The 143,306-nt window shown below is 41.2% G+C and overlaps 5 protein-coding genes, 1 long non-coding RNA gene and 13 other non-coding genes across 20 annotated transcripts in view; 15 read left to right on the top strand and 4 right to left on the bottom strand.

Annotated features, from left to right (window-relative positions):
* Positions 1-831: 831 nt before the first annotated feature.
* On the bottom strand, positions 832-5,214 carry elf3 (E74-like factor 3 (ets domain transcription factor, epithelial-specific)). The gene is made up of 9 exons (XM_069703229.1): positions 5,077-5,214; positions 4,751-4,911; positions 3,848-4,081; positions 3,572-3,679; positions 3,345-3,482; positions 3,145-3,231; positions 2,925-3,044; positions 2,506-2,701; positions 832-1,956 (listed from the first exon to the last, which is right to left on the bottom strand). The coding sequence occupies exons 2-9, from the start codon at positions 4,902-4,904 to the stop codon at positions 1,845-1,847; spliced, it is 1,149 nt and encodes a 382-aa protein (XP_069559330.1). The 5' UTR covers positions 4,905-4,911; positions 5,077-5,214; the 3' UTR covers positions 832-1,844.
* A 25,631-nt stretch (positions 5,215-30,845) lies between these two features.
* On the top strand, positions 30,846-78,436 carry cdk18 (cyclin dependent kinase 18). 2 transcript variants are annotated; one of them, XM_069703228.1, is made up of 16 exons: positions 30,846-30,949; positions 54,912-55,047; positions 61,897-62,033; positions 64,426-64,557; positions 64,996-65,052; positions 66,969-67,083; positions 67,977-68,071; positions 68,178-68,240; positions 70,127-70,250; positions 71,269-71,389; positions 72,933-73,030; positions 73,890-73,995; positions 76,088-76,130; positions 76,234-76,324; positions 77,838-77,915; positions 78,262-78,436. In XM_069703228.1, exons 2-16 carry the CDS (start codon positions 54,930-54,932, stop codon positions 78,294-78,296), a joined length of 1,413 nt encoding a protein of 470 aa, XP_069559329.1. In that variant the 5' UTR covers positions 30,846-30,949; positions 54,912-54,929; the 3' UTR covers positions 78,297-78,436. The 2 variants fall into 2 exon arrangements, with proteins under 2 accessions (XP_069559329.1, XP_069559328.1); XM_069703227.1 differs by lacking the exon at positions 30,846-30,949 and adding an exon at positions 30,982-31,220.
* Positions 78,437-86,498: 8,062 nt separating this feature from the next.
* mfsd4aa (major facilitator superfamily domain containing 4Aa) lies at positions 86,499-98,482 on the top strand. Its single transcript, XM_069703224.1, has 10 exons — positions 86,499-86,850; positions 88,091-88,289; positions 89,406-89,663; positions 90,801-90,930; positions 91,005-91,120; positions 92,632-92,805; positions 95,134-95,281; positions 95,472-95,542; positions 96,668-96,788; positions 97,775-98,482. The coding sequence occupies exons 1-10, from the start codon at positions 86,618-86,620 to the stop codon at positions 97,945-97,947; spliced, it is 1,623 nt and encodes a 540-aa protein (XP_069559325.1). The 5' UTR covers positions 86,499-86,617; the 3' UTR covers positions 97,948-98,482.
* Positions 98,483-99,921: 1,439 nt separating this feature from the next.
* Positions 99,922-99,994, top strand: trnaf-gaa (transfer RNA phenylalanine (anticodon GAA)). Its single transcript has one exon. It is a non-coding gene; the product is annotated as a tRNA-Phe (tRNA).
* A 121-nt stretch (positions 99,995-100,115) lies between these two features.
* On the top strand, positions 100,116-100,204 carry trnay-gua (transfer RNA tyrosine (anticodon GUA)). Its single transcript is given in 2 exon segments — positions 100,116-100,152; positions 100,169-100,204. It is a non-coding gene; the product is annotated as a tRNA-Tyr (tRNA).
* A 285-nt stretch (positions 100,205-100,489) lies between these two features.
* trnaf-gaa (transfer RNA phenylalanine (anticodon GAA)) lies at positions 100,490-100,562 on the top strand. Its single transcript has one exon. It is a non-coding gene; the product is annotated as a tRNA-Phe (tRNA).
* Positions 100,563-100,688: 126 nt separating this feature from the next.
* Positions 100,689-100,777, top strand: trnay-gua (transfer RNA tyrosine (anticodon GUA)). The gene is given in 2 exon segments: positions 100,689-100,725; positions 100,742-100,777. It is a non-coding gene; the product is annotated as a tRNA-Tyr (tRNA).
* Positions 100,778-101,061: 284 nt separating this feature from the next.
* Positions 101,062-101,134, top strand: trnaf-gaa (transfer RNA phenylalanine (anticodon GAA)). Its single transcript has one exon. It is a non-coding gene; the product is annotated as a tRNA-Phe (tRNA).
* Positions 101,135-101,260: 126 nt separating this feature from the next.
* On the top strand, positions 101,261-101,349 carry trnay-gua (transfer RNA tyrosine (anticodon GUA)). The gene is given in 2 exon segments: positions 101,261-101,297; positions 101,314-101,349. It is a non-coding gene; the product is annotated as a tRNA-Tyr (tRNA).
* A 284-nt stretch (positions 101,350-101,633) lies between these two features.
* Positions 101,634-101,706, top strand: trnaf-gaa (transfer RNA phenylalanine (anticodon GAA)). The gene has a single exon. It is a non-coding gene; the product is annotated as a tRNA-Phe (tRNA).
* A 129-nt stretch (positions 101,707-101,835) lies between these two features.
* Positions 101,836-101,924, top strand: trnay-gua (transfer RNA tyrosine (anticodon GUA)). The gene is given in 2 exon segments: positions 101,836-101,872; positions 101,889-101,924. It is a non-coding gene; the product is annotated as a tRNA-Tyr (tRNA).
* Positions 101,925-102,208: 284 nt separating this feature from the next.
* On the top strand, positions 102,209-102,281 carry trnaf-aaa (transfer RNA phenylalanine (anticodon AAA)). The gene has a single exon. It is a non-coding gene; the product is annotated as a tRNA-Phe (tRNA).
* Positions 102,282-102,407: 126 nt separating this feature from the next.
* On the top strand, positions 102,408-102,496 carry trnay-gua (transfer RNA tyrosine (anticodon GUA)). The gene is given in 2 exon segments: positions 102,408-102,444; positions 102,461-102,496. It is a non-coding gene; the product is annotated as a tRNA-Tyr (tRNA).
* Positions 102,497-102,783: 287 nt separating this feature from the next.
* trnaf-gaa (transfer RNA phenylalanine (anticodon GAA)) lies at positions 102,784-102,856 on the top strand. Its single transcript has one exon. It is a non-coding gene; the product is annotated as a tRNA-Phe (tRNA).
* A 129-nt stretch (positions 102,857-102,985) lies between these two features.
* On the top strand, positions 102,986-103,074 carry trnay-gua (transfer RNA tyrosine (anticodon GUA)). The gene is given in 2 exon segments: positions 102,986-103,022; positions 103,039-103,074. It is a non-coding gene; the product is annotated as a tRNA-Tyr (tRNA).
* A 284-nt stretch (positions 103,075-103,358) lies between these two features.
* On the top strand, positions 103,359-103,431 carry trnaf-gaa (transfer RNA phenylalanine (anticodon GAA)). The gene has a single exon. It is a non-coding gene; the product is annotated as a tRNA-Phe (tRNA).
* Positions 103,432-107,375: 3,944 nt separating this feature from the next.
* elk4 (ETS transcription factor ELK4) lies at positions 107,376-119,054 on the bottom strand. Its single transcript, XM_069703226.1, has 6 exons — positions 118,817-119,054; positions 115,317-115,532; positions 112,074-112,859; positions 110,788-111,027; positions 109,377-109,496; positions 107,376-109,165 (listed from the first exon to the last, which is right to left on the bottom strand). Exons 2-6 carry the CDS (start codon positions 115,521-115,523, stop codon positions 109,067-109,069), a joined length of 1,452 nt encoding a protein of 483 aa, XP_069559327.1. The 5' UTR covers positions 115,524-115,532; positions 118,817-119,054; the 3' UTR covers positions 107,376-109,066.
* Positions 119,055-124,363: 5,309 nt separating this feature from the next.
* On the bottom strand, positions 124,364-132,354 carry LOC138623606 (Krueppel-like factor 15). The gene is made up of 3 exons (XM_069703223.1): positions 132,193-132,354; positions 129,004-130,188; positions 124,364-127,364 (listed from the first exon to the last, which is right to left on the bottom strand). Exons 2-3 carry the CDS (start codon positions 130,119-130,121, stop codon positions 127,196-127,198), a joined length of 1,287 nt encoding a protein of 428 aa, XP_069559324.1. The 5' UTR covers positions 130,122-130,188; positions 132,193-132,354; the 3' UTR covers positions 124,364-127,195.
* A 10,912-nt stretch (positions 132,355-143,266) lies between these two features.
* Positions 143,267-143,306, bottom strand: part of LOC138623575 (uncharacterized) — a 2,810-nt gene continuing 2,770 nt past the window's right edge. Inside the window, exon 3 of the long non-coding RNA XR_011311085.1 lies at positions 143,267-143,306. This exon is cut by the window's right edge and continues 558 nt beyond it. This is a non-coding gene — a long non-coding RNA (uncharacterized lncRNA).

The raw sequence follows: 143,306 nt of genomic DNA, 5'->3' as shown, positions 1-143,306 counted from the left end.
TCAGGAAAACCTGGTCAGATTAAGTGATATGGCAGCAGTCCCACTTTGGATGGTGTGACTAGATAGGAGTATCTAGTCTATAAGACACCCTAAAACAGGCATAAAAACAAGTTGTTCACAGCCTATTTGAAATTTTTCAATGGTCTGCAAGAGGCTGCCTGGCATGTAAGTGATATGATAAATAAAGCTAAGGTATAAATCTCTGAACTACTTCAAGACATCTGAACAGTAGACATTTACGCATTTAAGCAAGTGGGAGAGTGCATCTTAATTCATAGATGATATCTGTCCATAACTTTTGTGACAGGATGGTGTGGGGTTTGAGAGGGTAAACCCTGTGTGTGTGCTATGTATATGTGCTGGGATTACACTTGCACCAAGGAAAGGAAAGACTTGTCTTAATGACTCTAACAACCACTTTTGAATTGTCACTCTTGGAGAAAAAGAGAGGTGAAGTTGATTGTTCTAATTTCAGAGCAAATGGACTGATAGGTATTTCTTTGCCTTGTCAGCCACAAAAATGAATTAACTGGTCCGTTTGCTGCGCAACAATGGATTGCCAGGGTGAAATAACTCAATGTGAAGTGGCACTATAAGTCAAATCATGGCTTTTCAGTTAATTCTTTTTAGTAATGTATCTGTGAGAAGTTATAAAAATGATCTGTCGTGTTTGTTGTAGCTTGTGTAAAAGATATTTGTTGCCATTAATTGACAAAATATTTTGTGTGGCCTCCAGTCATTTTATGTTTGGTCCTTTTGCTGATGACGTTGACATCATGACAATCCAAAGTTGAGATGAGTTGGCAGACTAGAAAATCTTTGGTGGGTTGATTTCTCTTTATTATCAGAATATATTAAGGAGGTTTTTTCAGAGCACGTGTGAAAACCAGTTCCAGGACAAGAAGTTAATACATATCAAAATTTATTTTTTTAAAAATCTAGAAAAACAATATGCCATTTTTCAATAGACATTATACATGATTTGAGATTTACTCCATACATATATATATCTTTATCAGTTCAATGATGAATGATAAGTGGATTAATCACATTAAAACAATCATACAAACAGCAAGCAAATGATATTTGACTGAATCTTACAAATCATTTATACATCTCAGAATCACATATATCACATGTATAGTTACTCATTAACAACATCAAATATTGTGTAAACACACTTTATAATAAGTGATACCAATAGACATGTACAGTAGTGCACATCGTTACTGTGTTAATGTGAAGTAATATCACCCACATTTATTTCTCTGTTCTGTTATCACATTGTATTTTCCAAGATTGGTCCTACATTCAGATCCACGATGGATTTTACATGTACATAGAAATAAGACAGTGATATGATGAGGAAGAAAAAGAGACCATTTCAGTCGTCATAACACAGCAATTCATGCCCATATACCAAAATAAATGCCACAGTGACAGATGAGGATGAGTTTGACCTGCATCAGTGAAAAACAAACTAAATACAAAATTAAGAATTAATGCTGTACAACTGTAAAGTTTGCATTTTGACCCTTTACTGTGGGGGATTGCAGAAACTCACAAGTATCAAAAACCGTGTACATTTCAGTTACTTCCCAAACACAGTTTCTGTAGTGACAATCAAAAATACAGGTAAAACGTTAATATTGGTTCATAAAACCTACTAGAGCCAAAAACACTGGCTTACATGTTCTGCAATACCTTCCTCCTAAGAGGAAGTTAGTTTCTTAAACATTTGAGGTGGTAAGGATTTCTTTCAGGCAGGCCACATGGGCATTTCTAGTTCCTGAACTACTGCTCTGACTCGTTTTTTGCCTTCTACCCCCTTAGTGGCTTTTGCCTCACATGCCCATACCATTCTCCTCAATTTTCCAGCCGCTGGAGTTCTTCCCGAATTTGTATACAAGCCTCCGGCCGTCAACTCGCTCCAGGATCTCCCTCTTATAGTAATACCTGCCGGTGGAGAAGGATAAATTAGTCCCAGTCGATCCCTTTTATCACCAGTGGCACTTCACTGTTTAAAGCACTAGTTAATTAATTAAAATGCCCAAAGCAGCTTTTAGTCTCCTTAATAATAGTCTTTTATTGGTGACCAGAGAAGAATAAAAGGGACATATTACCAATTTTACATGTTAAATTCAATCTGGTCAATCTTCTACTCAAATGAAATATTACTGAGACTGTCAAAACAATTGTATGTTTTTTTTGTGGCTCTGAAGGAGCTTTGTAAAATGAACAAGCTGAGACAACTCTGATGACATCACTATGAAATCACAAGGGTTTTGTTGGTTTGGACGATTAAAATGTAATGCTAAAGGCTGGCTTTACAAACTTGTGGTGTGCAATACTAAATCGTCAACTGCACCTTTTAAATTTGGTGAAAGAGTTATGCTATGTTGTCTAGGATGCCACAGCTCTACAAAAACTGACTTATTTCAGATTCAGGCAATGGTTGCAATTGTCGCATCAAAATCTTCTTTATTAGCTGCGACATTAACTCACCTCATGGCACGGCTGAGTTTCTCATACGTCATGCTGCTGTTCTTCTTCTTCTGGCCCCACATCCGAGCAACAGCCTCAGACTTGAGGAACTTAAATATGCCTTCGTGGCGATCCTCCCATTTCATCAGGCCCTGATTCCTCTCTGGGTGCATCAGAATGTCCCTGATGAACTCCCACAGGTGCGTGCCACGGGGTGCTGCAGACAGAGGGGCACAGTAAGATAAATGTCTGTTTGCATGGGTGTATTAGCATGAGTATGCAAGGTGAACGGATATGCATCTGTTGTCTCATGAGTATGCAAAATGGATGCAAAGTAGAATGTGTAAAACAGCTCAGTAGTGTTCACTAACAGATGCCTATTGAGAAGTGTTTTACATGTTGAATAGTGCAGTATGATGAGCCTCCAAACATGAACTCACCGTGTTTGTTTTTCTTTGGGTTGTCATATATGGTGGTGCCATGATCTCTGTTGATTTTAGGCGGTCGCCCCCGTGGTCGCTTGAGTCGAGACTCTCCCTTCTCTGATTTGATGTGCACCTCTGTCAACACAACACATCATTGTAAGACATTTACTTGAACTTAGTGACACTGCAGTGAAATGAAATGCAAAAAACCTCACAAACAATGCTGCTTACTCACTTGGGGTCACAGGGCAGGATAATTCCAGGTCTGATTCACTGCTGCCAGACTGTGATGAGCCACTGTTTGCAAAGCCAAACATGCCACCTGAGCACATGAGAGATATGTTGAAGATACACAGAATTCTTGAGAACTTTGGATGGAGAACAACTAATTAAAGATTATAGTAAATGTGAGAAACATCAACATTAAATACTCACTGTTGGAGGAGGAGCTGTATTCACTGTCAGACTGATTATCAGACAAGTACTCGTTATCTCCCAGAGGTGTCATGGTCAAACATGTCAGATCATAATCATCCCGGTAGTCAAACTCTTTCTTGACGAAAGCTTCCTCAGCTGGAGGTAGTAAGTAAAAGCATTAGCCTATTGTTTTCCACATAATATCCATGATATGACAGTATATAACACCCTTATACAATATTTACCTTGACCAATTCTAATGGTGCTGAGCAAAGGGAAGTTTAGGTTGTCTAAGAAGTGGTCCAGGAGCTTACAGGTTTCATTCAGCTCTGGTACTGATAAATTCTGCAACTCTGGGAAGAAAAAAAGATAGAGGGAGATGCAAAAAATTAGGACCTTTTACCCATAAACTCTAATTACAGATTTTTACAGAACAGCTATTTCTGTATTATTTTTTAGACCACATGAGACCTGTGAGATTCTATAAATCATGCATATGTACATGAGAGGGTGCAGTTTACCATATTTGGTCTTGTATTCTTGCAGACTCTGGTGGAGGATTGGACCAAGCTGTGGACCAAAGACCCCAATAATCTGGTCCTGCTTCATCTGGCAGAGGGTGTGGCCATCCATTGCACAGAATGCCAGACTCAGGGTGCTGGCATCAAACTTGGTGCTCTCTACATGGTCACTGAGCCACTCCAAAACATGGTCTGCTGTCCAGTAGTGAGGGTTGACCTGCCTGTACCACTGACCTGAGAAAGTAACAATCAGGAATTATTTGATATTCTTCGGAGAACAAATGGTGTGTTTAGGTTAATATCCCTAAGTGCTTTAGTTGCACTATTCAGCATCGAGTTTTAGCAGCTAGAAGTAGCAGTGAGGCACAGATTTAGAAATGGCAAAACCATCAGGAAAAACCTTCCTCCTAGTTTGTGCATCTAATTAAGTTGGATTAATTGACAGTTATCTTTTAGAAAACCACCCAAACAACATTGCAACACCTGCTTCTTAAATGAATTGTGCCTTGTCTACCTTCTTAGCTATTGAAATAATGTCAGTCTGAATCATCATCCTGTAAGGATTTTGTCTTTGAGATGAGATAAACACAGCAAACAGAGCCGTTTCAACTATGAGGTCACAGCATTCTTCTCCTGTGGTTGTGTTGAGTTAAACATTGTCTGTCTGGTAAATAATTAAGCCAGCAGTGTCTGAATGAGGTCAAAGAGAAGTTAAGCGAGATAATGTTGACCGTGAGATTAGTCTTTAACTGAAACTACCCCGCAACTCAGACTGGTGTATGATGGTTAACAAAGGCTTCAGAACCCAAGGACTAAACATTTTTGACTCTATTGGTGTCACAAATATTCCACATACAACTGAGATGTCAGCAGGGATAAGGCAGCAGATGATGTTGCTCTCACCGCTTATGTTGGAGCTGTATGGTGGATTGTTGATCTGCATGGCATTGATGCTGGGCAGCACACTCCTTTCCTGCAACAGGTCATCAGGCAAAGCAGTCTGATACATGGTGAAGTTGGCATGAGTCAGGACGCTACTTAGGCACGGTGATGACATGGAGACACTGAGAAACACAAGAAAATACTTGTTTACACGCCAGTAAAAAAAAATAAAAAAATAGAAAAGAGCTGCGGTAAATTCAAGGAGATTTGTCAGTTAATTTACAAGTATTACTTCTACACATGACCACTCTCATATCTCATTTAAATAGTTAGTCAATGTCCTTTACCTGATTAGAGCACAAGCCAAAAAAAGATGCAAAAAAGGGATGCTCCGAGACAATCCACTGTGTGTGTATTTGTATAGTTTCCACTGTGTGAGTATGAGCTCTCTCTTCTTCTTCTCGATGTGATCTCTCTTTCCGAGACAAAGATGCACCTGCTCCTGCTTTTAATAACCTCCTATAAAACTCCCTTATACCTCTGAGTGGGAGGCGACTCAGGTGCATTCAGGGGAATTCCACCTGAAAGTGGCCACACCTCCTTCCCTCCTCCTCTTTCCTAAGAACTTGATCAACAAAACAAACCTGTCCTGCTTTTATTTCCCAGCTCTCTACCTATCTCTTGTACACCATTACTTAGGGTTAGATTATATTCCTACTTACACTGATTGCGTCAACTATTATGGGTTTGCTTGCCCTTACGACATTCTTTTAACTCAAACATTGTGAACAATGCTGTAGTGTGTTGGAGGATTTTTACCCAGCACAAATACATAAAAGCAGCCATTACAAACATGTCATGTAGTTTGATTTGCTTCAGTAATTGCTGCAATTGCAATTTTAATTTGTTTGTAGAATGGAATATATAATGCAGCACTGGAACCTTATCAAAATTATACAGATAAACAAAAACATTTCAAGGTTTTCAATATCTTAAATTTTTTTCTATTCTTATTTTCTCAATTGTTTTTATTTTTTTATAAATAATATATTTTCTGTCAGTATTTCCAGCAAAGTAAGCATTTCATTGTACAAGACAACTGTTTTGAACTGACTTTACTTGAAGTTTGCAGAAAGTTGCAATTTGTAAAAGTAGACAGACACACAGTGTGTGACGACGGGTATGACTTTTAACAGCCGAGCTTTTACGTGAGTGAGATAAGAACTTCATCAAGCTGTACTCAGATTGCTCCTCAAATGTATGTCACTAAGCCAGTGTGGTAGCCATGTCTTTACAAAAAAGTTCCAAAGGAAATACACACACACTTAAAACCAAATATATATATATATAGTGAAATGTAGAGTAATATTAATGATCATTAATGATCACAAAAAAATGGGGTGCTATAACTGTGACTTATTCCATTTCTAATCAACGTATCTCTGTTGGCAGTCATTATGCCAAGGTTGGTTGGAATGGCCAAAACAAACCATACCAGCCCAGCACCTATCAGTGCAACGTGCTGTTTAGATAAGAGTCACGCTGCCTTTGGCTCAATTCAGGTCACTCCACCATGCCAACAGCTCAACAGATCCAACTTGCTTGTTGACTTCAGAGGTGTTGTTTCATGTGTGACTTGGCAGCTGACTAATGCTGCCTATTAGCTAAGTTATTTTGGATTTGGCAGTACTGTCCAGTTTTTATGCCATTGCAGCCAGGACCATCTCACAGAGTACACAATGTATGGAAGCATTTTCTTACTCACCCGGGTAAAAAATATAATTTTAAGGGTAAAGTAAAACTGTGTAACTTTACAGCGGCCACAAGTGGTAATAACATTTTTTTTAAAAAATAGTAGTTACTGGACGTAACTCCAGAAGCACATACAAAATAGAATTATAATTTCAACACAAACACTCATGTCAAGTCGGAATACAGCTTAACTTTACAAATCTTGGATTCCCTTGACAAAATGTAACACAAACTTAGATGGCAAGGAGGCCTGTAGAGCTTTGCATCAACTGGCACAGCAGTTGGGGGTGTGTGACTTAACGGTGTTACAGAGACCGCACCCAATCAACCCAAATTAGGTGCAACAGGTCAGCGGTGACATTCTTCCTAATACAAGTCAGCGCATCCTGAAGATGATTTTGAAGCTATTATATTTAGGTCGAATTGTTCCATGTTGTTACTTAAAGGCCATGTCATTTTTATTTTCCATTTCCACCTGCAAAAACATTTCAGGATTTAGTCAGTACAGCTGCAAAACTGCAAGGCCAAAATGAACAACCTTGGACAATTTCAAATACAATACCACCTGGACAGTGAGAATTTCAAACTGTGGCAAAAACTGGTAATATTACTTCTACCTAATCAAAAACTATAAATTGAGAGCATTTTTACAACAATGACTTTGAAAACGTCCTGATTATAAAAGGGACTTAATGGTGTCATTTTGCACACAGAGTCGCAGGTTTTTTATGTCGCAGTAAACTGAGGGTGACTCACCGCTCGTACCCGGTGGTTAATAATTTCCTGCCAAAACCTCTCATACTTTGGGCTGCTGCTACCATAAACAATGTAGTGCTAAAATATGAGGAAAATTAAATAGGTAGCAGACTAAATTATCACAATCATATGAACACACCTGAATATCAAAGCCACTTTGAGTAATCTCTGGTAGGGCCACACAATTTTGGGACCAGGCTGCAATGATTTGCTTCCATTTAGCCATCAGATTATTACTAAGGTTCAACAGTAATGTTGAGTGAAAGAAGAGGATGTTAAATTTCTTCCCAAAGGTTTTACATGTAATTGAGGTCAGGGCTCTGTGCAGGCCAGCCTCTTAAAACAGACGTGGTGTTCCACACAACAGTTGCTTTTTTATATATGGTTAACTAACAACTAATACAGATAAAACGTCACCTGACATTTTTTTCAGACCAAAATTAAATGGTGATGTGGGCACACATTTTTAGATTTAGCCTTTGGAATGCGTTTCAGCCAGTAATTGTCGGTAAACCTCTGTTTTCGCCCACATTTCCCAACATCACTCACGCCCAGTTTCTCCAGTGTGTAGCTGGAATGCAGCCATGCAGTTTTTTTCTTTCTGAAAAGGTAACAGCTTTCATGGCCTGAGGACTAACAGGCAAATAATTTCATCACTTGTAATTCATGCTGTCTTATTTATCCACACTTCATTACCTGGGCTATTGCTTAAGACAGTGCTTTCCACAGATACTGTTTGTGTGCAATAAAAAAGACTGAAGGAGTGACGCTGTCGAGCAGTGTCATCATGGAAGGGTTAGGTAAACCATTACAATTGTATGTGAACATATCTGTGTGTGTTTTGCGTGTAGACACTAATAGGAATTTTATTAAAATATGAAAACTCAAATCTGTCCCTGGATGTAAAATTTCGATATCTTTATATATTGCACAAAACAGAAGGGAATACTTAATAAAACAATAAAAAGCAACAAACCTCAAGAGAAACAGTGGAAGAAATTTAGCTGCAACTCAACCTAAATAAAAAACTTTTACTCAACTCTGAGCAACATGTGAGCTCTATTGTACATTAACTAATTTTGAAACAGCATAGAGCTGCCGATGGAACATCAGGTGTCAATTACTTTTGAACTCTTGCAATTTGAGCAATATGTGTCAAGGCCAATTCATGGTTTTTGCACACGTGTGAACACAAAGATCATTAATCCATAACTGATCAATACATTTAGATTAGTTGTCCAATGTACATGTGTAGAAGGGGTCCTTATACACAGCAAATTTCTGGAGTGAAATATCCTGGAGTTAAACAAAGAGTTTGATTTTGGGAGTTTATTTTCTAAGTAAGACTACAGCTTGTGTTCAGGGAGACTCTTTCGTGGGTAGTATTTTGGGGTTCATTCGCTGAGTGTTGAGGAGCATGATTCAACACCACTCCCGGTGTTTACTGTGCAGCTTTGTTGCCGTATTAGCATTTCCCAGGATGCCTTAGTTATTTTTTCGGAATTTCTGAGAATAAAGCAACCACATTCAATCTAAGTGATGGGCAGAGATTATATTTACTTTTGTTAAAACATGCTGTTTATTAATATTTCAATGAAGACATAATGATAAATGAAATAGGGTTATCATTCAAAACTGTAAGTGTACAAGGTAGGAACGTAACGTAGATAGCAATCACAGTCTCACTTATGCATCGGTTAGTCTGCAACTTGTTACACAAAGTTTCCATGCAGCATTAATTGTTGCACACTGCATATAATTCTTGAATATAAATTTGTGAATTGTATCTTGTTATCTTGTCTTACCTAAAACCTTTATAGCGTGATGAAATTTGAACTCTATGAATGTCAAACCATACACACGTTTAAGCGTTGACTGTTAACATTGCGAAAGAGCTCACACTCAAACAACTCAAGGTTCAAGTAAAATGGAATCATCATGGGAGTTGAGTTTTAACTCCTGAAGAGTTCAGGTTCAACTCCTGAAAAGAGTTACTTTCACTCTGCCTGAGAGTGAATTCGATGGTCTCACATGTACAAGCAAAAAGAGTTGATTTGAACTCAAAGAGAGTTTATTCCAAAGATGTGAATTTGCTGTGTACACTTACTTTTGGTTGTAGCATGTATAGAACAGTGTGAATGTATGTTTGTAACAAATGTCGATTACTATGGTGGGTCCCCTGTTGCACAAATCACACGCACCCGCACCGTACTGTTCAATGGGTTTTATTTTACCACACGTTCTGCTCCATCCACAATCTGTCCTCTCTGACTGTCGTTCCATCCGGTGCATCACTGCTGGTTCATATGGAGAGAGAGACAATCAGTGATTGAGTCCAGCTGAGGCTAATTAAGCCTTTTCCTGGCACCGGTCCCTGAATCACTCTCCCACTCTGTCCCTCCTGCAGCTGAGCCAAACCACGCCCCGCTACCACAATGCTGTTTTTAGTTTTAATTCATAGCTGTCTTTGGACATGAATGGAAACCATAAACGTCTATGAAGAGCGATATCTCCCTCCTTGTTAAAAACCTTTCCAAATAAAAGTTGAGACTTGGTGAATTAATGTAATATATTCAAATTGAATGTGCCTGAAGAACAACACCAATGGCCAAATACATTCCGATCTAGATTGTATCCATATAGTCAGCTTAAAAACTATTGCACGGATATTGTTTTAATATATTCGTACTTTGTATGAAAAAAGCAGCTTTGTGAGAAATCCTTTTGTCTTTGTTTAGATCCTCATTATTATTATTATTATTATTATTATTATTATTATTATTATTATCATTATTATTATTATTATTATTATTATTATTATGGATTCAAGCAGCATTGCTTGCATCATGAAAATCCATCTCGTCTTTGTTCTGATTATTAGGGCCATAGTGCTGAGTTGAGAAAAGGCCCTGTTGTTCTGTAAGGATTTAACATTAGCAGTCGGAACACCAAGTCGTGCGATGGTGGTGAAAAATGTACAAGTAACACAGAGTTGATTTCTAAGCAATTTATTACATATATACTGCATGTGTGTGTATGAGTATACTAAGGGACTGTATGCCTAATAGATGCAAACACTTCTGTTCCATACAGTATGAAAGATTTCCCATTGTCCAACTAGTGGGACACTTTTATTGTGAAGTAGCTACAGGAAATGTTTCTTCGCATTCCAGTAAAACAGGAATGTTTTGAACAACCAGATATTGTTGGTTTGCTTTTTCATTCCAGTCACAGTCAAATCTGGATCTGTTTTGTATGTTTGTATGTGGTCGCAGTTGCTGCGCAAACTATAAAACGAAGAACACTGTCAAACCAGTGCAAGCCTTACACATAGCTGCTTAACGTTAGCATCAGCATGCCTGATTAGTGTTGAAAATGGTATTGTGCATGAACAGGATTCATTTCTCATCACAGAAACATACACTTTGCTTTACGCTACTAAAAATTGAAGACCAGCTGCACCAACTACTTCACTGCATGTGCCTTTTTGATCGAATTTAAAATACTATATTGTGTGACATCCTGTGGCCAGCGATTACCAGCCTATGGTATGCCTATGCATATTTCATGTATTGTGGCCTCATTGTGTTTGTGATGCATGTGAATTATTACCACTTCATATACGCCTGGGATTAAAAGGTCAGCCTAATTATCCACATTGAGCTCAAATGCAATTATTAATAGCTAATGTCTGATGTTTCCGTCACAGTCTGTAAAATTTGAATGTCCATAAATTTTGTACTTTGAGATCTGACATTACTTCCATTTTCAGTTACTTTGTATATTGCCCTCACTGATCAGTACTGTGAATGCATCAGCTGCTTCTCAGAATTTTAATTGGGTTTCTGGAGAGCAAGCTACACAACACTGTGCGCTATTAGTGTCTCTCCGCAACTCTGAATTATTTTCACACACTCTGCTAGTGTCTTCTTTTATTCATGTGAAAATAATGCTGAGAGGATGTTTTTTTAACAGGGGAAACACATTTTGAAGCTGGATTGGTTACATAACAAACATTAAGGTATTACTCATTGTATTTTGGTTTTAAGGTGTATGTAAACAGTCATCCAAGCAAAGAATGCACCAGGATGTCATTTGGAGAATGTGCCATTTAAAAGGTTTGAACAAGCTCTGGAATCGTATTAGTCACACACAATGAAAAAAAAAAAAAATGTCACCACACACAGTTTACCATTTTTCGAATCCCAAAAAGTGAGAGAATACCAACAAAACTGGGACATCATGCTAGGGCTCACCACTATTTTAATAACTAATTAAACTGTTGATTATAACTTAAACTAATCAGACTCAATCAGTTTATAGTCTGATAAAATTCCTTGGCTTCATTTTGAATCTGTCACTGGAAAGTATAGACATGACGTGTACATGATGTAAACAGTGACATTGAACATTAACCAGAGCTCTGCCTTGATTGGAGGATTCTGTTTAAATTCAACCTGGCGTCCGTCCAATTACTTCATGTTGACTTTGAACTATCCACCTCCGGTGTAATGATTCAGGTAAAGGAAGAGTCACACAAAACAGCATGGGAAGAATGTGTATCGGGGTGACGAGCACAACTCGTCACGCATCATATACATCACACCAAAACTGCCTGCATGTGCAGATTGATAAGGTCATTAGGCAAGTTGCTATTGCAGACCGAGGTCTCTAATGCATTTGCAAAATGTCAAAATAAAAATTGGATTGGGCAGTCCTGAATAATCAAATCCCACGGCTGTGTTTGCTGCTGCTGTATGCGACACTTTGCAAAGAAATTTCAAAGGTGATATGAGAGAATTTCAATGAGAAATACAGTACCAACAAATTACATTATAATTACAGCTGAGCTCTCATTTCTGAAAAATGAATAGGTACTGTTGGTCAAAATCTACAAATGATTGCAAAGTACCAAGTGATGTACATAATTCCATTTTACAGAACTGTATCTCACAACTACAGTATTTAAATGTCTTTACCGGATGCTCATGTCAAAGTCGAAGATGAATTGTGCCTGCATGGTCTGCAGCCTCTGGAACAATCACACTGAATCTTTCTAGCTGCTGGAGCCAAAAGCTCTTATATTCTGCACTCTGCTGGACATCTGGGGTATGTACAGCACTTTTTAAATCTTTGCAGTCCTGAAAAAAACCTTACAATTGTGTGGGATCACACGCTAAAAGCATTTTGCTGTAAATTTCCTCTTTAAAGACAGAAACTAGAAATACCTGGTGGTTCTTATTTTGTGGAGATTTTGGGAAGTGTTGATTATATTCTATCTAATTTAAATACATATCATTTTATGGTGGCTGAACTAAAAGTTTCTGTAAGAGTAAATTGGGGCCATGTGATTTAAGCGGTGTGGTCAGGGTTTAAGCTTAAATGGTGGAAATGAGCAACAAACAACAGTCTTCTGTGTTGAAAGTCCAAAGTTTGTTGACCCATCCATCAGCCTACATCCGGTGTGGGGGTGGGTGTGTGTGTGTGTGTGTGTGGGGGGGGGGGGTGATGAAGTCCAGGCTTTGTTAACATTCAGAGGGAATTTGACATCATTGCATTTGTGATACATCGGCAGAAAACTTTATTTCATTTTTCCAGGGCTTTGGCCTGCTGTGAAGTGCAAATCACTGTGCTTTCTGGAACCTTTACAGGTTTCAGTTCCTAAGAAATCAAACTTTTAGATGAAGAGCAGTCAGGACGGACTCACTTGCGGCGAGTGTCCGTAAGCATCACTGAAGTGTTACATTCCCACTGAGAAGACGGAGTGATATCTCTAGTAATGAACAGGGTGTGCTGTTATGCTGATTTGAGCACGTTACAAATGTACAGTTGACCAATCAGATCGCTGGGTCGGAACTACTTGTTGAATAATCGTCATTTGAACATTGGTAACTGCAAAACTGACAAGAGTTGAGTGTTGGATCACTAACAGGTGAGACGATGCCTGCACACTATTTCCACACGTGTTCATCAGGCCATTAGGAAATCCGAGTATGAGCCAGTAAATAATAAGAGCGCTTAAATGTGTACCTGTTTTTGATGCAGTAAATCAAATGTATTGTTTGAAACCTTGATCCACAGTGTTGTCCTCAGGGTCAGACTGTCAACGCAGGGGTTTTACTGTGATGTTCTCGGGTGTCTGAGGGAAAACATTCAACGTAAACAACCTGAACTGTGCCACAATAGCGCCTGGATTTCCCACACACCTCACATTGAAAACACTTCAGTTTCACGCTCATAGCAACACAGTCCTGCTATGTTTGTGTGCGACAGCAACTGGTGGGGTGGAGAAAGTTGTGTTGATAGATTTGTCAGTAGCTTCTCAACAGTAAGATTTATTCTTTTGTCAAAACATTCTATCTGTTATAGCCACTGCTCTTCATTTGTAGAGAATTCTCTGCCTCCCTCACGTCACGCTCTATAACTGCTTCTCCCGCAGGCAAACCTACCCTCTCCCCAGTTTTTCTTTCAATCAGTGCCCCCACCCCACCCACCCACCCACACATTCAGCAGGAACCTGTCCTTGAAAGGTCTGAGTCCAAACTAGGGTGCCAGACAGCATCCCACTCTCTGACAGTGGATTGTGGTAATTAGTGTCAGCTAGCTTAATTAATGTCAACATTTTCAGACCAGGTAGAACCCTGAGGAAACCACACAGCCTGTTACTGCTTTGTAGACCAGCACACAAACACGTCCAGCCATCTGCAATAAGGATGCAGTAAACAAATGTTCCACCGTCACAAAAGAAAACGCAAGTAATCAACATCATTCTTATGAGTTCAACTTGTGTAACAGCAACACCAACCACATTATGTTTGCAGTGAGCGGTAACCTTTCAAGGAGAATCTACCTTTCTACTCGACTCAACCCCATCATTGTTACCTTTTTTTTTTTATAGCAACACTTCTAGTTTGTCTATAACATAACTAGTTACTTAACCTCATTCTCAGGCTGCCACTTCCTCTAAAATGCCAAATTTCCAGTGGGTATTTTTATACAGTATATATATATATATATATTGTCAACATATATATATATATATATATATATTTATGTGATATAACTGACATACATAAACTTTGTTTTAGCAGCTGCCTTTGTGAAGGCAATATCCCATAGGGCCGACACCTATGGGGTTAATTGCCACCATCTTGACAGAAGAACCTTGTTAAGTGTTAATACTTAGTCCAAACATGGCTGAACAGGAAAGGCTGAACATTTTTTCTGACAGATCAGACCATTGCAAAGAAGCAGAAGTGTTCAATGTTCAATGTAAAAACAAGTCATGAATGCCAAAACGTGTCAGGTTAATTGGTGATTCTACAAATTGAGTGTGTGAATGGTCTTTGTTTCTGTCTGTCTTTTTGTGCAGGCCCTGGGATGGACTGGAGACCTGTCCAGGGTGTACCCTGCCTTTGCCCTTCAGTATATGCAGCGCAGTCAAGCGCTGCAGAGGGGAAGTGTGTGCATGACTCTGGTGTATGTGAAACAGACATAATTATCTTGACTTCATTTGCTGTCTGACAGCACACAGAGTTTGATTCACTAAAGGCTCTAATTACAGAACTTATACTGAGGGAGAAAACTCCTCTGCTGCCTGACTGGTCTCCTCGTCTCTCTTCACTCAGTGAAGCTCTTTTTGACTACAGTACCAGGACTCAGGAGCTTGTATTTTTGTCTGTCTGCCTGTCTGTCTGACTTCCCAGTTGGCTTCCCACCAGATGTCTTTTTTCCACCTCATGGAGCCCGAATCACTGCTGGCAGAATAAAATACTCAAATATAATTTTCCGTTTCAGTTTATTTTTTTCATGTCTGCTTTTTAGCTTGATGTTTTGTCTTGCTTGTTGGCCATGTTTTAAGAAGTCATCAAACTACCCCCAAAACAAGTGAGTAAAATATATAAGTACATGGCCTTCAGTGAGAAAAAGAAAATCCTTTTTGCATTTCATGATGGCTGTCTTTGTCTTCTCCTTTTGCTTATTGTGACTCTGTCTGAAAAACACCTGTCCTTGTTCAGTATAATCTGATCGTAACTCAATGTAATCTTACTGCTAATATCAACATTCTGTATAACAGTGAATTAAAATCACAGTGGCCTTCTAGCCTTTTATTTACTGCTCTTTATTCGTCATCTGCATGCAGCCTTCTGTCTGTGTCCCAACCCTCAGCCTTCAGTATCCTTTTATCTCTGTATTGAAAACCAGGACTGCATTATTCATTATAAAAATTTACTTGGTATCAATTGTGTGGGCACACACATGCCTAATTACAAAATGCTTTGCAAATCCCTTTTAGGTGAATGGAAAATATTGAAATTTGAAATGATGGGGGATGTGACAGTGTAATTCTGTATTGGCCCAACTGTGAATTGACTCCATGTGCTTTCAAGGCAATTACCCATTTGCAACACCTGATTTTGGATAAGAGACATTTTAACAACAACAAATCACATAAATAACTATCAGAAGTAACTACTGGTAATATATTGTTCAAGTTAAAATGACAAAAAATTGGGTTTCACTCATCTGTCAATATCACTTATACAATCTAAAAGTTAAAATGGCTTTAAACTCCTGTCAAGCTTCAGATTTGTTCAAATGTTTAAGTGGCGTGCATGGAATGGTAGTAAGATCTATTTTTTTTAATCACTGTTAAAACAACAAAATTATAATTTTGCAAATTGTTTGCAAACACTTTCTTATTCAAACATCCAGCAGTTATGGAGCAAAAATTTCATTCATTTCTAATTGAGTTTTAGACTTAGTTTGAGACTACCTGATTAATGCAAGTCCTCTCTTTTTGTATCACTGTTTATGGTCTCCTCCAACTTCTGAGGCAAATATCTGGCTCTTCAGCTGTTAACTTCTCTGCTACGTTGACCAATAAGTCTCTACCTGTGTACCAGGTCCTCTAACTGGATGACGTCAGGATTGTTTGTCAGAACTGAAACTGGTTGGCTGGACTGAAACTGCACATCAAGATTGAAACTGGGCGTTGGGAATGATGTTGCGCAGTGCGTTGTTAGAACGTTTACACTGAACAATAACTATTAGAAATTCCCCTTAAATGAAAAGTGAGCGTACAGTGTGAGAAGATAAGTCACAGGTTCTGGCTGCGGGAAGGCCATTTAAAACATGTAGTATGAGTTAACACATGCACAAGAAAATTTAAATTCTCACTGCAGTTGCCTACGTTTTAAAATCTTGCTAGCATTCTACTGCATACCTGAGAAACAATAACTGGTGCACTGCCAAAACGTTCAGGGTTGACCCCGTGCTTGAGAATTTTGTTCCAGGAGTGTGAGTACAAAGACATAAGACTTTTTAGAGTAATTGTTTGTATCACAGGGCATGTCAAACCAAAGAAATGTCATACTAAACTAAACATTGTGTACTTCTGCACTGTTTCTATATCGTATATAAACTATGCACCTCCTTTGGTAATTGCACACATCATCTGTACATACTGTGTGTTAGGCCTCAGTATTAAACATCAGAGGTCATGGCTATAATTTCTTTTCTCAAAAATCCAACCCATAGATGATGATCATATGACTTCTCAATAATCACAGCTACACTTGTTTTTAAACAATAGTAGTAAATATAGGAAAGGTTCAGATTACACCTTTGCCACTTTAATTTCACCCTGAATGGCAGCAAATAGCAGAACATGCAGAGAAGAGCCACTGCTACTGAAAATATCCCGGCTGTCTGTATTGGAGGTGGTGCACTTGTTGCGAGAGAACAGAGGTCTCAGCAGTGCTTAGAAGTAGGAAGAGGTACATTTATCTTCCTACTGAGAGGCACAGCTACTCCGCAGCGAGTCATCTCTCACTGTGCTGTTCAGTCCAAAGGGGAAACTCCGCCATCTGTTTCCTTGCAGGGAAAATCTTATATGGCTGAATGAGACGACCTGTGTGACCCTAGAAGCTTGTGAGCTTCATGTGATGGTGGGTAGTTGTGTGTGCCTGCTCATGTCTATGCTCTCTCTGCCGTCATGTGGAGATGCTTGTGTAATAGGTTACACTGAAAATGACTAAACTTATTTTTTTTTAAAAGGGACACGCTGTGCAATTACAGTAAGAAGAACATGGAATACCCTGTTCTTTATTGTTAATGATTGGAAGGCTTTCTAACATCAGCTGTTACCATTGCTATTTTCTGCAACAGTATGTGTTTTAAGTGTTGATGTTCAGAGTGGCCAGTCTTAGTCTCAGTATAACCGCAAGACCCTGCAGCGCATAGTGATGGCAGCTGGCAGGATCATTGGTTCTGCACTCCTCTCCCTCCTGGACATCTACAACACCCGCCTTACCCACAAAACAGTCAGCATTGTGAGAGACTCAACCCATCTCTCACACAGCCTCTTCAGCCTCTTGCCTTCTGGGAGGACGTACCGCAGCCTCCGTGCAGCTCCCCCAGACTGAGGAACAGCTTCGCCCATGAGGCTGTCAGGATGCTGAAGTCTCTCCCCTCTCAATATCTCAATCTCTGTATGTGTATTGTACATATGGGGAATTGAAAATAAAGTTGACTTTGACTTTGAGTTACGACTGATGAGACAACTGGTGACAATGTACAATGTAATGCTCTTATTTTAACCCAGCCTGGTCTCACATCAACATGCGAAAATACTACATTTGTCCACAGTTGAGAATTCATTCATTTCACAATAAGAGCTCTAAAATTGGGTAATGGTTGCATTTTAGACTGAGTTGTCAAAGAAGAAAGTCATGTGATGGAGTATAAAGAGTGACATCGTTCGTCAAGGGAGGGTGGTTAGATGAGTCAAACACTGTACTTTTACTGTCACCCAGGAGACCACTGTTCAAGGCCATGAGAAAGCAAAAATCAACGTGGATTTATTTAATATTCAAGTGACATATTTAATTTACATAACAAATGTAACATGACTTAATCTACCTACGTACCACAATTTGTGTAGGTAACAGTCTTTATTTAGATCTTTATCTAACCCACATTCACCTAACATGAATGCAGGCCAAAATATATAATATGGCATGAATAATTGAGGCTTCTTCACAATTTGTGAGCCGTCATTATGAAACTAATTACCTATTTTACATTTTAATGTGAGGCTGTGATGTGTAATCAAAAAAAACAAAAGCATCAACTGAACCGATCCTGTATATTATCCCACTGATGACTATTAAAGAGCCTCAGCTCAGAAGAGGAAAACAGGCCATGCAGTAAGATATAACACTGGCTTAATTAAAATGATGTACTGTCACTCATTTGCACTTGGTCTGTATGATATTGGTAACAAACTATATTACAAATCTGAATTAAGCTCTAAATCAGTTGCCCCCCCCCCCACCTCCCACTGTATGCAGTAGACCCTATAATACATACCATTTGAGAATTATATTAATACTACCAAGATGATGGAAAGAACTTACTGTATGTACTGAATCAAAAACATCATCATGTTCTCAGACTCATGACATATGCGGATAATGTGAGCACAACTCAAATGATCACAATTCCCTTTATAGGACAGACAGGACAGTCTTGGTCATGTTCAGCACTTCCCTGAAAAAGTTGGAACATGTAGTTAACTAATTTATCTACAGTATATTTGACAGTTATTTTTTTGTTTTGTATCGTGATGTACAGTATTTTGCCTGTTTGAGTAATGTCTGTTAAAAACTACAGTGCCCAGGATCTATATCGATCTAAACATCCAAATACAAAGATGCAAAAACTGTATTCTTGTTCATTCTTAATTTTTGGTGATTATTAACCTCACAAGCCAACATAATCATTGTCTTTGTCATAGTTTTATATCTCAGGAACTTTTTTTTATTTTGGTTGCTTGTTTTTCTGCTTAGAACTCACCTGTTGTTTCAGACCAGCCAATCCCCACTGCCTAGCTGACCTGCCAGTCATATCATGAGATCTTCCATGCACTCCTGCTTTCCTACAGCTACATCATTCATTAGTTCCATCAGTGTATACACTACGGGTCGACCATTCATTTTTCACTGGTTTGTCTCTATTGACTACACTTGTGCTTTACGCCCTTCCATGTGTTCTTTCATTCTTGACCGCTTTTAACCGCCACCTTATAACCCTAAACTCGATTTTGCTTGCAGGACCGGGCTTTCATGCTTTTTCTCCCTCCAGTGTGAAGTGAACTCGATTAGAGTAAACTACAAGTTGACTTTTTATCTTCCTTTCTCAGTGTGGTGCATTTGAGCCTGACAGTGTCTTTCATTTCGGAAAACTACATTAGTAGTGACTTCCAAGTACAGTCGTACTTTAAAGTATATGAATCCCTCAGAATTGAGAACACAAACCCTAAACGTTGATTAAAAGAACTCAGAAAACAAAAATATTATACACTGTCATTTATTTATTGAGAGAAATTATCCAATATTACATATGTGAGTGACAAAATGAGCCATTTGTCTGTAAAGAACAGCTTTAACTCTTTAATGGTGGTGGGTTTCCCCAAATATACTGCTCACTTCTGGTCCTTCTGCAAGAAATCTATTAGACTGGAGTCAGGACTTTGACTTGGCCATTCCAAAACATTAACTGTATTCTTCTTTAACCATTCTTTGGTAGAACGACTTGTATGCTTAGGATCATTGTATGACTGCACGACCTACATGTTGTCTTTTGTGATTGTTTTCATGGACATATGTCCTGACATTTCCCTTTAGAATTTGTGGTTAAAATTCTGAATTCATTGTTTCAGCAATGATGGCAAGTTGTCCTGGTCCTGATGCAGCAAATCATGTCAAAACCATGACACTACCACCACCATGTTCCACAGATGGGATCTCCTGCTCTCCTTTGTTTTTGCCATGACACACTTCTGTATACTGTACATATAAAGCTCTGGCTTTGAGGGATCTCTGTTCTATAAATAAAGCAAGGCACTCACTCACACTATTATCTCATTGACTGAAAACCCTTGACTTTGATGTTGCAATTAAATTAGCTGCAAATCACTTTCTTTTAAAACTTGCAGAAATCTAATATGGAATCATATTCCACAATAAATAAAAGAGCAAGTATACGATGTTTGTCTCGGTTGTTTAATCAGGTTCTCTTTATCTACTTTAAGGATTTGCGAGCCAATCTGAGAACGTTATAGGTCATTTTTATGTAGAAATAATCAGATAATTCAAAAAGGTTGACATACTTAGTGCTTAGACCTTAATGTTTTTGTATTAATTTTTCCTTTTTCTAAGGGTTTGTTTCAGGACTTATAGAATTTCCCTGTACACAGATTTTATAAGATGTATTATTCTTACAGTAAATGCAGAACGCACCAATCACCACAGACTGAAAAAAAACACTGCCATTTGTTCATTAAACAATATATTATAAGAATGCACTTCCTCATTATTAGGATGCTTGTTACTTGTTATATCTCTTTAAAAAAATGACCTTGGGTCATATGATGAATTTTGCAATAAACGCGAATTAGTTGGATCTATTGCAAAGTGGAAAACGATGCCAATGAACACCATCCTGAGCTGTATTTTGTTTTGTTCTTGCACACACCCATTTCAAAGCTTTTCATTTCCACAATTGGAAGTTGGTATTATCAACAAATCTTCTCGATCAGGTTTATTACCTTCCTGCCTGCAACTGTGTGCGTTCGACCCTGCTTGGATGGAATGAAAAGAAAGGGAGAGAGCTCAATGTTTGCTCATCAAATATGAAAAAGTCTTATTGGTGCCAGCAGCTCCACAGGATAGATTTAAATTTGTTGTAATGCTGTGTGTGTGTGTGTGTGTGTGTGTGTGTGTGTGTGTGTGTGTGTGTGTGTGTGTGTGTGTGTGTGTGTGTGTGTGTGTGTGTGTGTGTGTGTGTGTGTGTGTGTGTGTGTGTGTGTGTGTGTGTGTGTGTGTGTGTGTGTGTGTGTGTGTGTGTGTGTGTGTGTGTGTGTGTGTGTGTGTGTGTGTGTGTGTGTGTGAGCAAGAGAGAGAGAGAGAAAGAGAGAGAGAGAGAGAAATTTGCCCTGTACTTAAGGACAATCCTACTGAAGAATGTTCCAGGCCAATCTGCTGGCTGTATTGTGTTAATTGTGTGAGTGTGTGTTCATACATCCTTATGACATTATCTTATTTGTAATGTATCATTTTTTACTGTACATGATGTTATAAATACTTGCTTCTGTATTCTGCACAATGAAGCACTTCACTGCACTGACATGATAGCACAGCCATATCTAATGCAAAATTTACTCGCTATCATGTGGTGGTACCATTCTAAGACCAAAAAAGGACCTTCACCATGTGAACTCGAGGCCAGTTTGTGTTGTCAATGCGGCTCAAGGCAGATGTACAGTAATCACCATCGACTATTTTGAGTTTTATAACATTGTGACAAGCAGAGAAGATAAACATGCCTTAATGTTCAGTGAAGTGAAGTATGTATAATTTTGTTAGTCATCAGATTAAAATCAGTTTTTTGATTTATTTATTTTTTTTTTTTTTTTTTTGGTGTTGTTTTTTTTGTCCTGCGATAATTCAGAACGACAGACCACCAACACGGTCCAATAAATTGTTCTCATGTCAACATGTCTTGTTTACAACTCATGAATGGTTTGTAATAAAGCACGGTCATGAAAGGCTTACCTCTCACCCTGTTACTTTACGTGTCATGGAGGCTGTGCAAACCTGGCGTTACGATCTGTTCTGATCTGTCCTGGCCTGAACGTATCACAAGTGGTCAGTTTCTGAATTACCAAATTCACAGAATTTTTACAAACGTGAAATACGTGACATGTTTTTTAATAGACATAGCATTGAAATGAGGTGCAGTGCAACCCAGTATCACGGCAAAACGTGAAATAGACATGCCAATCCACTACAGCAAAATGTGAAATAGCTACGCTTTGGCCTCGCTAGGCGGGACAGTTTCACCGTTTCCTGTAGTGGATGAAAATGAAACCTACAGCATGCATACAGTCATGTGATTTACAGGGAAATGAAACTTCTTTGAAAAACACATGGTTGGGGTGAGGAAATCATCACGGGGTTGGGGTTTGTGACAAAAAAATACATTTTAACATCCTGGATTTGAAACTTGTGCCTCCTGCGTGGCAGGCTCTGATTCGTGCCACCAGACCACCGCTCCTGCTGCAAAATATTGTCTAAAAATGTTTTTTCTACTTGGTCACATGATACTTCGTTACGTTAGTTGTATGTGCCTGTACGTTTCACTATTGCCAAACTTGAAATTGTCACGTGTGGAGAGGCCAAAGCCTGGCTATCTCACATTTTGCTATAGTGGTCTGGCATGTCAATTTGACCCTTTGTTGTGATCCTGGGTTGTGCAGTGCAAAGAAGTAAAAACATGTTTTAATGCCAGTAGCTTCAACTCCTCTTCTCCTCTCCTACATGCTCACTTGCATATAGACTGGGGAAGTGAGATCCAATCACAAGTGGTCACACGAGACACATTTGGGTCACGTGATAATGCCAGGTGTGAACGGTCAGCTTATAGCTGGCCACTTGTTATCCTATCACACCAGTATGGATCAGGACGTATTGATAATGCCATTTGTGCACAACCTCATGGTGACTGCTAACCTTATTTTGCACCTTGCTACCGCAGTTGTCATTCTGTCACGCACTTTTCCCCCGTCACTTCATAATCGCTTAAGTAGAGACAACGGTGATAAGCAACCAAACTAAAATCAGCTTGAAAGATCTAGGGGCTTTCTCCTCTGATGAGCATTTTTGTGATTTTATTTATTTATTTTTTTTGTAAGACACGCAGCTCGTTCTGTTCATACTAGTGCGAACGCAAAGGCTTTCATCAGCGGGTCACTGGTTCATTTTCAACTGCATTACCTCATTCAGTCACATAATGTCACATCCAAGCCATAATGAGTTTTTACTGCCTGCTGTGTTTATTTGAACCACTGCTTCTGTATTTGGTCTGCTTTCTCGTGCCCTTTTAGTCTTAGTTGTGTGATGCTGACCTCTGCACTGGTTGTGAGTAGTGCACACACAGATTCAAAAAATAAACAGTAACCTTTTGGCTTTAGTACAACTTGGCTCTGTTGTTCCATTTGTCTGAGGGAATATGATTACAGTCTTATGGAGGAATGTGAACCACGTGAGAACAAGCTTAAATAAAATAGCCTTAAAACTAGACTTTGACACATGGCTTCTTGACAAAATGGACCTGTCTTGGTTGATTCCGTTCTTTGCTGATACAAATATGCTATAAACCATTGTTACACTGTAAACCCAGGGGTTTTGAGGCCAGTGAATGCTGAGATACCCTGGCGCCTGGACCTGCTTTGGATAACTGGTCAAAGAAGGCTTTTATTGCATGAGCATTAATTTATATTTGGCAGTATGGCTCTGTCCTGGGACCTTCCTGCCCTTCCACATGCTTTCATGGAAATCCTAAAAGAGCACACCTCAGGCTCAGACAGGCTGAATCAGTTTAAATAAGGCGCCCTGTTTGAGATTTGCCCATGAATACATCGCAGGGAATCCGCTGATGTGGGCCAGCCCCGAGATCAGCTGTTAAACTGAGCATGACTTCGTGGCCTGCCGAAACTAATGCTATGCTAGATTTAATTCATAAACAATTCAAATAATCCAACATAGACCGTTTTTTTTCTGCTTCGGTTTGACTCATAACTTGGCTGCTGTAATAACACCAACCACGCATTCATTAGTGAATAATTCAGTCAGAAATTCAGAGGTTCCATTGGAGATCTGGTGTCTGATTGTTCGTTCTTCCCTTGATCTGACAAACAGATCAACATCTAAAATGAATGAACAAATGAGAAATGATGGAAATATTTTGTTTGTTGTTTATCATAGATTTGTCTAGATCTGTCATCTAGTCCTGTCTGAACTATGTAACAGTGAAAGGGAAACATATACAAAGTACATATGAATATACAGGAAACTTGCATGAACACGTAACAGGAATAAGCTTGAAATGTAGATCACCATCATTTCAAGGCAATAGAGTTGAGAAGAGAGATGAAATAGTGGAAACTGAGTGCGGGCAGCAGCAACAGATTCCAATGGGATTTCTTTTAATTCTGTAACATGCCAATTAATCTGGTAGGAAAAATGTAGTGGTTCATTGTTTTTTAATTTCCTCCTCCCTGTTTTTATTTCAGAAAACCCAGCTGATCTTTCACCTCTGGCATCTTTTATCATGCACTACCCCAGCTCTTGTAAAAGACTCTGCAGTTGCTTGTAAACGTGATATAGATGAGAGTTGAAATTTTGGGTCGCCATAGAAGTTGGGAAAGTTGTGCCATAATAAATGTAGCTTGTACATGTGTTAAAACTGACTGTACAAAACAAAGCATGCACATGCTCATCACTGATTCAGACATCCTTATCTATGCTTGCGCTGTAATGAAAGCAGCTCGGCCAATCTGTGTAGGCAGGCAGGCAGGCATGTATGTATGTATTACAAAGTCAAGGTAAGTGCCCTTTCAATTTTAATGTGCTGGAGTTGTGCAACCCACAGACTGATTCTAAAGGTGGTTGTAACAAGGTGTGATGTCATCCACTGGTTTGCATTGAACCTGCTTTGCTGGCCAGAATTGCAGCTTATGATCAGTGCCATCTTTTCTTTTTATAGCCAGATTGTTCCAGCTGGTCACACGCAGGTTTTCTTCAACAACTTTCTCTCTGTCTTCTAACCTCCTACAGAGCTTGAAGGAGCTGTTGGAAGATGCATTTAATGTCCAATTAAATTTGCCAACAGTTATTTGCTCATTCAATGTGAATACACCAGACTGGCACTGCACATGTGATCTGTACACAAATGTAATATTTGCATCTAATATGGTTCAAAGCAGTTGTAGAATAACTTCTTGAATGCTTTACTTAAAAGTTAAAAGACCAGTGCAACTTTGTAAAAAAATACTCCATTACAAGTGCAAAACGGTACTAGTCCTGAATTCAAAAAGCTGAGAAGTATGAATATAATTATATACCTAAAGTATCCAAAGTAAAAGTGCATGTTCTGCAGACAAATGTCTCCCTGACAGAAATCTATTATTACATGATTATGCCAATGCTGATGCATTAATTTGTAAGTAGCATTTTGCAGTTGTAGTTGGTTTTAGCTACTTCTTTTTTGGTTTAATCTACTGGTTTCCAACCTAAAAGTACAGCCCCTCTCAGAGGTCTAAAAACAAATCTGAAGGGTCATGTTGAAGATTAATGAGAGAGTAAAAAAGGAATGACATGTCTTTTGTGTTACATACATTTTGATTTAAGATTATACAGTTATCAGGTACTGGCCGCAGGTAGACCGTTTTTTTTTTTTTTATAATGTCACTAAATGAAAAGTTTGGCTGCCACAGTTTTAATGAAGTGGCAGCTGCCATGTATTGAGGCTGAAGCCAAGAAAAATGTGCAGATGCAAACCATTAGCTGACATCCCACCTTGCTATGTCCATCTTTATACGGTATGGTATTGTGTTGTATAAGATTATATGTTTTTTAATCTAATCTAAAAAGTAACCGTAGCTGTCAGATTAATGTAGTAGAGTAAAGGCATGAAGTAGCGTAATATAGAAGTACTAATACAAGTATCTCGTGAGTTGTGCAATACTTGAGTAAGTTCACATATTTACTTTCCACCACTCGGTCAAGGGATCATTGCTCTGTTCATTTAATGTTTACTTCTTTATTGAGATGTAAAACTGATCCACATCCTATAGCGCTAACAGTAGAAATTCAGCTCATGGCCTTTCCTTCCCAGTGCTGTCTAAGCCACAAGTAATGTGGAGCGAAACATGCTACTTCCAATAGAAACTGAAAAATTCCCTCAGTAGGGAAGTGCAGGACTGATGGGACTGCTGTGGCATTGCTCAGTCCTGAACATTACATAGAAACTATAGAAGGTTTAGAACAGCATCTGAACTCCTTAAATCAAACTTATTGTAGCAGGGAATTGGTTTTGTCCTCAGATGTTACAAAGTATGAATGAAACAACTTACACAACTCATGTATGTCTCCTGTGGCCCTGCAAACTGAATGTGTTGGTGCTGTGTGAAGTCACAAGGGGGCCTGAATCACTCTCCGTGCACAACGGCTCATGTTCTCATGTTACCACTAACATTAATCATCACTGTCCTGAACACACAACACAGTGCTACAGTTGCCCTTTATATAATACAATCTCTTTGAATGGACCTGTTGAGTCACCACTGCTAGAATCACTTTTCTGTTATCTGGGGAGAGGGGAGTTCTGTAATGTGTGTCTGTGTGACAGAATGAGAGGACTAAAAAAGGGTACTGCAGGGTTTGCGGTTAGACTCGCATTGAGCCCAGTACAGGAGGTTATAAGCTGACCGTTCACATCTGCAGCATTCTGAAAAATTGTTTGGGCAAGACAACATGACTTCTTATTGCCTTTTTTTAAATTATTATTTTATTTTTTACAAATTACAAACCAGACCTGCTCGGGGCACTTTTTATTCAAGTGTGTCCGGTTTTGGACTTCTCTAATCTTTCTCTGATTTTTGGTGAGATATAACTTAAACATTTATTGAAATTAAACTTTGTGAGAAATTTTAAGGGAAAAAACAATATTTGGTGGAGCTGTTTTCATCTCATAAACATCTGAACAGTGAACCCGACTACACACTGCTTTTTTATAAGCAGCATGTAGCTGGGCCTTTCTCTTTTGTACTCTCTACCTCTCAGTCCCAACTTTCCTTTTCTTTGAACTGTACATTTTGCTCATTTAAAGGTTTGTCGGTAAAGAGGCAGGTAGACGGTTGCTGCTTTGTGCCACGCCAAGAGACGTGATGATGTCACTTTTGGCACATGTATCAGGGGACACTAAGTCATGCCTGGTGATTGGATTCTCAAGGGTCTGTCAACTTATTCCTGCTTGTTATGTGTCAGCACTGGTCAAGTTGACTGTTCATGGCAGGCCAAAATAACCCTCAGGCCACCAGAAAATGTCCCAGTAGTCCTAACAGGCCTACTGTTATAGGATATGGAATATAAAGTATTCTCGATACTTTATAAGACTTTTTTAGCTGTTGCACTTTCAGCATCCTGTTTTGCTTTTCATCTTGGCCGGCAACAATCCAAAATTTCAAATAATGATATAATGTTGTTGTTTTATGATACAGGAAGGGTCCCAACATCACCCTAATCCATCCCAAGGACAATTTGACTCCACAGTTCCACAACTTACAAAGAACTGGACACATTGAAATTGTCATCAGATGACTGGGCCTCCTCTGCAGGGGGTGGGGGTGGGGTTTGTGACTGTTGTCGTTATTACTATTATTAAGAGCATAAATGTAAATGAAAATGAGTAACTGTGGCCGGGCTAGTGTGACAAAAAGGTGTTTTCATAGTAACTCAAGTATCTTTTGTTTTTTAGTATTGTGCCACTTATTCAGCCCAGTATCACAGCAATGCATGTAATACACACAACAAGTCCACTAAAGAGCGTCCGCTAGACGTGAACGTAAACAGAGTAAGCAGAGGCAGGTCAAGTGACAGAGGTCATGTGACAAACATCAGTCAATGAGACACACACAAAAAAAAAACTCAAGTCTATGTCAAGAGAAAGGTTGGGTGGCTTGGTGGTGTAAGTCCCAGACTTACACCCGGGAGGCGACGAAGTGTTTTTTGGGAGGTTTTTTTCCTGACCATGACCACAAGGTTTTTCTCTTAGCCTAACCAAGGTTTGTTTTTTCATACTCTTAAGCACATGGGTGTCCACAAGGTTTTGTTTTGCTAGAGCACATGATACTGATATGTGTCCGGGGCAACACTGACACTAATACGCTTCCCTCTAGTGGACGGGTGTGTGCATTATACGCTTTGCTGTGATCAACACTGCAATGAAAAGTCACAATAAAATCTACAATTTCAGGCAATACTTCTCTGCAGGTTCATCCCTGCAAGCAACACAATGTTTTTACATTGTGATACATTATTATTATAAGCCTATTCATTATTGGCACTGGAAATAGTCATTGAGAAAAGGTTTTTAGAGTGGGTGATCAGTGGTAAAGATCAAATATTTAATCATTTGATTTTGGTCCAGATACCCTGATGCCCTTTTCAGTCAGGTGGGTCTATCTGATGAATTATGAATGAACTTTAAACTACAGAGACAAAATAACAAAGAAAATGTCCTGAAAGAGGAGAATGAACATAAAGCATCGACCCTTTTCCAAAGGCTGCCTAATTAGAAAGTGGTATCATACTTCGTCCATGTATGTTGTTTTATGACAGAACAAAGCAAATACCCAGACTGCTTTATGAAAAGGAATTTCCTGAGAATAAACCTGATACATGCTTATCCTTTTTCTGTATTCATGGTAATTATCCATACAGTACCTGTCAGTTCTCACATTTCAGCGATGACACTCAAGCTTTGCTGTCGTCTCACAGCACTAAGGCAAAGTGAAAATCCAATTGCCACATTGTCAAACAAATTAAAGGGTGTGAATCGTACTCCCAGTGCACTGCTAAAATTCCTGTCTTTGCTTTCTGTGCCGCTGACAGCGATGGCAACAGAGGTGGCGATCTTATAGTGTCTGCAAGATGTTAAGGTTGCCCTCACAAGTGTTGCACAGAAGTAAGAGGTACAAAGGCAGGTACAGTCTGTTATACCACTCCAAGATAAATGTGACTCAACACCTATGAGTGCATTTAAATTACAGAGTCTACTCCAGCGGAACATGTTTTCACTGCATGCCAAACACAGTGGCTCTGTGTGTTTCATGCTATCAGCAGCTGCTTTCATTGTTGTTTTTTTTAATTCTCACACTGACTTATTTTGTACTGACAGAATGACTAATAGGATCAGTCATATCAAACAAGGTATAAATATATACAGCTGATGGAGAAATGCTCCACTGTTAAAAAGGGATATGCAAACATACATTCATAGTTGTGAGGACCCTAATTGACATAACGCATTCTCTAGCCCCCCAACCTAAACCTAAACTTCACAATTGAATGCCCAACCACAAAAACAACCCTTTCTCAACCTTAAACTAAACCTAAAACCTTACCCAAACAAAACCTAACCTTGAACTAACCTGAACCTATTTTAAACCATACCTTCCCCTAACCCTAAACTAAAGCAAAAGCTAACCTAAACCTGCGATTATGGGATTTGAGTCCCCACATTGGTGCTTGTGTAAACATATATATCTCCCCACATCATGACAAAGACAGAAAGATGTTATGTTGAGACTAAAGACAGGGCTGTGTCACGAAGGTGGCTCTCATTTAAACTGGCTAGATCACCACGGTAACTTGTGCTGCAAACTTAACCTGGTCTGCAGCAGGTTGTTCGAGATATCAGATCAAAACATATAAAAGCACCGCCGACTGACCAATCAATTGTCTGGGAAAAATGACATCGCCGATCGTAGAAGATCCGGTGAAGCTCGGTGCGCTGAGTGACGCAGTCCACAGAGTGTTCAGAGACCGACCGACCTCTTTGGCTTTCCCAGGCTATTTTTTTTTTTTTGTTTAAAAAGAGAAAGCCTATAGATTTCATTTCATTATGTTTTTTGGCTGATATTATGCTGGTTCTTATTTCTTCCTCGGTAGTTCGTTTGACATTGCTGGGGCTGCAAGTGAAAGAATAAGACAAAAACGGTCACACCTGCCATGCGAATACATCTAAGCATAAATTAATTTAATTAAATACACACGTGAAATCAAAATGAGATCTTCAAGCGCGCTCGTGATAAGGTGTCATAAGCCTTTCAAATTTGTCTACACACTCAACCAGTCGGTGATATTTTGTGCACATCCTTCCTGCATTTAGCGGTTGTGCTGCTTTCAGATGGATTGTGTGTTTAACTTCCTCACATTTTTCGAAAATTATATTCTGCTCCGCATTTGTAAAATATGTCACTCTGCTGCCAGTACAATTGTCCGTGTATGTTATTGGTCGGACACTGCAAACGCCTCCTCTTTTATTTGAATGTGCTCAAAGCCTAAAATAGAAAAAGCCTGGATTAACAAAGAAAGTTGATAACCACCGTCGCGGAATCAATTATCTTTGACTGCGAGTTTCCGCTTTGTTGAGCCAGCTTGGTATGCTGAAATTGCTTCATAGAACACCCCTCTGGTGCAATAGGCTGACTCCCACAGTTAAAAATGTATGGATCGGATTTACACAATAATTACCGCGGTAGGGCACTCATGGTATATGCATACATATACCATGCATGCATACATATGCATACATATACCATGCATACATATACCATGGGTGCATGGTATACGTATGAGTATACATACAAATATACACACATGCAGACATGTACACGCTGAACACCAAACACTTTTATATAGGCTACGGTCGTCCATGTACTCAAGCGCGCACGCTTTCGTAGATGCCAGTGTGTGTGTGTGTGTGTGTGTGTGTGTGTGTGTGTGACAATCCTGTCAACATCAGGGGCTGCTCAGGAGGAGAACGACGGATAGGAGGAGGCTCGTGCTATGCAGAGTGGGGATTGGCCGTTGCCATACCAACGAGGGCGGGACAAAGTCAGGGATTGGTGCGGGAGGAGCCCCAGGCTGATTATAAATTCCTCCTGTGCAGCGGCGTCTTCTCTCCCGAGCTGTCTCCGATGCGTTTCTGTGGCTTTATTTCGTCTTTCCTGTTATCTGGCGCAGCGAGGTGGCCCGCGCGGAGGACGGAAGGTTTGAGGCGCCAGACGGACTCGTGGACGGGGTCAGTCCGTTTCCCCCCCACCCCCCGACCCCATCCCCATCCCCACCCCCTCGTTCCCCCCCCCCCTCGCCCCCTGCAGAGCCGCGTGTCCATCACAGTAACAGAGCTGTCTGCATTTTGTGGATTTACCTCTCCCCGTGAGTGACACCTGGGAAGGCAAGGGGAACCTGAGTGGAGAGGCAGGAGGCTGTTCATCCAGCCTGTCACCCCTGCATCGATCCATCCGTCCATCTATCCTTACACCCTGTGTGTAGATGACCTCTGCTCTTCTGTAAGTTAGCTGCTCTGCTGCAGCCACATCCACTCACAAGTTGTTATTAAGACAATACCGACCTTAAAGCAAAGGGTCGGAGGATCAGAGGAGGCAGAAACTGGAGGTACCTGTTGTTCTTTGATATATATATATATATATTTTTTTTTTGTCTAATCAGGATTTCTCATTAGCTCACCGGACATCTCAGGGACTCTTCACAGGGGTCTTTCTAATTGGCCGCATTAGCTGTTAACTTTCTCTCTTGCCGGTTTGAAGCTTCATCCTGAGGTCGATCTTTTACGCTCCTCTTTATGTAATGACATTCGGAGGTTACATAATAGTAAAAAAAAATAAAATAAAAAAAAATCGAACTGGTGTAAAGTGACTTGCAGCATTGAGAAGGCGCGTTTACAAAACGATGGTTGTATTACTGACATTTCTCTTTCTCATTGGAATCACAAATAGAAGGTCATACTACACATTGTTCTTCCATAATGATCGCAGCCATGACGTCATGTGTGGTGGGTACAACAGGTACAGATATGAGGATGGGGAAGACTGCATCTTTCAAAAAAGTTTGAAATGTCTTTACAGTAACTGTTGCTCCTGCAATACAAACATGTTCGGACATCTGAAACCCTTGCATGCACACATGCACCCACAAACCCACTCACTCATCAGCACTCTCCTCATGCATTAGTACTCACATGTCACTGGATGCGGGGATAGTAGTGTTGTAGGACGGGCCATTCATGTAAGTCCTTCTTTAATCATGTACAGGCACTGTTAACTTATAAGGGCCTGCAAGGGTAATTGGATTTTTAGTGTGTGTTTGTGTGTGTGTGTGTGTGTGTGTGTGTGTGTGTGTGTGTGTGTGTGTGTGTGTGTGTGTGTGTGTGTGTGTGTGTGTGTGTGTGTGTGTGTGTGTGTGTGTGTGTGTGCAAACCTGCCTCCGTTTTCCATATCACTGTCATGTGTTGTTGAATCACGCAGTTAGGTCTTAAAAAAAGTAGTTTTTCGCTTAAAGTGTTGCATGTTGCACATGTTGTGCGGCGCAGTGGTGCTGTGGTGAGCATTGTCGCCTCACAGCAAAAAGGTTCCGGGTTCGAATCCGGTCCTGGGCCTTTCTGTGCGGAGTTTGCATGTTCTCCCTGTGCTCGCGTGGGTTCTCTCCACGTGCTCTGGCTTCCTCCCAACATCCAAAAACATGCACCTCAGGTTAATTGGTGGTTCTAGAAATTGCCCTTAGGTGTGAATGAGAGTGTGAATGGTCTTTGTTTCCATCAGTCTCTCTGTGGCCCTGGGAGGGAGGCTGAAGCTCAGTCAGTAGACTGGGTTGCGCACCAATCAGAAGGTTGGTGGCTCAGTCCCCAGCTCCTTCTGCCCACATGCCCAAGTGTCCTTGAGCAAGACACTGAACCCTAAATTGCTCCCGATGGTGTACCATCGGTATGTTGTAAGTCGCTTTGGATAAAAGCGTCAGCTAAATGAAATGTAATGTTGAATAAATGTGTCAAGTAATGATTAGAGTGGATAGATGCATCAAAACACCTTATTAGATATATATTGTTTTTCTTTATCATGGCATGTAGGGTTATTTTGAATTGAGTTGAATTTTGCTGCAGCTATGACATTTTATGCAGACATAGGCAACTGTTTAACCGCTTCTACCCTGGATGTCCCTGCATGAGGGTCAGGCCGCATCTGTTATAAAATCAGAACTCATCCCAGTTTTTAAGGCTGCCTGGCACCACTATCACTAAAATGGAAGTAGCTTTGTTGTTCCATGACAGTTGAATTTAAGAATTATTAGAATAGGTTCAGCAACATCATTGCTTACTATAAGGCTGCTTTAAACTCTAATATAAAATTGGGTGTCAAGAATCAGGTGGAAGAAGTACAAATGTCCATTTTTGGTGGATTTAAAAAAAAAAAATCTTCTCTGACCTTTTAATAAGGACACACAGATTTAAAAAAGTGTCTCTTGTCAATAGATATCAAGGCTGTTGATTTTTGAACTTACAGTTGTGCAGCTGTTACTAACTAAATTTGGGGATCTTTTATTATGAGGTAATTTCAAATAGTAGTCCACCGGGTTAAATGGACAATTTGCTAAACCTTTTCTGTACAACATTTCAATTACTGCATAACAACAGTAACAAGGCCGGGCTTCTCCATCCAGCTTTATTTTTGTCAACATGGCAGAGCAGTGTGTGTATGAGGCTGTCACTGTAATTCAATTTTAGTTCATGATTAACGGTCATGCAAATAATTGTGAATAATGATTTAATTGTCGGTTTCTACTCATTTTATGCCCTCAATTATTGTGTAAGCCAAATCCTAATTTAATAATGCATAATTTAGGAAGAAGAAGAGCCATTTTTGGCCATTTAACATTGGAAAATGTAAATAAAAATTACTTTTCTGTTTGCGTTGGCTTTGTAATCAGAGATGCACAGGGCAGATAAAACATAACAACTTAAATATACAAAGCTTATTACTGAAATACACAAGGGTATTGCTGATAATGATGGGTATCAATATTTTATATAAACAATGGAAAACATGATACAAATGATATTTCTGTCAGTATCAACCAGCTGTTTTTATACAGATGAATGGAAAGAATTAAAAGATTACTCAAAATAAATGTGGTCAGCTATAATAATCACTATCAGGCGATTATCTAATAATTGTGACAGGCCATGCATTGGGTTTTAACAATGGAAACAACAATAAAGATTCAAAGAATGGATTAAATTATGTGTTTTGTCTGCTCCAACATTATCAGTTAACATAGGATGGATAACTACAGTTTTAAAACGGTATATTCCTATAGTGCAATGAATATCAAAATTAACATCCTGCATGTCTGTGTTTTCCAGACAAAGTAGTGTTGAACAATTGTAAACTCACAACGTCAGAAGTATGCCTCTGAACTGCTTAGGTGGATCCTTGATGAGTGAGGACATCCTGTGTGTGAGGCAGAAATGGTTCATCAGACAATCAGTGCCTTCCCAATAAAAGTAGCCTTGCATAACCTCCAAGTTACTAAGTCACAAAGGGGAGGGGGGAGACCCCTTCGATGAATCTCATTTTGTCAGAGAGGAGGTCATAGGCTCAGACTTGAAGAAAACAAGAGAGCTGCTACATTACAATAAATATTTGTATAATCATTTTACAGTTTAATTCCACCTTATTATGCAACAGGCAGCTTTTACAGGGAATTTTCTCAATAACTTACTCTTCTCAGCAACCCTGTCCATGACCATGTCAGACTCCAATGGCATTGCATTTCTAGGCAGCCATCAATTGTGTTGACAGACTGCTTCTAAGAGTCTGCTTTTGATGATTTTAAGTGTTGACAGCGTTCTTTTACAGCCCTCATGAGTCTGGGAAAAGTTCCATCTGAAATTGTACGAAAGCCCAAGAAAAAAAAAAAGTATCCAACAACATACTGAACCACCTCAATACACTCATTAAAGTAGCAATCAAGCCATGTTGAAGTAGAAGATTTTATTCACCAGTTGTGCTTTTTTTGCTCAGTTTTATCAAGGGGATTCTAAAGGGTTCCTGGACTAATAGCCTAATAATAAGGCTGATAATACTATAGGGTTTTTAAACTAGGATTAACTACCTCTACATGAACATTCCTATTTCTATCCAGCAGACCCCTTTGTTTAGTTCTCATTTTAAAATGGGGTACCAGACAGAGTTCATCACCAAATCATAGAGTCAATGTTAAGTAGCTATGGCTGGAAGTAATAAGATCTCCAAGCAGCAGTTGCCAATTCAGCTGGCAAAATGTTTGCCGCCTAAAGGAAGCTGTCTTTGCCCACTTTTACCTGAAATGAAGCCCCAGTTATTTTTAATTTTTTAAATTAGTATACATTTTGAGTGTTGAATCTGCCACTATTTATAGTTTCACAGGCATAGCAACAATGGCAATGACAATGAGTGGGGGAAGGTTCCATAAGTATGGAAGCAAAATTTGGAGGTAAATGAAATAAAATTAGATAAATATGAATGTTGTATTTGTTACACCACCTGTGTGTTGAGTTAAATGGAAAATGTGTCCCATCTATGCAGTTTTTAGGATTAATGCAAAACTATTATAGTCACTATATTTCATTCCTGCTTTTTTGTACTGTCGGTCTTTACTCTGCTGTCTTTGTTAGCTTTCAGTTTCCAATAATATTAAGACAGCAGTATAGTACCTGTGTACATGCCACACATGATAATAATAGTTACATTTCTGAAGAATGAGACAGAAAAAGGGTTTAACTGAAATTTTCAGTTCATAATAGCAATCTTTTTGCCTTAGCATGCTGCAGCTTAGGCACAAGAGTACTGTTTACATAAGCAGCTTATTACTGAGTCCCTGATTCACCACACAGCCCCAGGCCCACTCAGCCATGTTAATGTGAAGATAGAACCTACCATATTTAACAACAGCCCTGGCACCAGCACTAAACACCACTCAGAGATGAACAAACACATGCAGACATTTGGTCAAACATAACAAATGGAAGGCAGTTTGCACGTCACACAACACTGTGTTCGACTACTCTAACAGCTACTGTGATGCAACATTGAAAGGTTAAATGCTTCAGGAAAGCAAGAATCTTTTGTAAAAATATATTCATCATTTCCATAATTCGAGACTCCATTGGTCCTTGGTATGAGTCTACATATTACAAAGGCTGTGTTGTAGTTATGAAACCTACACTCACCAGCCACTTCATTAGGTACACCTTGCTAGTACCATGTTGGACCCCCTTTTGCCTTCAGAACTGCCTTAATTCTTCGTGGCATAGATTCAACAAGGTGCTGGAAACATTCCTCAGAGATTTTGGTCCATATTGACATGATAGCATCACGCGGTTGCTGCAGATTTGTCGGCTGCACATCCATGATGTGAATCTCCCGTTCCACCACATCCCAAAGGTGCTCTATTGGATCGAGATCTGGTGACTGTGGAGGCCATTGGAGTACAGTGAAATCATTGTCATGTTCAAGAAACCAGTTTGAGATGATTTGAGCTTCGTGACATGGCGTGTTATCCTGCTGGAAGTAGCCATCAGAAGATGGGTACCCTGTGGCCATAAAGGTATGGACATTTAGCAACAATAATGCTATGGCGTTTAAACGATGCTCAATTGGTACTAAGGGGCCCAAAGTGTGGCAAGAAAATATCCCCCACACCATTAAACCACCATCACCAGCCTGAACCATTGGATCCATGCTTTCATGTTGTTTACGCCAAATTCTGACCCAAACATCTGAATGTCGCAGCAGAAATCGAGACCCATCAGACCAGGCAACATTTTTCCAATCTTCTATTGTCCAATTATGGTGAGCCCATGTGAAATGTAGCCTCAGTTTCCTGTTCTTAGCTGACAGGAGTGGCACCCGGTGGTCTTCTGCTGCTGCAGCCCATCTGCTTCAAGGTTCCACGTGTTGTGCGTTCAGAGATGGTCTTCTGCATACCTTGGTTGTAACGGGTGGTTATTGAGTTACTGTTGCCTTTCTATCATCTCGAACCAGTCTGGCCATTCTCCTCTGACCTCTGGCATCAACAAGGCATTTTCGCCCGGTTTGAACTTCAGCAGGTCGTCTTGACCATGTCTACATGCCTAAATGGATTGAGTTGCTGCCATATGATTGGCTGATTAGATATTTGCATTAACGAGCAGTTGAACAGGTGTACCTAATAAAGTGGCCGGTGAGTGTATTTCCTAAACAAAAAAAATATCACCAACATTAGATGTGTTTACAAGCCATATCATCACATTATTGCTCTGTTTTCATTGGTTGATACATCTCCATAGGTCTTTTTTTTTTTTTTTTTTTTTCAAAAACACTCTACAAGTGCAATTTTCAATCAAATCAAAACACGTTTCAATCCAGAGAGACTCTTTTTGCGTGAACAGATATATAATTTTGGCAAGCTCAGGAACAAGAAAGAAGCGTGAGGGATGCGAGAGTCTTTGGCAATTAGATCCTGTTGTGATGTCATCAAATTTAAAGGGGATGAGGCAGTGCATAGTACAGGAAATCCCCCGGCATCTAGACATTGGTGGTGGTGGTAATGGAATTAATTAAATTATTATTTTTTTTTTTTATAGAACGCCAAATTAGTCATAAATAAATGACAGGCACTTAACACCGAAAAGTTCTGATGCAGAACTTTACAACATTATAGAGAGAAATCTAACAGTTAAGCAATTCCCCCTTTCACTTCCAGTCTTCATACCAAAGTGCCCAGGTCGAGCTCATCCGAATCCACTTCTCATGTCATCCAGATCTACGGTCACAGGCACCACCAACCTCCCCAATATTTAATGTTGTGTTTCCTTGTGCTGTTCTTTTCTCTTTCCATTCTCTCCTCACCACAACCAGTTGAGGCAGATGATCTCCCACCTTTGAGCCTGGTTTCTAAAACAAAGATAAAAAAAAAAAAAAAAAATCCCTTTCAATTCATCTGCAGAACCACAAAGTATTAAGATTCTGTCTTTGTGTGTATGACCAGCAGCCACATACTTCATCCTGTGCAGCTGCTGCTGCCAAGGTTGCATTAAATTACAAAAAAAAAAAAAAACGCCCTAAAGGACCTTAATTGTAGCCAGTATGCTTCACAAACTCCTTACAGGTATGCAGGCGGTGCTTTCGCACCCACGCAATCCAGCTAATGTAGAATTGTTCACCTTATCTGAGGCAGCTAGTGCTTATGTTTAGAATTATAGTGCTTTCAGGTACCGCTGGAATAATACAAATGCTGTGACAGGCACAGTCTATTGGAGAGAAGCTGTTTGATGTTTAACTGTGCATCCTGCATCTCAGGATTTGCTTGCTTCTGTGAGCAGGAGGGCGGCCAGTCGGTTCACTTTTAGCTGCTGAGCTCAGCAGTGTGTTTGGGCACTTTGCATAATTGCAGGTCTTAACCGCACTAGTTGCTAGTCTTGTGCTGCAGCTGTGACACATTATTAGATGCTAGCTCGCACACTGACACATGCAGAAGCCACCTTGGGAAATGTATCTTGTGTTGTGTGTGAATGGTGTGAGGTAAGCTGTGAGTCACAGAGCTGGTACTGTCAGAAACATGACCAGAAACTAAAACCTGAGGGAAAATTTCCAACACACCAGAATAATTGCACACACAATGTGATTTAAAGCAATCTGACATATATATAAAGGTCTGAAACCCTGTTGCATGTTTCTGACATTAAATTGAAAAAGACCTGAACTGCACTCTCAAGTCATGTGTCATTAATTTGATGGTCATGGTTTGTTTTTTCTGCTTTGTCAAGTAAAAGTAATTCTCAGCTTTGTAAGAGTGAATGATCACTGATGGAAATGTCAAAAATAATGTGTCAGCTGCTAAACAGGTCTGTGACTATTCACAGTACCTCACTGGTAAATATCAATAATCATCTCCCTGACACAAGGAACCTTCAGGCCGTAAAGAGTCACAGATCTACACCAGATGTTGTGTGAAATTTGTCACAAGTTTTCTTTGGCTAGATAAGGTCCCCAGAAATGTCACGCCCAACGTCGAGGGACAATCAATGTGAATGTGGCACGATGGCAGTTGGGTTGGTTATAGTTTCTCGCCCTAGAGCAACACAATTATTCGCTCCCCACCCCGCTGCCCACCAGATTTGGCTCACTGCTACTCCTTTTTGTTCCTTAAAACTGACACAAAATTGAATGTGTGGTCTCTGCTCGAGCTTTGTGTCCAGGGTAAAATGGCAAATGCAAGTGCTCGTCACAAAAATGTGGGTAAATCAGATGCTGATTTTCATCAAACAATGTAACTTGGTATATTAAACACTGTTCCTTGCTATGTGCGCATGTAACTGGAGCAGTCTCATACAGTATGTGCGATTTCAGTCCACAGAACAATGATGAACTTTGCTGCTAAAGTTTAAGACGCTAAGGTGTTGGCTAAAGGTGAAGTAATTCGCTATCTAATGCCTGAGTGACAGTCAGAATGGCATGTGTTAGTGATGGCTGACCTGCTGCACTGCTGCGGTTCGCTTGCATGTTTGTGTCCACACTCTTAGCATGTCTACTGCAGTGCTGATACTGCTTGCCATTACGTTGGCCTTGGATAATGGTCATCACCAATCAAATGTTTGAGGTCCAACAAGTGAAGAGTTGTAACCGAAAAGCTTTCTTTTGATTTTTGTTTACCATCGTTCAGAGCAAGAAAAACACGCACAGACAGAGAAATAGAGATAGGGAGTGCATTAGAAAAGGACTGCCCTTCACCTTTTTAATTCATGATATAATTACAGCCTGTACTGGGACTGTTGCACACGTGGGCTCCATTGTCTGCACATACAATTATGTACTAAAATGGTGAAAAATAATTTAGCAGGAGTCAGTTCAGGCTTGATCCTTGACCTATCCAGGTCCTCTGACAATCACCTGCATCCTTAAGACTGAGTACCTTCAATAAGTTTCGCTCACATTGGCGCTGCTGTTTTTGTCTATAATTGTATGCATATAAGTTATACATGAGCAAGTACCCACACCTCACATTAAAAAGCCTCCTGCATGGACATATGTTCAGTGCGTGGACGTAGCAAACACAAGAGTCAACACACAGGGACTTGCGTGGAATGATTTCATTTATACTTCCTCGTTGATTTGAAGTTGTGCCCACAGCCATGAATTTTTACTAAAAGATGTATTTTTTTTTAACATTGCACAGCTTTTTCAGATTACCTATTGGGAACCCACTGGTCCTCAAAAAGATAGGGTTAAAAGCAGTGGGAATGAGATCAGTGTGGAACTGTTGTGCCTGAAGAAGTCACTTGAGGAGGTTTGTGTAACCCATCAGTATGCTTCCTGTAGAAATTTCCCTGGCACATCTAACTGGTTGGAAGTCAGACCCAGAATATGCTGGAGGGTGTACATAACCCATAGGTATGGGTACATTTTGGAACCCTTCAGGACTCCCTGAAGAGGAATGGATGGGATACTATGGTCCTTCTGCTGATGGGACCTGGACCCACGTAAGTGGCATGAAATTAATTCACGATTCGAATTAATTCATCTACATGAGGGGAATTTTTTTTATTGCATAAATAATTGCAATAATAATAATTCTATTTACTGCCAAAAATGAGAAAACTTTTGGAAGTTAGACTAACTATGCTTGCATTGACACAGAGTTAATAGTGAAAACTATGAATTTTCAAACAGAACAACCACCATGACATGCGGGCCCATTGCACAAATCATCATGCCCTGGAATACAATGGGCCAGTCTGATGTTGACCTCAGAACTGTTGTTATTCACTCATGGCCCCTGAACACAGTAGGGCTACTGTTGACATGGAGCCAGGGGGTGACATGTAGACAGAAAATGTGGAAAAACACAAAAGGATTTGTTGTCACTCTCGAAACTGTTGTCAGTGTTATTGCTAGTGATGCCTTCGATATTAACATGTATCTTGAGGAGTCTGAGCAAAAGTCAAAACAGACATTAATTGGATGAGGACTCAAGGAAAATAAGAGATAAACAAAGGGGGGAAAAAGGCAGTCCTGTCAGGCAGACAAACTGAGGGAGTTTGATATATAGCCATATAACAGACAAACAAATAATGCTGTGCTTGTTGTCTGATGAGGCCTCACTCCGAAGAGAGATGAGATGGAGGGGAACAAAAGGTCATCTTTGTTACGGCTTCAGCCTGAAGACAAAGTGGAGGCGAGAACGTGACATCATATTTCAAACTACACGTATTGTGTAAAACATTGTGCAGATGTCAAGCAAGGGAATTCTGGATTTTCCATAACTGAATACTGAGTGACATGGACTTTCTGTCTGTGCCCGACTTCCTTCTACACAACACAGCAAAGAGACAAGTCTGGTAGACTTGATTATCACTGTGTGGCATGGGAGGGGAACCCTCTTGGTTGCCTCCATAATTTAAATATTCCGTTTGTGGGATTACAGGGGTCTGTTGGCAGAAATGGAATAAAATATTTATAATTATCTTTCTGTTGAGTATAATTACCTAAAACTACAAATCTTTGTGGTATTGTTACCTTTAAATAAGCCCTTCCTATCTATATAGGAAGAGGGTCCTCTTCCATGGAGCGTGCCATGTTGCACCACTTACTTTGCAGAGTGGCCCAGAAAGGACAAACCAAAGACTGGCTATAGAAAGGGCCTTTTGCGAGTTTTGTGAACACCATAGACTCTCTTGCATACCTTGGAAGGTGAGGGTGAGGCGAGGCGAGGGCCTGGTTGTATACAATGCCTTCTGTGTAAAGTTCTTGACATGTTCTGTATGTATGGTCAGCAGTGAACTGAAAAGCCGTACAGGATGTTAAGTTCCTGTAACAGACCAAACAACCTGAAAGATGTCACAGATGTCTGGGCTGCGTCACCAACAAAGTTTATTGTGTGACTTCCACAAGGAACATGTATCGCATTGCTGTTTAATTACAGCATTCTTTCTTGGACCCTTCAATTTTTACTCTACGTGCTACTCCCATACTCATAAGACTACACTATTGTAAATATCCAAACCTAGTTTTTCCAGATGGCCGAAAAATTAAGCCTCTTTCCTCTTTGAGTCAAGTGCCTGAAGAAAACCAACAAAGTTCTCATGGATGGAGAAACTGTTTTAGGTCTCACAATTTAATTTACACCACTGGTAGCTGCTCATTGTTACTGAGGTCTGGAGGGCAGGCCATGATTGCTGCATACATTTGGATTTATTTACTATGTCTACAATAATATCACTCGTAGGCAAATGAGGTCATTTTGAATGGCTTGCTTAAATAAGTGTCACTTGGCTCTTTTGTCTAAATCCTCAAGTGTCCTTGCATGACATATTGACTGAACCATCAACTTTCTATTTGCTAAATGACATTTCTATTGCTATAGACTCAAACAACCTATCCAAGTGACCACAAAATCCAACAATACACTCTGCCAAGTGGTTCACAGCAGTTCTTAAAATCTCTTTCCAGTGGTTCACCTGATCTATAGCTGTGTTTGCCGTGTCTGTGATAGACTGTGCCAGGTATCAATATTTATAATGTGATCAGCAGACTTTTCATGCTGTCTCAACTGGGCTGAAAATATTATCCAGTCATTGAATGCACCCTCATTTAGCAACAACAAAAAAAGTTTTGTCTCCAAACAGGCAGCAACAAAAGCACATAACAGTCCATCTTTTCTCCATTCTTCATTTGCATGTTGTAGCTACTTGATAGTCTGCACTGCTCCTGATGTTTTGGAAAAAAAATTATCCTTGACTTGAATTGGTCTTCTTTAAACAGGCAACATGGCAGCCCCTAGAAAATGTTCTATGCTTTCAGAATGTGAAAACACGCTATGGTTTCAGGCCCTCTTTATGTAACCTTCTATTTAGTGGTGGATTTCAGCAAACACTTAACTGCTACAAATATGTCTGTCATATCTGTGATATGTGTGTATTGTTGTTGTGGTGTGACTGGATTAAGGCAGCTGTAATTGGATCAGATGCATTGAAGCACAGACATGCCAGCTGTTTACCGGCGATTCTCTCTTACCATTCTGTTTTTTCTGAGGCTGCACTGTCACCACTATTCATCACCTTTTGGGAAAGTGTGTGTGTGTGTGTGTGTGTGTGTGTGTGTGTGTGTGTGTGTGTGTGTGTGTGTGTGTGTGTGTGTGTGTGTGTGTGTGTGTGTGTGTGTGTGTGTGTGTGTGTGTGTGTGCGTGCGCGCGCGCGCGTGCGTGCGTGTGTGTGTACAAGCAAAGCTTCTTTTTTTTCATCTATAAGAAGCACTGGCGCATCCAGTAATGTAACCCCAGGCCCAAGGTCAGTTTTAGAGCACATGACCCATCACACACACACACACAAATGACAGAGACATATGTGCTTCTCTTCATTTCTCTCCCACACAAAGTATGTTTATCAGCATGGAAATTAAGCCAGGTATGAGGAAAGTGAAAGAGTAGGGCAAAGGAAAGCACATGGTTGATTTCCTCTCATTAATTATGTTGAATTTATATCTCTGTGATTTCACTAAGGCACTGTTGGTATTCTCTGTCATGTGTTGGATCTCTGTTCAGGAGTTTGAAGAAGCTCCTCCTCCTTTCATTTCTTTCCCTTTCCTTTCCTTAAGAGTGATGAAAAATGATTCTTCCATAAACCTTTTACATTACCTTGGCCTAGCCTGAGCAGCATGAAAAGGTCCAGATAAGAGAATGGTGTGTATGTGGAATAGAATAGAAAAATAGAATAGGACTAATGTGAAATAAAGCATCTGTACTATCAGTGTGCTTCTAATGCAGACAGACCACATGCAGTATTCTTTTGTATCATTATGAGATGTAGGCACAGCGCCCAGAGCTGGGTAATTAACTCAATTACTTTCATGACATTGACCAAATTGCTCTGATATGAATCCCATAAAAAGCCTTGTTATTCGGTAACAAATTTCAATACCCTCTCTACATCCACACTAACATGTTTTCATTTTAAAACACATAACGTTTGCTCATTTTACACAGGTGTAAATGTCATCAGTGTCAGTGAGCTAACTGTGCAAACTCTAATACGAGCTGGGTTACCAGACGTTATCACAGCGAAGAAAACTGAAGCTGTGAGCCAAGGTCGGCACAGCCAGGCTATAAATCTGTGCGGAGGAATAATAAACACATGCTGTGTGGTAACCACTGGTGCAGATGGTGGACTTAATCAGAATATTGTCCAGCATTTTATTAGGTTCATGTCACCAATTGCCATTTAGGATGTCGGTTGTCCAATCCTTGTCCGGTCAGTCTTTCAGGAATAATCACCCCAAAAAGTGTTTGATTTGTTTTAGTTTAACCAAAAGCAGAAGTTTCTTAAGACAGGTAAAAAAAAATTCATAGCATCTCTCGTTATTTTTTACTGCAGAAACGAAACAGAGAGAAAATATAAATAAATCAAACTCAAGAGACGAAAATTATGATTGTTACACATGTTGCACTCAAAAAGACTGGAAAATGCAGTCTGAAAAACAAGAAAACCCTGAAGTGGTCACAAATTTGGGGTTCCACTCTACTTTGGCATATCAATTCATTTATGTCACGCTGACCCATGCGAACCATCGTGGTAAAATCGGTGTGGAAACTAAGTACTGGTACTGGTGTTTCTGTTTGAGTACACTAAAGCGCACCCATTTATATTGTTCAAATTTGTCATTGTAATAACAATGCAATACTGGCTTTTAGGAAAATGTTCTGTAAATGTTGTGGAAAATCCCTTTCAATCACAAACAGACAGCAATGACAATCTCTTTCAATTGACCAGCAAGGGCCAGCCTGATAAAAAAAAAAAAGTGAATGTTGGTCAGTGAGTAAGTGAGTGATTATTACACCTTTGACCTGCCAAATTCTGTGACCTCCTGTATCAGTTTCAAATTAAAAGCTATTATTTTAAATTACAAGCCCTCTTGCATTTCATACACGGTTCAGCCATGTACTAGGTTTTGACCTTGTCTTGTTAAGTTAGTGAAATATAAAACAAAGGTGCATAAACATCAGAGGTTAGCCCATCAGTTTGCAGCAGGTGTTACACACCTTTTGCTTCGCACTGTAGGTGACTAAAGGCTATTACTATTAATGGGACATTAACACAATGTATCACCAACATACTTAAAAGATAAGAAACCATTGAGGAATTATACAAATAAACTTATTTGCAGCTCCAAAGCAGACCGCATGTGATCTATAAAGTCTTCTTTCTTTCTTTCTTTTTCATTGCTTTCTGTGTCTCCGTTATGGCCCAACTCCCACTTGACCTTCCCAGAGATCACAGCTTGTTTTGGCAGCCTGTCAGAAACAAGAAACTGCCATGCCCGGTTTCTCTAGACAAACATAGCAGTAAGACAAAGCAGTGGTCTCTGTGTTAGTTGGCTAATAGTCAGCTCTGACACAGTGTCAGAGCTGCTTTTCACCAGCCGCCCAGTCATTCATTCACTTTCAACAGAAGAAAGAAAAAAAAGAAAATATTTGATTGAGGTTTTATGTCCGAGTATGTGCATGTGTAAAACTCTTCACCCAGCGTGAGTCACAGTTGTGTATCTCCATGTCTGTGCTTTATGCCACATACAAATGGGCTGTTGAATGTGTGTCATATTTTCTGATGACTGTGCTCACTGACCTGCATAAAACCATGAAGCCCGTCTAAACAAGCCGCACATCTTTTTCTATCTACTGGCCTCATTCTAAATGAGCACACACGAGGAGAGTTGTGTGTATTAATTTAGCCAGTGCTGACATGGGTCACTTGACCACTGACATATGGCTTTTTGCTGAATCAAACACACTCATCCTCATCTGCTCTGAGGCAACAACCACTGAACTGCTCCATTGTATTTGATCACTGACCAAAGGACAATATTTACTTAGCACTGGGCAGCTCATGTTTGGACCCAAGTTAATTAGTACACTTATTTGTTCTGGGTACCTATTAGCTTTCTGAAATGAACAGGTTTCTTTAATTTGATGTATACAAGAAGTTGTTTCCATCTTAAAAGTAGGAAAGAAAGGGTATTTCTTAGCCATGTTTAAGCATCTCAATATGTTCCTGCTGTTAAGTTAGGCATTTTAACATGGGTGTCTATAAGGATTGACTCGCTTTTGGAGCTGGCTTCAAGTGGCATTTCGAGGAACAGCAATTTTTGGCACTCCCACGTTTGCTTCATTTTTCAGCCTCGGAGGTTGCTGCGTGTTGAACGTTAAATTCCCATCTACATTACTGATCACACCTACATTTAAAATGGAAAAATTCTGTTCACCAAAGTAAATCCATGCAAATCTTTAATGTTCATACTTGGTGAACTTCAGTGCATTTGCACTTTACTTGACCAATAGCTAAACTCTCCTTACAGTGCTGAGAAAACAGAGAGCCAGATAGTCCAAATGAAAAAAGCTAACTCGTTTGCTAGAAAGTGCTGATTCAGTTTATTTACCTCCTCTGCCAATCTCCTCAAAAGAGACCTGGACTTTTAGACATGTATGAGACTGGAAGAAAAGCAATTACGTCTTCCAATTCCCCACCCACCCAAAAAAACTAAAACAACCAAAGGAAAACTTCAAAGCATTTTGCTCACAAGACCCCTAGAGATCAAAGAATTAGTACTATTTTGATTGTTTTGATGTGTACGCACACTTATGACTTACTGTTACAGGGGTGCTGGTATCTAGAAATTGTTTTTCGTTTGAATCATGAGGCTTTGCATTTTCAAATGAGGTGTAGTTGAGGCTCTTCACAGCAGTGCCAATAGCCCACCCCTATTTCCAGCCCCACCCCAACTCACTGTAGGCTTTTGTGAATGAATGGTTGTTTCACTGTTAGTCAACTGGTCCCTAAACTAATCCTAACCCTAACTTTAACCCTCCTACAACGTGAGGCTTCACAGGGGTGGAGCCAGGATCGTTATTTAGGGGCTGGACCTCTCGGCACGCATTTGGGCCCGTAAGTGTTAAGAGCTTGTGTACTCTAAATATATTTTGGAGTATATTCCCTAATAATGTTGTGTCCCAATTTAGGACTTATTTACAGAAAAATTATTGGTACCTCACATAAGGTCCGGTTGCTGGGCTTAGTGGGAACCTGGAGGTAGCAGGGTTCATACAGTATAGGTTGGATTGGACAGCAAATCTTTTCCCCAGCACACACACAGTACATTTTCATATTTCCTCTACCTCCTGATTTCTCCCTGTTACCTGAGGGGTGTACGACTTGGCAAGTTCAACATACCCAGGCTTTCTTTGCCTGAGCTGGCTCAACAAAGCGGAAACTCGCCTTCAGAGATAATCAGTACTACAACGGTAGTCATCAGCTTTTTCTGTTAACTCAGGCTCTCTGCTTTCATCTCTGAGCACGTTCACATAAAAGGGGGAGTGTTTGCTGCATCTGACCAATTACAAACATGGACAAGTGTACTGATAGCAGAGCGACCAATTTTAAAAACGAGGAGCAAACTGTGATCTTAAAAAAACTATAATGAAGTTAAACACATAATCCACACTGAAAGCATCATATCTGCAGCTGCTAAATGATGGAAGGATGGGCAAAAAAAAATCCCCACCTGTGTGAATGCCGCCTTTCTTTACGTTTTGATCCGATATCTCCAACATAACCTGCTCCGGACCAGTTTAAGCTTGCAGCGTAAATTACCATGGTGATCTAGCCATTTTTAAAGAGAGACACCTTGGTGATACTGACAACCCTGGCTTTAGTCTCAACATACCTTGCTAACCCACTAATCTCGCTTCGTAGTACACCCCTCTGGTTTCTTGTGTGTATGTAAACATAGTAAATGTCGTGGGGCTTGACCTATGTTGACTACAGAAACATGCTCTCACTATATCCCGTGTCTCTCTGATACGATCTCTATTTTGGCACTAGACAGCACAAAAGAACAATAATTGCTCAGCCAGGGCTGTAGCTGTGATTCTTATTGAGGTTATGATCCCCCCCCCCCCCCCTTGAAATATTGTATTGTAATTTAGAGTCATTTGAACATTTGTACACTATATTTAGTTAAGTGCTCATACACTAAAAAAAAAAAAAAAAGGCACTATCTACTACAAAACTTTAGCAAAAAGGTGAGAGTGTGCAGTATCTCACTGGGGTTATCAAGTGGGCAGCTCCCTTCCGTGTTTCACCGAGTTCGAACCACAAAACCTCGGGAAGGCTCAACAGCAGTCCTGGCGTTCTAGGACTACTCGCCTCAGTACTCACACCCACCACCAATGCTCTACCTGTTTTACATCTAAACTAGTATCACTTGTGCCTTCATGCCTTGGCAATATTATCTTTGCTCAAAGCCACAAGATCGCACATGCTATATATGACCGCTAATACTATTCCTTCTCCACTAAGACCAGAGACAACCCTGCCTGCATCATTTGGAAACGTCTTTTTTATTTTTATAACAGCTCGACATATCAGGAGAGAAATAAACAGTCAACCCTAATTGCTGAACAATTCTGGTTTGGAACTCCAGTGACAGTCTGAAAGTCACAAAAACACAGATTCAGAGTTTTCTCTTTCATTAGGCTGCCAACTCAAGTTGCACGCAAACAATGGAGAGATGGGTGAAGATAGAGGTGGGGACTATTTGCATATTCATAGATCTACACGGACTGAATGACAGCAAAGGTGTTGAGTTGTATCAGAGCTGACTAAAAGCTGCATAGGGATTTTTTTTTCTTCTTCTTTTTGGAAACACCTTCTAAACCCCACATAACCGAAGATTAGTTTTTCATCATTTTTAATCAATTGCAGCAGGGGGACTTTAATAAAGACTTCCTGATACCTCCACCTTTACTCTTTGGCAAGTGCACTTCCATGTCAGTTAACCATAGACACAGATTACTTGAAGGCTTTGAGCAAACAACAACTACTGTCATTTTTACTTGTGTCTCTAAAAGCCTCAAATTCCCAGTAATAACAATACATGACCTGAGTGTCCTGGCTTGTACTGCAACTGCAGCCCTGTCTACAGCCAGGACCAGAGGTGCTTGTTATTGGCCTTTTCCTGCCATCATTCTCCCCTTTGTGCAACATTGTGCTGACAATCTGGCAATTTTGGCTACAGCCCTTTTACATTAAGTACACTTGTCTGCGGATTAATTTTTCAAAGCTGGGAATCTGTTTAATTTCAGTAATTACATGGAATTACTCGGCGATCCCCTCTGTAATATTGCAGAAACTGGCTTTTAAATGATTTACTGTTGCCTGCACTGTCAATTTTAAAAATCTAATGATTCAAGAAATTGATGTGACAGGAGTGACATTTCTGAAAATGCAAACAGGAAAATTATAAATCGTCATGAAAATGCATGAGGCAGGATGTTGGGGGAGAAAGGGGGGGATCAAAGAGGAAGGGGCATTTAAAAAAAGAGGAGTGTGGTCACCATGGCAACATGAAGTGTGTTTCTGTCCAAGGAGGATCACAGCTGCGGGGAAGATGTGGTCGAGATTTGTTGGCATCTTGCTTTAGGCAGATGCACTGGTGTGTGTCCGAATTTCTATATCAGACAGTGTCACACAACCAAAACAACAAAGACCATCCTCCTTTAGATAGCGAAGGTCTGAGAGGGATGCCAAATACTCCTGATTGGCTGCAAGGATCCAGACTATAAGATTGTACCCATCACTAAACAGAGGAGTCTGTTGTCTGGAAGAAAAATGGGGCACACTGCCAGTCTCTGTCTCACGCACACATACACCGATTGTCCGTCGCAATCAAGCACTTTCTCACTCACGACGCATCCAATTAAGTTGTTCAAGAGGGCAAATAAGGGAGCGAAGCGAATAAAGAAAGGGCTTTCAATAAGACACTTTTTTGTGTCCTGTTTGAAACAAAAATACACTTCAGGTTTTCTTTTAAATGAGTTGAGGAGAGTAATATGGATAAGCAGGGACGTGATGAAGACAATGTGATGCAGGGGATGATAGACCGCAAACATCAAACATGTTGCATCTTTAGGTTGCAGCTTTTTGTCCAAGGGAATGCAATTGATTTTCAAGGAAGATTTGCAGATTTTGAAGTACATTTTGGTAGATCTGTAGTATGTTGAAAAAAAATACTTTTTTTTTTTTTTTTTTTTTTTTTACCTGGAGGAGTTTTCAAAGACCTCATTCAGAAAATTTTCAAATGTGTAGGTGAAGAGCAAGAAATCTTGAAATCACGAACTTTGTTTTTGTTTTCTTTACCAATTAGTGTCAAACAATATTTGTCACAAAAAAATGCTTTCAACTTAGAATGAATGTGTTTATGATTACAGAATTTGACACTAATGTCTAATAGGATGAAGTGAAGAATTGAGGATATTTCATTCCAAAAAGTCAAATTCACATAAAAATTATAATGTTATGCTGAAAACACATTTGTAGCCATTATTAAACCCCATAAATCAGGAGCAGAACTTAGATTTTAACCACATTTCACATTTGATCAGATACTGAATTGGTGACACCAGTCTTGGGTGCTAGTCTCAAAACAGTGGGGATTATAAAAATCTTCTGTGTTTACGGGTTAAGGATGTGTGTGTGAAGCATCAGTGTTTTTGAAATAGTTCCTTATTTGCACTAACATGTATATTTGAACCATTGTTGAGTATAAGGGCTGCTTTTGTGTTGTATAAGAGATTGTGAACACAGACAAGGATTCCTTCAAAATCTTCAGTAACTCTAAATCTGGTCAGACATTGATGTGAAGGATGTAAAAAGCAACTTGACTGGTTGGTAAAGACATAATACTCAGAGGCAGTAATTGGTGGTAAATGTAGTTTTCTGCATGTATTTATAAAAGGCTAGGCTATATAGGTAGATTAGATTACGGTAACTTTACCAATAGAAAAATATAAATTATAGATGCATTTCATTTGCAGGTAGAGTAGAGTGAAAATGATCCATTTCCTTTTTTGCTGTAAAATGTTTTCGAGGATAAAAAAAAAAATATTCAAGTCAACACAGATTTTAATAGCACAGTACAGTTATTGTAATAGTTACAGATGTGACCATATTTCAATCCCAAACCATGACCTCCAAAAGAGTGCTGAATACAAAATATGACATCACTTTTCAATACAAACTAACAATGAACACCATCTGTTGCCTCAGATAGAGAAAAACAAAACAAACTAGTAATCCACTGCTGCTACTCAGCCTTAGCCACAAAATAAGTCTTTGTATTGTTGTTTGTTTGGACTGGATATATGTCTGTTTTGGACTACAGTGTCAACTACAGTGTGCTTTTGTTCATCTAAGCTTCTGTATGAAGTGTACTGGAGGTACTTGTCTTTAGTACAGTTCCATACCCTGCTGAGACACTGGTTAAGTCTTCCTTCTCAAAAGCTCCCACACAAATTCTCACAGGGTAAAACATCAACTGCAACCACAAACACACCAGCACTTTAGTCAATGGTATTGATTTCTCTCTGCGCAGTAAGCTTCCTCATCCATGCTTAACCCCTTAATCTGCTTTGTATCTGATTGCTTTTATTACACCAACTTCCTAAAATTACAGCTTAGTGTGTGTTATGTCTAACAATTAACATTAAATGCCTCTTTATTATCCAGTTTACACATACCGTATATACATTCTCACCAATTCTAATAAACTGCAGTAAAAAATTGCCACCATGATACCTATATGTATTTGGAATAGCACCTTCACCATTGCCCATCCATCCATTTTCTTCCGCTTATCTGGGATCAGGTCGCGGTGGCAGCAGGCCAAGCAAGTTGGACCAGACTTCCCTCTCCCCTGCAACATTTTCCAGCTCATCATGGCGGATCCCGAGGCATTCCCAGGCCAGCTGGGATACATAATCCCTTTAGTGTGTTCTGGGTCTTCCCGTTGGGCGTGCCCGGAAAACCTCCAGTGAGAGGCAAGCAGGAGGCATCCTGATCAGATGCCCGAATCACCTCAACTGACTCCTTTGGAGTAGCGTCTCTACTGCGAGTTTCCTCCTGATGTCCAAGCTCCTTACCCTGTCTCTAAAGCTGAGCCCAGCCACCCTATGGAGGAAACTCATTTCAGCCGCTTGTAGCAGCGATCTTGTTCTTTCGGTCACGACCCAGAGCTCGTGACCATAGGTGAGGGTCGGAACGCAGATCGACCGGTAAATGGAAAGCCCTCTTCACCATCATGGTCCGGTGCACCGATCAGCCTTTCAATCTCCCGCTCCAACATACCCTCACTCGTAAACAAGACCCAGAGATACTTAAACTCCTTTGCTTGGGGCAGGCACTCTGTCCCCACCTGGAGGGAGCAATCCACCAGTTTCCACCAGAGAACCATGGCCTCAGATTTGGAGGTGCTAACTCTCATCCCCGCCGCTTCACACTCGACTGCCAGGGGGCATGCTGGTCGGGTTTAGGAGTTCCTCAAAGTGCTCTTTCCACCACCCGATGATATCCCCTGTCCGAGTCAGCAGTTCCCCCGGGCGCTGAGAACAGCCTGCGGTAGGCCCTGCTTTCCCTTCCTGAGTCGTCGGATAGTTTACCAGAACTTCCTTAAGGGCAACCGAAAGTCCTTCTGCATGGCCTCCCTGAACTCTTCCCATCCCTGAGTTTTTGCATCCGCGAGCATCGCAGCCACAGACCTTCTGGCCTGCCAGTACCACTCAGCTATTTCAGGAGAGCCCTGAGCAAACCAGACCTGAAAGGCCTCCTTCTTCATCTTGAGCTCTATGTTTTGGCTTCAGCTGCTCATTGGACATGATTGTGTTATTAGCAGCATAAAAACATTGGTTTCACTGCTTTTGGCAGTGCTGTGTCAGTGACTTTAGTCTTTGCCTCCACACAGAGGAGTCACATGAGCTGAATTAGATTGATTTCTAAAGGCTTACCCTTTTTTAGAAATTAGAAATCCTCCCTTTCTCTGCACTGATCTGGGGATTATTTGCTTTCACCGTCGCCTTTCGAGCTGCTCCCTCTCCCAGAGTAGCTGTTCAATTTATGGCTGCCACCTACACATCTCTGAGTCTGAGAATGCCTTCATTATCTCCTCTCAACACTCATGCCTGTGTACATATTCTACCGTACACCTATTTAGATATTTTTTACCTCTACAAATGGGAGTGCATAATTTATTTTGGTGTCTTAATCTGGTTTCACAATCTGAACTTTTTTCAATTCAACCACTAGTATTTGGAGCTGAACAGGATTTTGTGACAGTGCTGTCAAAAAAATGTACTTATTCAGGTTTTAAAATGTCCCAGTCTTTGTCAACTAAATCCGAGCTGCTGAATAGCTGCGCCGTGGATACTGTCTCCAAGCTATAGCTGTCTTAATGTATTTATCATGACCAAGGCCATGAAACAATAATTGACTAAACCATCCCTGTTATGTTATGTTATGTTATGTTATGTTATGTTATGTTATGTTATGTTATGTTATGTTATGTTATGTTATGTTATGTTATGTTATGTTATGTACAGAATTTGTCTAATGGCAGCCATAATGATACAATATCATAATATTTAATGTTGTGAAGATTTTCAGTATTCAGAAAAAAGCAACAGGAAACTAGCACAAATGTAAGTTTAATGTATATGTTTTCTTCTCGTGAACATGGTAAACGCCATTGGAAGACAACAATAAACTCCTGTTTACTTTTATACATAAGTCCAATCACATAACTAACTTAATCTAGTATTTCTTTGTTAAGCAGTAAAAAATTTATACAAGGTGTCAGTATGATACATGTTAACATAATGCATGTTAACATTTAAATTACCTTTTAAAGCATGTGAATCTTACTTGTAATAATGATTGTGCTGCCAAAAGATCAGAGACGAGGAGAGCGATGAATGTTTTTTTTAAACAAGAAACTTGTGCATTGTAATGTTGGAGAATCCAATTGCCATGGTGCCACAGTTCAGGTAGTTTGACCTGAATATTTCCCCTCAGATGCCTAAAAATGTCACCATAGAATTTGGTGTTGTCTGTCTGACCCAGGGGAACAAAGAAACGGTGCAAAATCCTGCAAGTGTCAAAGCAACCACCAGCATTCGATGTGCTTCTGACCTGATGGGACCTCTTTGGTCTTGGACAGTGATAATCTGCCTCTCTGAAACATGAATGTGACTCAAAACACTTCACCCAGCTCATTGCTTCATTGCCGTAGTCTTTCTGTAACATTCCAAAGATCTCTGTTTCCAATTTTTCCAGTCTGACACAGAATTTAATGTTTGCTCTATGCTCAAGTTACATGTCCAGAGAGAAATTGTAAATGTAAATGTACCAGGGGTCACAAAAACCTGTGTAACACAGGTTCTGATGTTGATCAAGCAACGGAAATGGAAAATTATTGCTTCCCCCTGTCTGATGCGCATTACTGTGGAGCACTCCATTCATTGATCACAATTTATCGTGTTGGCTCAAAGGTCACTGCTGTCAGAGGTAGTATTAGAAAGTTTGGATGGACTATTGTCACTGTGATTGCGATGGACCTTGTCACTTTGTATGTATTTATGTATACAGGGTTAAACGATGACTGGGCTTAGGCAGCTATCTAATGTAAGTAAGCTACTGTAGTAATGTAAGCTACTGTAGCAGGCACTGTAATCTCACTGCAAGCAATGCTTTCTCTTAGACATTTATACCCCAATGATCTTATGAGGCCTAAAAAAAATAACAGGAGGGAATATGGAATCTGGCTGTTATTGAACCCACCATTCAAATCTCTTAGCTTTTCGCAAATGATGAGCAGAAGCACACGCCCACACATATGCACATATCCATGACCGTAAATAAATCATGGAGACCCATTGACACCAATTTCTGCAGCAGACCAGAGAAAAATATAAAGATAAGTTGTAAAAAGAGCAGGAGAGTTACAGCTAACTAGTTGGGCTGGCTGTGATTGTGCAACCTACTGAGGGAAAGAGGAGATGGATTAGCAGTTTTCCTGCTGCTTTCTGCCTCATTATCCGATGACACGGATGACTGTGTTTGGTCAAGCTGCAAATCAAAATCATCAGCTTGTTACATGAAGGCAGTGTACTTTATGTGTGCTAGATTCTCTGACATCTATTTTGCTTAAATGTTCTGCGGTCAAAAATATATTGTTTTTGATTCATTGTTGTGTGCTGTTATGGAACAAATATTGCACCTTTAAGTTTTTCTTTTGGATTGATAGTAACTTTTAATGACAATCATTCTCTCACTGCCCTTCTTCTCACAGAATCTGCTCTTAAGCACCATGAACAAGATGAAGAACTTTAAGAGGCGTTTCTCTCTATCAGTTCCTCGTACCGAGACCATTGAGGAGAATGAATTCACTGAGCAGATCAACCAGCTCAACATACAACACACTCAGGGTAAGAACACCTTTTTTACTTGCTAACGTTTTAAAATGTTGCATTACTTAAACACCAATGCATAGCTATTGGATGATAATTCAAAATAGTAAAAATGCAACATGTGAACATCACTCTTAGTGATGGATCCACACAGAACTTGTCCACAACTTTGCAGTTTCCCTGAACATTTTAACATGTATTGATTCACGCTCAATGAGAAGCTGAAAATAACTGTACTCTACCTACCTGGTATCGAACAGCCGATTTTGAAAGTAGCGACTAAACTCAGTGGAGCATTTGAAGCCAAAGAGCCCAATATTTCCCTTGAAGTTGGTGGGGACCAAAGCAGACCTGAAAGAGAATGAGAGGTTTGCCATATCAGCTTTTTAAGGAAATAGTGCATAAATGTTTTGTTTTCAGTTAGTGCCTCCATGTAACCAAAATAATATCTATTAATGCTGCTTTAATTATTTTGCTTAAATTTAGGGAAAGATTGTGGTCATGGTTAAAAATGACCAAACTTATTTGTAATTCTCAGAAGGATGACTCCAACATGAAAGGGAGACATCTCAGACAGCCATCCAAAGCCCCAACCTTCACATACTTATTTTCCAACTAATGCACTGCTTCGGTACTGTAATCAATACAGTTAAGCCCCAAATCATTCATACTCATGTCAGATTTTTATGTCCAGTGAATTTGACCAATACTTTACTTCTGGCTGAAAATGGCATAACCAAATAAAACAGGATGATAAGACATTGTGCTAGAGATATGAATTTAAACATGACCTATTTTTATGTTATTGTTTTTTTGTTTTTTTACATTCCTATAAAAACTATCATATCCATAATGTAAAGCAGCCACACTGCGCAACCAGGGGTCCTCACTCAGCTTTTTGGTTTTAGCCATGACTTGCAATGGACTAGTTATGGACAAGAAACTACTGCATGAGCTGTTCTCAATTTATAGTTGATGAGAACGCTGAGAATTTTGGACATTGCCATTTTAGTAAAAAGTGTATAAAAAAAAAAAAACATGGACCTAGTTAGGATTTATTATTTACATCTCTGGCAAAATGTCTTCTAATGTTTTGTCACTTGTCAAGTCATTTACAGATAGTGAAACCTACTGGTCAAATAAAAATTCACTAGACATGAAAATTAGACATGGGTATGAATAATTTGGGGCTTAACTGTATGTGTTGAATGCAAAGGATTCACTCTCAGTGACAAATCCACAGAAGATTATCACTCGACTCTTTTAGCAAGTCTCTTGTCATTCTTTTGGTTTAACTGCTCACTTTAAAGCAACAAAATGCAACCTCTGCTGAGCAGAGGCAACAGCGGCCTCTGTGGCCACAGACTTTATTTACAGGATTCTGGTCCACTAAATTCTGCTTCGCAACTGTGCATGTACGTGGGGATAAACCCAACAGTGACAGCACTGGGTCATTGTAGCTATGCCTATGCTCATGGAATCCAAGTTTATTTATATGAACATCCACTTTTAGTCGGAATAAATAAGACACCGAACAATTTATGAACTTGTAAAGACTTTTGCTGGGAAAGCCAGGGGAAAGGCCAAGACCCACTCCTCCTGTGCAGTGCTTCAGTACCCATCAACCATGTCCACAGTCTGTTGAGGAAGGGTAACCATGTGGAACGTGTCTGCGCTGGAGCTGCAGTGAGTGACCCCATGGTGCTGAAATAGCTGACCACTGAGATGCTGGAGCTGGGCGGAAAAGCTGCCCGTGATAACAAGCAAACCAGGATCATTCCCTGTCACCTGCAGCTGGCCATCCGCGACAGCAAGAAGCTCAATAAGATGCTGCTGGAAAAGAGTGCACTTTTCGCATGAAATCAGACCCACTCACCAGTCACATAGTGAACGAACAGGCATTAGGGGCGTCCACTTTGAATGCAAGAGGTGCCACTCTCCCTACAGAGAGGTAAAAAAAAAAAAAAAGGCATATATGGGTGTAATGTTTTGGTTCACATTAAGTGCTCTCATCTACCTCTCTTTCAGCTGCAACAAGATGCAATTTTCAGAATGGAAAAAAAGTACACAACCTACCCCAAACAAAAAACTTAGCGACCAGCTGTTGAATACATTGAAGAGCCAAATATTTCCTCCTGGTGGGAGGGCGAAGAGAGAATGTTAGATTTTCATTCATCAGGTGGACAAAAGCATGATTTTAAATGAAAAATAATGCTGCTCAGAAAGTGTTGGATGTGTAATTGTATGCTCTAAAGGTGAAAAGTCGATGCTGTGTTCACAACTTGCTCACACTGCTCCACCATAAAACAGTTATGCTGGGTTAAAGTAATCACTAGAGCAAGCTGTTACCACTGATATCTAACTGTTAAGAAAACCAAATCTCTCCACTGTCACAGCTTAATTGTTAGAATCGCATTCTTAAGGATTTAAGTTTTTCAAAGAGTGTTTAGTAGCTAAACAAACCAGTAAAGCACTGGTTAATCACGCACCCTCAGCTCTTATGCTTTCTTGTCTTTTGGTCCCGATGTGTGAATGAATGGCTCATGTCTAATAATAGAGCATAAACTGTAATCCCACTCTGGATTTTAATGGCAAATACAAAAGCCCTCCTTCCTTCCGTGTCAGTTGGCCCTCATAGATTAGTTGTTTTTTTTCCGGCGATGGCTGGTACCACCACCGAGCCACAGAGGATCAGCAGGCTTCAAAAGGAAATGAGGTTTATGGTGGGAATAAGTAGAGGTAAATAATCTAAAGGAACTGAATACCTTCAGAATTAGGTCTTTATTATGTAGCATTTGCTGTTAAGATACAAAGCAATGGGATAACAGTGCTATGGGTGCATATAATGCATCAGATTGACATTTTCATCAGTTTGTTCTAACTGTGCACTGTTTTATAGGTGTTTTAATGCTAATAAACAACGATAAAAGCATACAAAGTGAATAGGAGAAAAGAAGTGAATCATGTGAGATTTAAGATCACTCTAGGTGAACTTAAATTGCTGCCAAGTCAAGTGCACAGGCATTACAATGTAAGCATGATGTACCATCAGCAGTTACATCAGACTTGCTGGGATGTTACCAACCCAGTAATCAAAATCAAGCCACGAAAGCTTCTGCCTCTTGTGTGAACATACAGTGACGCTCTTGTTCAGCTGCCTGGGGGAGAGAAGCAGCTGGCTATGTAGTTAAACCCCCCCAGAGGCCATCATTCTACATCACTGTCTACTCTGGAAGGTCAGGAAAGTGGTAACCAGACAGAGACAGACCGAGAGAGAAAGACAGAGAGAGAAAACCATTCATCTCTCATTCATCTCAGTCTCCTCTTTTTTTCTGTCTTGCCCTGCGTCCCCCCTTCCGAGTGAGGGATTATATCATGCTCGCACAGCAATCCCCACGCCGTATACTACCGATTAGATGGAAAATATCACCTGACATCTTCGCTCAGATTAAATCATCAAATGCCCAAAATATGTTGTACATATGCATTTTATTATTGGTTCCAGTGGACATCAAAGTGAGTGTGTTAAATGCTAAAGTAATGGATTGACATTTTGATAAATACATTAGGACCAGAGTTAGACTACATAATCTGTTATGTACGGAGTTATAATCGAGGGCTGGTGGTTTATCTTAACGTAAAGACTTGAGCAGTGAAAAATGTCTGGCTTTGCAAGGCTCCAGGGTGTCCTGAATTTAAAAGAATATGCCTATCAACATCTCTAAAGTTACAGAACTCCTGAGGGGTCACAGTGAAAAAATTATTGTGGACTACTTTTGCGCTACTTTTACCCCGGAATATTTTGTGTTCCCTCACAGCATGTTTTCCGTTAGCTGGCAATACTTTTCTTCTTCCATTCCTTTTGAGCCATACGTGTATTTCCACTCAGCTGTTGTGGTCCACATGAACAGTTGGTGTGTTGGTCCAGTTCAGGTATAATACACTGACAGTTAAAGGAAACACTCTGCGGATACTATAAGAAGGAAAATGTATGTGACACTTCACGTGATGTATTAAGTGTTCATTCATTTTAAAACATTAGGCTGTTTAATTTTGATATTGGATTTTTGTATCATTGTAGCACCATTATGGTACTTTGGCACACATGCAAAAACAGACATTGCTAATAAAATTAGAGAATACTTTATAAATGCTCAGGTGAGTTTAACTACTAAATGTGGAGTCATTTCTCTCATTTAAAATCAAGAGCCGCGGAATCAAACTGAACAAACACAAAGCAAGTCATCCAGTCTCAGATCACAGAGCTCAGTGACTCATTAGCATCACAGAAGAATGCACACGCACAGAAATACACACAAGACAAAAAACATATGCACATTTTTCGGATAGCTGGTTTAGTCACATATTATAGCTCGGCAGATATTATCAGCATTAATTTAGATTCATACAAACGCACTTTAGTGTAGAAATATGGTTTATGTGTGCATGTCTGTGTGAGGGTACGTGCTGCACGAACCACTATTTCGCATTAGGCATAATCCCCTTGTTCACTCTCCATAATTATGTTAGTCCATTTAAAGCTATTTTGCTGAGCTCACATATAAATAAGCTGTAATGTAATTTAATATCAAGAGTATTCACATAAGCCACTCTTGCACTTTATCGCTCAATCATCTGTCACTGCAGATGATGAGCTGCAAAAAAGGAACAACAAAAATTATTCAAGTCATTCAGTTTAGTAGGAGACATTCTTATTTCTTTTAACTGTCAAACTGTAGATTGCCACATAGTGTTTTATTGTAGTATGGCAGTAACTTGTAAGGCTGCAAAAGTGAGTACATCCTTAAGCTGTCTGATGACTGCATCGAACAGATTGGTTCATGTTGAATTATGAAAATGTCTCAAGCATTGCCTGGATATTATTTCTGCCATTATTTGTTAAGCTTCCATGGTTATTTCTGTCCCCCTCATCTCTGCCTCGTCCTCCCTCCCCTCTCAATGTAAGGACAATTTCAGATGGAAACCTTACAAAAACATGATGTGGTGTACCGTATTGGATTGTCCTTTTCGTAACGAGATATCTAGGAGGCATCCATCCATATCTCACAGCAATCAGGCACTGTGTGTGTGTGTGTGTGTGTGTGTGTGTGTGTGTGTGTGTGTGTGTGTGTGTGTGTGTGTGTGTGTGTGTGTGTGTGTGTGTGTGTGTGTGTGTGTGTGTGTGTGTGTGTGTGTGTGTGTGTGCATGCGTGCGTGCTCATGTCAATGTCCCCTTTACTGATCCTAATTTACATGAGAAGATCAAAGGAGCACTGAAGCTGTGATATTCAAATGACGAGCCAACAGGTTGTCATTTCATCCCCCCAGCCCATTTAGACTGACAATCAATATGACACACAGCGTGGATTGTCAAAGGCCTCTATGTAGCGCTGTTAAACTGTCTTGTTAATCTCACCCGAATATTTTCAAATCAGAAACCTTCCCTGGCCTCACTCTGCTTTATCTCGTTACCGTCACTGATACATGTGCAGCTTGTTATGAGGTATTTTTGTGTATGTCGTATGAGAGAGGCCACAGGTCATACAGTAATTAGTGTTTGCGTGCATACATATAAATGTGTGCGTGTTGAGTTGGAACCTTTAAAGAAACACACCGTATGATACGTCCATAACACCCTAGACCTGCTTCCCTTGTTAGCCATTGTCCCCATGGAAACAGGGAGCGCTTCATGTTGTACTGCACGCATACACACGCCTGGAGGCTGCCGACGAAATGTCCACCATGGCCAATATTCGCCATTGAAATGGGAGATCAAACCGCAGCTGAAACCTCGCGGCAGATAGCGTTTGAAAGACGCCGACCATCAAACACACATCAATTACGGTGTACAATGCTGCACCATGAGGATCAAAGTCCTGTCTCCCCAACACGCAGGTCGATAGCTGTTGCACTAGTTATGCTGGTGTGCTCACCGTATAATTGTCTGAGAGGTTTGCTTTAGCAGCCTGAACTGTGATGTCTTTAGTCATGATGAGCATCATCTCTTCAAACAAGAGGGTCCATTTTGTGGTTGTGTGGAGGCAACTATCCTTTTCTTTGTTCTGTGCTCACATCAACACACACAGTATGTTGGCTAATTGCTATTTATAATCATCTTTTCACAACAATTTTTGTACTAAGGAATGTTTTGCTAGATGTGTGACTACAAAAGAAGACTACTGATTCTTTCACTTTGTAGAGCTCGTTTTGGGTAAAAACTGTTGCCTGCCGCTGCCAAAAACAAGACAGATAACAGTAGTGGGGCAAAGCTGAAAGATGCTAAACTGCTCCATACAGGACGTGGAGTTTGGTGACAGTTCTAATAAGTACTAAGGGCAATACACTGTTTGGAACACAGCCACATACAACATAACAGTCCAAGTCCTGACCACCCAGACCTTTGTTATGTCATGCCCCCTCTCACCCCATTTCATGTCTGTGTTTTAACAAATGCTATTAAATCAAATGTAAAAATGCAAATAATAATTTAGAATATAAGAAAAAAGATTACTTTATGTAAAAAAAAAAAAAAAAGTGCTTTACTGACTTCATAGCCACATGGATATCAGAGTCAGATATGTAGCTTTGAAGCTGGACTTAATGAATTGCATGGACCGGGGATTGATGTTGAAACATCAGCTCTAGTTCTCTGATTACAGAAGCATCTCTGCAGCAGGTAACTCTGGGAAATAAATAAATAAATAAATAAGTGGATAAACGAAACAAAATGCAGATACTTCCACATAGGGGACAGGGGCTCACTAAATGCTTTCACAGAGACTCAGAGGTTGTCTACAGATGAGCACTGAAACTGTTCTAAAAACCTTGTTGTGGACCAACACCATTATTTAATTTCCTCTCTGTTAGGCCTGGCAACAGACAGGCTGGGTCCTCCATCTCATGATGTCAGCCCAATGAGCCCCGAACCAACCACACCGGTGGATCAGTCTCCATCCCACCTCCACTACCACAGCAAAGCCCAGCACAGACGTTTCTCCATGGAGGTAAGTGGCAGAGGCTCAAAGGGCACCTGTAGATGGACACCGGTTTGTATTAAAGATGAAGGGGTTAACAGACCGATTGTTCACTTTGGTTTCCAGTTATGTTGCATAAGTGCCAAGCAAGCCAACTTACTGATAGGTCTGTCTAGGTCAGATGGAGATGGCACAAGAGTTTCTTGATAATAGATGAGTCACTTCAGAAGCTTTTAACGATTCCTGCAGCACCAGATTTTTTTTTTTTTTGGAAATGTGAGAGAGTTCACAGTTCCACCTTTTCAGAAAAAGTCCCCACGGAGTGAGTGTGATTCACTCCGACTCTTGCTCCGCCACCACACATCTTGTAGACAGTCAAGTGAAGCAATGCCAAGAGGGAAGTGTAGTGCTCAGAAAGATGCAGTGAAGACATAAATAACAGTGTGGCATAGAGAGGACCTGGAGCTTCGTCAGATCTTGATTTTGTGTTCTTTGTTGTTGTGCAATATTTCTATAAAAACATTCTAAAAATAGTTTTTGTTAATATCCTTAAAATGTGTTTCATAACATCAACATTAGGCTATGCCCTAATTCAAAAAATGTTTTCAGTAGCAATTTTCTTTTGGTTCCTAGAATGATATTATTTTAGAGTAGGATAATGTGCTTAGAACCATTATACAAAAATGTTGTTATTGCATTTTTATTCTTATTTTTTAGAACATTATCTTACCTTTAAAAATAATATTCTGAGAACAAAAATAATGTCCTCTTTAAAACATGTATAAAACATTGCATGATTTCTAGTTGGGTATCCTATGTCAACAAGCACAGTAAATGTATAATGTTGTTGTACGTACATTGTTGTAGCTAAATAATGCTTAAAAGATCAGTACAGGATTAATAACAAGTATTTTTATGGTTTTCCAGAATGTAAAACAAAATTCTTTGGCTGTTGTGTCATGATGTTATTTTAGCTAGATCTTTCTTTCATCACAGCAACATTTCCAATCAAACCAACCACTTAAGTTACCTAAATTGATTTATCAATAACTTATTAACTTTCCGTACTTGTGTTATGGTAATGGAAGAGTACTTCATTCATTAATGAATTATTACTCACCCACACGGAAGATTTCACTTTTGACTAACCAGCCTCATCTCAAGATTACAATGGTGTGAACAGACTAAGACACACGGCTCAAGTGCAGCTCCACTCACCTTCAACCTTGCCAGAGGTCGCAATCAGTCAATAACACTTTGGGGTGATTGCCCCTTAAGTGAGGGAGACATGACACTTTATTGATCTACCCAGTGTGGACCTCACACTGCAGCTACTAAAGCTGTGTTGCGAAAATTACTCAAGGATGGGCAATTACTGTTTATTCGCAATTCATTTACTCTACCTTACTTCATCAGTTATGAACGGGAGGGTCATTTACAGTATTTGTATTTAACTCTCAAATGTATTGTTGTTGTTTTTTTTCTCCAGACATTATTACATACCTCGAAGTTGCCAGTGCTGGCACTTATACAAGGCAGATTAAACATACCGTAAATCGCAGATTTGTTCGCACCTTTGTCCTTATATTGATGACTACCATGGTCCTCATAATTTGAAACGCTGTTAAATGCTGATGTCCAAAAGGGGGCATGAGACTGCAGTGTCTTGTGTACAGGGGGTCACAGACATTTAGCTGGAAAAGAGAAGTCCAGAGAAGCATGAATAATGCCAAACGACGGTTAATAACGGGACTCCAAGAGAAAGAACAACTTTGGTAGTTCTGAATGGAAGGTGCTGCGGCAGGAAGTGGATAGCAAAAGTGCCGTCATAATGCTTTCTTAAGTAACTACAATAATTAATAAAATCATGAATTATAAAAAAAAATATATAATTATAGATTAAATATTATAGTATCAATCAAGTATAGTTGATAAAAACCAACCAAACAAAAAAACATGTCAGCATACGCTTATGCATACCTAACAACAAATTCCAAACACGAAAACACTGGTGGATATAAGAATCGTTGTAAAAACTGCGTAAGGGGATTTCAAGAAGAAATTTGTTCTTAAGAATGGTTGGTGAATGGGTTTAGGCATTGTAACGGAGAGACAACACTGCCACCATGAGGTTAAATTTTGAATTATAATTTTGCCTTCTAAAATTCTCATCCAGTATTAAAAAAAAAAAAAAAAAAAACGTTTTTAAGTTTTTCAGCGAAAAAGATATTGATGTCGGCCTAGGAGTTGAAGATATCACAAAGTTTTGACACCAACAACATGTCCGCCTCCAGAACGACGAGCTTTATGAATCAGTTTCATTTTTAAATGAATTATTTTTAAAGAAATGAAATATGCAAAATACTAGCCCACGTTTTAACTTAATCGCTGACCCTCGTTGTGTGTGGTGACTTTTTTTCAGGATGTCAGTAAGCGCATGTCTCTGCCCATGGACATCCGCCTGCCTCCAGAGTTTCTCAAGAAGCTGCAGCTAGAGAGTGAAACCTCCCCGCTTTGCAAACCTCTCAGTCGCATGTCTCGACGTGCTTCACTGGTTAGTTATCTGTCTGTCTGTCTGTCTGTCTGTCTGTCTGACAACAGTACATGTAATGTTTCATATATTCGTAAAATCTCATTTTAGCAACCTCATTGGCTTCCTGTTTTTGTTACAATCCATTAGGTAGATTAGTTTCGAATCAGTGACAGTCTCAGCTCACGTTACAGAGTATAGTTCCATTTCCAATTACTTTCCATGCCTTCTTGTTGTTATTGTTATCATAATTGTGTTTCCTTCTGTATTATTATAATGAATCCATTAGTTTCTTGAATACTCTCCTTTCTCAATTAAGTGGTCTTTGCATCCTGCCTGGGTGACAGGGTAAACCAGGATTTATGCTTGATTTACAAATAGAAACATTACTTGCTCAGTGTAATCAGTGCAATCACTGCAGTGGACACAATAGGATTCATGTATTTTTCTTTGTGACTCTAGTCTGACATCGGATTTGGAAAACTGGAGACGTACGTGAAGCTCGGCAAACTGGGTGAGGTATGTCACTGCCAGTTGCTTACACCTTTTAGCCATTTTCAGATGGTCAATGAAGACAGCTGACACACAGTCCAGTGAAGGATGAGTGTACAACAACTACAACCATTACTGCAGCCACAGAGCAACAACTTGAAGCTAGAGTGAACATCAAACAAGGATCGAGCACCTCTGGTGGTAATGTTGACCATGCTGACTGCAGCTTATCTTCAAGTCTTCTTTTTACTTGTTAGGCCGGCAGTGAGTCAGTCCTCTCAGGAGACACAACAGCTTGTCAGATTCAGTACAACACTGTGTCTGTGTAGCTTTGTTTATATGCCCCAAAAAAAAAAACACAAGACAAACTAGTTTACCTTTAAGTCTAGCTTTTTCATGGCTTACTAAGACATAATAATTCACACCATGTGCTTAAGCAAAAAAGACAAGATTACAGTTCATGGATTTGCTGAGGAGGAGGAGGGCTCATGGGCCCATGCACTGAAATCCCACACCATTTATGTGAGAACGGTTATTGCCTTAAGGAGTGAGGAATGATTAGTGACAGAAGCTGTCTGCATTAATTTCAGTCACAAGGCTCAGCAGCAGCTAACAGTGGTAACGAGAAATCTAAAAGAGCTGCTTTTGTTGTCAATTGTTATGACGGGTGCTTCAAAAAGTCACAGTTTGCGTTGCAACCAGTGGCAGGCAGCAATTCACACTTGTGGTCATTAGAAAAGTACATAATTTACTACAGTTTATCTGCTAAATATCCAAAATGATTTGCTCTCTTTTCAGCCCGCAGTAGTTGATTCTGAGTTATTAGAACACCTACAATCAGTTACATAGTGGTTGAAGAATAGTCAGCAGTGGAAGGCCATTATAGATGAAGAATAACATGTGAGGGTGATGACAGTATTTAAATCTCAATAATCAGATCCCAAATAAGTAAATATACATTTAATTGGCGCATAAAACCAAAGCCTGTCGCATTACCTTGATGTGAGGATTTGATGGCACTCATGGATAATGTTTTAAACTTCTAACCCCATTCAATCAGTCAGGATTAATTATTTGGTGAGCCTAATGTTTATTAAGTCAGCTGAGACAGGCTCCAGCCCCCCCGTCCCCCTCCTCCCCCGAGACCCCGTTCAGGATAAAGTGGGTATAGATAAAGGATGGAGGGTTGGGCTTTACGTTTATGCACAGGAGTAGATGATGATGAAAAATAAATCAGTGAAAGTAAACAGGTTCTAATCAAATTAACTTCATTATTGTGCTCTTCTTAACAGAAAAAAGGTATATCTGTTTTCATATGAGCGACATTCCATCCATATAAAAATCCATCCATCCATCCATCCATCCATCCAGCTCTTTCATGGGGATCTTGAGGTGTTCTCAGGCCAGATAAGATATCCAATGTCTCCAGTGTGGTTTGGGGCTACCCCTGGGGTAGATGTGCTTGGAAAATAGCATTTAAGGGCATCCCAATCAGATATCAAAGCCATCTCAACTGGTTATTTTTTGATGCAACGCCACACCAAGATTACTGACGTTTTGTCGATCTGCCCGTCAATCTGTCGCTCCATTTTACCTCCACGTGTGAACAAGAATCTGAGATACTTAAACTCCTTCACTTGGGGCAACAACTCACTCCCAACTGGGAGGGAGAAATTCAAGGTGTTCTTGTAGAGAAGAAGTGACTTGGAGGTGATGACTGTTCACCCAGCAGCTTCACACTTGGCTGCCACAGTGTATTGTGAAGGTCGCAATCTGATGCCAACAGAACTACATTATCTGCCAAGAGAAGAGAGGCAATTCTGAGGTTCCCAAAGCGGATACACTCCTGTGCGCCTAGAAATGAATTTATTCTACTAAAGTACATTTCAATTCCGCTTCATCAGAATATCAGTATGTTTGTGTTTGTGTGTTTGTATTTGTAGGGTACGTACGCCACAGTGTTCAAAGGCCGGAGCAAACTAACAGAGAACCTTGTGGCATTGAAGGAGATTCGCCTGGAGCATGAAGAGGGAGCACCTTGCACTGCTATCAGAGAGGGTACGCATACATAAGCACATGCACTCACCACGCACATACACATTTTCCAGTCCAAGGTTGTTGTGTTTTGTTTAATCTTTTTTTAATCTACTTGCATTTTTGATCATCATTTTAACAAAAAAGTACCTCACATCACAGAACAGTTAGCTCCCACAATAATAGTGTTCATAGTAATAATAATTGTTGTCCCCTTACAATCTCCTGAAGTATTAGTAATTGGATATATTATCTTATCTTAAATTACAAACAGAATTGGTCATACAGTAAGTAGCCAGAGGTATGTGACTGTGAACTGACCCGTCTGCAGCTACTAGACATTTACTACTGTGTTAGTTCATAAGTATTCGCAATGAACTAACCTCCTGTGTGTGTCAGCTTGTATATGCCATTATACAAACATCATATTAACACTCACAATAGTATGACATTCATAGATTCATAGAAATATTTGAACTTTTAGAAATACATAAAGTAATGAGCTGTATAATTCCTCCCTTATTATGAACTCCATGACCATGACAAGCACTGTTAACATGCAGATTTCAAATGGTGTTTTGTTTCATAAATGACTACCATTAAAAGATCACAGGAAAACCTGTGGGTCATTAGAGATCGGCAGGACATCAAAACCACGTCTCTACTCCCCGGTTATCACCACACAGAGTCTGCTTGCAGATGATGTAAACACCTCAAGATTGCAGGACCATCTTATTTTTATTTGACATTTAGTTCAGTGGGAGACAGTGGTGATGTGTTGTCCACATTTATATATACAGTAGGTAAAACATCTCCTTTAATCATAGACAAGCTGCGATAGGATTACTGTTGCTGTGTCCCTGGAAGTACCTGGAGGAAAACAACACATTTAATGTCTCCTTCCTCTGTCCAACCAGTGTCTCTACTGAAGAACCTGAAACATGCCAACATTGTCACACTGCACGACATCATCCACACTGACCGGTGCCTCACTCTGGTGTTTGAGTATCTTGTGAGTAGCAGTTCAAAATTTGTACGATTTCTCAATCGTGTGGACTTCAATTACCTGAAGGAAATATGAATTGAGTGTAAACACTTGCAGTTGTTCCGTTTTACAGGACAGTGACCTCAAACAGTACTTGGACAACTGCGGGAATCTCATGAGCATGTATAACGTCAAGGTGAGCACATGCATGGAAATATGAAAATGACTAAGCAGCAGCAGCCTCACATGGTAGTGACTGTATGCCAAAGAAAGAAAGCTTATTTTAATAGCATGCCTCACCGCTACTTTTGAGTCACAGAGCTGGGCGTCTAATTTTCCGAAAAATAAATGTCCAACCCTTTTTGAAAATAAGACGTACCATTGTTCTTAAGGTATTCACATGTGGATGGGAAAAAAAGTAAACTCCGGCACGATAGAAACATTTTTTTTTAAAAAAAGATGTTACTCAAGCTGCAACTGTGTTTTTTCTAATCTGTGTCAATTTTGTAAAACATAAGCAAAGTAATAACAAATGATTTAACATGAAAATGTTAGAAAGAAACATCAACATGCAGTCTACCAATATAACCGGCTCAGTTCGGATACATTTAAAGAGACATCTGAGGTTATTTTCATCATTAAAATGTTTGAATAGCCTAAAGAGATTTAGGCTACCACTTTTTTGAGCTAGACTGTTACAATCTAATACAATGCAATAGAATATTCTGCCCTCCTCACATTTTTTTTTTTAAGGGTCCTGTATTTTCCAGCTAATTTCAAGAAAATGTACCTCATAATTTCAAGAAAATTAGCTGTCAATTACAAAGATGTGCTCAATGTTGTACTGATTTGAGGGGTTTTAGTTGCTACATTTTTGAATAGCTGTTTATGTTTTCAAGAAAAAAAATGTAGGAAAGTATGGTCAGGGAAATTGCTTCGTAAAAAGACATCTTTATTCATTGGTTTTCCAAAACAATGAACACATTTTTGTTAGGTTTTTTTTCAGGAAACTCCAATGACATCAATACAATTTCTCATGAATCTCCAATGGAAACTGTTTACTATTCGTCATCTACTAAATAGCCTACATCAGGGGTGTCAAACTCATTTTAGTTAAGGGGCCACATACTGCCCACTTTGTTCTCAAGTGGGCAAGACCAGTAAAATCATAGCATAATAACGCATACATAACGACAATATTTCTCTATGTTTAAATCATTGGTGAGGGTTTTTGGATGATAAACCCTATTTTAAGGTCTTTCTACAATAAACTAGAAACATAAAGACCAAAAACTCAGACACCAGCCCACTGTTTATCTGCCTGGGCTCTCCTCTGCAGATTCCCTCGCGCTGCTGCCTGTGGCAACGAGTGCTTCTGCCTCCGGAGCAGACGTCGCATTTACGCTGTTTTGGAAGCAATTACTGGATCGATTAAAAAAAAATTACAAAACGTTTGTACTCATAAACCTCCATATTCTCATAGAAATGCACTTTATGTCTTTCTGTAATTTTCACACTTAGCAAAGTCATCCGGCGGGCTGAGCTGGACCCCCTGGCGGGCCGGATGCGGCCCGCGGGCCGTATGTTTGTCACCCCTGGCCTGCATGATACTGAGTTTTTTTCTTGAACATAAAAGCAGTTACATTTCTGCCAGTTGCCAAAAACAAAACACTGAGCTTCCTAAAGAGTGATCTTACACTGCAGCAGAGCGTATGTGCTTTGGGCACACAAAGGTGTGCCAAATAAAGAGGCCACTGATTGTATTTTTAGCAAAATCAGATGTTTTGCTCTGTGACTCAACCGCAATGGAAAGTAAGTAAGTAAGTGGTCCAAACTGGGTCTCTGTGATTGTCCGATTTCTGTGTTATTCCCAAATATATCCGATACTTTGAAAATGTAAAAACATTTGTCAGTTCCAGACTTTTGAGGAACTGGAGGATTCGTAGGGGTGAATAGGAGCTGACAAATTATGTTGATTTCTTAAAGTTTATTCCCAACAAAGGTACACACTAGTTCTAAAAACCTATATTTCTTTATAATCATTTATGCAGACATTTTTATCTTCGTTATTTTCCTCTGCAGATCTTCATGTTCCAGCTGCTGCGTGGTCTATCCTACTGTCACAAGAGGAAAATCCTCCACAGAGACCTTAAGCCTCAGAACCTACTCATCAACGACAAGGGCGAGCTGAAACTGGCTGACTTTGGTAGGCATGCTCAAAGCACCTATTAACATCAACAGATGCAAATGGGGTCGTAAAGACACAGACTCTTGGTATTAAAATAGCACGTCCCCTAGCACGATTGCTTTCCAATTTCATTTTACTGCCACTCTGAAATCGTCTATCCTGATTACTTTAGCACCCTTACTTCCTGTATCCTAGCAACTGTTCTCCTCGCTCTGACTTTTCTCAGTTTTGTGCTGTAAGTGGGTAGATAAGCCCAACCTCCCTGATTATGTTTTAATAGTTTTGACTGAACACAATAGGCTGATAGAGCAATCTTTGCACCTTTTTTTTTTTAATTTGCCAGGCACTCAATTATAAAACACTGTGTAGATGTTGGGTGTATTGTTCTCTGTGTGTTTTACTTCCAAAGCGTTAACATAGAAAAACAGCCAGCCAAACTCCTTTTCAAGAGCCAGGAATGCGAGTGTGCTTGCTCCTTTAATGACTTCATACAAAATTAAATCAGGTTGACAACGTTGAATCGGAGTGAAACTAGAAAAGAAAATACAAAACATTTTAATTGACTGCAATATGAATGACGGATAAATATAAACAGCCTTATGTTCACATTTACCTTCAAGTCCTAACAAAAGTCACCATTCTTAATCATCCAATACATGAAAAACATAAAACACTTACAGCCATTGCTTTCTGAGGAATACACACGAATGATTACTGTGGATTAAACATGGGATGCCACACAGCTGCGACCGTGCTCCCTGCAGTTTACATCTCTCAGCTTCCTTCTTCTTGCTTCGTTACAGGCGTCAAAATAAAAGCACCACACCGATTTATGCACGAAACAATGAAAACACATTTCAACAGTTAACTTGAACACTTCTTCAACGTATAAACATATTCCGGACAGAACATTGGGGCTGAGATGCTATTAGGTGTTCCTGACTCACAAAATGCAGGCTTGCTAAAAAAAAAAAACCTTACGAAATCCATTATGCAGTTACTCAGGTCTTACAACTTTAAACCCTGTGCTGTCCAGGTCTGGCAAGGGCCAAGTCCGTCCCCACTAAGACCTATTCAAATGAAGTGGTAACTCTTTGGTATCGGCCCCCTGATGTGCTGCTGGGCTCTACAGAATACTCCACGCCCATCGACATGTGGTAAGTAGAACAATATTCTGTTGATGTAGATGTTTGAGGAAGGATTCTTCTCTCTTCATTGCGCACTGATCCAAAGGTCCACAATGGCAATCTGAGCTCCTTAATTTACACCTACTACACTATGGTTTGTAATATACAAAAGCTGATGCCGTGGAGCAAAGGAGTACACTGAAGTTCAAGATTTAAATATTGTGAATAACATGAAAAATAATTCTTATTTTAATGAAAAATAAGGAATTCTTAGCCAGGGATACAGCACTTGTAGTTTCCAGGGGATACATAGAGAGATTGTAAAAATCAACATTATTTGATTTAAAGATATTTGCACTCAGCTGTAACACTTAAACACGTTCTGCCATTTAGACAGCATAAAAAGTAATCAGCAGAGAAATTGAGTTAAAAATAATTGATTATTTGTTCCTGTATATGGCTTAAAGTAATGCATAAACTTTAGATTATTATAGATTGTCGAACTAGATCAAAGTACGGAATGATGATTAAAATGTAATGATAAACAATAATAGTCAGCTGAATGTATAGGAAAAACTGATAATTTCCTTAATTTACTATAGGAACACTTTAATAGTTTGCTAAAAGTGATGAATAAATTGTTGATACATGCAAAAGATGCAATGTTATTGTAATGTATTGTAATCCCATTGTAATGTTTTAGCAGGATAATGTTATATTTTGTGGTAAGATTCTTAAAAAAGTTTTTCATAACACTGTCAAAACATTATGCCCTCAAATCTTTTTTTCAGGTGCAATTAAAACCAAAAAATACCAGAACTTGTTATTATTAAAAGAGGCTAATGTATTAGTTTTGGGAGAACAGTTTGTTCTCATTTATTATTATAATATTGAGAAATCATTCAACTTTCTGACACTAACCAGTAAATTGTTAATTACTCACATACGCACAAGACAGTTTTTAATGGTAAATAAATGCACTGCCCTCGGCTCTCATCCATATTACTTGATGATTCACTTGGTGAATCAGATAGATGTACAGTAGCGTGAGGATCATCCAAGATTTCTATGGGACATTCTTATCTATTAAAGTCTCCCAGGTTATTAGCAGAAAGATGAGTCACTAGTCTTTCAAAGGAGTGTAGCTCATTTGCATTAACTTACCTTATGTATTTTTGCTCATTAGCAGTTTTATATGGTGAGAGCACCCACACAGCTCCTGTAAACCACAGATGATTAAATGTGGCTCGAGCTGCACGACAGCCTTTTATAAGCTCACTTATCACCGTATCCTTTCACCAAACCACAGGTTGCCTCTTCCCCGCACCGTCCTGCATGGAACAAAAGGCTGTGCCCACTCACGCCATACTTGTTTACACTTATTATCAGCACTCTTTGAAGTGTGTGTGTGTGTGTGTGTGTGTGTGTGTGTGTGTGTGTGTGTGTGTGTGTGTGTGTGTGTGTGTGTGTGTGTGTGTGTGTGTGTGTGTGTGTGTGTGTGTGTGTGTGTGTGTGTGGGCGTATGTCGTTTTCTCCTCCTACCGGCATCTTTATTTCCCCCGTCTTTCTCCAGGGGCGTGGGCTGTATCCTCTATGAGATGGCAACAGGTCGTCCGATGTTTCCTGGTGCCACTGTGAAAGAGGAGCTTCATCTGATTTTTAGGCTCATGGGTAAGACAACAGCATTATGTCGCAAGATCGTGAAGGTCAGTCTAAAAAAGTACAGTGGCAAGAAAAAGTAAGTGAGTGGTTTGGAGTTATCTACATCCCAGGGTAACAGCTTAAGTCTTAAAGGAATCATTGGTTGTGATTTACAGCTGTGTTAATGAGTTTACCTTGTGCAAATCCTGGTGTCCATGGCAAGACACCACGGAGCAAGCCTCACTTGACAATGCTACAGGGAAAATGTTTGATGGGCTGGTGAAACAAAGGCTGCATTGTTTGCAATGAACAGAACGTATGTAAAAATGGCACTGAAGACCAACGTGAAAACATCATCCCAAATGTGAAGCATGGTGGCGGTAGCATTATGATTTTTGGACTTCTTGCTGCTCTGGGCCTGGATAGCCATCATTGAAGGGTAAATAAATTCCCACGTTTATCATGTAGGATATTGTCAGGGTTACTATCAGGCAGCTGAAGCTCAGTAGAAGTTTGGTGACGTAGCAGGACATGACCCCAAACATTCAAACATCAGTTGTGCAGGTTTGATTGACAGCTAGCCACTGGAAACACTTGTATAAAGGGGAATTCTGCCAACAAAGGTTTGACAACCGATTGAATCCGTGTTTTCCGCCAGCACAGTACATTTTTAATGGGTGTGTTCAGAAAAGACACAACAGATGATGATGGTTGTGTGTTTCTAGTTGAAGCACCCTGTCTTTTGTCAATACTTGTGAATGAAATCACATTTTATGACTAATTAACGCAGACAGTCAGACCATTCCAATGGATCCATATACTTTTTCTTGCCGCTGTAAATGGCAGTGTCTTGTGATATAAGATGATGAAACATTTCTTTGTCTTCCAGGTACTCCAACAGAAGAGACTTGGCCGGGTATCAGCAGTAATGAGGAGTTTAGGTCCTACCTCTTTCCTCAGTACAGACTTCAAGGTCTCATCAACCATGTGCCCCGGTAAATCGTATACATTTCTGCTCATGTCTGTCCCGCTTAGTGGTTACTGAAAGGGGCTTATCATGCTAATTTAGCATGGTAATATGCTAATATTTGACTATTTCCACTAAATGCCTCCTAGTGAATGTTTGAAGCAAATAATAATAATAATAATAATAATTAATAATTATAATAATTATAATAATAATAATAGCAGTTGAAATATTTTAGTCTTGACCAAGGTCAAAATCACACCGCAAGCATCCTGTTACGTCCTCTGCATGGCTTCATAACACACCAGGAGCATTTCAGAAGCTTTCTGTGTGCCCTTTGTTTTTACTTGCTGATTTGGTCATTTTTCCCTTGATTTTTGTGCTTTGAGCAGGTAAATGTTGTTAAATTGTTTCTTTTTTTGTCCGTCTTGTGTTTATTATTCCCTACATTGTGCAGTAGCCTACAAAGGTAATACAGCCCGCTGTGTTTTAGTTGTTCAGAAATATTCAAAGTAGTGATTATTTTGTAACTATTTCACATACAGTGTCTGTTGGCAGGAGTAGAACGTAATTCTTCTTCTACTTAAAAGATCAGTGGGGTAGACGTTGATATCGTCATGTGTATACGAACAGTCTTGCCAGAACTAGAACACGACACAGACAGAACCGGTGAAAACTTATCGTTCGACTTAGGAGTAATCTAAGTAATCAATAGTTGGCCCAGTTAACAAAAGAATTTTGAAATTTCAGATGTTCAGTCAAAACAAGGAATAAATCGATTTCTCCCCCGGCACACAATTTCCACTCTGTATTTCCTACAAGTGCTCCAACCTGAGCAATCATATAGATTGTTTGTAGCTACCCTCTGAACACTACTCATTGGTGCATAATGTAACACAAATACTGTATATGGTATAGCACAGATTTTTTTTTTTTTGTGCCTCTGTTTTGGTTTGGGTTAAAGTAGACAACCTGTATCGTCTTGGCAACAAGTTATGGTTAAAAGTAATGTTGACTATTTGTTTGACAAAGGAAACGGATGCCATTCATTGCCACCGTTACATTAATAATCACACGGGAAAGGGTTCGGATCAGGCATATTTCAAATTAACACTGACTATCAGTTTGAAGCGGGAAAAAAAAAAACTGTATTTTTTTTATACAACTATCCAACCCAAATTGTGTGACCCTGTCACCTCAACATCCCTCTTTTGCTTCCGTCGTAATTACTGTGGCCATGGCAGGGCCGTGTCACAATTAAACATATGGGTTGTAATAAGCCGCTTGCAAAAATGACCTGAAGACTCATTAGTTCTGAGAGGACAGTTTTGTATTTGCATATAGTTTGGTGCTAAAGTCAAGGAGGCACATGAGCAGAGCAGCCCAATTTGGGTCCCATGGGAGAGATCGAGGCGGTGGCACATTGACAAAAGAACATTTGGATAAAAATTGGCAGGACGATGGTTTTTGACAAGAATTTCTGCAAAATGATTAAATTACTTTTATGCAGATTAAAGAGTTGTGTTTTAATTATCCAGACATTTTATTTTAGATTTAAAATATACATGTTCTGTCAAATATTACATCCTAATGAATGTAATTTCACATAACAAACATTTATTTTTGGCCTGAAGCCCTTCATCCAGATTAAGTTTTGACCCTTCATAGGGAGAAAAAAAATTAGACACCTCCGCAATAGAGGCTGCTTTTGTCAACTAAAAACAAACTTTTCTTTTCAGTGCAATTTGTATATTGAACTTACCATAAAACTGAGCTGTTTTGCTGTGCAGTATTTTATAAGGTCATGTTTATGCTTTATGTTAAAGTACTGTGTTTTTTTTTTTACCTTTGTGGTATTTTGTTACCAAAATTTTTGCATGTTCTTATTGTTCTTACATGCTACAATTTTATTATGTTAAGTATCCATGTACTGTTATCTTCTGCTCTTTTGGTTAGTTAAATTTGACATCTTAGCCTAAATTGTTTTTGATCATTTCGAATGATGGGGGTCATTTTGAAAAAAATAACATACAACCAAGAAAATGTATCCCCCCTGTATTTACTTTGATGATGATTTTCTGTTTGTAAATCCTTCCTGACTTTTGCTGTGTCTCCGTCAGGTTGGACACAGAGGGGATTGAGATACTGTCTGCTTTGTTGCTGGTATGAGACAAAATCACCTACCTGCACCTGGATATGAGACAGAAGGAAACTGTGATTTCAGAGATGCTATAATAAGCTGGGGTTTTTTGTACTGTGATTGCAGTACAACACCAGGACCAGACTCACCTCTGAGGCCGCCCTACGACACCCCTACTTCCTGAGTCTGGTAGACAACATACACAATTTGGCAGACAGTAAGACAAACACACATACACACACACACACACACACACACACACACACACACACACACACACACACACACACACACACACACACACACACACACACACACACACACACACACAAACACAGCTCCTCTGATTTCCAGCTGAGTGGCAGACTCCACTTTCACTGTAAATTTGCTACAAAAAGTACATACGAAAAAAAGGCCAGAAAAAGATCTGAGAAAATGCTCTGTTCCTTACTGAATTAAACCGCTAAAGTCACCAAGGTTCTTACGAACTACCGTGTCAGCAGAAATATTTTTCAATAAATACAACTAATTACATTAGTTGATGATGGCCCTGTTCCTGCCAGTGAGCCGCCAGTCAAATAGTATTAATCACAACCTATGAATTGTGTTTTCTACTGTGACATGTCAACATGCCTGCTGTGAAAAATGTCTGCAGCAAGCTTGTCAGTGTAAACAAAGCCAAACTAATTTTAGACGTCAGAGTCTTCAAAGTAGCCACCTTTTTGCTTTGATAGCAGCTTTACAAACATTCTCTCAACCAGGGTCATGAGGTCGCTACCTGGAGCCCAACTGTTTTGGCGGAGTTTCCGCACATTCATTGGCTCGTTTTATTTCTGTAACTTTGTAGCACACACACAGTTTGATGTCTCAACATGTAGCCAACATATTTCATTTATATTAATGAGTGAGGACACAGTATCTGTTTCAGCAGTCAATGATTCTAGATAGATAGATAGATAGATAGATAGATAGATAGATAGATAGATAGATAGATAGATAGATAGATAGATAGATAGATAGACAGACAGACAGACAGACAGACAGACAGACAGACAGACAGACAGACAGACAGATAGATAGATAGATAGATAGATAGATAGATAGATAGATAGATAGATAGATAGATAGATAGATAGATAGATAGATAGATAGATAGATAGATAGATAGATACTTTATTAATCCCCAAGAGGATTTTTTTTTTTTTTTCGCTACAGCAGCATTTATAGATACAGGAAATAAATAAAACAACAGTAAAAAATATTAAATAGAAAAATGCATAGTATATACAATAAAATAGAGGCAAGCCCCCAATGTGTGCCACAGCTGTCTCCTCCACATGCAGTTTAATGACCGTAAGCCTAAAACTGTTCAGTCGAGGAAATGGCCACGGAAACATCCCCCCAGTGTAATGTCACAAAAGTATGGACAGTGTTAAAATGAAACTAGAAAATGTAGGTCACTGCAGGCCGAGCTACAACGTGAGGGTCACTCTGATCAACTCATAAAATAACTGTAAATGAGACAGACTTGGTCAGACAGTCTGTTTTTTATCTGTTGTCTCTGACCAGTTGTTAAAAAGGCAATAAATAAAATAGGAATAGATTGACATATTTTTAAAAATGAAGGGTACGCAAAAAAAAAAAAAAATGACACGATATGATAAGGTGTATATTTCCATTTCAGTCCAACACGCAAAGCCTTTTTGTTTTTGTTTTTGTTTTTGTTTCAGCTGCTTCAGTGTTTTCCCTCAGAGAGGTGCAGCTCCAGAAGGACCCGGGCCACCGCAGCTCAGTGTTCCAACCTTTAGGTAAGAGAACAGGATAGACAACATGACTGCAACCTTTGGTTTAAGTCATAGCTACTTAAAGCTACTTATTTAGAACCTACACGTGAATATAAATAATGTGTATGGGATTCAATCGTTGAGTTTGGTGGGGTTTTTTTGTGTTGTTAAATGAAAAGTTTCACGGGAAGCAAAAGCAAAGCTAAACATAGTCAACTCCATTTCTGATTGTTTTTTTGACACGAGGATGGGGATGTAAGATCTTTGTAATATTTTTTTTAACCAAACTGAGTCATTGCTTCTTGAAGATATACCCTATCAGCTGCTTGAATGAGTGATCGTTAACAGCAAGCATCAACTTCGATTTCAGGCCGAGGAAAGAACCGAAGACAAAGCATCTTCTAGAGGGCACAGAGGAGGAAGAAGAAGAGAGAGAGAGCGACAGAGCGAGAGGAGCTGCCTTTTCAGACCGCAGCACCAAGGCCAACACAGCTCAGCACACACACACACACACACACACACACACACACACACACACACACACACACACACACACACACACACACACACACACACACACACACACACACACACACACAGGTGGCACACAGGGTTTCTGGAGACAAACTTATGCTGCACTTGAAATGACTGAGCACACCTACACACACTTACACACACACACACACACACATTCTCACAATCAGCGACACTGAATAATGCTGTCAGTACATAGTTGCGCACATTTGAGATTTATCCGACTGACGCACGTGTACGTTTTTATGATAGATTGCCCTGCCGTGACGTACTGCTCACATATACGCAGTCCTGCTTGACATGGCATTACTATGGGACATTTATATTCAGAACAGAACCCAGGGATCTAGCAATCTAAGGTAGCTGCTACCCAACCTTAAACCATCATACAGGCGCACGTGAACGAGTAGCTCCTCATTACCGCTGAGGCAAACAGAAGTGGACGCGTTGATGTGTACCGAGTGTCGAGATTAGTTCACACAGGACCAGTGTGTAGGATTTTTTTTTTTTGGGGGGGGGGGGGATCTCGGCAGAAATGTAATGTAATATTTACTATTCATTTGTAATTCGTGTATAAGCACCTGGAACGAATGGTCACATTATGAACCCTTATAGCTACAGAGGGAGCTGGTTGTCTTCCACAGAGCCGGCCATGTTGCACCACCGAGTTTCCACGGTTCCCGAATGGACTGAATGGACACCGGCCTCCGTAGAGGGCCTTTCGCATTTTATGTCACCCCTAGGCTGCCGTAGGTTCTCCCACAGCGTTGGAAAGAGAGGCATGAGGGGAGGGGTATTCAGTTGGTGCAATTTCCAACCTACCCACTAGGTGCCACTAAATCCCACACACTGGCCCTGTCAATGAATGCTTCTTCATTTTGCTGTTTTTCCTAACTGAAGTTTAGGCTTGACTCCACGCACACATGCAGCTTAAAGATACGCATTCTGATGTTGTTACAGCATGCAGTGGGCCCTTCCAATCGTAAACTTTCTTCCCAGCTCGATGGTGATTCTCCTGAGATTTGTGGGTGACTTCAGAGCGAAAGTCCGAATTAAGAAATCTTGACCACCCTCAAATAATATTGACCCGAAACCAAAGAGAAATGTTTCTTTCTATTATACGGGGGGGGGGGGGTTTCCACATTTTACATACAAATTGTGTAGTCATATTTCTGTAATATATATTCGATAAGGTGGAGCTCTACATTCAAAGCCCCAAAGAGAAACATGCGTGTGTTGAAAACGCCAAACGTTAACATTGGCTCCGGGTGCTATAAGGCACTCAATAAATAACAAACTCACCGTGTGTATCTTTACTATGTGTTGCTACCTGGATGCTAGCCAGCTAGCTAATAGAGAGCCGAAACAAAACTGATCTTCCGGATTCTGTTCCAGAAGTAAAAAAAAAAAAAAAAAATTTGATTCAAAATCACATTTGTAATAAATATAAACACAGGTTGAAACAGCCTTTTTTTCCATCATATGTGGTAAGCTTTGCTTCACATGTTTGGGATAGTTGTTTTTTTTTTAATAACAATCTACGTCCATTACCAAACACTATTTCCCAAGCCCTGGAAATTTGCATCTTAAACTGTATTTGGGAAGATCTGGATAACAGACACAAAATAAAATGGCACCCACTCATTAAAATCACGAGTGTGGCTGCATAGATGGGTGTATTATGCCTCGAGCATTGCGCCCCCCCCCCCAGTTCGATTTCTTCCTTTAATACATATTATGTATATTCCCCTACTCTCTTCCTCTTCATTTTGTGTCGATCTCCACTGACACGATAAAAGCATAAAGTGACCATTAAAAAAACAAAACGCTAACTTGGAGCATCAGCTAAACTTTTATCCAGGAAAGCATTGCAAATACGAAACCTCTAAAGGATTCACAATAGAAACAGTAAAACCCAACGTTGTTTGCATTCGAAAGTGTCTTTAAAGAACAGTTGTAAGGATGTCTCCGTTATAATGGTTATATTTGGGGAAAATTATTTTTGGGCCCGGAATGACCACTGGGACAAACGAGCAACAATTCTTGGCTGCAGATCCAGGAAGAAGAAGTGCATGAGGAGGTTGGGGATGTTGCAGTACAGTTCAGACATGTCTGATAACCGCAAGAGCAATTCATGTAGTTTATGGACTTCTGAGAGTACAACGAGAATGCAGGAGAATGCCTTTAGGAGAGGGCATTAAAGAATGTTATAAATATTGACAAAAACCCAGCCATGATCATATTGCGCTTGTGGTTTTCCTTCATAGGATTTGTAGTTCTTTTCTTTGGCCACAGAGCAACCATTTTTAACTCAATGAAATGTTCAAAGATTAAAAAATAATTGAATTACCAATTAATAAAGAAAAACACAATGACCGTTTCATTGTTCGAAAATGACAAATGAAAGATTTGCTGGAAAAAAAAAGGTTTTTTTCCAATACATTTCTGAAGCTAGTGGAACAGAGGCTAAGCCGGACCTGACGTCTTGACTTTGACTCCCTATGAGCTGATATAATTAGTTCTAGGATAAAAGACTCTGCAAATGGCAGCTACGGGTGTATTGTGTCATTTGACAGTCTTGAAGTTGTACATACAAGAGCAGTCCTGACATTACAATGGTAGCATCACTGTTCATTTCCAGTACCTCTGCTCACAAATAACAACGTTGAACCTATCATAGAATCTGACTCCATTGTGCATAATTATACAACTCTGCAGTAAAAATGGATTCCTGTGGACAGACTCGCCTTGCCACGCGCCCCTGTTTTTCAATTCAGTGTCGGGGGTTGCGGTCCGTACAGTGTTAACAGCTGACTTTCACTCCAGTTTTTGAAGTTGCCTTAGTAAACTGTGCATGATAGTTTGGCTTGTGAAGAATCTATATTTGATCTGGTGTAGCCAATGTGTTAGGAGGCATTTACTTTGTGTCTGTAAATAACTCACTATGAGTGGAAGTATTTCTTAGTCTCCTATTTGCACAAACCAGAAGTGTCCTCTGAAGCCTGGTCCCTTTCCTTTGTGTTTTTCCTAATATGGTTCCATAATATGACCGCATATCTTACCAAAACCCCTCATTCCTTTACCAGCGTACTGGGAAACTATGTTCCACGGGTACTTTCTAGTAGCAATTCTTTCTCAGTAGTAGTCACCACTAGCCCATATATTTTTGACAGCAATGTCCTATTTCTATGGAGCCACTTTTGGCTCATCTATAAAAGTATATAAAAGTACATACAGTGATAAGTACACTGTTCTGTTAATACATAGAGATGTTAGAATTTGACATCTTTAGTGTCCATTACAGCTTCCATGTGACTGTTTTGGGTTTGAGCCCAGAGGTTATGCTTATGCGCGAAACAATTATAAAGATCTAGAGATGCAAAAGTGATGGGGGCTCGTGACCGAGCGAGCCATACTGTCTTTGCTCCTTAATCTGCCCCGACGCCCTCTCAGTGCTGCTGAGATCAGAGGGAAAGCTGAGGGATCCTTATGAAGACTACTAACAAAGGGGTTGAGGCCATATCAATGACATGATGTGTCATTAAGGTTGTCTATTGAATTAATGGTGCAATATAAAAGAAACAATAAAAGTCTTAGTGAAATGCAACATTGGCTTTCCTTTTGCCACAGTCTTCTTGCAGTCATTAAAACGGTTGTGCTTTAAGATCAGCAAAGACATAGATAAGAAGTTGTGCCAGCATTTTTTTTTTATTTCCTTGTTTCTTGAGATGTTGAAAATATAAATTATATATTTGGTCATGAAATATTCCCTTTTGATTTAATCTACAGTGTGTCTGTGATGATTCTAGTAGTACGGAGCTAAATGCTTCTTGACTTGCTGTATCTTTTTAAAGATGCTCTCCCAGTTCTGACTGACTGGTGGAGAGGAGTCCGAGCATTTTAACTTTGTATGTTTGTTCATACTGTGAGCATCTTTAAGATCACATGAGGATGGCCATGTTAAAACAGAACACGCTACCTACACCTTAAGGGTGAGGCAAACTACTCTGCAGAGAGCAATGTGCCAATATTTGACAGAAGGTACTTTAATACAGGAACCTTTTCAGGAACTCAGCTCCCCCTACCTGCTTCTCCACTGGAGGAACTTCAGTCTAAATTGAATTGTGGCGATAGCTTTACACCTTAAAATGTTCCTCCTTGAGAGATACAGTAATACTTTCTAACAGTTCAGTAACTTTCAGTGTGGCGCTTGCAGCACTAATGTTCCAGAACTGGTCAAGTTGTTGTCAGCAATCTCATAAACTAGTTGTTTTGCTTGTAGTTTGTAGCCAGCAGCAACAGTATGGACCATGAATGTTTGTTCTCAATGGCTACACTCAAAAGTGTGATAAAAAGCCTGATGTCATAGAAAGAGAGATAAAGAGAGAGATGGTGCTACCATCGTTTAGATATGGAGATAATACTTGTGGCTACACGTAGAGGTTCTGTGTAAAGAATGAGAAGTAGAAATCCAGGATGCTTTCTTATTTCCATACACCTGGCCAGTTACTTAATGATTTGGGTGTGCTTGTCAGATTGTCTGAACATTCTGGAAATTGTTGGATGCAAAACCAACATGGAAAGGGTGTGGGGAGATTTCAGATGCAGTCTGACAATCTGACAAGCATTTTGTCCCTTTTACGACATCATCCTACCTCCCCACCAAATAGTAAGAACCGTTTTCGTCTAGATTATTGGGATTCAAAGGTGTAAATGCAAACCCGTAAGGGTGCAGCATGCGTTCTCGTGCACTTGTGGAGATGATCAATCTTTGTCCCCGAGGAGGTGATACAGGTTACGTAAGGCTCGTAAACCACAGCGGTAAACACATTTGGCATCTGTTTAGGATTGTGTACGCCAATGCTTACTGCACTGATGTCAACCCGATATCATGCCAAAGCATGGAATACACCTGTCACTTTACTGGAGGACTGCGTCACGTCTTGCCTTGCGTCAGCATGACATGTAAGGTGCCTTAGGTTTGGGAATCCAAAAACTGCATTGTTTGGTTTTGATTTGGGTTGATGTAACATGGTCACGATTTGGTCAGGTTTAGGCACCAAAACTATTTGATTACAGTTAGAATAAGTAATTTGACCTAAGTTACTTCAATGCGTTACGTAAGTTAAATACATTACATTATGTAAATAACTCACTTAAAAGAAATCCAATTTGACTTTTGCTTTGGCACAGACTGCTTTGCGTTCCTGTGAACTTGAACACTGGTCAGAAGTGTTTGATACATCCAACCACCCCCAACCTTCTCTGTGTTTGACGTCCCAGCAATGACAACAGGCTTGTCGTACATGGGTGTACTTTTCACGCCTGGCAAAAAGTGATGCCGACACAGTATCTTGTGGACTGATGGGTGTATTACACACTTTGGAGTGATACCGGGCTGGATATGTAACCTCTGTATCATACAAAGACTTCCTGTCTGACTGAAAAGCTCTGCTGTGTTTATCTGAAACCCTAACCCATGATTGTTTTGAGGTGAAGTGGAAGAGAGTAGGTCAGCTTGCTCTTGTCAAGCTATAGTGACCCCCAGCTGTGTTAAACAATGGGCACACCTCTGCATGTGTAGTTAGGCTGCATTCACAACAATTTTGTCAAGCATAGGCCATTCATTCTTTTGAGTAGTCACTCTGTTGACATGACGGGGAAGCAAAGATATGTGGGTTAAAGATGAATCAAGATACAAATTTTGACACACAGCAGTGGACCATAATCTGGCAATGTGCACCACTGCTCAATCGCATGTGTTGTACCTAACACTGTAAATTGAGCCCCGGGCATGTCTGCTGTTTACCTGGAGATGTTTGCAACAGAAGGTGAAGTAATTGTCACCATGACAACTTTCTGGACTTCAATAGCGTTAAAAACATGTTAAGCCAGTACATGAAACAATCCACCCAACCCATCCAGCCCCATGTGTTTTTTTAATACAGCGGTCTCTTTGATGAGAACACCACCAATGCTCCATTTTGGAACTTGACTCTCAGAGCGTGAACAACTGAGATTACAAAACATAGGACCTCCCATCTTTCAGTCAGAACTAACCCTCTTGAAATAAAATCTACTTCCGGTCTAGTTTCCTTCTATGTGGCTTGAATGGATGATTTGATCCACAGATCTTCTGGTCCTGAAATCCAAGTGAGAGCAAACAAATGATGTTTCGAGACTGTTCAGGCAATATGGAGGTAGAGAAGCTAACCAGGAATCAGGGAGTCGGGTGTGTTCAAGTGCCCTTAGGTCAAGCACTGAACCTTTACAGCACTGGCCTACTGCCTGCTGAGCACCGTCAGGGGGTTTCTGTTTGCATATGAGTGAAGAGACAGATAACAGTGACCATTGAATTGCCGTTAAAAGTTTTTCTACCTCTACAAGTGGATGAAAAGAATATTGTTGTGACCACCTAAACCTCTGCTCACCTCTCAGTGAGTCAGAGCAAAGATGAAGGCAATGAGGAGAGAAACTGAGGGTAAACCTACAGGGACTTCAGAGGGATGTATAGCTGTAGATGTTACACTTCCAACCTTCCCCTCCTCTTCCCTCAATGGCAGAAGTATTATGTGTGTTTAGTTGTGGTAAATGAAGCTATTTTAAATACTGAAATAAATAACAATAAATATATGTGTATTTTAACAGATGTTTCATCTTTCTTGGTGAGTTTTATGCTGTAACAAAACAAACAATAGAGCACTGTATTTAAAATTAAGATAAAAAAAAGAACTGCAGATGATGTCTAAATGTTTTATAAAAGATACGTTTAGATTTTGTATAAGATGTGATTTTTTGTGTGTGTGTGTGATTTGTCCACACTGTTATCCTATAAAAAAAAATGAATGTACTGTGACTACCAACAGGCAGAGAAATTGATTAAACATTTGATCAATTAATATATAAACAAAATGATTAAATTCTGGAAAACACTAACCTGCTTCATGTCTTTTTCCCATCTACTTAAATATTTAATTATACCATCATGAGCTAGTATGATGCAACTACTGAGTACAGTAGCAAGGAAAAGGTGAAATAACACAGATGAACAGAAGATGGTGCTACTGTGCAACTCCATGTCAGTACAGGATGTTCTTCACTGTAGGCTAATAAGCAGGTTTTTAACCTTTTACGGACAGTGAATTGTAGGTATCACAATTTAAGCAAACACAAACATTTAGCTGAATTTATTCTGTAACAACCATCATTTACACTTTGTCCAAGGTAAATTGTTGCAGGACCAGAGAATTGACCATGACAGGAAAACAGCTCACCCGTAAGAAATGAAAACTAAAATAAAAAGTGATTGACAACAGTGCAGTCTAGAGAGTGCAGATGTCAAGTATTACAATTCACAGTTCGTAGACAGCACATTTACAGTTTTTAGTGCAATATCCAAACTCTATTAACAGCTGCAAGAATTCAAAGGCTTGATAGGAAATTGCCAAAATAAAATACAAAGACAAGCCAGAAAGTGTGGAGAGAGAGAGAGAGAGAGAGAGAGAGAGAGAGAGAGAGAGAGATCCAAACCATGCCAAACTCATCAGCAGAACATTTGGGAGTGCATGTCATGGCCTGGGCATGTGTGGCTGTTTCTGGAACTGGCACACTGTCGTCTACGGTACCGATGATAGCAGCAGCAGGATGAATTCAAAAGTCTGTTTACAGACACGTGTTGTCGGGCTGTTTGCGAAGCAATTCCTCCAATCTCATTGGCAAGACCTGCATTCTGCAAACAGACAACGATTAACCAAAGCTTGACAAAATCAGGAAGGTCTTAGACTGGCCATGTCATTCACCAGACTGAAACCATATTGCATAGGCTGACGAGCAGACTGAAAGCAGAGAGCCCTCGGGAACAATCATCAAATAAAAGCAGCGGCTTTCAAAGCATTAAAAAAAAAAAAAATGAAAAAGCAGATACTGAAGGTCTGTTCTGTCGGTGGGTCGTAGACTTGACATTGTCAACGCATTCAAAGGGCTTTGCGAGCAATCATTAGACCTAATCACGCGCAAGGCGCAATCAGCGTAACATCCGTCAATAAGATAAGCAGTGAAGTAGAAACTGCCTTGTCCGGGTGCCCCTGGGCTGTGTTTACTTTCTTCGTTTGCAGTGTTTAATTAACGCTGGCAGTTTTCCGTCAGTGGGACTAAGCCGCTGTGAAGAGTTCGGTCTCCTCTGAAGGAGCGACATGAAGCTGCTGGACGGGCGGATCTTGTCGCTGTTTCAGCGCCACTGGCGGCAGACTCTCACCTACTGGAGTGTGTTCTTCAGCTTCGGCCTGTGCATCGCCTTCTTGGGACCCACCATCTTGGACCTGAGGTGTCAGACCCAGTCCACCCTGCAGCAGATCACCTGGGTCTTCTTCTCCCAGCAGTTGTTTTTGCTGGTGGGCAGCTGCGCGGGAGGACTCTTTAAGAAAACGTGAGTCTGGTTACTGAGTGGAAATGCGCCATGTGTTTTAACGTCTCCTTCAAATGCCGACATGCTGTATTCCCGTGGGCTCACTTGTCATCCAGTAATGTTCCTAGATATTATTATGTAATCGAATAATACATGTAAAACTTTTTTTTTTTTTTAAAAGAACAGTTGAATAATATTAGTCTGGTTTGGGGTTCAGGAGAACCTGGACACCTTTTTCATCAGTTTGATCCATCATGACTTTAGCAAATGTTACATATTTACACATCAGCTCTGTTTGGTATCAGACCCCAGCTGTAAACTATAATAGTTCATTGTAGTGCATTTTCACCTTCTCTATATCTGTGATGGGTGTTGACAATCGTTATTATGGAGCAACACCCTCTCAATACCTATATAATTAAATGGCCTGCACTTATATAGTGGTTTACAAATAACTTGATCATCTTTGTATTATATTTTAGTTGCAGCCTTCATCAAGTCCTCCTGCACACAGTCACACTGAGGTTTTTTTTTTTTTCTCAAACTTAGCTCTTTCCTCCACACACAGGAAGGTTTGCTGCTTGTACCGGGAGCAGTAATTTGCAATAGTTTCTTCTCTTAGATCCTAAAGACTTAATGTTTTATGCAACAATTTGGCAGCCTTAGAAAGTAGTATACAATTTTTAAAAAAAAAAAAAAAAAAGCATTATATAAAGGGTAGAATAATTATGACATTATGAGATGGCTATATCATGCAACTCGGCAAGATTACATTCCACGTTGTCATCATCATCAGCTGGCTACTCAACACAGACTTTTGGTGAATGTCGTTTTGACTCACTAAAACTTTACCTGAGTAAAGGTTAGGAGCAGAGTGGAAAGTTGGCAGGAATGAGAGGATACGCAGTGACGATAAGGTGGCGGTGGTGCCGAGGCTGGACGCTGTGATAAACCCTCTAGGTAAATAAAAGTCAGTGGCGCAGTAGACTTTTACTGCAACAATGACGAGCAGGAACTGCCCTGCTTGTTATTCGAGTTGGGTAGAATAACAGTATTGGTTTTGTTAAGCTTAATCGCAGGCAACTGTAGAATAACTTCTATTAGTATAGGGCAAGTAAAGGCTACAAGGATTGTTCAAACAGAAAATCCATCATGTTACTTAAACATACATAAAGTCCTCATAAAGCAGGAGTATGTTTGAATATGAATTTATTAACAGTCTGATTACACTGCAAGGGTGGTTTTGCTGTATCTTCCCCAGCCTCTTGTCCTCCCTGTCAGCCCTCTTCTCCTGCTCTCTCATCATCTCACTCGTGTTTGCCGTCATACCGCTATGTCACCACGTAGTACTGCTGTACGTCGCCATGGCGCTGGCTGGCAATGCCATGGGGGTGATCGACACCATTGCCAACCTGCAGCTGGTGAAGCTGTACCAGAAGGACTCAGCCGTCTTCCTGCAGGTTAGAAAAACATAAATTGTGTGTTGTTGTTTTTTTTTAATGTTTGTTCTGTATGTCAAAGCAGCTAAACATGTCAATGTGAAGGTAGACCAATAACATATTACATTGCAATAACATATCATAGTTTATTGACTGTAAATAAAGAAGTCAGAAAAATTTAAGCTGCACTAATCTGTTTTTATTTAAACAATGGGTCACACGATTATGTGTATTGATCCTTTTACCCTCTTTCAGCTTGTCATTTTGGTTTACAGTAACGTCTGGTTTAGTCTCGGGGCCTTCATTAAGAGAACATACAGTTCTACAAGGAGAGTAAATATTTGAATCCAACTTCATAAAATTCCCAAATACATGACTCCAGGTCGGGCTAATAGTGCTTTGCCTCTGGCCTGTGTCGAAACAGGTCATTATTTGCTAACATTATAGCAAGATAAACTTTAGAGGGCCATAATTTGTCAAACGCGTGTGGTTGTGTTGTGTGGTACAGCGCCATAACTAGCCAAACAACAAACAAAGAAACTTAAAGAAATTACATACAAGTTGAAAGTGACTTAAAGCTGTTTTTGCTACAGAAACACACAAGTTGTTCAGGTTAGGTTAGGTTAGGTAGTTACTTTATTAATCCCCGAGGGGAAATTGTTTCGCTACAGCAGCATACAGGAAGCAATAAGATAATAATAGAATAATAAAAAGCAATAAAATAGCAGTAAAAAATATTAAATCTAAAATGCACAGTATATACAGTACAGTATATATCTATATATATTATATACAAACAACCAAGAAACACAGACAACAGTGTTATTGTTGTGTGATGGATTTTGCCAGAGGTGAGTTATTGTACAGTCTTATTGCGGTGGGCAGGAATGATCTCCTGTATCTGTCCTTGTGACAGCGGAGCTGGAGGAGTCTTTTGGAGAAAGTGCTCCGCTGTCCCTGCAGCATTTGGTGTATAACGGTTTAAAATGTTATCTCATGAATAAAAAGATCAAACTGACACAATTACGTTACAAGTGGACGTTATATCTCAAATTTCCCAGTGATCTTAAAGAATTGCAAGCCTCTCGGCCATCATGCGCTCCTGATGTGAGGATCCCTATTCATGTCTCTCCCTAGGCCTTGCATTTCTTCATTGGCCTGGGAGCACTGGTCAGTCCGCTGGTGGCTGATCCATTCCTGGCAGAGGACAGCTGTGTCCTGGGAGCCAACTGGACCGCCAACTCCTCCTCCCCCCCCTCGGACCTACAGCACCTCCGCAGCATCCTGGCCGGGCACAGATCAGCTCTGCACAACATCTCCCAGTATCCTCTGCACACCGAGGGTGTCGTCGTCACCAGAGTGTCGTATGCTTTCTGGATCATGGCTCTTATTAATGTGAGTTGCCGTCAATTCCACATATCATTTGTATTATACTGACACGTAAATATACAGGCTACATGTTGCTCAATGTACTGTCTCAAAGGTATATTTCTTGTAGAAAAGACAGTGACAGCAATTCTTGTAGCAGGTCAGATCTAAAGGCAAGTGTGGCTGTGTGATTTGACTGTAATTAATGATACCTCATCGCGTATTCGGTGATAAAGCTTCTTCTGCTGAGCAGTACTAATGTCTCCTCTGGCCCGTTGGCATGTTTGTGTTAATCTACTGTGTGCATGGATTATAACGGATGGTGAGAGTTTGGTATGTACAGTTTGGTATACACCCGTAACATTATGTCAGAGACAATAGAGACCATCTGTCAAATGTGACCAATTAGAGGAAACGATACCAATGCAGCTCTTTATTCCTGTCCAAGGCCTCCACTGTATTCCAAGCATCAAGCCAATAGGCCTCCCTGTGGACCAGTGAGTTGATGATGTCTCCTGTAGAGTATTGCCTGGTTAAATCAGTACATTTTGGAAATGGTACATTGGAATTTAGGGTTTGGTACATAGTAGCATATCTTCCGAAAAGTTTGAGACTCTGCTTTTTATGTCAATATCTAGAGTGCAGTATGTGGTTTTTTTGTGTTTTTTTTTTTTTTTTGGGGGGGGGGGGGGTTCAACTTTATTTAAAGCCTGTGACAAATATTTACAATTAGCACAAAAAAAAAATACATCAAAGTACATTTTTACAGCGTATATACACCTTTGGCTCAGAGCCTTCAAACTGCGACTTCACCACATCACCGTTTCTGTCACTGTTGCTGCTCTCTGGCTTTGTAAGGCAGTACAATACTATTTGACATAGTAATTACTACGTAGGATTGCCCCCTGGTTCTCTGTGTTCTTCTCAGAATTATTTGCATTTCTTCAGATGGCTATGATCTGCGATATAACCCCTCACATAATGCAATATGTTTCCACCCGTGCAGAATATTATATTGACATTATTTTCAGTTTGAGCCGGATCTGTCTCGAGCATGGGACAAGATAAGAAGGTTTTACAAATTGACTCAGCTGACAGGAAGTGTCGTCGGTTCACTTGGTGAATAGTCTCTTTGTGTGTCTGCTTGTGTGCGTGTTCTGGCAGTTCCCTGTGCCGGCAGCAGTGCTCGCATTGATGTACCATGAGCGATTGCTGCCTTGTTCTAGCAACAGTCCACGTCTCCTGGACAGACACCCTCTGTCCAACTCTAGCCATGCTGGGGACAGCGGCCGAGGTAATGCACACGTGCGACTTTGAGCTCGTTGTTCAATCGAAATTACAGACCTCCGTGTGTCCGTCTCTCCCCAGGACACGAGGATGTGTTCGGTTGCTGTTACCCAGCCAAGCTCCGGGGCCACCCTGCTACTTTCTTCATCATCCATGCATTAGGTGGAGCTATCCTCTTCATCACTGATGGGATTATAGTGAGCATTACTGCTAACGCTACACGCATATCAACATATCAAACTCTACTCTATGTTGGCGGTTTCTCATGGGAGCACAGTCATAGCTCAAATTTTACACACGGACACGATGCACCTATTTTACGATTCACTTAGAGTTATGCTTTCGGAGGTTTTTACTTGTGTGGCGTCGTAAATAAACATCCATACATCTCCTTAAAAAAAGAAAAACGATATTTCTTAAACTCTTTCCCTTGAGAAATGTTCACCTCTCCCCTCTACTGCACACGTGTTGATGGCACATGATAAAACAAAATATTCTACTTCATTTATTGGTTCATTTTGGGGCATTTTATCAATACAAATATTTTATACATTTTTGGGGGCCCCCCCAGTCAAAAATATGATATCGTCGCCTGAGGGCAACGCTCTGTGACAATGCTACCAAATCACAGAGAAATGTATTAATTTATAGATCATAAAATAATGCTCAGAGGGCAAAACAAAATCACAAAATCTTTACAAACTGTAACATATCATAAAACAAAAGTAAAAATACGTCAAATATATTCACATACTGGATTTCATACAGACGTGTGTTTGTATCACAGAGCGGGTCATGTCATATAATGTACTTCATTGAAATGAGATTTCCCGCCATGTGAAACTTTTGCTGTGAAACAAGAGATGGACGTTCCACTCTTTCGCACGTCACTCATGGTGTTCCTGTGCACCAAGGAACTGTCTATAAAAACATGTAAAAAGTAAGTTTCCAATGCTGATTAAAACGCAACAAGAATAACGACAGTTCAATAAAGGAGAGATCGTTAGGTGTGAATAGGAATGTATTTAAGTCGTGATAGTTTCACTTATAAATTTTGCCGGTTAAACTCCAACAGCGATAGGCCACTGCCCACAGCGATGTCCCACGTTGACGTAGGATTCGGGATAGGACCCCGAATGCCCGTGCGCTGGAAGGGTGTAAGGTGGAGCAGACTAAATATTTTTAAATGATATAAGTGATAGTGACTCCTAAACCTTATTTGAACATTGTTTAATACTTTTTGGACCATTCTCACTGGTTGTATTCATTTAAAGAAACATATAGGGCACATGGGGCTTCAGAAAACTTCCGGTTGCCTGAGGTGCAGTAGAGGGTTAAGTTTTCTTCACAACCAAAGCAATCCAGTGATAGTTGACTGTACATGCATGGTTGCATTGCAAACAAGAACTGCTAAATACTATTTCGGCATGTTTATTAGTGTCAATTTGCCCCAAAAAAAAAAAAAAAAAAAAGTAGAAGAGTATATGTTAAAAATGGGGCTCAAATTTTTTGCCTGCAGCATATCTGCTCAATCCATGGCAACATTACTGTGTGCTTCTTTTTTGGATTGAGCAAAGCATTGTGGAGACTGTTTATCGATTATCTACTAAACAAAAGTGAGACTACATATAGAAATGACAAAGTGACGTAGTTGTCAGTGTGTGACCCCTGCTCTACCTAACCTCCTACTCGGTTTCTTGTCCTGTAGGGCTCCTATGCAGGATTCGTCTACACCTACGCCATATCTCCTCCCCTGCTAATGGGCCATAAAATGGCCGGCTGTCTGGACAGCCTATTCTGGGCCTCGATCACAGCAGGAAGACTGGCTTTCATCTACTTCTCCTACAGATACACACCTCCTTGGCTGCTTACCTTCAGTCTGGTATGAACACGCATTTAAAGGACAAATCCTCCATGAAATAAATACAGAAGTTGACATTGCAGTGCTGAAGAATAGAGCTTAACAGGTGAAGTAGGGGTCAGGCTTTGTGTGACTTTAGCTTTGTTCACAACATCACAAGTGGTGACCTCTAAGTATGTTGCTTCACACCAGGCATAAAAAAAAAATGCATATCCACATACAACTTGCGTGATCACTTGTGATCATACCTCACGACGCCACTCTACATGCAAATATACACGTACATCACATAAATAAACAAGTAAACACAAAGAAACGCAAGGATTCGAGACAGCATTGAACAAAATAAGATATCTTACTCTCTTGGGCCTCATTTTAATTAGCCAATAATAAGCCTACTTACAGTATGTCATGTTTCACATTGGTTAGGTGTTATTGTAATTTATTCTGCCAAATAATTTGGTTCTTCAATATTTGAAGGGCTCTTGAAGAAATACAAGAACTCGTACTATACCCCAAAATGCACTTCTTTCAGATAGATAAACTGTCGACAAATAAACTTAAACCTGAATTTGAATTTGAATGTGCGAGTGGGTGGAGGCTTTTCAACAGTTATGCATCTGATGTGTATATGAAATAATAGAGGTAGCCTGAAAAGAATAAAATAAAATAAAATAAAATAAAAAAAAACAGAGGAGGCTTTGGTTAAACAAGCATCAGGTAGACATTATACATTTGTATTAACTAAACAGCTTGCGTTATAGACACGTTCTGGATTTCTCCTACTGTCTGAACAATTCAGCTAAGCTCAGCAGAATTACACAGAATATTCTTTCTATTGGTCATTATTTCTGTTGCTTATTGACAGGTGGTCAGTTGAGTATGTGGCCTTCAAAGATCCTCCCCCCTGCGTTCTCAAATGTGGCCTGAGCAGATTGGATCTCAGTGTGTCCTCGGTGCATCATGGGATGCATTCCTACTAGTACTTGGAGCCTGTCGACTTAAGATTGAATAACCCAGGACGCATGTTAATGCAGGTGTGACCAGGGCCTTTGTGTGTCACACTGCGTATCAATTTCTACTAAACGCAATGAGCTTCTGCACAGCTGTTGTATGCTACTTTAAAAACAAATATTTGACCTGGGTGGGAATGCAAATGACAAGATAAGTTGGTACCATTAGGAGGAAGTTCATTGTCCGAGTAGACAGACTTCAGATTGTTGAGCTTAACTGCTTTGTTACACTTGATTAAGGCACTTAAAGAACTCAGAATACTTACTTGACCATATAAAGCCACCTTAATAAAGCTGTACTAAGATATTTTTTTATAGTCACTGTTTAGCTCATTTACAGTGAGTTGACTTCACACCCGTGTTGGTCAGCTGCAAGCATCTGTATTTTATCTATTTTCTTTATATTTTAGATTCTTCGTAGTCCCTTGTATCTAATCTTTCTTGAAGTTACAATATCGTTGTCTTTGGTGCATCTATGGCTATAAGCTATAATTGTAGCTGCCTTTTTGGACCACATTTCCCAGAGATCCAAAGAGTGTTGCCAGTTGGATGTCTGTCAATGACACGTCATCCTTTCAAATAGCATCATATTATCTCCCCCTGCACCTTTTGAGAACCAAAGATAAAGATTCAAACTCATTGATCTAACAGCCCCTAAAGGGAACCAGAAGCAGGCTAAGTGTTATTACACTGTAAAAAAAAAACCACAAAAAAAACCGTCTACTTAAAAAATGTTATTCTAACAATAGTTTTTAAGTTTAATGAGCAAATATTTTATATATATAAAAAAATAAAAAAAAAAAAAAGCTGAGCTAAGCCAAAATGTCGTTTTCAGTGTAGTTAACTAAAAATCTTAAGTTAAGAAAACTTTAGTGCTTTATGAGTTTGTTGAGTTAAAAGTCCATATAATTTACCCGTGTGTGTGTGTATGTATATATAAATATATATAATATAGTTTGGAGTAAATGAAAGATCATAATGTTGTCATATGTAGGTCTGTATCTAAACCTAAATAATAACATGAATAAAAGTCAATCAATAATTGGTAGTGTATGCCACATACCAACAGGCTGGCCATGATGTCACTACTCTGCTATCACTGTGCATGTGCCTATTCCACGCAAGTCCATGCAACAAGAAACATATTACCTGTAGCAGTGTAGCAGCATCACTGCCTCAAGTGGCAACCAGCAGTGACGTTATCCATTACCACCTTCTGTTGATTCCATCAAATTGACACACTGAGCAAGAAAACATTCCGGCTACAGACTAGATAGCACATGTTTGAACATTTTGATTAAACGCAAATAACTGATCATTTGTGTGTTTCTCTCAGGTGGGGGTCATACTGGTTCAGTGCTTGTTGTTGATCTTCTACACCAGCTCCGTGTTTCTGTTCATCGGTACCTGTGCGTTGGGACTGTGCATCAGCAGCATCTTCCCCTCCACGCTGGCCTTCACGGAGGACATATTACACTACGAAGGTAAAGTAAAACAACATTCTGACGCACACACTGCCAGTACCAACACATTTTGGAAGGCGCGTACTACATATGGAGCTCTACAACAACAAAAAAAAAGGAGTTAATCATCGAAACTTAAATCTCCCAAAAAAATCTGAAACAAATCTATAGTTGTGAAAGACTCTTTCCGTCTGTGTGTTCTGTGTTAAAGGTTGTGCCACAACAGTTCTCGTGACCAGTGCCAGCACTGGAGAGATGATGCTGCAGCTGCTTGTTGGATCAGTAAGAAACCTATCGTGAATGTCTCGTCTTCCTGAATATCATTTTGAGCACAATGGGGATTTGGTTTAACACAATGCGTCCACATTCAGTTCTGTGTTTCCCTTTCATGCATTTAGCCGCGGCGCACCGTCGTTGTTGAAACAGGACCACCGCTGTCGCAATTATTTTTTTCTTCTTTTCAGAGTAGAGGAGACGATTTCGTCTCATCTCTTTAAAAAGTAACATTATATTACTTTTGCTGTATGCATGAGTTATCTCCAGGTCGACTTAAGACACACGTGAAGCGCATAAACTTTGCATTGAGCTGATAATGTGAGCAGAACGAGTGCAACAACGAGCAGCGGGTAAGTGTCCACAATGAAGCGGTGGAGGTGATCACGTTATCGGGATTATTATTCACCGGACGGAAAACTGCCCTGCAGCTTCACACGAGTGTCGTGCAGTCACGTTACAGCAAATGCACTCATCTGACGACGGAAAATATATCGGCGGCGTCAAACTTCCTGACTCGTAAATTGAACGCCGTCAAAACACAAACGACGTCTCGTCTTCTCGTGGGAGGGAAGACATCGAGCTAAAATGAGAGACTACAACCTAATTTTAATCAAAACGAGCCGTCCTCAGAGCTGAACAGCAAACAGCGGCCTGGGCAATGGGCTGAGAGACAAGTGCGACGAGCCGGGGAGTGACACAGAAAGTGTTGACGCTCAAATCACTTAAAATATCAATCATCTCCTTTTTCTTTTTTTTTTACAATTGAAAATTCCAAAAGATTTTGAGTGCACAAAATCTTGTTTGTTTTTTTTTCACATGCATGCACGGGCGCATTTTTGTTTTCATTTGCACGCGTGCTTCGCCTCTGCTGAAACACCTCCATCCTAAACACTGCAGTCTTTTTCCATTTTTTTTGGTGAGTCCTTTTTATGAGTCGTGTCTCGTGAAAATTGTGTTTGCTTCACAGTAATAAATAACACTTAAGAGATTTTTGACATGAATTAGAATTTGACCTGCTGCATTTATAGCGCTTCTGAGGCTACATCGCTTTCCAGGAATGATTGCAGAGGTGCTTGAGATAAACAAACAAAAACAAAAAAAAACATACTATGTGTCTGTCGCTCCCTGCAGGTGATCCAGAGTGCGGGCAGTTACTCCTTCCTGTTGTGTTGTACAGTAGTATCCTTCATTGGCTTCTGTCTGTTCCTGCTGCTCCTCTATATCCAGCATATCCACAGACGGAACCAAACAGGTAATCACACACCAGGTAGACACGTGTACAGAGAGGAAATCCTATTTGCACAAAGCTTTGGACTTTTATCAGGCAATTGAAAAAGTAAATGCTTGTGGAAGTGTTTCTCGTAAGGAACAGCGACGTCACAAAGCTCGTGACTTGATTTCAGAAAGACTGGAAACCGAGACTGCAGTGGAGGGGGCACTGACAGTTAGCACAAAAACCTGTTTGTGGACACAGAGTGCAGCCTGTGGTTCCCCCCTGCCATGTTTGGGCCAGATTCATGTGCAATGCTCCAGTTAGATCAGGAGGTGAAAACCCACCAGCTGGCTGGGTTCTTTGGGTGTTACGTCCTCAATCCCAGGACAAATGAGAAACTTTGACTGCATTTAGATTTGAGTGGAACCGGATGATATTCTGCCATTTTTTTTTTTTTGGAAATATCTCTGTCGTCTTGCTTTTTTCTCTATTTCGTGCGTCATAGCCACGATTGTCTGAGTGTTCTCTGCTGAAATAGCTCAGTTGGGAGAGCGTTAGCCTGGAGATCTGAAGGTCCTTGGTTCAATGCTGGGTTTCGGCAACAGCTGCTCAAGTTCATACAAGCTAAATTAACTCAATTAATTCAGCTTTAGAGCAAAGATCTAAATTATGGTGTGGAAATCCTTGATTACAGTAGCAGCTGTCCAGCTTTTGACTGCACCTCAAGTTTTGCTGCCTTTGTGTCATGGAGGTTGTTGTCATGAGGGACAATCATACGGAGCTGTATGTCCTTATTGCGTCGCCTTGACACGGCTCGCTCGAGGGTTTATGTCAAACTACCTCAAATGTGTAAAGGGTAAATTTTGACACTGGGAATGTGTCCTAATTTTCTGAGGCATTTCAAGGGCCCTTTTAAGGTAGTAGAGAGAGGTCACAGAAGTGTTGTACCGAGTGGCACCAGTAGGGGGAGGGTCAGAGACTGGTACATTTCAATCACCTTAAGACTTATTTGTCCCCCTGTTCAGAGCAATCACCTAACCAGGACACCTGTTTGGCGAACCTACCAAAGCAGTTGGAGGGTTCCCCAGGCCATACCAGAATCAATGAGAGGTTTGCTGGGGACCACTTGCAGCAGCGGACGCAGTCATCTGATTACGGTACACCTACTATCCAACCTACAGTGAATCGGGGCGAGTGAGGAGCAGTGGGACCACAGCAAGGCCAAATTCTGGTAGAGCCTCTGGTAGGACGCGCCTCACATCACGTCGCACCACAAGCCTTGCTTGTACCCACCAGGAGAGAACTGTCAAAGAGACCTGGCATGAGGAGGACGCCCTGTGCGTGAGAAGAGGGCCCCTGTGTGGTCAAGAGACTATTATGAAGTATGATTTTAAAAAAAATACATTTTAAATATGGAGCCACGTGCACAATATGAATGAATACTATGTACAAAATTGAAGTAGGAAGCAGGCAGTCCTCTGGTGGTTTTGCTCTTTCTGCTGGCTTCTCTTGGAACACACTGTATCCTTTGACGGGTTCAAATGGGAGCTGATCTTCCCAAAAAGAACGAGATGTTTTTCATCTACAAAATGGCATAGCATTAAATTCAAATTCAGGTAATTACAAAGATTTTAGTTTGGCAAATCATGTTGAATCATTGTTAAATTATCATTAAATGAGGCCTGATCATTTGTACATCAATACAATCCCTATTAAAAATTAAACAAACTATATTTACTGTCTGATATCAATATTTTACAGCCTATACTTTTACTGCATGTTAGACAATCATTTGTTTTTGCTATATTTAAAATGATGTCACCTTTTGTGTCTATCACAGTCACCCTTTTCCTAGAAATTACACGTATAGGATATTTGAAAACTATGTTCAAAATCACACTGTGGTGAAAAAGTCATCACTGGCTGGATTATGTTCAGTAAGATTCTTTTAGTGAATGAACCGACACAAACACTCCTTATTATCTTATGAAGCATCACACACACCTGACTAACACACGCCACAACTAAGACACGGGCACACTTGTGTGAAAAACAACTCAGTTGCTGGCCTACACCAAGACTCCAGTTATATTTACACAATATATTAGCCTCTTAACCTGCTCTAGCGATTGTTGAGAGCGTTTAGAAAGAGAAAAAAAAAAGATCTTGTGGCTAACACTTCCCATTCGCGATTTCTTTCAATTGATCCCGTCTTTTCCGTTCTCCTCCGGCTTGTAACGAGCGTGTTGTGGAGTTTACAGCTACACCTGTACTCCCGGGCTGCCTCTTTGACAGTCAGATGCAGCGCATCTGTCGGGAATTGAATTTAAAAGCCGTACGAGTTCTTCCTCACGGGAACTCATTGATCCAAGGTAGCGATCCATCTCTGACAACCACAGGTGTCAAACGCTGCTCTCATTTAGCCGTGTCGATGAACAGGTGCTTGGGGAAAACTTCCCGTCCTCGCGTAATTTTTAAGAGCTTGGAAACTGTACTTATCGTTTGAATTTTGAATGAATGATGACAATCATACGGATCTGTATCTACTTTTTGCGCCTCGTGGACACGGCTCGCTCGAGGGTTTATGTCAAAATACCTCACTGGGAAATATTTCGACTGTACACCCAAGCATCGCTGACGTGACGGGGAGTGTTTGTTACGCAGAACCATCTCAAGTTGCGCTTTGCACGTGTTTGCAAAATGGCAGGAGCTTTCAAGAAAATCCTAAGCAGGTGATGGGTGAACCATATTTTCATCAACGCTATCGAATCTGGCTCAAAGGACAAGCTTTTAAAGATACTTCGATAGCTCAGATGATAAAGGGGAGGATTGTAGAGTGGAAATAGAAGGCGTCCTTAGGTTGCTTGTTTAAATCCAGCTCAAAGGACGGGCTTTTAAGCAACCCAACTTGTCCAACCCTTCTTCGCCTTTCTGGACCCGGGACGTGACCCTTCTGTGAGACCATTTCCACAACTTTCCAAAGGAAACACCTGCTTCACCCAATGAATTAATGGGCACAACTAAGTTCTTATTGGGAAATTGGCAACATGACAAACTTTGACTGAATTGACATTTCACTTGAACATGATGATATTTTGCCATTTTTTGGAAATGTCGTTTTGCTTTTTGCTCGATTTGACGGGTCATAGCCATGATTCGCTGCTTTTCCTTTGCCGAAATAGCTCAGTTGGGAGAGCGTTAGACTGAAGATCTAAAGGTCCCTGGTTCAATCCCGGGTTTCGGCAGCAACCTTTCGGTGCCAGCTGTCAACTATTCTTTCTTCCTCTCCCACGCCCTGTCCATTTTAAGTTGCCATGACATTGGAAGCAAAGTTGATGATGGTGGTAGAATTCAGTCTCATCCTAGCCTTCGATAGCTCAGATGGTAGAGCGGAGGACTGTAGAGGAAAAATAGCAGGCATCCTTAGGTCGCTGGTTCAAATCCGGCTCGAAGGACAGGCTTTTAAGCAAAGCAACTTGTCCAACCCTTCTTCGCCTTTCTGGACCAGGACGTGACCCTTCTGAGAGACCATTTCTACAACTTTCCAAAGGAAACACCTGCTTCACCCAATGAATTAATGGGCACAACTAAGTTCTTATTGGGAAATTGGCAACATGACAAACTTTGACTGAATTGACATTTCACTGGAACATGATGATATTTTGCCATTTTTTGGAAATGTCGTTTTTGCTTTTGGCCCGATTTGACGGGTCGTAGCCACGATTCGCTACTTTTCCTTTGCCGAAATAGCTCAGTTGGGAGAGCGTTAGACTGAAGATCTAAAGGTCCCTGGTTCAATCCCGGGTTTCGGCAGCAACCTTTCCGTGCCAGCTGTTGGGTCACCTATTCTTTCTTCCTCTGACACACCCTGTCCATTTTATGTTGCCATGGCATTGGAAGCAAAGTTGATGATGGTGGTAGAATTCAGTCTCATCCTAGCCTTCGATAGCTCAGATGGTAGAGCGGAGGACTGTAGAGGAAAAATAGCAGGCATCCTTAGGTCGCTGGTTCAAATCCGGCTCGAAGGACATGCTTTTAAGCAACGCAACTTGTCCAACCCTTCTTTGCCTTTCTGGACCAGGACGTGGCCCTTCTGTGAGACCATTTCTACAACTTTCCAAAGGAAACACCTGCTTCACCCAATGAATTAATGGGCACAACTAAGTTCTTATTGGGAAATTGGCAACATGACAAACTTTGACTGAATTGACATTTCACTGGAACATGATGATATTTTGCCATTTTTTGGAAATGTCGTTTTGCTTTTGGCCCGATTTGACGGGTCATAGCCACGATTCGCTGCTTTTCCTTTGCCGAAATAGCTCAGTTGGGAGAGCGTTAGACTGAAGATCTAAAGGTCCCTGGTTCAATCCCGGGTTTCGGCACCAACCTTTACGTGCCAGCTGTTGGGTCACCTATTCTTTCTTCCTCTGACACACCCTGTCCATTTTATGTTGCCATGGAATTGGAAGCAAAGTTGATGATGGTGGTAGAATTCAGTCTCATCCTAGCCTTCGATAGCTCAGATGGTAGAGCGGAGGACTGTAGAGGAAAAATAGCAGGCATCCTTAGGTCGCTGGTTCAAATCCGGCTCGAAGGACAGGCTTTTAAGCAACGCAACTTGTCCAACCCTTCTTCGCCTTTCTGGACCAGGACGTGACCCTTCTGAGAGACCATTTCTACAACTTTCCAAAGGAAACACCTGCTTCACCCAATGAATTAATGGGCACAACTAAGTTCTTATTGGGAAATTGGCAACATGACAAACTTTGACTGAATTGACATTTCACTTGAACATGATGATATTTTGCCATTTTTTGGAAATGTCGTTTTGCTTTTTGCTCGATTTGACGGGTCATAGCCATGATTCGCTGCTTTTCCTTTGCCGAAATAGCTCAGTTGGGAGAGCGTTAGACTGAAGATCTAAAGGTCCCTGGTTCAATCCCGGGTTTCGGCAGCAACCTTTACGTGCCAGCTGTTGGGTCACCTATTCTTTCTTCCTGTGACACACCCTGTCCATTTTATGTTGCCATGGAATTGGAAGCAAAGTTGATGATGGTGGTGGTAGAATTCAGTCTCATCCTAGCCTTCGATAGCTCAGATGGTAGAGCGGAGGACTGTAGAGTGAAAATGGCAGGCATCCTTAGGTCGCTGGTTCAAATCCGGCTCGAAGGACAGGCTTTTAAGCAAAGCAACTTGTCCAACCCTTCTTCGCCTTTCTGGACCAGGACGTGACCCTTCTGAGAGACCATTTCTACAACTTTCCAAAGGAAACACCTGCTTCACCCAATGAATTAATGGGCACAACTAAGTTCTTATTGGGAAATTGGCAACATCAGAAACTTTGACTGAATTGACATTTCACTGGAACATGACGATATTTTGCCATTGTTTGGAAATGTCGTTTTGCTTTTGGCCCGATTTGACGGGTCGTAGCCACGATTAGCTAGTTTCCCTTTTCCGAAATAACTCAGTTGTAAGAGAGTTAGACTAAAGATCTAAAGGTCCCTGGTTCAATCCCGGGTTTCGGCAGCAACCTTTCCATCCCAGCTGTTGGGTCACCTATTCTTTCTTCCTCTGACACACCCTGTCCATTTTATGTTGCCATGGAATTGGAAGCAAAGTTGATGATGGTGGTAGAATTCAGTCTCATCCTAGCCTTCGATAGCTCAGATGGTAGAGCGGAGGACTGTAGAGTGAAAATGGCAGGCATCCTTAGGTCGCTGGTTCAAATCCGGCTCGAAGGACAGGCTTTTAAGCAAAGCAACTTGTCCAACCCTTCTTCGCCTTTCTGGACCGGGACGTGACCCTTCTGAGAGACCATTTCTACAACTTTCCAAAGGAAACACCTGCTTCACCCAATGAATTAATGGGCACAACTAAGTTCTTATTGGGAAATTGGCAACATGACAAACTTTGACTGAATTGACATTTCACTGGAACATGATGATATTTTGCCATTTTTTGGAAATGTTGTCGTTTTGCTTTTTGCTCGATTTGGCGGGTCATAGCTACGATTCGCTGCTTTTCCTTTGCCGAAATAGCTCAGTTGGGAGAGCGTTAGACTGAAGATCTAAAGGTCCCTGGTTCAATCCCGGGTTTCGGCAGCAACCTTTACGTGCCAGCTGTTGGGTCACCTATTCTTTCTTCCTCTGACACACCCTGTCCATTTTATGTTGCCATGGAATTGGAAGCAAAGTTGATGATGGTGGTGGTAGAATTCAGTCTCATCCTAGCCTTCGATAGCTCAGATGGTAGAGCGGAGGACTGTAGAGGAAAAATAGCAGGCATCCTTAGGTCGCTGGTTCAAATCCGGCTCGAAGGACAGGCTTTTAAGCAACGCAACTTGTCCAACCCTTCTTCGCCTTTCTGGACCGGGACGTGACCCTTCTGTGAGACCATTTCTACAACTTTCCAAAGGAAACACCTGCTTCACCCAATGAATTAATGGGCACAACTAAGTTCTTATTGGGAAATTGGCAACATGACAAACTTTGACTGAATTGACATTTCACTTGAACATGATGATATTTTGCCATTTTTTGGAAATGTCGTTTTGCTTTTTGCTCGATTTGGCGGGTCATAGCCACGATTCGCTGCTTTTCCTTTGCCGAAATAGCTCAGTTGGGAGAGCGTTAGACTGAAGATCTAAAGGTCCCTGGTTCAATCCCGGGTTTCGGCAGCAACCTTTCCGTGCCAGCTGTTGGGTCACCTATTCTTTCTTCCTCTGACACACCCTGTCCATTTTATGTTGCCATGGCATTGGAAGCAAAGTTGATGATGTTGGTAGAATTCAGTCTCATCCTAGCCTTCGATAGCTCAGATGGTAGAGCAGACAACTATAGAGGAAAAATAGCAGGCATCCTTAGGTCGCTGGTTCAAATCAGGCTCGAAGGACAGGCTTTTAAGCAACGCAACTTGTCCAACCCTTCTTCGCCTTTCTGGACCGGGACGTGACCCTTCTGTGAGACCATTTCTACAACCCTTTCCTGCAAAGTAATTCTGACTTCTATTTAATCAACTACAGCTGTTGAAGTTCATTTTTAGCCATCGTGAAATGCTTTCTGCAATAATTCATGAACCTACAAAGGGCCTTAAGCAATAACTTGAACAAGATTAATGGTAAATGCTCTGTAATTAAACAGCGTTTCACCACTTTGGAATCAAAGCGCTTCATATGTTGTCTTCCATCCACCAATTCACACATGTAAATCGAAGAAGCCTTTTGGACGAGGCAAAACATCTTCCCTCTTCACTGCCGAGAGACTCTGCCTCTTTGAAATGCTCTTTTTATATTCAATAATGTTAATGATCTGTTGCCAGTTAATCTAATTTGTGACACGTCCCGGGAGGTGTTTTTCAGTCTTTTCTTGCCCCGTCCGAAGTTTTTTGGAGAACAATTTCTACTTACAGTGCCAAATCACAATGGCATATGTTCCCTTTTAAAAATGATAGTGAATAAAATAATAGACAACTACATTATGAAATCAAGGTTTCTTTTGCAGCCTATAATAACGTGAATCTAACCCTACAGGAACTAGACTACATTTCTCTGTATTGCAAATCTAGCTGACATTAAAATACAATGCAATGCGTGAAAGCATTGGATTAAAATGTGGGGTTTTTTTAGTTTTTTTTTTTAGGCATTTCTTAGTATATACACAAGCATATGTTACATATATATATATATATATATATATATAAGGGTGACATATTTCCATAATGTTATGTCGTTCTACACAAATGGATGGAGTAGAAAGAACGGGAAACCGGCCGTCGGGTCACCTTGGTCAGAAAATTAGCCTTGCAAATGTAACGATTTAATATCGTGGTGACGTTTGCTTGAATGACTGATAAAAATTCACAGGACATTTGATAGTATTCTATATATATTTCTTTTTTTTTTTTTTTAAATTGAGATTAAGAGTTTAGCGGTTTCATCTCACCTTTGGAAAACCGACGCGTTTTGTTGGGTTTGGTAGTTTTACCGAAGTCGGATCGCAATTCGATCGGGATGGGAAACCGTTGACGCCGAACGGCGCGTGAAGGTTTTTGGAGCCGCGTGCGCTGACCCATCCGGACGACGTCTCTTTTCGGGGAAGGCCTTCCCTCACTTCACCGAAAACGACGCCGAACCGCATTCTGCGCGTATTTCGACAGCACGGCTCCCTGGGTAGAAGAGTCCGGGGCGCTGAACCGGCCTCCTGCAGTCCAGAACCTGTCACCTAGTTTAAAACAAAAATTTAAAAAAAAATCTGCCTGCATCTTGACGTGACAAATACGACAGCTGTTTGGCAGCTGATTTTTTTTTTTTTGGGGGGGGAAAGGGGGGCTGTATGAATGGAGTGTTAAATGGTATCGGGGTGTGTGTGTGTGTGTGTGTGTGTGTGTGTTGTGTGTGTGTGTGTGTGCACAAAAGAGGTTTTCAGTTAGAGATCTTTTTATTATTGGTCTCATCTAACTCGTCCGTTATGAACACCTCCTCAACGCCTCCCACACATTAATACGCCACTTAAGACAAGTAGCTTTGTAAACATCTGAAAAAGCGTCAAACGAATAAAGAGAACCGGACAGAACCAAGCGAGTGAGGTGACGTTTCTCCCAAAACAAAGATTTTTTTTACACTGTCAAGGTAAAGTGGAGGGAAAAAAAAAAAAAAAACATCACCAGAAGATACAAACGAGGAAATATGTAAGTGACCAGTCCGCGAGAACTCCATGGAGGAAACTTTGAATTGGGGATTTTTGGGGGGTAATTTCCCAGCTGTTTTATGTTTTTTTATTTTTTTATTTTTAAAAAAAAATCTTTTTATTAAAGTTACTGCAAAAAAAAAAAAAAAAAAAATGCAATATAGGCAACCGATTCTATTGGGCTCTACGATTAAGTTCTAATAAATAAATATTGTGTGGTAGTGCCCGATTACAAATGATTGTAAATGACTTGATAAAACATTGTAAAAGATTAAAGTCTTTTTTTTTTTTTTTTGGCCGTATAAAATACGAAGTGCATAACCGTTATCCTCCCTTTGGGAAAATAGACATTTCTGGGTAAGAAAACAACATTTCATCAAAGAGCTGAGTCGTAGAAAAGTGACAGAATCCAACACTGCGGGAACCCCCACGTTTTGAGTGCAAACGTTTCATCACGACATCTGCATTTACAATATCAACACTATATTGAAACACAACATATAAAACATAGCTTTGCCCCCCCCCCCCCGTAAGGCTTTGATTCCCCCCCCCCCCCAAAAAAAGAAATAGCCACCTCGTGAGGAACAACATGCACAAAATCCGAGAACCCTAAAATAGGGGATATCTAGCTATTTGGCTGTTACAAAAATAGAAATGAATCTTAAAATTCTATTCGATTTACAGAAAAATAAAAAGGGAGATTACGCAGGAAAATGCTAAACAGGTTTTATACATATATATATATATCTATATCTATAGATAGATATATCTATAGATATAGATATATATATATGTGTGTTTAGATACTTTCAGAGTCAATCGGTCACCACAAACATTTAGAAGCGGGATTGAAAAGAGACACGGCCGGCACCACGGAAACTATGGCCGGGCTGATTTTTATTTGATTTATTTTTTTGTTTTTGTTTTTGTTTTTGTTTTTAACATCCTGACCTCATCGGCCCACGCTGCTGGTCTGTATGTACAGTAACGCATTCCGGAAGAACAGTGCGGCGCATTTGAACAGCAAAAAACGTCCCGTCCCCCCGCCCCCCACCCCCCGAAGAAAACTTTTTGTTTTTTTAACTCCTCGGGACAAACTGGGGGGGGGGGGGGGAGTGTCGCATCACCGCGTTCTGTTATAAAGATCTCTGTAGGTCGACCTTTCTCAACGGTGGGACCTCCCATCCACTCTGGGGGAGGGGAGGGGGGGGGCTTGGGCTCGGCTGTGGTAAGGCACCGTATATCACTGTTGACGGGCTGGAAGGGGCGTGTGGGGGGGGGGTGTCAGATTTCAAAACTGATTGATTAAAACTGAGCATTAAAGTCCCGTCCCGTCCCCCCCCGCCCCCTCCCTTAACCCCTTACAAGATTCGCTGGTCGTCCATCTCCCTGGGTCGGTAAACGTGTCCCATCCAGGTATCGTGTAAACAAATGCGACGTAAAAATACCCCCCCCCCCCGCGCTTTCACAGCACAGACGGGCGGGCGGGGGGGTGGGGTCTACCCCCTCGAGTCGAGGCGTACATATGGCTTTAAAAATGATTTCCAAAAGCGGGTGCAAAACCTGTCCTGGCTCGTGATCTGTATATATATATATATATATATATATATATATATAAAAACAAATAATAATAAATAAAAAAAAAAAGGGGCGGGGGTTTGCGGGAAAAGGGAAGGCTCTTAAAAAATATAGCCCAGAAGGTTGTTGTTTTTTTCCGCAGCCCCCGAGAATCCAAAAGCGCCGGAGCACACGGGCGACGCGAGCCGAAAGACACCCGCGAGCACTCGGCGACGGAAGGGGAACCGAGAAAGGTTCCCTCCCGGAACAACAGTCGAGGAACCCCGGACCACGTTCGGAGCCGGGCGCGGCCGGCCGACCCGGCGACTCGACCGTACGTTTTGGGCTCGCTCGCGGTATTTCGGACGGACGGAAAAACCAAATCGAGCGGCGGGCGACGGGTCCGTCGCGTCTTTCGCACGTTCAAATTTCACCCGTTTTCCGGGACGTCGAAGAGTTCCTCGAGAGCCGATTTATGTCCGCGTGGTATTTGGTTCGAGCCGTTTCGGGCATCGTTGTCCGGTTGCGTCGTTCGGTCCCTCCAGGATTCTGCGGAGGTTTTCGCGATTATTGCGATCAAAACGCTGGATTTCTGAAGCAGATTTCCCCCCAAAAAACTTCATTTGCAATTTTTTTTTTAATTTTTTTTTATAATAACCGTCGGTCTCTTTTAAATAAGATCCTCAGCTGCTCTTTAATGAATATTAATTCGACACGTACTGTGTGCGCAAAAAAGAAAGTGCGGTGTCTCGCACCTTGAAGTGTGTCTTAAAACTATTTTTCCTTAATTCGATAATAAGGAATACTTATTACACAGCCACGCTTCTGTTGATGACGTTTTTTTTTATTGATTTTTTTTATTTTTTTTATTGCAATCGCAAGATTGCAATTTCCTGGAGGGACAGATTACAAAAAAAGCAACACGAAGGCAAGAGGACGTGCGGGACTTTGTGCTTTGTTGCTTTGTCTTTATGGCTTCGCTTTCTCTCATTACCGCATGAAAGTTTACTGGTTTAGGAGACGGACCAGGCCATACATATATATATATATATATATATATACACATATATGTATATATACTGTACATTACAAATAATACATAAGAGGCAAGGTTCAGCTCCAGATTATGGCCACAGGTCATGATAGGAGAGTTAAGGTTAAAAGTCCCCCCCCCCCCCCCGGATAACGGCCGACATTTCGGTGCGGCCGAGGCGAAGCCGGACGTTTTAAGGTTCAGGTCGAGAGCGGCGGGCCAAGGCGCAGGTTGTCGGGTCGGAGCGCCGCGACCCTCCGGCAAGAGGAGGAGTTGAGGACGGAGCGCGGGCGGGACGCGCAGTCGTCGTCGGGAGAAAACGGGCGCGAGGCCTGAGAACATGTAACCTGTCTTGTTTTTGGCAATAACACATTGTTGCACGAGATATATATATATATATATATATATATAGATATATATATCTATATATATATAAAAATAATAAAAAATAAAAATAAAAAGGACTTTTTTTTTTTTTTTTATTAAAAGGAGGGAATCTGTGACATCCGCCCTCCGCTGTTCTCCGCGTTTCCGGGAATCGAGCGGATCGGGGGGCTCCCCCGGGTGGCCCGATTCAGGCGCGCGCCGCGGCGTTGCCGTGGAAAATCCGTCCCTCCTTTGAATTGTCGTGACTGAGGATATCCCCCCCCCCCCCCCAAAAAAAAAAAAAAACCCGCAGCCAGAACAAGTCTTTTAAGTGCATTGGGTGTAGGGCGACGATGGCTTCAGGGAGCGCGAGTAAAGACGAGCATCCTCCTGCCGCCGCCAGACGAAACTGGACGGGGTTTCCCCCTTCATCTGTCAAACCCCCGTCCCCGCAAACGCGTCTTCCAAGCGTCGGCGGCGGAGAGACTTCAAAGCACCACAGGTGAAGGGAAACGGCAAACGCCCCCCCCCCTCCCGCCCTCCCCCCACCGACAATTGTCCCCCTGCGCGGGGGAGGGAGGGGGGGAAGGGGGCGTCCCAGCAGTGTCTCGGTTTTCGAGGGCGTTGCCGCCGCCGTGGGTGGGTGGGTGGGTGGGAGGAAGGGGTGGATCCTATGTCTTCTGCGGGTCCGGCGAGATGGGACCGGGCGTGTTGGTGCCGTCCACGCTGTGCATCGGGATCTGGAACTGGGGCGTGAGGACCGACGGAAACTGGAACAGAACACAGAAGGAGTCGCGTCAAGGAGGCTTGAGACCAAAAGTTTACAGCGACTCGATTGGGCTCTCGCTCACGACTCACATATATATACTTATATATTATTATTATTATATTATTTAAATAAATATATATATTGTATATTAATTATATATATATATATTTGAATGACAATTAAAAAGGAGTGGAGGGCGGAGATGCACTGACTTGGAACAGGTGGGCTCCCTGGCGCCGCGTGGCCGGACTGAGGGGAGCGACCGGGCTCAGTGTGCTCCAGAAGTGGATGTTGGACAGCAGCGGGCTGGGAGTCAGCAGCAGAGTTGGAGTCTGAGGACGAAGACAAAACGAGGGCCGACAAGATGAAGATGAAACGGTCCAGGTTGGAGCGCACGCAGCAAATAACGGCTGCACAGAAACGCCAACGACAGACTCCAAGAAGGTTAGAAATAAGCGTCCCGTCTCAACTTTCGAGCCAGCAGATGTGGCGTTTTGGCTCATTTAAAGACTGAAGTAGTTCCCGTTAATGAGTCTATTTTGTCTCCGCGCTCGTTTTGAAGTCTCTCCCCTCCTCGTAGGGATTCGAAGCCAATGAGAAGTCGCACAAACGGCCGATATTTCCGAGCGCAACCCGAAATAAGCACCGAAATTAGGCGACTCCAGCGGCCATTTTTGCTTAACTGCATGAAGGACATTTCTGTGGCTTTCTGGACTCTGCTCCCGGAGGCATAAAAGGGATCATCGCGCAAACAATTAAACATGCCGCCCCCCGAAAGAGCCGTTGGGTCACGCGCCACTGCAGCGCCGCTGGCCCCCTGCTGGTCAGGAACGGTAAGTGCGGCAGGTCGTGACGCTCGTCATCTCGTGTCGTTTCCTATCATGTTCCGCGCTTCCTGACATTTCCTTGAGACGAGTCATTAAGCGTCAACGCATCAAGGGGTTCTGGGGGTCTCCACATCGGAAGGCCTGTTGTCGCCGAATATGCTTTGACGCGTCGATGTTTATTTTACAGACACCCGAGTAAAGTGTAGTTTGACTTCCCGTCGGGCTTTGCAACACATACGTGAGAATAAAACAAGCACAACCACTGCCAGTCAAATACTCGTAATGCTCGAGTTATAAGAAAGCAACACGCCTGCTTGGAAAATGTCATGAATGACAATTACGGTGGAATACACTTTCTACTAAATTCAGAATAGGTTCCGTACCGCGCGCGTATTTCACTCTAAAAACACAGAGTCCAAAGATAAGAGGCAACTCGACATCAGATCATTCATGACTCCCAAGACCAAGAGGGGACATCCTCTAAATCCACACGTCTTGTAAAGTCAGTCAGTTGATATCTTAAAGTCGGGCGAACTTGCAAGCGCGTCTCTGGAAAGCTCATCAAAACGTCCGCATCAGCGGTCCTCCAGTTTCTCATCATAAACCAGCTTAGTCGAGAACGGACAGAGAAACTCGTCGTCAACGCGGACGTTGACTTGCCGTTTCATTTTCATCTCAATCTAGCGAGCCGACCTTTTTGTGCAGACGCCACCGTTCCGTCTTCGATAAACTTTTTGTTTTGTTTGTTGTTGTTGTTTTTTTTTTTTAACCCCGAACCTCGAGAGCAGACTCTCACCTGCAGCATGGCTGGTGTGAGGGAGGCGGTGGGTAGCGAGGGGCTGCAGAGGTTCATGGGGGAGAAGTCCGAGGCGGTGACCAGGAGGGCCGGCGGGCTGATCTGCAGGATCTTCGGTGTCTTGCGCGTCTTCCCCGAGCTCAGAGTGCTGACGGTGGTGCTGCTGCTCACGGACGACGAACTGGTTTCGGCGTCCACCAAAATGATCTCATCTCCGGACAGGCCGAGGCCACAGTCCACCTGCCGGACACAAACGGGTTTGTTTTCCACGCGTGGTCGGACTCCGGGTGGGGGCGGGGGGGGGTGGGTGGGGAGGGTTTGCTTTTGCTGGCGTAAATGATTCTATACTATGTTTCGGAATAGAAAATAGAAAATAGTAAGTAGAAAAAAAAAACAGAAATCCGTAGTCGGTCCCTCCAGGAGATCGTGATCTCGTGATCGCAACAGCTCAAACGCAACTTCGAGCCGCGGCCGCGATATTTGCGCGAGCTTGCGGTTTCGCTAAATTCCCGCAATTTTTCACTTTCTGTTTTTGTCCTGAGGAGAAGCTCTGCAGAAAAACTCGCTTTATTAACAACAAAAAAATAACGCCACACTTACTGATCAGCAAGGCTCTGCTCTCTGTCTCCTCTTATCAGCAAAACAAACTCTGTACTCTGAGAAAACCAGAAGAAGCGGGGGGGAAATGGGAAGTGATAAAAGTTTGTGGGAAATGTGGTCTGGCCAGCTAGAATAAGAAACGTCTTAAAAGTTAAATACGTTTTATACACATTCAAGTGGAAAAAGACTTGCGCTTTGCTTTTGTGCATACAAGTAGGCGTATGTGTTGAATGAATAAGTAAACAGTTTCTAAAGCTTCTTCGTTTGTTTTTTTTTCCAGCTGATGTAGCCTTTGTTCTCTATGTTCTGTGAAACTACGTCACTTGCGTGATTTTTTTTTTTTTTAAACTTTTTTTCATTGCAACAATCGCAAAAGAATCCTGGAGGGACTGCATATTCAGACATGAACTATTTACACAGCTTTCAGAACTGTATTATTATTACAACAACTAACTGGGTTTGTTGTTCGATCTAAGCACTAAGTATTACTTCCTGCAGTGCTGGAAATATTTGGGATGTGGTGCCGTGAGAACACAGAATAAAGAACAGCATATTTTAGGGATTTTATATATAATCCTTCTTATTGATTCTTGGAAGTTCTTGACCAATTTGACCAAATCCTAGCAGGCCACCTGAACCGTTATTCGACCAACAACGCGTGAGAAGTGTTTTGCGGGTGTACTAACCTTCTCCTGCGTCTGAGCGTCGGTGAGGTCGGCCGTCGGAGCGTCTGGAGGCTGAGAGCACCTCGACTCGATGTCGCTGTCGATCACCAGCTCCTGCGAGGAGTCGGGCACTCGGCTCGGGGACGGGCTGGCCGAGGTCAGGTCCGGGAGGCAGAACGTTGCTTCCGATGGCCGGACGTTTTCGAAGAAGTACATGGACTGGCGCAGCAGGGCGGAGTGTGTGCCGACGTCGTCGACCCTCTGCGGCGACGCTTGGAGAGGATCCAGGCGGTCGGGGGTCGGCGGCGTCGCCTCGGCGACGGCCCGAGGAGGCGCCGCCGGTGCCGCCTTCGGGGCGGTGATCCCGAACCTGATGACCGACGGCAGAGCGGCGGGCTGCTGCGGATGAGGCGTTGGCTCCTGGCTCTGCGCGGCGGCGCCGAGGCCCTTCCTTTCCGCCGTCTTCTCGGCCGGATTCTCCATTTTGATGGACTTGAAGAGCTGGCGTCCATTTTGCAGAGAGTTGAGCGTAAAGGAGGTGTACAGGCCGGAGTGGATGTAGTCGTTACGGTTCGACTGCTTGCCGCCGTTGCCCAGAGCCGCCGCCGCCGCGCTACCGGCCGCCCTCGCTCTGTCGTCGGACTCCCCGTCCTGCGGAGGGCCGTCTCCCCTCAGCACTAGCGGAGGGAGGCCCCCCGCACCCACATCCCCGCCGTCTGTTCGGGCGGAAACATCTCCTTTTAGGACGTCGGGATAGGACACAAAGCGATACACAAACTTCTGACCATTCACCTTCTTGATGATGTTCTAGAAGATAGAGAAGAGCAACGTCACAATCACCGCAGGCAAGAGCACGCGGGGCGAGAGACGAGGCGGGACTTCGCCTGATGCGGTAATTGGGTGGGGGGGTGGGAGAGGGGGGGGGGGGGGGGGTAGAAGACCACAGAGAAAGCCGGGTGCGGTGGGAACACCGCTGTTCTTTTCCTGTCTGGACCGAAGTAGAAGCCGCGAAAAGGTGCGGCCCGACATGCCGGAGGAGCCCCGGGCCTGAACGCCCACGGGGTCCGGCTGGGCCTCCGCCAAAACACCAGCATCTCAACCAAAACAAAAAGTCCTTTTTTTTTCTTTCTTTTTTTTTTTTTAAAAGGAACAAATTGTATCATGAAAAACCGAATGATGAAGTACGCCCACGCCTTGCCTCGGACAAATATTATCCAGACTTTGCTGAACCTGAACGTCCATCTGTATTTAGAAAGCCAGACTGACATTTAGTGACAATTTGTCACCATGATGCTTAAAATGGCCTTTTCAATATGAACACGATTGTATTTATCAGCGGAATTAGATTTCACGGCGACCACCGTGTGCTCGTCTTCTCAGGCCAGTGACGTAAAACATCTGGTGAGCAACAAACTGACGATTCAACCTGAGGACGACGGACATCGGCTGAACTCACCCGGGGGAAAAGCTCTAACTTCAGACCGACGAGACAAAATGCTGGTCAGCGCAACAGATCCCGGCAAAGAGGAATTCAAGATGTTGCCGTGAGCTTCTCGGGGACAGTTCAGACCAAACGATTTACGATACAATTTGAAACTTGAAACTACTCCTCAAATCTCCAGTCTGCAAAGATTCAGAAACCTGCCAGACCTGTAGGTTCTTCACAACACAGGTGGTGATGGGAAATGACTTGCAACTGTTGCATTCTTAGTCATAGTTAAACCGTAAAATCCAAAAGTGACAGGATGCCCGTAGGGGGAGGGGGAGGGGGGGCCTTCTTCAAATCTACACCGTGAACTTGAAACTGGAGATCTCCCGTTTAGTCAATTTCGCTTTTTCAGGAGCAATTTTGTCTTTTAAAAGGAAGTTGGCGTCTCCTCTAATGAACCGACACTAACGGTCCGACTTTGCATTCTGAAACTGCTCACGTGCGACTTTGACGCGGGAAAGTTCACACTGCCGCAACTTCCGAAAACAGTTTTCTCCAATCGTGACTCTTTGGTCTGAGCTGGGCTTCGCGAGAACAGCAGCAGAAATCCGAATTACCATTTCTCACCGGTTCACATCCACCCGAGAACCAAAGCTGGTGGTTGGTGTTCAGCTAAAAGCTGTAAATCTGTACTCGGATGTGGATACGTGCGCGAATCGGTAAACGTGTAGTCTAACTTGTGAATATATAAACGTAAAGAGATTCACAAATGTACCAAGACTGACTGTAAAAAAAATATATATATATATATATTCATCACGCGTGAAAACTTTAAACATTTAGCTTCAAGAGCTGGAAAATGACTGATTGTAGGAATGAGATTCCCCTGTAGTTCAGGCTCTTCTTATCCCTGACAACAGACTCGTAGTTTGACTAACTCAAAACTAACTGTTTATAGAGTGAATAAGATTTAACAACGAAACCCCGCAAATAAGACTGGATTCTGTCCTGGATTGTTTGGGAGGACCTTTGTCAATTTGATGTTTTAAGGGGTGCGTGGTTGTAATCACGAGCTCCGGCTCAAACCTCCCGAGTTCTTTACCCTTTGCCTCCATTGAAAGTTAAGTCCCTCGTACCAATCGACAACGCAAGTCCAAAGTGAGTACACTGCGTTTCACTTCTTCACTTAGTGCGCACTGTAGTTTAACTCCATTAGTGACATACCTGACATGATACAAGTTCATTTTTTTTTTTTATCCTGCGGTCAGCAGCACGACAACATCTGTGACGATTCCCTCAACAAACAAATCGACGAGTGAAGCAACGACCAAAAAAATGTTCGGTCGGAGACGTCGGTTTATGGCTGCGGAAGGCAAATAGAATCCAAAATAATAGACTCCGATAAAGTCTCCCCGGCTGCAGCCCGCCAATCACATTGTAGCCAATCTAAAAGTAGAGACCCATTTTTTTTTTTTTTTTTTTTGCCCGCCGCATTCCGACGTCGTCTTTACCGACGGCAGACATTAGAAACAGAACTGAAAACTGTTCGCGACCGGACAAACGTTTGTCAAGACGGGAGGACAATCAAACGTTTAACGGGGTTTGAATCGAGGTCGGGAAGAGTGACCAAAATCGGGTCTCCTCGTAGGGACCTGGCCGTGTAGATCGCCCGGCCGCAGTCGGCCAGACGACCGAAAGCGTGTTAACCGACAGATACCAGACGACGCCGGGGCGTCGAGCGTGAACTACAGCCGATGCGACTTCCAGTCGTCAACAACAACAACAACAACAACAACAACCACACCTGCAGGAGAGAAGAGAAACGGCAGTTTTACCTTGTCGTAGTAGTATCTGAGCGCCCTACTGAGTTTGTCGTAATTCATATTGGGCTTGTTCTTGCGGGCTCCCCACAGCCGGGCCACCTCCTCCGCTTGCAGCAGTTTGAACTCCCCTTCCTCGTTGGTCCAGCAGATGAGCTGCTCATTGTTGGAGTCCAACAGGAGCTGGAGAAGGAACTGCCACAGGGTGACAGAGTTGTCCATGTCCTCTCACTGGCAAAAAAAAAAACAACAAAAAAAGAGGAGAAAAAAAAAAAACATCGAGCTCGTCAAGCACAGAACTGCTGCTCTTCGTTCACCGATATGAAGTTCCATTATGGAAGATATTTATTAACGGAGGGCACAACAAAATTCGGTTTATTCAGTGACGTTGTATTTAAATGGCATTAATTTAGTCGTTGATCCGACTGCCCCCCCCCCCTCCCCGCGATCAGTCAACCAAAGTGAACCGCAGCAAAGGCTCAACTCTGTTATGCAGATTACAAAACAGGGCTATCAGCCAATCTGATGAGCACAAAAGATGATCCCAGTTGGAGCAAAACAAAACGTAACGATCTCTGTGATCCTCACGTGCTTTTAAAAAGCCAAGACAAAAAATAAATAATAATAAAAAAAAAAAATAATCTGTAAATCTATATATATATAGTATATTTAACAGTCACTGAATAAAAGGTGTTTTTGTTTTTTTGTGTTTTTTTTAGAATTAGGTCCAGGATGATAATGCCACCAACCATGATAAACCCTGATGATTAAATCTAAGACTGGTTTCTTCAACAACTTCGAGGCCATTCCCGTCATGGAGATTTTTCTGACACCCGGAGTAGGTCTGCACCTTCAGACCCATCGAGTCGACACCCAACCGTCCGGCGCTGTCGGCACAACCTCGGCGTAACTTTCACCGGTCATCTAACTAACGTATGGTTGTCCACGAGGAAATGAGGAGTTTCTCTTTTCCGTGTGTGTGTAGGGGGGGGGGTGGTTTAGGGGTGGGGGTGGGAGGGTGGTCTGGGGATTAAAAAAAAAAAAAAAAAAACAGATGACAGGTGGGTTGGTGCTGCGACCCAGAGGTATAAATGTATCCGGTGAGGGGTTGGGATACCGCACGTCACCCTTTTTGTCTCGCAGCGCGGTCTCAGTCCTCTTTGTCCCGCCGCCTCTGCATCCTGCTGCAGTTGTTTGGGACATGAAAGAGACGGGGGGAAAAAAAAAAAAAAAACGTACTTCCCAAGAAGGGTGGGAGGCTTTTGAGAATCCGCTAGTCGAGGAGGCAACAGAAACGCGCTACTTTTTTTTTTTTTTTTTTTTAAAGAAATCTCGCTTCGGTCGGTGTGGAAACATGACGCTGGAATTCGCGTTCCCTTCATCCTATGCCGTGAAAACTGTGGAAATGAGTTTCCTCAACCGCGGTGCTTCTGGGTTTGTCGGCCTTTTGGCGTTTGATTTAGGCTACAGTACAAAAACAAACAAAAGTAGTTGTTTCCAGATTGTTGTTGGGAGTATTCTGAAAAAATTGCACGTCTGTCGATGCACTTTATCCAAAAGTTTAGTGTTAATAAACAATTGAAAAGGATGTAACAACACAACTGTCGTGCACCGTTTCCGCTGCTGGCTTGACTTTTTTGTTTTGGGCTTGTGGTACTTGAAACTTCAAGTTTGTTTCGGTATCCCAATCAAACATGTGATGTTTCATGATTCTGAGAGCAACACAGATGGGTAATTATTTGAAATGTTCTATTCTAATACCACAAAAACTCAACCGCTCACACATCAGTTAATAATCTTATTACTACACACACACACACACACAAGGGCTATCTGCCTCGGGGAAAGGCTGTAACTTAACCCCTAATAAGGTACCTTTGCAGCAGCCTGTGCTTTTATAACCGCAAATGATGAATCTCATGTTTGTGCCATTGTTCCATCGGTGCAGAAAATGCTGCCAAGTCAGATTACCTTCAGGCACACAATATATATCAAATATGGGACCCTTCAACGGACGACTGACAACGCTTTGAAGCCACTTGCGAAACACCTTTGGGCAATTCAGAAGAGGCGCTCTCGGTAGTTGCGCGGCACACATACTGCTGCTTGAAGATTACTCGTTAAGGCCAAAGTCCACCGAGTTTGAATTTGATTTTTGAAGGACTGCCTCCCACACAGCAGATGTTCTGGTGAGGTGTCCCATGCTCTTGTACACTCTTGAGATCACCAGAATTGGAAAACCCTGCAACTCCACTTATAACTGTGCTGTATAAAAAAAAAAAAAATTAAAAATAAATTTAAAAAAAAACTATCCTTTAGCCACAACCACGCTTTTATTGAAAAGTCCTTTAGATCACTTACAGTCCACACCCAGTAATTAGGTCGCATGCAATGCGAGTGTAGAAATAGGGATGCCTTCACGGGCAAATTGTCAGCTTGTTCGGCTATGACAGGATCTCTAAAAAAAAAATTATTTTTTTTAAAATTAAAAAATCAGTTCAAAACCCATTGCAGGTTTTTTTTTTTCCTACCTGCAATTCACCACCCAACTTACTAACACTGCCTTGAAGAAGCCCATCAATGTTATTATCAGTTCCAGACACGCACAATGTCTGTTTAAATGCTGCCAGTCATGTCCTTGCGGTATTCTTGCTGGTGTGTCCACTATTAAGAGGCTGAATACGACTTTTTTTTTTGTATTTATTTTTTGCTCTTCGCTGTCACTATCTGTCACCGTGCGTGCGTGTGTGTGTGTGTGTGTGTGTGTGTGTGTGTGTGTGTGTGTGTGTGTGTGTGTGTGTGTGTGTGTGTGTGTGTGTGTGCGTGTGCGTAATCTTCTTAGGAGGAGGAATAAATCTGCCCTGACTCATCCGGACCTGCTGGGATGAAGACACACACCAACCCACACACACACTCAACACAATCTGTCCCAAACTGTCGCGTTAAAAAACAAAACAAAAAAAACAAAAAAAACGGCGATATCAGGGCAAAAAATAGAGCTGAGTCAAAAACTGCTGCCAGGAGAGGGAGAGAGGGAAAAAAAAAAAAGATTAACAGTGGACGTTATGTAACGTCTGACATTATCTATGGAGTAAAGGAGATAACGACAGCTGGGTCAAACCGGTCTTATAATACGGTTCGTCCGTGCGTAACGCGCGCGCTCGGACCGGAGCGGCTGGTTTCTGCCGTCAAGACAGACCACAACATAAAAGACCACTTGTTGATGGTTTAACGCCGGGTTAGTTTCGTTACCGTCAACACCGGGGCCACGAGAGTAAGGCCTACTTTCCCCGAGTAGTTTTTTTTTTTTTTTTTTTTTTTTTTAAAGTCGCGCGGTGGAAGAACATAAACTGTGTTCGCGTTTGACGCGTCTGCGGAGACTCGAGGAAACAAATAAATAAATAAATAACCGCACTGGCGCTGTTTTTTTGGTTGTTGTTGTTGTTGTTATTTTGTTGTTGTTTTTTTTGCTCACTGTTAAGTTAGCTTCGCGTTAGCTCCTCTGCTAACATTACCTCGCTTGTAGAGCCCGCTGAATCTCCGAGTCGTCGAGCCGCGTCGTAATATTCCCAAAACATTTCCGGAAAGCTTTCTATACTGCCATAGCTCAGGAAACGAGTTTCAACCCAGGTGTCAAGAAAATACCTCGACATGAGATACAATAAACTGCATTTAGCTTCCACTGACGATATATCCTTTGAGCAGGAAACAATGTTGCGTTCACTGATCCTCGGACACTTTACTTTCGAGAACTGTCTTGTCTCCAGGTGCGTTTGTACTACAACTCACTTTTTTTTCCTTTTTTTCTTTTTTTTTTTACTAACGAAGATAGTTTGAGTTACGAAGATAAGGCTAGAACATTTTCTTTGGTTGGGCGTTTTAGCGTTGCTGTTATTATCATTATTTTCATTATTGCAATAAATCCAACTGCTCAAAGGTTATTTCGTGTACTTTTTCTAAAGCCAAATGCAATTGTTCGTGCCTGTTTTTGTTTGATCGTTTACAAAATTCCGACGCTATCCAAAGCAACTAAATGTGTCATTAAACTCACGCTGAGATCACTTCCTCTCTCGTTGTGTTTATTATTGTGTTGTTGATTTACTTCACAGTTACACATTTCATCCAAATACAAATAGCAGTCCCAGCAAACTTACTGTTTATTTCTCCACTGTAGGCTTGTGGTTACACAGTGTTGCTTCAATCTTTAGATCGAGGTCCAGTTCAAATTTGACAATAAGAATCATTATAAATGCAAATTTTACTCCACTATTGAAATCACTAAATTGATTCCCACCAGCACAGAATCAAATGTACAATTCTCCTCAGTGGTGGAAGATCCGATATGTAAGTACCAATAGGCTACAGCAAAGATACACACACAAAAATATAAACATTACAAGTAAAAGTCCTGTATTAAAAATCCTAAAACATAAGCATTCGCAGCAGAATGTAGTACTTTAAGTGTTAAAGTCAAAGTCCCACTTTGGTTCTTCTGACTAATACTACTTATATATGACATATACAGCAGCATGTTACTGTTGTAGCAGGTGGAGCTGGTTTGAACTACTTTAAATATTTACAGGGACAGCAGATAAATCAGAGGGGGCATCAGATAATTACTGGGAGAGGAAAGAAGAAAAAAAACAAAGCTCTGATCCACAATTCTGTTTTGACTTTTTTGACTTTTTCTCTGGTCTTTAATTTTTGGTGAGATGTGTGATCATTAACATTTATTGAAATGAAACCATGTGAGAAGTTTAGATGGAAAAATCACTATTTTGTGGAGCTTTAACAACTCACAGACATCTGAAATGTGAAATGCGTTGCTTTAGACGTCAGGAGACCGAGAGGTTGAAAACTACTGGTTTAATGTTAACAGAAAGTGTTTCATTTCAAAAGCTTGTTACATTATCCACTGGGTCAAATCTTAATCTGAAAAGTAACTAAAGCTGTTAGATAAATGTACAGGAGTAGAAAGTACAATATTTTCCTCTGATATGAATTGGACTGTAAATATAAAGTATCACTCAAGTAAGGCACATGTCCCTCAAATTTTAAGAAAATGTACTAATTATTTTCCACTACTGATTCTACTTAATTAGTCATTAAAGCATTCAATAGTTTAGTCTGGCTCATGGACCAAACTGCATGATGACCTGAGTCTGTCATCTTCACATTGAAATACAAAGTAAAACGGTGTCTCAAAATATTTAACGTGTGTTTGCGGTTCATGCTTGGGTGGTGGATTTGTTTGGTATTGTCTCCAAGTGACTGGGTATACACACATGCATTAAACATATTAGGTTTACTTGTAATGAAATGTGCCATAAACCTTTTGTTGTTGTTGTTTTTTTTTAATTTATTGTTTTCCCCTTGTGTCAACCATCTTTGGAATCAGATTTTTCATGCACAGCAGTATTTTTATATAGTACAAAACATTTTGGAATAATACACCTCAACAAACCATTGTAGTGATTTTCTATTAGGGCAGACCGTTCTTTGCAAACACAAACTAATATCATATACAGACAGTAGAAATTGTATTTTTTCAGATTAACCACCAAGTGGCAGCACATCACAGCAGGGGCACACCAGCATCAACAAGCCTTCAGCTAATTTGACTCCAATTTTGTTGTAAATGTTAAACAATTCACATGTACATTTTGCAAGGATATTTTCTGCATTTACAAAATATTAGATACCAAGACACCTTTAACAAATTAAGAAAGATTGAAGTTTCAAAATCCAAGCCCCACATTCCAAAGAATATCTTTCATCTCACCAAGCAAAAATACATCTGAGATGCTGCAAAGACTTTTGGTTGCACTTGATGAAAGCCAATCATAGCACAGCTCCAGTCCAAACAGGATTCTGACTGCCAGAAAAAAAATTAGGACCAGTCAGCTCTTAATATGATGCAGTAAAGGATCAGTGGCTGATTATTTATTTGCTGCCAACTAAAGATTTGACAGTAAAGTTAATCAATGATAATCTGAAGAAACGAAAGAATCTACCGTTACCTGTCAGAGTATAATGTCCATTGTCGTCAGATTTTTGTGTTCCGCTCAATCCTTCATGCCATCTTTCCATTTGACATCAAAGTAAGCAACAACAACAACAAAAATCCATCAGCAATAAAAAAAATTTAAAAAGTGAAGGAAACTCCAAAGTCAGGTAGTAATTCTCTGTGAGTTTGTCAATATGAGTAACTTCTTTCACATTGAAAATAATCATTTGATCCATTGCTCCAATGAAAAAAAAAAGTGTTGCTTTTAATCTGTGGTACAACAAGTTTATAATTATTGTAACTATAAAACTGATTTCTTTTAAGAATTTATATTGTGCTATAAACACACCATAAATGTATCCCTGATTTATGATTTTAATTGCAGATTTTTAACACTATTTTGTACTATGTGTACATATCACACTTTTGATGGTCTGTCTATAAATAGGGTTTTTCAAAGATCCTGCGTTTTCTCTTAAATTACAGATAATCTTTTGATCCCTTTTTAGTATTAAAGATGCAAACAAGGGCAACTGATTCAATACCGTTGATTTTTACATTAATTCAGTTTAGTTTCAAGCAAGGCCAGGGTGACAAAGGAAAAGGAAAAGAGGGAAAAACATTTTCTCAATCCTCAACAAATGTTTCTTGTTAATAGTCAAGTAATCACTTTAAGCTGTCCATTGAAATATAAAAGAAAAATGTTCAAAGCTTTCTGGGGGGAAATGTTCTTGTCTCATTTACACATAATAGTAAAGCTATAGTTTTTTAAAGGCAGTACGCTTTCTCTTTAAAAGACAGTCCACTGCTCTATCCGACAGTAAACTCTGCCCACGACTGTTGTCAACTACTCTTGTTACATTACAGCCTGTGGCCACATTTCATTTCTAAATGGAAATTCCCTTCTTCCTCCTGTTCTTCATCACTGTAATGTCTTTTCAGATGCCTGCCAACAATTTAGGAATCCAAATAGCAGGAACAGGAATCAGATTAGGTGCTTTTACTGAGTGCATCATGACAGATATACAACAGTGTGAAAGAGCAGAGAAGGAAAGTGGGCAACTCAAATTTATTTTTGCTTTGAAGCTGGTTCCAGTTTCCTCTGGGCGCTCCCTCCCAGCCAAACACAACTGGAAAGCACCAAGAGCCAGAAATTCCAGCATGATATGCATACTATGATAGAGCTGCTGCCTCCTCTCTGCTTTGGAGGACTAAGAGATACTGCACCACGCTGTGGCAGTCAGATCAGAACTGAAAAGTGATTACAGATTGAAAACTGCCCATAGCTTTTTTTTTTTTTTTTTTTTTTTTTTCTAATCCAGAGATTCGCTGGAGTGGCCTTGGTTATCCTGCCACCCACTCTGGACGTTAATCCCTGATGTTATTCAGCTCTGCAGGACATTCAGATGTTTCGTTTCAATGAGACAATCTGATAGCCTAACAGTAGAGAGCAAGTGACTAAAGAAACAATAAAAAAAAAGAGCAGGCTGGTAACTTGTTCATGACAGCAATGCTGATCAATATTTGTAGAGTCATGTGTTTAAAAAAAAAAAAAAAAAAAAAGTTGCTGGCTGATGTTGCTGTTACTATATATTCCTTGTTGAGTATTTTTAATGTTGTTGCTGGTTGAGTCAACTGCAGGTATTCTGTTCTGTAAATGTAGCCCTCTCAGTTCATTTGTCTTACTCATAGTATTTTATAAATCTTAAGGCTGCACTAATCAAACATTCTTATTATAATAACTTAGATCATAATGTAATGTAAAAGAGGAAAACCAATTCACAAAGCAAAAATCAAAGCAGTCCCCCCTTGCTTCACAGAGCCTTTAAGCCTCTTTTAGCTTACTGTTTATGATTTGGAAAGTTTGTCTTTTTGCTGAATAATTATAGTTTTCTGCAGCTAAGAGCAGCAGTTTAATACAATACAGCTCATAAAGCCACTGTTTTTAAACTGCCCTGCATCAAACAGCTGACAAAGTTTAGTCACTAGCAAGTGAAATTAGTACACACCTCAGTTAAAGACCATGTAGCTAACAGAGCTAAAAGAGGCAAACAGAGGGAATACTGGACTTGTGTTGGTCGGGTAACATAAAGCAATGAATTTGAATGTTGCTGTGTCTGCCGAATGTTTGCCAGCTCCACTAACTTCAAACTTGAAAATATAATAACATGTTTGGCTTTTTGTGGGCCTACGCTCCCCAAAAAACTGAAAAGCAGCTATCGTGAAGAAACTAACGAGCAGATATGGTTGCCAAATAAATGTAGAACATGTGGAAAATGTCCCTCTTAAAGGGCAGAAAATGAAAATACTTTAGCAAAGTACATCAGTATTGTACATTTCAATTTTATTATAGTTTTGGTGTACATGCTCGCAAACAGTATTCACATGTTCAGTAGACACAAAGCAAACTTAGAATTCAGTACAGTTCATTTTGCGTTGTGATTTTGACCAACTGGTGGATTTAACTTCAGTTGCTCTTTTTAGTTATTTTTGGTCTCCACCAAAATCTGAGAAGAATATATCTCTTTAACAGCTTAGTTACTTACTTTGTTGTTTGGAGCTGGTGTGCGTAAAACTTATTTTTTTCTCCTAGAAAAAAACTATTTGGGCTGTAGAAACAAAGCAAGCTAAAATAAGACTCTTTAGAGCCTTTTAGCATTTCTAGATAGTTGTGTTTCCTGCAGGTAGGTGGATCTTGATCCCCTGGTCATTTGTTAATTTGTAAAAAAAAATTAAAAAAAAATGGGCATGTGCAGCTTTTATACTTGAACAAAAGTACTTTCTGCTATGTGTATGAATTATAATGCTGGTTCATTTACTCAGCAACTTAGCTGTACCAAATCATTTCAGACAATATTAGTGTAAAACGTAACATTAGTGTAAAAGTGTTGAAATTATTTTCACACTATTTCTGTAATAAACACATTTCTCACTCGCCTGTGCAAACCCAACCATGACTATAAATCTTTTTACAACTGCTGATGTTGTTTTATGTCTTAGAACAGCTATTTCCAACAAGCCTCTCTCAAATAACAAAATAGCACAAGAGTTCGAATTTTTTTTTTTTTTTTTTTTTTTTTTTATTTTTGCAAATAGGAAAATAGCATTTCTGGTATTCAAAAAAAACAAACAAACAAACAAAAAAAAAAAATACCACCTGTGTTTATCCAGATTCACAGGCATGACAGAGAGAGAGAGAGAGAGAGAGAGAGAGAGAGAGAGAGAGAGAGAGAGAGAGAGAGAGAGAGAGAGAGAGAAAGCGATAGAGAGAGAACTGGATGATGATTAGGGAATACAGGTCTGGATGTAGGTCAGTAGAAGCAGCCCGGGGAGGCTCAGACACAAAGACAGCAACTGGTTCAGACAGATAAACACGTCTACCCGTCTGTCTGCTTCGAATGGGTTTCTACGCTACAGAGTGCAGAAGGTTTTTAAGAATGAAACCTAGAGTATCCAAAATGCTGAGAGGAAAAGATATCATTGCTGTGTAAATGACTGTGCATTGCTACATGCAGAAGTGCTCTCCTGCCAAGTTCATCCAAAAGCGCCAATGTTGCTCGAGCTAAAGTTAAGATTGCCAGTAGCCTACAGTTTGTAGTAGTAAGTGTCTGCTGATTCAACAAAGACAATCCAGTTATGTGAGGCTTTACACTTTCAGTTATCGAGCCTCTTTCTGCGAAGCACTTGTAGGTTAACAAGCACCAAAGTGTAGAGATCAAAAGAACAAATGATAATGGTGACTGCCCGATGCAGTTTAACTTTCCTTAGAAAATATGCTTTTTTTTTTTTATTTGGCATTTTATGGTTCCGATACATTGAATGGAACTGCCATAAGAGCACAATGACTGTTTCTCACTTTCCACTAACACAAGTGCACTTGAGACCAGCAGACTCAGCTTAATGGTTTGAGTAGGAGTCCAAATCCCAGACTATAATCAGTCCGACATTCCACAGATTGATCACGCTACAATCAAACGCACATAACAGACCAAAAACGTCCGCCAAAACATGACTGAATAGCTTAATGCACTGTTTGATTAAAAAAAAACAAAAAAAACACCTATATAAAGGCTACAAGCTGTACACATTATCTTTGTCTGTTATATTCAGTACATATTGTTTTGAGTTTGCTATTACAGAGGACTGAATAGATGTTAGCTGCCTTTCCAGCTGTTTTAAGTGCTAGCTTTTCTTGCTGCTATAGCCACTGGAAACATGTTTACAGTAAGTGCTACTGTAAATAACAAAGAGCAGGGTTTCACATCACTGTTGCACCATGAGCAAAAGTGTAACTTAAAGGCCGAGTAGTTTTCTTGGCCACATAAACCGGCTGCACAATGATTTCAGAGAACAATGAGCTTATAAACTGTCATGCACCTAGGGTGTCTTTTTCATTCCCTCACAGGGCCACAACAGGGAATTCCGGTTTGGCAGCCCCCTGATAAGAATCACAGTTAAATAAGAGCAGTCATATGATAACAGTAGGCTCAAAAGAGGTTTTGTGATATGGACAAAAGGCATCAATAAAGAGGTTAGGACATACAGGGACTGAGAAAAGGCATATGGGGCCAAACGATGTGGTTCATGATTGGATAAATGCAATAAAGGCCAGGGTTGGATGCATTGAGTTTAAGAATTTTTCTCAGCTTGGCCAAATTGTGAGCAAAACCACAATTTAGTTAAGTATGACCAGATCAATGTCTCTATTGTGAAGAATCAAGTCATTCATTCCGAGTCAGCTGTAACTCTTAAGATCAAAGTACTCTGAAGAGACTCCATCTCCCTTAATCATAATTTCACCCCAGAGAGAGGGCTGACTCACTCTATCCATCCAAGCCTTATGATCAGCACACATGGCATAAATGGGACACTTGGGAGTAAAATATTTGGAAGCTTCATGTGCATGTGAACCCTGAAGTTTGGCTTTGAGGAAGAGGGACGATTGCAAAAGTAGACAAGAGATTATATTATCACGAATGCTCATATTATATGACTTTCAACAGCACCTGGTATCTTGGTAACTGGAGCAGTAGTGCAAGCAGTGCTTTCAAGAAGGGCCGCCGTAAGACTGTCTCTTGTTATGCATTTTGCTGCATGTGTTTGTGTTTGTGCGCAGGTGTGGACTGGCCATCGGGAAGTTTGGGAATTTTCCTGGTGCGCCGCTCTTTTTTTTACCCACTCAATTAGACTGTAGACCCTGTGTACAGATATTTAATTGGACAATTTAGCTGCAAGGGCAAGGCCACTGCAGTGCATAATAGCAGGTAGCAGTTGCCATCACAACTGAAAGAATCTCGCGCTCATTAAAAGTATCTGGCACTTATTCCTGAGGGTGAATATTTGCTTTTTATACAGTAAAACATGGTGACAAAAACCTTTGAAAATGAGTCTCATAATTCTTTTTACATAATAGCCTAAAAAAAAAAAAACTGTACAAACTAAGGGATTCGTTTTTTTAAAATTAATTATTCATGATTGAGAAACAAAACGTGTCAGTTTAAATTTGGTGTCGCAAATCTGGGCTGCTTTATGTTGCCAGTCCACTTCTGTGTGCGAGCGAGCGAGCGTGTGTGTGTGTGTGCGTGTGTGTGCGTGTGCCAGGAAATCCACTTTGAGCTAAGTTTTTCCTGAGTTGGCTGTTCGCTCAGTTTAAGAAGGAACACTGAAAGGTCAACAGTGGGGAGGAAGAGAAAGGAAGGAAACTATAAGGGTGAAACAGCAGCCAGCTCTCATGATTCTTCTGAAAGTTCTGCTTGTGAAGCACCAAAAGTTCTGAGGGAGTCACAAACCCCTCGCCCCCCCGCCCGAGTCAAAACCTGGCTCGGCAGGCAGGGCGGGTGGGCGGGCGGGTGACTGCGGGGCAGGGGTCTAGAGCCATCTCATGGTGTCACACTGTGGCTCTGATAATCCTGCTGGGCCTGGAGCTGCGGTGGACCTTCGTGTGTTTGGATAAGTGGTCACTGCGGGCAAACTTCTTCTCACACAGTGAGCACTCGTATGGCTTGATACCAGAGTGAGAGCGGCGGTGGCGAGACAGTTCGTCGGACCGGGAGAACCTGGTGACAGCAGAACAGATGGGTGGGATCAGAAACACAGTTTAAAGAATTGAAAAGATATAAACAGGTTTTCAGATTAGTGCAACTCTGTATATCATCCATTAAAGCGGACGTATTAGGCACATTTCCAGATCTTCATTTTGCATTCTGGGGCATTAAATTGCAGGACTCGCCAAAAAAAAAAAAAAAAAAAAAAATCTATTTTGTACTAGCCCTTAATGAAGCCCCTACATCTGCCTCACTCTGCTTTTGTATAAGCATGATGACACCGCTCTGTTCCGTTCTGCTTGGCCATCTTCCAGAATCGTCAACAAAATTAAACTAGTCAGATTTTACTTCTTTTTGTGGTTCTTTAGTCAAAATTTGCACTTCTTATATGCATATGCACATCTTTAAAGCCTAATCCCATCCGAAATAAATAAGTGGGGAAAGTGCTACATCCTCATGAACACAACGAGCAGCAATTATTGGTGATGTCACGCGTTGCTTTGCGAATAGTCGAGATTTATTTAAAATATTGTGGTTGTAAATGTCGTAAATTACTTGCGCTATAACAGTCGCTGTGTCAGCTGACTCCCTTGACTAATTCTTAAAAGTTTCTAGATCTTGAAAAAACAGATAACATGGGGCAGAAAAAGAACCACACTTGGGAACTTCCCGGAGATCAGTCTCCGAAACAAAAATTTCAGGAGGTCTTTTCAAGGAAATTAAGCTAATGAAACAAATGGCATAATTAAATAGGGTTCTATTTTAACACTGGAGGAGAGGGAGATGGATGATGGTAGACGGAAAAGCTGTTGTGAAATGTGTTTTTAGCACCAGTCTTTATTGACTTGAGCCCTCTTACGCTGGTCAATGTTAGTTAGCACTGAGAATAGCTTCCAAAAATATTGGTACACTCCTGTAATCTTGGATTTATTCTGTTCAGATATGATGAAAAAACATTTAGATAATGATACCAAAATTAGCTGATTTCAAGAGCCTGAATGCCAGACTTGTCACACAAAATAAAGTATGTGAAATTATCATTGTGGCCTTTAAAAAATTGTGACAGTGTTGTTTTATAGCTTCTTTTTTTTTTTTTCAAACATTTGACAGACTAAACGATAAATGGATTACTGAGTAATTCAAAGTAAACAAATCGTAATAGCTGCAGCATTATTTCTTTCTTTTTAAAAAAAATTTCGGTTAGTTGTCTGCATTGGACCGACAGAGCCAATGATCTAGAAAGGACCATACTGATTTCAGTGAGACCAGTTGGCACATCAGGAGATGGCAAAGAAAATGCAAAGTTGTCGGGTCAAAAAAAAGCTGAACCTGGCTCAACGTTTAGTGCACCTCAATGCGACATCATTCAGGACGGCACTTGGCCTCGTAAATTTTATGTCCAAAATACGTTCCTGGCAGATACCACAGTCATGGGTACCACAGTGGTTGAAATGTTCTGTCACTGATAACGCCACAGGATTCTTCCCTTATAGTATTATAAACCACTTTAAACAGGTGGAGCCGTTACTCTAAACTTTCTGGATCCATTACTCGCTGGTCCCTGAAGTCACCGTAGGAAAATCCCTGTAATCTTAATCTTAAACTTCAGATTAGCTGTGAAAGTGGCTACAGAGCGCATCATGTCACATACCTCCAGCCACATTCAGGCCAGCTACACGTGTAGGGTTTCTCTCCCGTGTGCCGGCGAAAGTGAGCTTTCAGATGGCTGCTTTTGGTGTACATCTTCCCACAGCCTGGGTGGGAGCATTTGTGGACCCTCTCTGTAGGCGACACTCTGGTCAGCCGGGGGGCCACTGCTTTTAACAGACCGTTGCCCGGGCACCCAACCCCTGTCATGCCCGTGATCTCTAGAGTCCTCATGGTGATGGGCAGAGGGGCGATCTTCACGTACTTCTGGTCAGCTGACTTGTTATCCCCACTGTTTAGTGATAACAAGGTGGTGGGCGTGATGGGCAGCTGGGAGGCCAGCAGGGTAAGATTTTGTCCTGTAGTACCCTGGAGACCCATGACCAGATGAGTGAGCCAAATGCCACTTTGGGCACCAGGAGGAGAGCCTGCTGGAGGCTGAGGCTGAGTCACGGGAAGGGGCTGGAGCTGAAGGACCAGCGGAGCACCCAGGAGCATCGATGGGGTCAAGGTGTGGGGTGAGGGGTTGATTTGAGCAGAGTGGGAAAGGTCATCTGGGGGGCTGGGTCTCTTTTTCTTGTTCTGAGGCGTTTCTGGCCTGGAAGTGCAATGGGAAGCTGTGGTCCGTGGGTCACTCATAGTTTTTGAGGAAGCAACCGGGGAGGCAGTGGAAGCCGGAGAGTCAATGGAAGTGCATGGTAGAGGAGAGGCCTCCTCTTTCGGGCCCAGCAGCCCCTCTTTGACCACTTCCATCTTTTCCCTCAAGAACTCCTCTATGTCCTCCAGGGTTGGGGAGAACGGGGAAGAAGGATGGAAGGGAAATTCTGGCAGATTAGGATCCTGACTGGCAGGTTCCCCTTCTCCCGCTGCTCCTAGAAAAATATGCAGACGCGTCCCTTCGTCTTCATCCTCTTCCTCCTCCTCCTCCTCCTCATCTTCCTCCTCTCCCGGGCTCGAGCTGTGCATAGCGCCCGGCTCCCCGGCCTCAGGGCTGTTGCAGGAGGGTGAGCTGCCACCCTCGCTACGGGCTCCGTCCCCCGGGCCGAGCGAGAACAGGCTGCTGCTGCTGTCCCGGAACAGGTCATTGTCCAAACTCAGCGTTCTGCTGCTGAGAGACACCATTGATCCAGGCCAAACGCTGTAGAGGGGATGTGGAGGAAACTCTATCCAGAAGAGGAATCACAAAAACCTGCAAAGGCAGCAGTGAGATTGGCTCTTATTACCCAGCAGAAAGTAAAAGTGCAGGACAGGCCGTCTACCTCGGTACCCTAATTATTAATTTCAAAGATATTCACAACTAAAAACATTTGTACTTCATGACTTATCACATGGTACACGAACAATATTTCACTCTGGCTCCATACTATTCTAGACCACAGAGCTGAGTGAGATGAGGCAATATCAATTAATATATTGTAATTAGACAATTAACAGAAAATTAATTGGAAACTATTCTGATTACCAGTTGTTTCTGTGCCAAACCTACAGGGCTCTGCCTCTGAAATGTCTGGTTTTGATTCCGTTTGTCTCAACTAATCGCAATCTTCAGACTGCTTGCTGGGGGTAACAAGACATTTAAAGAAATCATTAAGGAGTTGGGGGAAGTTCTAACAGTTAATCTTTACTACTTTCTAGTATTTGACTGACAAAACAATGAATTAATTAACATTGAAACAAATTGCGATTAATTACCCACAAGAAAAGTTAGTTGCAGCCCTAATATATTAGAACATAGAAAATGTAGGTGAAAACCCACAAATAATCAAAATGCATGCAGTTGATTTTGTTCTGCTGTTAGCTCTTACAAAAAAAAACATCAAAAAAAGAACTGAAATAACTTATTTTCAAAGTTTAAAACTCAAATATGTTCCGATTTATACATTTTGTTAGAGGAAAACACCACAGGTTCATGCATCATGTTAATTGAAAGGGGATAAAATGGTAATAATGAAGTATTGCTCAGTCCCATCATTAGCCCGTAATGCATTTTCATGTGTCACATGGAGCAATTTCATGTTCAGTGTCTTGCTCAAGGACATGGCGACATGCGGAGAGGAGAGGAAGTGCTGAATATTAAACCTCCAACGGCTCTAAATGGCCTGACCTGGCCCATGGCTTAACTAACCTGTTTGGGGCTGTATTTTTGTTTTGCTATTGAGCTCCTACTGACTTCACGCCTACCACAAACTGTCATGTTTGTGTACGTTTGTAGTCATTTGATTAAATACAATGTTATGTGCAATATAGAGTTGAATAATTCAGGTCTTCTAACTAGATTTTCACGCAGTGAATTTGGGGCTTTGGGACCCCAGGAACTTTTTGGACCAACTTGGAAGCCTTCAAGTTGACTTACTGCATGATTTTGAGGTTAGATATTTTATTTTGAAAGTCTGTTGTCAAATATATGGCCCTCTTAAAAGGAATATCCTCCAGGAGCGATCAGCTAACGAAAGGAAAAACGGATTTATATCATATGGACACTTTGTAAAAGCCATCTTCCGCTATAGTCCTCTAAATCTTCTGCCACTAGTTAATGTTATGATGCAATGATGTTACAAATACATTTAGTGTGAGTGAATTGAGGAGCAGTACCAAAAGACATTTTAAACATTTATAGTGGAAAATGTTTTGGTTATGCAAATTTCTGGAAATTATAAATGAACCTTTAATTACCTGGGGGGGGGGGGAGACCCCGGCAGCGCATCTAGGGCCCCGAGCAGGTCCGCTCACCCCAAATTTAAAAACTGGAGTGCACACAGACACGCTTACAGTGGTAAGACAATCCCCGTTTCCTTATGTAAAGGACGTTTGTTGCTGCTGTCAGACCGTCGGGCACATGTTGCAGCAGGGCCTCACACTTCCCACCGAGCACGGACACGGCGCTGGGTAAACACGGCCCGCACCGACGCGCCCATTAGAACCACACTGCGAGGAAAACTAACTGTGAGCAAACGACCGAGCGAAAGCGAGAGAGAGAGAGAGAAAAAAAAAGAAAAAGAGGAAAAAAAAGCTGCGATCTGATTGCAAAAGGAGGAGCGGTCGACAGCATGGCAATTCAAACTGCGCCTGCATCGGAATCCACGAGTCTCAAGTTCGCCTGGGTCAGAATTTTTTTTTTTTTTCTTCTATTTATGCTCCTCGGTCTCTCCGGATGAGCCGAGCAGGAGAATCCCGGACGTATGGCTCGACCTACCGTGTTTTCCGGTCGCTGAGGAGACGCAGCGCCGTCGATGGCGTTCTCCGTTTTCGTGTTTTCTGTTTGGCTTCGTCGTGTTATTGTCGTAGCACACTCACATCCCGTCCTTGCCACGGGTCCATGTTGGCATTCCTTTTCCCTCTGTCACGTGATCCCATCGCTGCACAACTCGGAGGCACGGGTCCCGTTTCGCGGCTGTGATTGGACGAGTCCCGCGGAGGCTCGCCCTAAAAGGAGCATTCTGATTGGCTGCTGTTCGATAAATTCTGACTGCCATGTGTTGGTGGAGGGATCACTACACCGCGATTTACCAAGAAACAGTGTGGGTTATTGATGGTGAATACAGTGGGGTGTTATACACAAAAATGGAAACACCCAGGAATTTCATAACTAAGTGCAGCTATTCCTTTAGAAAAGAGGACGGAACTGTTTTACAGTAGCAAGATAGATAGATAGATAGATAGATAGATAGATAGATAGATAGATAGATAGATAGATAGATAGATAGATAGATAGATAGATAGATAGATAGATAGATAGATAGATAGATAGATAGATACTTACTTTATTAATCCCACAAGGGGCAATTTTTTCGCTACAGCAGCATTATAGATACAGGAAATGCAATAAAACAACAGTAAAAAAATATTAAATATAAAAATGAACAATATATACAATACAATAGAATAATATTAAATTAACTATACAATAGTGCAAGGATTTAAACAAACAAGAAAACAAACAACCAACGGTGTTATTGTTGGGTGATTGATTTGGCCAGAGGTGAGTTATTGTACAGTCTTTTGGAGAAAGTGCTCCGCTGTCCCTGCAGCAGGTGGTGGAGAGGGTGGTCAGGATTATCCAATATGGATAATAATTTCTTCAGTGTCCTCCTTTTCGAGGACACTTCCACCTTTTTCCAGACTGTCCAGTTGACAGCCAATTATTATTATTAATTATTGGATGCACTGGAGAAATCAAAGAAAGTGATTCTCAGAGTCACCGGTTCCGTCCAGGTGAGACTGAGCTCGTTGCAGCAGGTAGATGATGGCGTCGTCCACTCCCACATGAGGCTGGTACGCAAATTGCAGAGGGTCCAGAGAAGATTTCACCAGCGGCCTGAGGTGGGCCAAGACCAGCCTTCACCTTCATCACATGAGATGTGAGGGCAACCGGTCGGTAGTCGTTGAGGCCGGATGGAGTCGTCTTCTTGGGGACAGGAACCAGGCAGGACGTCTTCCACAGCACCGGGACTTCCTCCTGCTTCAGGCTCAGGCTGAAGAGGTGTTGTCGGACCTCAGCCAGCTGGACGGCGCAGGTCTTCAGGACCACGGGGCTGATGCCGTCAGGTCCTGCAGCCTTGCGCTGGTGGATTCTCTCCAGCTGTCTCCTAACCTGGCCAGTAGTCACAGAGAGGGGGGAGAGGGGGTCATGGCGTCAATGGTGGAAGAGCCCTTTGATGTTGAGGGCTCTGTGTCCATGCAGCTCACCAGGGGGGACTGAGGGTGGAGGGGCGAGGGGGGAAGGGCAGCGGCTTGGGAGGTGTGATGTGTGGAGGAGACAGATGAGAGTGGTGAACTAAACCTGTTGAAGAAACAGCTTAGCTCATTGTTCCTCTCGAGGGAGCCCCCTGGTTGTCTCTCTCTCCCTTTGAACCCAGTAATCTCCTTCATACCGGTCCACACCTCCCTCGCGTTGTTCTGCTGGAGTTTGGCCTCCAGCTTCCTCCTGTAGGAGTCCTTGCACTCCCTGAGCTTCTCCTTCAGGTCACGCTGAACTCTCCTGAGCTCCTCCCTGTTCCCAGGCCTGCTGCTTTCTTCTGATTAAGAAGCACCTTCAGGTCACCGGTGATCCACGGCTTGTTGTTGGGGAAGCGGTGTACAGTCCGGGATGGTACGGTGGTGCAGAACTTGATGTAATCTGTGATAGAGTCCGTCATGCTGTTGATGTCCTCCCCATGTGGTCCACACAGCACATCCCAGTCCGTGAACTCAAAGCAGTCCTGCAGGGCGTCTTTAGCCTCCCGTGTCCACCTCCTCACAGTCCTGGTGGTTACAGGCTGCCTCTGCACCAGGGGAACATACTTTGGTGTTAACAGGACCAGCTTGTGATCAGACCCTACCAAGGGTGGGAAGGGCAGTAGCACTGTATGCATCCATGGCATTTGGATATAGTAAGTCCAGCTAGTCTGTGTAATCATTCATGTGAAGCTGTGACTCCTCTAAATGTACATTTGTAAAAAGAAAGAAAGAAAGAAAGAAAGAAAGAAAGAAAGAAAGAAAGAAAGAAAGAAAGAAAGAAAGAAAGAAAGAAAGCAGCACTTGAAGGAGAAAGGAAACAGCACCTGAAGGATGCCCTGTTGAACGCCTACAGACTGATTCACCCGGCACGTATCCCAGGATGTAGTGGGCGATGTTCAGCAAGAGAAAATGTTGAAAGAATCCAAATCAGAATTCACCTGGACCAGATCTATTAACCACTTCGAATCTATAGGGTCTTTTCATGTTCATTCTTTCATTTTCCATGTTTTTTTTGTTTTTTTTTAATAAATGAAACAAAGTAAAACATGGCGATGTGGCAAAGTTTGATGTCTCGCCGTGACACAGGAAGTTGATGTTTAAGGTCCAGGGATGCTCCAAACCTCACGAAACTTTGGACATGCGTCAGGCGCCAACTTTCATGAGTTTTTGAGGACGTTAACGCCGCCAAAAAGGCAAAGAATAAGGGACGAGAATCAAAACTGCAAGCAGTGAAATGCGGGCCCTCGCATGCTGCACGTCGGGGAGCCAGCGGGTCTGGGGCGGATGCGGCTGCAGAGTTTGTGGTAAACTCTGCGCCCGCATATCACTGTTTGTTCCAAGTTGAGCCTGCTAATCGTTAAACTAATGCCTACAGGTTTGTACAGTGATGAGTGATGAGACAAAATGGCAAAATCAAATCAAGATTTTCATATTTATTTGCTCGGGTTAGGGGTCAGAGTTATGGATCCGGGTTAGGGGTGATGATTAGGGTTAGAGTAGGGGTCAGGGGTCAGGGTTAGGGTTCAAGGTTAGGGGTAATGGTTAGGGTTCAAGGTTAGGGGTAATGGTTGGGGTTAGGGCGTCTTGTTTGCAGGAGTTGAATCTGAGGCTTCGTTTCTCCCTTGAATGCATCCTGTTCAGCCTTCAGCTTCTGGATCTCATCCTGGTGCTCTGATCGAGCTTCAGAGTGAGACCTACTTTCTGGCTCAAGAAGGTGCTGAAAGGTGTTGCTCTGTTTTTTTGGTTTCTCCTAGCTGTTGGCCCAGTTTGATCCTCTGTGTCAGCTCATTGAAACTTGTGGTTTTCTCTTTGCGTAACAGGTGGCTGTGCGGCTCCACTCTGAACTTCATCCTGTTCAAGCCTTCAGTCTCCGGATCTCCTCCCGGTGCTCTGATATAACTGCAGAGTGACGCCTCCTTTCTGTCTCCAGTTGCTGCTGAAGGGTGTGAATCTTTGTTCCCTCAGCTTCATATCTCTGGTTGCCACGGTGTGAAACTCTGATGTTTTCCACCTCCTTCCTCATTTAATTTTGCTTCTTCACCAGCAGCTTCACCTGGCTCCTCTCGTCAGCCAGCTGCTTTTGGGTTTCTTTTAGTTCTCTGCCAAGGCTGAGCCTCAGTTTTCTGCTGCTCTAAATACTTGGCTCTCTCGTTGCGATACAGATTGCGCTGATCCTTTGCTGAGGTCTTTTCTTTGTGGAGCTGGACGGTCAAGTATTCAATCTGGTCCCAGAGTTCTTTGTTTTCCTTCGTGTCTGACTTCAGGTTGTTGGAGAGCTCTGTGAGGCTCTGCTCCCGAGAGACGCCGTGCTCCTCGGCCCTTTGCAGCTCAGTCTTCAGCTCCTCCACCTCTCACCTCTCATGAGCCAGCTGGTTCTGGGTTTCTTCAAGTTCTTTGCAAAGTTTGCTTCTCAATTTCTTCTCGTCAAAACACTTGGCTCTCTCTTTGCAAAACAGATCGCTCTGCTCCTTCGCCCAGGTCTTTGCTCTGTGGAGCTCGACGGTCAAATATTCAATCTGGTTCCCAAGTTCTTTGTTTTCTTTCGCTTCTGACTTCAGGTTGTTGGAGAGCTCTGTGAGGCTCTGCTCCCGAGAGACGCCGTGCTCCTCGGCCCTTTGCCGCTCAGCCTTCAGCTCCTCCACCTGTTGGAGTAGAGCTTCCTTTTCTCTCAGCAGGGCTTCTTTCTCTTGGCGTTTCCTTTCCTTTTTTGTGCCTGAGAACTTGTTAAAAATCTGCTGCCAGGCGCGGTTGTTGGTGCTTTGGGCACTCGCTCTCGAACTCATCTTGTATTACTGTCTTAAGAGTCACTCACGTGTGTAAGAGAATTAATATTCACTCACGGTAGTGTGTCACCAGTTGAATTAATATTCACTCACGGCAGTGTGTCACCAGTTGCAAGGTTTGGAACGGAGTGACCTCACAGTCTGCCAGAGGTCTATTTATAGACTTGACGATGTCATAAAGGGAATTTAATGTTGCTTTGATGTCTGGAGTTCTGAGTTCTGATGACGTCGCTGTGCACATCAGATTCGATGATGTCACAATGCAAAGAATGGAATTGTTGCTTCTAATGTCTGGAGTTTTAATGTTTACAGTTTGTGGACATTTTCAGTGGTCTCAGCAGAGCTTGAAATATGTGAAACCCCTCTGTAAAAAATATATATATATTTCGAGATATTCCAGTTACGTTTCTGATATTTTGAGAAAATAAAAGCAAAATTAAAACTGTAAGCAGTGATATGCGGGGTAGACCACCCCCGACCCGCTGGCTCCCCGACGTGCAGCATGCGAGGGCCCGCGTATCACCGCTTGCAGTTTTTAATTTTACTTGCTTTTCGCAAAGGTTCCGAGCTGTTTTATCAGTTGCAATATGGCAATGAAACGTTTTGTTTTGTTTCACACTTTATTGTAATGAAGCGCACACTGAACATTGTGAGAAGAAATCCCTTCTCCTTCTCAATCTTGAGTCCTCAAAACATCGCAAACTATTTCTCCAAGTGGAACCGTTCTCATCCCGAAACATCCCGTGTAACTTCTACGTGACACACAGAGTTAAACCACAGACAATCACATGGTGCGACGTTGGGAGAAATGATGTCAGGGTGAGAACGCTGACCAGGGTGCACCCCATCAAGGGACTCCGGCGCCCCAGAAGTCTCATGTTAACTCCTTATCGTTTGGATCTACGATATTTGTTTGATTGCAGATCGGAACTATTCAGTGATAAAGTACAACGTGATGCCCCAAAACCCACCCAGTGTCTCTGTTTGTTGTCACTCTATGCTATTTTTGTTTTCTCTCTGCTCTCAGTGGATTCCAACCGGTTAAGTCAGATGTCGAGTTTTGTCCAAGATTTATTCCTTTTAAAATAAATAAATTAGTTCTTTAATTATTGAATGCTTTTTTTTTCCCATTTGTATCTTTAAATGTCAATAAATATTGGAAAATGGTCAATATTCATTACCGAAGCCCAGATAACCATTTTTTTAAAATGCTTATGCCTGAACTTTTTTTTTTTGCATTCTTGGAAAAAAAAAAGGATAAAAGTGATGATCAGGGGGCCCAACCACAAACAAGCACATTTCACAAGTAATATTTAATAGCTGATGACAGTTAAGACACAAAGTCTTCAAAAGTATAAGAAAGTTTGTTTAAATACATCAAAACCAATCTCCTAAAAAAATATATAAAACTGCAACTGTGTGAAGGTATTAAACATTGAAAGAGATTAACCTTGAGGAGAGCTTTGCTCCACCCTCTCTTAATTTTAGGCTGGAAAAACAGATGAAATTCACTTAGGTTAGATACATATTAAATGTATTTAAAATGTAAAACCCTTATTTACTTCCCCCAGTGCTTTATTGATAAAAATCGCAGATTCAAAGGAAAATGTCTTGTTTTCTTGGGGAATTTGAAGTCCTATTGATAACAAAAGTACCTTATTAAATATCTTCATCAGTGTGCAGGCACTTAATGGGGATGTGCCGCTGGTCTGCTGTGCGGAGGTGCCCTCTGGTGGCTCAGCAGAGCCATACAAAGTCCATGAATGAAGGGAATCTTCACAAAATGAACAAATAGCTGAAAAACCAAATGAATTAATTTAAAGTTGCATATTAACATGTTACAGCTGTCTTGAAATATGTGAACTTTTTAGTATTTCCTTTTAATGTTATTCTTTTAAGGTTCAAAATTGTTGTTTTTTTTGACAATTTACTTGTTACAATTCACCTGAAAAAAAATTCAGAGCTTTTGTTTTAATCCATAGCAGTGACGCTACCTAATGCACATTTGAATTGTAGAGATTGGCACATTCCACGGTCATTCCAGCCCTGTGTTTGCAACAAGGCGGTCTTCTTTACAATCTTAAATGTGATGCATTTAGAATCATTATTCATTTTAAAAGGCCCGTGGCTGTCTGGCGACTCCAGGGTAGACTTACACCACCTGCTTGTACAGAATATCAGCAATAGAAATTCAAACGCATCCTTCAACTGCAACATTTCCAAGCACCTTTCATGAGAAAGACAGAAATCAGTGCAATATTTCAGTGTCATATTATCGATGCCTATAAACTCACAACTGCAGAAGAAAATCTGACATGCATTGTAAACTAAAGAGACAGTATTGTCCCAAGATGTTGACATAATGGGGTAACACAGGTGGAACGATAGTAGGACAGGGAGTGGAAAGGTCATTTTAAAGTCATGCTTCAGCCACTGTCCTCTAAACATCTGAGGCGGGACGCTGGGAAGGTTTGGTATTTTGGTAGTTTGGCTTTCTTGAAGAAATTGTATTTTCTTGATTCCTGTTGTTCTGGTTTTTTTTACCCTCATGGTTGTAAATGCACTCATTGTAAGTCGCTTTGGATAAAAGCGTCAGCTAAATGAAATGAAATGTAAATGTAATGTAATATTTGAAAGGTCATTGGGGTAATTATCTTACCCCAATGTAACTGATCCTCCATAGCAGTCAAGCAGAGCATATAGATGAGAAGACTGCAGCATAATGCGCCACACAAGGAGTGTCAAGACTCCAGTGTGGTATCTTAGCAACAAGCACATGGCAGGGTATCGCTCCCCGCCACTCCCCAAACAATGATACGCAAGCGTGCAGTTTATTCTGTTTGACTTTACTCATTAAATGCGATGAAAGCAAAGCATTCACACACACACACACACACACATCTTAATGCTTTAAGTGCACGCTGCATGTGGTATGTGTCTTGAACTAACAACGCAATCTTTGCAGGACTGCCTTAATGTAATGCAGTACGTCCTCAACGCACTCAGCATGCACTTCCTTCCAGCTTGAATCTGCACGTCGGAGGTTACACGTGACTGTCTGACGACGGAGACGTGGTCAGCGCCGGCGGTCAGCGTGGCTTTCCGCGACCCCGGTGCCGCACAGGAAAATCACACCTCAAACGCAGGAGCCTTTCTGTCTGTTTAAAGGCACGTCTGTTTTACAATATGGCGTTCCACATTTAGGGATGTAAAAAAATAACCTTGTTTGTCAAATGACCAGAATTATGTTTCCTTGGTTTATTAATCTTGACGGGTTACCCATTTTGTGTCAAGTGTATTATCCAGTCTGACTTGGTTGGGAGGAGGGGTTCCTTTGTTTTGTTTGTCAAGATTTGCCTGCAAGTGACAGAACCGGGTTTTTTTTTTGTTTCAGACAACACAGTAGCTGGTTGCCGGGAGGAGGCAACTGTACATACTTACTGTAAATTGTTGATTTAAGAGTTATTCCTGAAAACGGACAAAAGGTGTGTTCGGACAAGAACACCGAGAAGACTTTGTTGTTTGTTTTATTTACTTGGTCCGAGGAATCAAACCAGCAACCCTCCAGTCCCACGCACTGCTTCTCCAACCTCCATGCCGCAACAGTCAAAAACGTGGCACCCACCTGGAAAAGTGAACGCTGCTTACCTCTCAATATTTGCACAGCAGTTCACGCAGACAGTCGTTCATTTGCATTTTCTTGAAATTCCAGTCAGATTTGAGCTCCCGTTTGGATGGAGACCTGCTGATTAGCTGCGGCTTCAGCGGCGCAAACAATGCGAGTGTGTGTACCGACTGCATTTCTCTGGTCCCTCTCCTTTTCAATTCCGTGTATTAGAGGCCACTTGCATCTTTCTATTTGCTTTGTACATATCTCGGAGGTCAGCCTTCCCACTGAACGCACCTTTACAACCCGTCCACACGCGTCGCTATTTTTTTTTGCGCGCACTCGTTTCCTTAACTTCCGCTCTGCAGCTGGCTTTTCAACTCCCTACGCGTGGGATGTGGCCGTTGTTTCTGAGGCCCGGCATCAGGTGACGTGTTCCAGGTTTACGCGTGTATAAAAAATGACTTCGGTTGTCTATAAATTTACATCATCTGCCAAAAAAAAAACGAATTACAAGTTGGATTAGTTTATCATCGTATTTAAAGTTGTTGTTGTTTTTTTGGGGGTTTTTTTGTGCAAATGAGTATAAAGGCTGTCTACCAGTATCTGTGTTGGCCCTCAATCATTCCCAAATAAAACTCCTTCTTTCTCTGATCTGATTTCTCCCTGCCCGTCTGTCCAGCCGCTGTATCATGTGCGATTCTGTGCTAGGTTATGTTTACAATAATACAACATATATATATATATGCCATATCATATTACTTATATGTAGGTCGTATTATCAACTACTAATCCTAAGGTGTAGACAAAAGGCTGCGTATGTAAATGAGAGTGATACTGCTGGGCCAAACCAAAAGGTCACGGGAGGGGGTCTGCAACCTGTGGGGTCACATACTGTGGTTCTTTGCGGCATTAACAGGAACAGACGGCTGTCTGGAGGACTCCAGGGTGTGAGGGAAGACAACCACCACCTCGACCAATCAACAACGGATACATCAATACACATGACTTTTTGGTGTCTGGACTATAAGAAGACTGGGTCAGGGAAAGTCAGGAGGTCAGACTTCGTGAACTGACACATACTCTGTTGCGGTCAGGGAAACATAGTCTGGACCCAGAGCTCAGTAAACTGGTTATTCTGCTGCTGTTAAATAAATATCTTGAAGCCTGACATGTTCTCCTATTGCCTCATTAAAGAACACGCAGGACTGGGGGCTGACACATATTGGCTTTGTACTAGCAGGAGCCCAAGTCCAACAATCAGCAGTGACCGATGTGCACTACTGTACATCATGTTAAAGCCTCTCTGTATCAGCTTAAAGAAAAAGGAGCGCGTGTTTACAACAATATTGGCGCTTTTCCACTGATAGCGGTGTATTTAATACCTCCTTCGCCTATTTTTTTACAAGACTTTTGACATCTTGAACCCATTTCTTCTGAAGAATAAACTGACACGAATCCCTTCGAACCTTTTTTTTAATTTTTTTAATTTTTTTTTTGAACAACTGTTGCAAATTTGCATGGCCGCCGGCATGAATAGTTCTAACCTGAAATATTCGCTTGGCAACTATTTCTCATTTTCATTTTGACGTGTCCGTCACTCCTCCACTAAGTAAAGACCTCAAGAGTAATTTTCATTTGTTTATCTTTCTTAATTTTTTACACGGCAGGAATTGATGAAGGTGAAGAAGGTTAATAATATGCCAGCTAAGAGACATGCAACAGAGTCAGGTTGCAGCCTCTGAAGATGGCCCACAAAAGATGTATAGCTACGGCCACTACTCTATCAACCACGCTGTGTTTTTGTAAGAGCTGACTGGCAAACTCTTTTGACTTAACCGAAGAGAAACCTTCGGGCGCATAAGAGGCATCTTGCTGTATGTGTGCGGTCGGGCAAAGGCCACGCAGTCGGAGCACGGAGTTCACGGACCGCTTCGACAGCCAAGAGAACGAGTTCGATGCAGAAAGATTATTTCCCGGCCACGAGCTGGTTGAATAAAATGATAGATATGCTAGAGAGTGAAAGTGCTGCTGGCTTACTCGGGAACTTTAGTCGCGACTCCAAGGGACCGTGGGCGAAAAGCCTGCACGTACTAATATTCAGCAGTAAATGGGTCAGTAGAAGCAAATGGACCTTCGAACAGGGTTTGAATGTAGAGAGGGAATAAGATCAGGTAATACTTGAATAATTGGTTGCGGCTCCGATCTCCCACCCGCACCCGTGAGAGCAGGTAGGCGCTGTCCAGTCTCATCATGTCCAGAACACATCCCTCTTGAGACCGGCAAGCAGTCTGCTCCACCTCTGCCACCTCCACCCGCAAACAGTAAAACAATGGATGCAACCCTGGGGATTGTGGGTTCATGTCCCGCCTGGGTCGCGTGATAGCGGGTGTTGGCGTCTTTAAATTAGTGACTGTTAGGGTATCCTTGCAGGGAGAGATGATTAACTCTCCCACAGTCTGCAATACTTTCTGGCTCCTAACTGATGGAATTGAGCTCCCCGATGACCGCCGCAAACTAAAAACACACCTCTTCCGACTTTTACCTTGAATAGGTAGAACTTTAGTAGCGCTTAACATGGCACTTACTGATAGCACTTTGTAGTTTGGCTTTCTTGAAGAAAATGGTACTTTCTTGATTTCTGTTGTTCTGGGTTTTTGTACCCTCATGGTTGCAATGCACTTATTGCAAGTCGCTTTGGATAAAAGCGTCAGCTAAATGAAATGTAATGTAGTGCAATCACCTAAAAGGGGAGGCCGCCCCCACTAATGTCAGTCCACCTGTTTGGTTCTCAGCAGCTGGACCACAGGAGAAGAAGGGCTTGATAAGTGCTGGTTCATCACTTTCTCTGCGCTGAGGAGGTTGGGCGGGGTTTGGTTGACCTCCAAGAGAAAAGAATTACAGATAAGCAAAGGGAGATAAGTGCTTATCTAAGTACTTAAATTCACTGTGATCGCTTTGCAGGTAAAGATAGTCTGATGATTCATGTTGTAAATTACAGACTCGACTGCTCCGATATTCACAAACGTGAACAGGTTCGAATTTTATAATAGACGGAGCAATAAAATGGGGCTCCACTGAGCAAGGGTGTCTCATTATGTTAAAGGCCTGTTGCTTTGAGTCCTCTGTCCTCCTGTTTCTGTATGTGTTCACGTGTTCATTTACATGATGTACATGTTAACTTGCATATAGCGTTCGGGA

The sequence above is a fragment of the Brachyistius frenatus genome, unplaced genomic scaffold, assembly GCF_029030835.1.
Source record: "Brachyistius frenatus isolate BFR_SWC_R1_liver_20210118 unplaced genomic scaffold, ASM2903083v1 Contig_45, whole genome shotgun sequence".
NCBI classification, from domain to species: Eukaryota; Metazoa; Chordata; class Actinopteri; family Embiotocidae; genus Brachyistius; species Brachyistius frenatus.
Note: the sequence above shows the minus strand (reverse complement) of the source record. Positions and strands in the feature narration are given on the sequence as shown.

Coding starts and splice junctions, on each gene's coding strand:
- mfsd4aa (XM_069703224.1), top strand. CDS start 86,618: ATGAAGCTGCTGGACGGGCGGATCTTGTCGCTGTTTCAGCGCCACTGG. Junction 91,121..92,631: donor TCATCACTGATGGGATTATA/GTGAGCATTACT, acceptor CTTGTCCTGTAG/GGCTCCTATGCAGGATTCGT. Junction 92,806..95,133: donor GGCTGCTTACCTTCAGTCTG/GTATGAACACGC, acceptor TGTTTCTCTCAG/GTGGGGGTCATACTGGTTCA.
- elf3 (XM_069703229.1), bottom strand. CDS start 4,904: ATGTCATCACCGTGCCTAAGTAGCGTCCTGACTCATGCCAACTTCACC. Junction 3,680..3,847: donor AGAATACAAGACCAAATATG/GTAAACTGCACC, acceptor TTTTCTTCCCAG/AGTTGCAGAATTTATCAGTA. Junction 3,045..3,144: donor ATCCTGCCCTGTGACCCCAA/GTGAGTAAGCAG, acceptor TTGTGTTGACAG/AGGTGCACATCAAATCAGAG.
- cdk18 (XM_069703228.1), top strand. CDS start 54,930: ATGAACAAGATGAAGAACTTTAAGAGGCGTTTCTCTCTATCAGTTCCT. Junction 64,558..64,995: donor TGTCTCGACGTGCTTCACTG/GTTAGTTATCTG, acceptor TTGTGACTCTAG/TCTGACATCGGATTTGGAAA. Junction 73,031..73,889: donor TCTGATTTTTAGGCTCATGG/GTAAGACAACAG, acceptor TTTGTCTTCCAG/GTACTCCAACAGAAGAGACT.
- LOC138623606 (XM_069703223.1), bottom strand. CDS start 130,121: ATGGTGTCTCTCAGCAGCAGAACGCTGAGTTTGGACAATGACCTGTTC. Junction 127,365..129,003: donor TGGCCTGAATGTGGCTGGAG/GTATGTGACATG, acceptor TGCTGTCACCAG/GTTCTCCCGGTCCGACGAAC.
- elk4 (XM_069703226.1), bottom strand. CDS start 115,523: ATGGACAACTCTGTCACCCTGTGGCAGTTCCTTCTCCAGCTCCTGTTG. Junction 112,860..115,316: donor TCAGATACTACTACGACAAG/GTAAAACTGCCG, acceptor TCTATCTTCTAG/AACATCATCAAGAAGGTGAA. Junction 109,166..109,376: donor AGGGAGCCCACCTGTTCCAA/GTCAGTGCATCT, acceptor GTTCTGTTCCAG/TTTCCGTCGGTCCTCACGCC.